The 135,375-nt window shown below is 43.1% G+C and overlaps 1 protein-coding gene across 1 annotated transcript; it reads right to left on the bottom strand.

Annotated features, from left to right (window-relative positions):
- Positions 1-22,963: 22,963 nt before the first annotated feature.
- Positions 22,964-98,944, bottom strand: SWAP70 (switching B cell complex subunit SWAP70). The gene is made up of 12 exons (XM_040258402.1): positions 98,735-98,944; positions 75,383-75,523; positions 58,870-59,043; positions 47,022-47,249; positions 45,308-45,454; positions 44,098-44,206; positions 41,402-41,583; positions 33,351-33,458; positions 31,639-31,805; positions 25,560-25,758; positions 24,512-24,608; positions 22,964-24,162 (listed from the first exon to the last, which is right to left on the bottom strand). The coding sequence occupies exons 1-12, from the start codon at positions 98,831-98,833 to the stop codon at positions 24,056-24,058; spliced, it is 1,758 nt and encodes a 585-aa protein (XP_040114336.1). The 5' UTR covers positions 98,834-98,944; the 3' UTR covers positions 22,964-24,055.
- Positions 98,945-135,375: the final 36,431 nt, after the last annotated feature.

The raw sequence follows: 135,375 nt of genomic DNA on the forward strand, positions 1-135,375 counted from the left end.
GTGCACTCAGAGACCCAGGGGAGTCTTCTGACCGTGGTCGCAGAGCACCTCTCATAGCCAGCTTCCAGAGAAGTTCCTCCCAGTTTCCCCTGGGCCTCTCTTCCTAGGGAAACTCAGAGGTGAGTCAAAGGACTGATACAGCACCCTTGATGTAGTTCATCTCACACCCTCCCTCTTCCCACTCTCCGTTCCGAGTTCCCCTCACACTCAGCCACCTCAGGGCACACTGAGGGCTCTCCTGGAGATGTGATCCAAGCCTTCATTGAAGGAGGTTGTTGTTGTTTAGTTGCTAAGTCGTTTCCGACTTTGTGACCCCATGGACTGTAGCCCAATAGGCTCCTCTGTCCATGGGATTTCCCAGGCAAGAATACTGGAGTGGTTTGTGGTTTCTTTCTCCAGGAGATCTTCCCACCACTGAGAGAGGACCAGTGTAATCAAACCTGCCTCAGGTCAGGACTGCTGCACAGGTCTCCTTTGGTTACGGTGGGGATTACTTGGGTGGCTAGAGGGTCACCCTCCTTCCTGCCCCCATCATGTAGAAGCAGCCCTGTCTTCTGGTAATCAGGGTCAAGGACCCCTGCTGGTTCCTGGACACAGGAGTCGTCAGTGCCTTGGTGACAGCCATGAGCCATAGTTCAGCAGGACTCTCCCTGTGTCCCTGGTCAAACGCTAAGCTGTGTGGAATCCATGTCTTTGGATCAGGCCTTCTGTAAGTCCCCGGGCAGTGGTGCTGACTGAGGCTCTCTGGTCAGGAAAGAAAATCTCAAAGGAGATTTCCATCCCTGTGAAGCTGAACCACTGGCCCTTCCAGGGCGGAAAGTGCCTGAGGCAGCTGACCTGCCCCAGGCAGGAGGAGTGCCACACACGGGCTCAGCATAGGTCTCTGCTGCTGGCAGGCTGGGCACGGAGAGGCAACAGTACCTAGAGTGGCCTTGGGATGTGGAAGTCTGTGCTGGTGGGCCCAAGTCAGCCCTTGCCTGGCTCTGCCTTTGCCACTGTGGCCACTCCACTCAGGCTCATCCTGCTGGTCCCACGTAGCCAATGACAAGGACCAGCTAGTGTCAACCATCCAGGTCATTTTGTTTACTTATTTATTCACTGCCTCCAATGTACTGGGTACTTCCTAATGGGCATTAACCTGTGGCACTGAAATCTTGCATGATGACTTCCCTGGCGGTCCAGTGATTAGGAATCTGCCTTCCAGTGCAGGGGATGTAGGTTCGATACCTGGTCAGGGAACTAAGATCCCACATGCCGAGGGGCAACTAAGCCTGTGTAGGGCGATAAGAAATACCTGCGTGCCACAACAAAGAGCCTACATAGCCAAAATAAATTTAAAAATAAAATCTTCATGTTTCCGCCATATGTCCATCCACTTGTCTCTACCCTACATCTCCTGTCCCTAATCTTCCCGTTCTTCTCCTTCCAGGCCCCTGACCAAACAGCCAGTTGGCCATTGCCCAGGAGGGTGTGTATCTGCTCACTACCTTGGGCCACTTTTTGTATACGAAGTACATGACCAGGTACTCTGCTCACAGTCCTACCCAGCAGGAATATTTTCCATGTCCCTTTACGTCTCTGTCATACAGCTACTGCCCACCTTCAGCTCATAGGCACGTACCAAACCAACCCATCCATAAACCAAGCTCAGGCTTGTCCCTCCTCTTCCAGCTGGTTACACAGGACCTCCATCTAGCCATGGGTGCAAGTCAGGGGCCGGGCCCGGCTGCGTCCTCATGCAGTCTACTGGTGCCTCCAGCCCCACTCAGGCTCAGCTGCAGAGGGAGCATTCTCACCTTACGATGGTCTACTGTCAAGCCCATACGACTCAATGAACTGGCACATCCAACAGACCCCAACTCAGGCTGGGCAGTTTGAGAAGCCCTCTGTGGTCTGATGTTCTGTCTCTACCAGACTCTAATAACAGGCCAGAAACTGTTTCTCAAAAGGTTTATAATTGGGGACTTCCCTGGTGGCCCAGGGGTTAAGAATCCTGCTTGCAATGCAAGTGACACTGGTTTGATCCCTGGGCCAGGAAGATCCCACATGCAACAGAGCAACTAGGTGCGTGCGTCACAACTATTGAGACAGTGCTCTGCGAGAGAAACCACCGCAACGAGAAGCCGGGGCACCGCGACAAAGAGCAGCCGCCACTCAGCACAACTAGAGAAAGCTCACTCTTCTAAAATTTACTTTTTAAAGGTGTGTAATCCTCTGTCCCTGATAGTGCAGCCCTGTTGCCGGATCCCCGGACTCTCCATAAGCCCCATACCACGTCTTTTCCCTTTCCCACCACTGACGCTTCCAACACCAGAGAGTCTGCCAAATGGTATGACCCAATGGCAGGACTACCCTGCAGCCTGGACCTTCTGCAGTGCCTGGTCCTGTTAGGGGACCCACCAGCAGCCGGCAGCCTTCCATCTCTCCCAGAGTAAGGTGCTGTCTCTAACCAAGAGCAACCCTCCACCAAGGGTAGCCAGGCCCTGTGCTGTCTTCACCACTGTAAAAGATATGAAATACATCTGCTACTTTTACTTGGGAGGGGATATCCTCGCATACCCCTGGCTGCTGAGCCCCTTACAAACTTCACTAGAGTCTCAGGTCCCTGAGTCTTCTCAGGTTTATATGCCTTGTTCTGCACAGCATGTGACCTCGCCACGGCCTCTTGCTCATCCTGTCTCACCGTCACGGTGTCACTGATGTAATGGATCACTGTGATACTCACGTGGCTCTGATCTCTGGGGATTATATTATGACAAAGGGCAAGACAGTTAATGTAGCCCCGAGGTGAAACTGTAAATGAATATCGTTGTTCATCCCATGTGAATGTGAACTGTTTCTGATCCTCTTTTCAAATTGGAATGGAAAAGAAGGCATTTGCCAAATGACCGCAAAGTGCATACCTAAACCCTTATGAATCTGCTCTAGGAATGATTCCACAGGCACAGCAGCTGCAAACAGAGCTATCACTTGGTGAAGCCTGCAGTCTTCCTCCAGGATCTGTCAACTTCTGCAAAGGTCAGACTGGTGAATTAAATGGAGAGATGGTAGGACCACCACCCATTCGTCCTTTAAGTCGTTAACGGTGGCATTTGTTTCTGCCATCACCCCTGGGATGAGATGTTGTTTTTTTTTATCTATTATCTTGAGCAGGATGAAGGAGCAAGGAGAAGGCAATTTTGAAAGTTTCCACTTAGCTTTCTCTGCTGAGACAGCTCCTGCCCACTAGGCCAGGTACCCAGTGTGGGGTCCCTCCTACTGTCAGAGCACTTGAATTCTAACTAAACACTGCATGGATCGTGGACCCAGTGCAAGCCCAGCTGTAGCCAGGATTCCACTTGCTCCCTGACCTCCATGGGCCCCACTCTGACAAATAGCCTGCGATGATGCCTGGAGCCTCCAAGTGTTAATATGACTCAAAACCTGCCTGGTGGTCCCCTTTCTCTAGTGAACAGTCACTCAAATAAATGGCTATAGATCTTTGGGGGAAAACTGAAGGAATCACGATGATACGTACTGGTGGCTGTTTTGCAGGGTCCGCCTCTTCAGGAGACGACTTCCATGTCTGAAAACGGGCTCGGGTCTGGGAACTGAGCGGGGACCCCATCTTTCTGCTGCCCTGCTCCTGCTCCTCCACTCCTGTCTGCTTCCCTGGCTGCTGACGTTAAGCAGAACCTATTGGCTGCCCACCCATTTTGCCCCTGGGGACACCATGCTCAATACACCATGTCCACTTGCCTGGCCCTCTGGCCTTGCCTGTCCATACCAAGTGGCCACTTTCTTCAGCTGTCATGAATTTCTCCTCTACCACCTGCCAGGGAAACTTGGGTATTTCCTCTCTGCTGAGTGCTGGCCGTGACTTTTTCCAAAAGACTTCTAGGAGCGTCTGCTCCACCCCCTGGCATCCTAGCTAGGGTATTAAATTCTGTGTCTGAAGAACATGCCCTCAATGTCAATGGATTCTGGCTGATCCAGTCTTCCGTTCCATCTGCCTCAATCAAACACTCGCAAATCCAATCCCAGGAAATCGCCCTGCCTCCTGCCAGTACCCACGGTAGTTCTTATTCTTTCCTACGGTAGTTTCCTTCCCCCTTATCAGGCCCAGCATGTCCCCAGCCAGATTCGTCTGGAATTCCACCCTCATCATTGTCCTTAGCAGACGGGAGAGGAAGCAGGTGCTGCTCCTGGGAGGGGACCTGCTGCCCTGTGGGGGCGAGGCCTCAGTGGCATCTTTCAGTGCAGGAGAGGTGGGAGTTCTCCCAAGGAAGTGTGGGCCACCCCTGCCAGCCCAGAGAGTCAGGGAGGCTGCAGCTTCAGTGACCTCAGGGTGCCACATTTACCCAGTACAGCCTGACCCCCACACAACTACCTTGGCCGGGTGCTCAGACTCATGCGGAGCTCTGCAACTCTCCTTGTCCTTACCTGCCACTCCACCACAGCTGCCCCCACTGCTAGAGGCAAGGGCCTCTTTGCAGCCTCTCCCCAACCTAGGCTGCGTGCTGTCCCCCTCACCCATGAGCGGCTTGTTGGAGGCTCACAGTCCCTCTTCCTCCCTTTGTGGGGCATCAGGACAAGAGAGCAGCAAGCAGCCCATCTTTTGAAGGCACTGTTCACCCCATATTTCTCAAGTTCCTGAATTATCACACCTGCCACAGAATTCATCTCCTCTAGGAAACTTCCCTGGGTTCTCACCAGTGAAATATCTAGCATTTGAGCTACTACCTGCTCCAGGGACCACGTGGGGTCCCCACCAACCAGGACGGCATCCTCCTCCCCATCTCCTCTGCGTGAGGCATCTCCAGTGAGAAGTAGGTAGGGAGTTGGGGGAGCTGGGAGAGACACCAGACTGATGGAGGTCTGACCCCTACAAGGGAGAAATGGGAGGACAGAGGGAGAGTAGAAGAGTCTACAAGTTTAGATCTAAGACAGCAACAAGTCCAGTGGGGAATCCTCATGCCAGGCCTGTCTGTCAAGGGCAGCCAGCAGGCCTGAGAGCAAACAGTGGTGGGTGTGAGCACAGTGGCAGAGGCCAGCCTGAAACTCAAGAGGTGCATTTCCATGGCCACCATCAAAGGTCCAGGACTGGTCTCTCTCAGCACCCCAGACTCAAAGGAACTAAGGTGTCAGCCTTGTTGACCCGAGGTCAGGGTACATTGAGCTTCTGCTCTGTCACTTACTAGCTCTTTGGCCTTGGGTGGTTCCTAACTTCTCTGAGCTTTATCTTCCTCACCTATCAAATGGGAGGAAAAACTGTGATGTGAAAGTACCCAACACAAAACGGATTCTCCATAAGTTGTTGGCCGAATCAGATTTATTCAACAAATACGTAATAAGCACCTAGGGCGGGCTGGCCAGTGTCCTGCTCCCAAGGGGCATGCAGATGAATCAGACCCAGCACAGGCCCAAAGAGCTCACTAGTGACAGAAGGGGCAGAGCATATCTGACACACAGAACAATGTCATCCCTGCCCCCAAGACATCTGCGTCCTCATCCCCAGGACTTGCCAACATGCTATCCGGCATGGCAAAGGAGAATTACAGTTGCAGATGGAATTAAGGCTGCCCATCAACTGACCTCCAGAGACCAGCCCAGATGGGCCCCATGTCATCACAAGAGTCCTTACATGCAGAAGAGGGAGGCAGAAGCGAACATCAGAGTGAGGTGATCTGAGAAAGACTCAGTCAGCCATCGCTGGCTTCAAAGACGGAAGGGGTCACGAGCCACGGAACGTGGGCAGCCCCCAAAAGCTGGGAATACCTCCAGAAAGGGACACAGCCCTGCTGACACCTTCATTTTAGCCCAGTGAGACCCACTCTGGGCTCTGACCTCCAGAAGTGTAAGACAAGAAGTCTGCTGTTTTAAGCCACTAAGTTTGTCATAATTTGTTACAACAGCAACAGCAAACTAATATAGCATCATACAGATAAAATATCGTGATACAAGTCATGACAGGTGTGTGCAAGGCACCAGCACCCAGCACAGGCTAGGCTGGGGAAGGAGTCGCTGTAAGGGGGGCTCTTACACACAAACGCAGCCCCTCATACACAGACAACAGGCGGCGGCTGCATGTTCGAACGTGTACACTTGCACAAGTACACACCCTAATGACACAGGCACTCCTACAGGCAGATGCTGTCTGACACGGGCCCACCCACTGCCTCTGCCAACATCTGAATTTCCTGGTGGCAGCTGAGTTTAGCAGGTGAGGCTGGGGGTTCCTCCCATGACCACATTGCTTGAGCCTCACCAGACAGAGGTGGCTAGAAGTCATGTCTCTGCCCAGGGCCTTGGTACGTGAGGTACCAGAGTCAGTCCTGATAAGGGGCACACTCCCCCATACCTCCAGACGTACGATGCAACCGACTACGAGTAGACCCATCACCCCAAAGCACCGTGTGCCCACCTTTCAGGCATTCCTCCAGCATTCATTCGTTCCACAAACACTCATGGATGTTTGCTGTTCTGATTACTCTAGACTCCAGGTAAAATAATCCATTCCCCAGACCTGCAAGATTTGATGTCTAGTGTGATCAGAGCTGTGATGGGGTGGGGACATCTAGGGGCCCGGAGACAGATGGGAGGGGAGCCCAGTCCAGCCCTGGAGATCCAAGAAGACTTCCCTGAATAAGTGACATTTATGCTGAGTCCAGGGGTGCGAAGGTGCGCAGAGGAGGGCAGGGAAGGCAGTTAGGCCCAGGCTGGGATGTATATTTAGAGAAAGATCTCTCTGGTGAAGAGTGCATGGGGGCGAGTGAGAAGGGAGGGCGGCTGGAGGCCACCGCGGGTGTTCAGACTCAAGAAGGCAGCGCGGCTGCATAGATGCGGAAGCCTCGGAGACAGGCCTGAGGTGGCATCTGTAGAACTTGGGGCCTTTCTGGTGGACAGAGGGGATGGAGGGACAGTCTGGTCAAGTGGATGCCTGGGACACCTTAAAAGGTCCCCAGTCTCGCAGTCAAGTGCTGAGAGCTGGGAAAGGACGGCGAGGCGGACAGCGGAGGCCTTGGCCTCGCCTCCCCAGACACTCCTTGGGGGCGGTGTGCGATGTGGAGTGAGGGTACGGGCAGCACTTCCAAGCTCTGGGAGGGGCTGTGTCCCACAGCATACGGCAGGAGACCCTCTGTCCAAGTCACAGCCCCACCATACAAGCTGACGGAAAGAAAGGCAGTGGTCCCTCTCTGTTTGGCAGTTTAGAAAGGTTGCCTGACCTGCTCGAGGTCACACGGTGGCATCTGACGGGCCAGGTTTGCACCGGGCTCGTGTGACCGTGTCCGAGGCCTATCCTCCCTGGACATCATACTTCAGCTGGGCAAGGACCATGACCTCTGCCTCCCACTGGGCCTGGTCAGGCCACTTAAAGGCCACTCAAGGCCAGGAACATGGCCTAATCCTCCTGGGGCTGGGCCAGGGCATAGAGTCCCATCCGTGGTGGGGATGGCCTGGGGTCCTCCACGGGGAGGAGAGGTGGGCCCTCAGCTGGCGCAGGGCCCCCTGGCCAGCTCCACACGGGCCACCCAGCCCCCAGCAAGACTATCTGAGAAGCAAGCCTCCCGTGTGGAAGCGAGGGTTCCCGCCTCCCTCCAAGAGGAGCACAGACCGAGGCCACTGGCCTGCCCACCCTCCTCCGTCACACGACTCAGCAATGCAGGGCCTTCCAGGAAACTGGTGGGCCTGGCCAGAAAAAACAGCTCCAGGGCTTAGAATCAGGATGCTCCTGCGATCCTGCTGAGATCTGGTCCTGTCTGAGCCTCTGTTTCCTCGTCTGAAATGTGAGGTTGGGCTCCTTTCCCCTGCAGCTCCAGCAGCTGCGCTGGTCTCCCGCCGCTGCTCTCCCGCCCCTGGCCCCATCCCAGTCTAAGGCTCGGACGGCAGAGGCCTGGTCCCTGCAGAGGGCCCCCGCCTGGCCTCAGCACGTCCACCTCCTCACTCCCCGCGGGCCCCCTGAGGTTCGGCGTGGGCCCCTGCCAGAGGAATGTGAGCCATTCCCGGCATCTCCTCCCCTGTGGCCAGCTCGGAGAGAGGCTGGGGCCTCTGGGCCACTCTGACAGGAAATTAGCTGGGCCTGGCCTTCCCCACCACCAGCTGCTCCGCTGACCCTGACCCTGTGTTTTCCGAAACCTGATACTGCAAATTTCACAGCCTCTTCTCCTGGCAGGGCTCTGGGGCTAACGAGCCTCCAGCCTACACTCGGGCCTGCCTTCCTGCCCAGGGACAGGGCCGCCTGGACTCCAGCCCTGCTGTGACCCCAGGCCGGCCCCACCCTCCCCAGGAGAGGCCTCTCCCCTCTCTGCGTGGGGCGGGTTCTCTGACTCTCCTCCCGAGCAGCCAGTCCCCTGCCTCTGCGAAACCGGCAGGGACACAGGTGGGGACCATGGCGATGGGGAGGGGTCCTCACCCTCTTCCCCAGAGGCACAGCGGTAGAGAATCCGCCTGCAATGCAGGAGACCTGGGTTCAATCCCTGGGTTGGGAAGATCCCCTGGAGAAGGGAATGGCAACCCACTTCAGTTTTCTTACCCAGAGAATTTAATGAACAGAAGAACCCGGCCGGCTACAGTCCATGGGGTCGCAAAGAGTCAGACATGACTGAGCAACTCACACACAAACACTCACACACTCACACACCCACACACCCACTCACACACCCACACCCACACCCACACTCACACTCACACTCACCCCACCCTCTTGCCAGGAGCTTTCGTTTTGTTCTTCTGTAGAATAATTCGGAAAGGAAACCAATAAAACTCACCTAAACCATCAAAAAAAAAAAAAAGGCAGAACCCATTCACGGAGTGGCTGTAATAGGGAAAACAGATTGGAGGCTGGTAAGAGAGGATGTGGAGAGCCACTCTGGAGGCTGCTGTGGTCCAGGGAAGGGTATGGCGGCCGAAAAAGACAACTTCCTACTTCAGAAGCAGCAACGCCATCTTCAGTCACCCTGGCCAAAAAGTCTAGGTTCGTTCGTCCTTAAAAGAATTTCCTTCTCTCTCACACCTACAGCCCATCCATCAGCAAATCTTGACTACTCTGCCTTCAAAATACATCCTCAACTGGACAAGCTGTCACCACATTTGCCACTGCTGCGCTGGGCGAGCTCCCCCTGGATTTCTGCAGGAGCCTCCTAACTGGCCTTCCTGCCTCCACCTTGGACCCCGTTAGTCTGTTCTCAGCACAGAAGCCAGAGCGGCCTTTGAAACCACAGAAGAGCGTTGCTTCTCTGTCAAACACCCTCCAGCCTTCTCCTCTTGAAGTGAAAGCTTAAGTCCTAACCACGGCTTGCAAAACCCTTGTTGATCTGTCCCTCTGACCCCATCTCCTACCTCTGTACCCCTGTTCACTCTGCATCGGCTACTCTGGCCTCACTGATGCTGCTCAAACACTCAGAGAAGTCCTGCCTCTGGGCCACCACCCTCGCCATTCCCTCTTCCTAGAAACACTCTTGCCCCAGCGATCTTCAGGGCTCACCCTCACTCTGTTCACATCTCCGCTCAAACACTCCCTGACCGGACACTTCCTGAGCCCCCTCAGCCCCTCTGCAGGCACCCCAAGCCCCTCGCCCTCGTGGTCATCCCACAGCATTAACCACCTTGCAGGTAACTGCTTCGCATCTGTCTCTCCCTTCAGAAAGCACACTTCCAGAGGGCAGTGACTTTTTGTTCCCTGTCTATTTTTCAGCACATAGAAGCTTTGCTGAGTACAAACAGGCACATAACCAGTCACTTGATAAAAACACCTGCGGGGACTTCCCTCACAGCCCAGTGGTTAAGACTTAGCCTTCCAATGCAGGGGGTGCAGGTTCGATCCCTGGTGAGAGCCCACATGCCTCAAGGCCCAAAAACCAAAACACGAAACAGAAGCAATATTGTTCCATATTCAATAAAGACTTTAAAAATAGTTCACATCAAAAACAACAACAACAACAAAGCAAATATCTTGTGGAAGGAAGGCAGGCTCAAGGACGGCAGAGGACAACTGCTGGGCTATGAGGCAGAAAACCACGCCAGGCAGGAGAAGGCAGAGGGAGGGGCCGCAGGGCAGGCGCGGCCAGACCTGAGAGCTGCCCAGGACAGGGGAGGAGCCACCTTCCCGAGGCCTGGCCCCCAGCGAAGTGTGTCCAGGTGGCCTTGCATTCACCCCCACCCCCTTCCTGATGACATGTGGCGGGGGGTGGGGTTGTCCCTTACAACCAATACAGTTTTGACTTCCAACCCCCCACCTATCCACGTCTCCACCCCTACTGCTAGCCCCGTGAGCATCCCAACATCTAATCATTTGTCTACAAATCAAACAGTCCCTGGGCCCCTCCATTCCTATAAGCGTCCATCAGCCTAGCATCCATGAATCCACCCTTCAGCACATAACCAATGCCCTCGTCCCAAGTCAGCCTTTCAAAACACACATGGTAAAGCAGGAGCAGGTTAGGAAAGGGTCTTGAGCACCAGGCCACGGCAATCCACCTTTATTGCTAAATAGCAGGAAGCTATGGGAGGCTTTTGAGCAGAGGAGTTACAGAATCACATCTATATTTCAGACAAAGAAAGCTGGCGGCTATGAACAAGATGGACTTGAGGGGGTGGTCAAGGCAGAAAGACCAGTTGGGATAATATTGCAATACCCTAGATGAGGAAATAGGGCAGAGGCACAGCCGCTAGGGAAGGAAGAGTCAAGCTGCAGATGGGAACCGCCCTGCAAGCAGGCCTGTCCAGATGGGAGGCCATCTAAGAGGCCTTGGCTTGGCACCCACCAATGGACCTAGGCACTATGCTTCCCCATCCTCAAGAGGGGCTGTGCCTTCTGCACATCTGGCCCAAGACATCCCGGGATAGGTGGTTCCCAGGGGCCTGCCTCAGAAGTTGTCCTTTCTGGGCCCACTGCACAGTCCTCAGCCCTACAGCTCAAGCCGCTGACACTTCGAGTACGCAGTCACCCACCAGCTCTAGTCTCACACTTCAGCCCTGGCTGTGGAAAGCTTAGACCTCTTCTCTGTTAATTTTCTCCAACTCCTCAGAGGCTGGGCCCCAGGCCCAGTGAAGTCACAGTCTGGGAGGCAGCCCTGGCTCCCAGCCCGCCCACGGAGGCTATATTTGGAGCAGGACAACTCCCAGCAGACACACTTGGGACCCACCCTGCAGTGCAGCCCCAACCGATGGTACCAAGTTTCCAAGCAGTGTGAGTGTTGCTCACGTTTTCACTTGTTCATTCATTCATTCATTTGCTCACTCGTTTATCCATTCCGTAAGTATTTATTGACCACCCCCCCAGCAGGTTGTAACAGGATAGAGGGTGGGCACGTACACATGCATGCATATATATGGGCACCCGGCTCTAAACAGGGAAGGCAGCACACACTCTGGGCACCCTCCCTCAGGGTCCAATCGCCCTGGTGACTCAGAATCAGATGCACGTGGTGTCTGCAGGCACCTTTGTGCGCGTGCATGCAGGCACGTGCTCTCTGAGGAGGCACCTATGACTCAGTAGCACCCCGTCTGTGTGTACCTGAGCGTACCTGCGTGGATGTGTCTATGCGTGCAGGCGGGGCAGAGGCCCTGGCCCCCAGGGGGTGGGGGAAGTGGTTGTGACCGACTCAGCTGCATGTGGTGACTGGGGTGCCCGCAGGCCATCTGTGACTTTATGCCCTTGCTCACTTGTCAAGTCAAACCACCAGTGTTAGGTACAAATATTCTATAGGGAGGAAGAAGAGGCCCCAAGCAGGAGACACTGAGCTGTCTGGGTACAGCCCCATCTGTCCGAGGGGTGCCCCACCTGCCCCTCCACCTCAGGTACAGGGCCCTGGATCTCAACCCCTCTGGCCTGGCCTCCAGGAGGCTCAGTGGCCATGCCCCACATGGACATTGCCAGCACCCTCATCCGCCAGGCCCAGAGAGGCAGGACTCCCAGCCTAATCCGTCTTCCAACCACACAAAAGCTCTTCTGTTTCCACCATGTTGGCATCTTTCTCCAACACCCGAGCCCAGGCAGAGCTCAACAAGAGAAACTGGGAACCTCTTCTGACCTCTGGGGCTCCAGACCCACCGCCTGGGGCATTGCCTTGCCCCCCCCCATCTCCTCATCTGTGTCCCTTGCCCTGCCTCTGCCTGGCTGTCTCTCCTTATCTGTCCCGGGGTCTATCTTTGTCTCTTCTCCAGGCAGGCTGTCTGCAGTGGAGGCTCCCCAACAACAGAGGTGCTGACAGCGAGGGGGTGTGCGGAGGACACTCCGGGTCCTTTCTTGAGCCTTATCAGAAAAGTGAAGTGACTGCTCAGGGCTCAGGCTGGAATTTCGCCCTGGATGACCTTACTCGGCTTGCTGGGGCCTCCCTGGGGACAGCTGGGGTCAGGCCAGGCAGGAAACAGGCCCTGGCTTGTTGGCTGCTCCTCCTCCCTCCTCACCCACTCTCGCCCAGGCCAGACGGCCTGCAGATTCCAGCCAAGTGTGTCCACAGAGGGCAGAGGGCTGCCCCTTCCAGAGATGCCTAGAGCAACAGGGCCCGGGGCTGTGTGCCCCAGGGAGGGAGGGGGGGAGTGGGGGAGCAGGCATGACTAAGGTGCCTCCAGGCGCCAACAGGGCCCTCCTTAGGCCCCCCAGGAGGAAATCCCCAGGGGCTGAGCCAGAAGGGGGGGTTCTCTCACCCTATCCCCACGAGGCCCCCCGGCGGCCAGCACTTGCCCGCACATGCACGTGCCAGGAATGACTAGGAGTGACCCCGGAGCCTGGGCACCTGGGTTTTGTGTCCCCTTGGGCAACTGCCTAACTCTGAGCCTCACCTCCCTCATCGGTAAACTAGGAGAGCAGCGCTGAGTTCCCGGAGTGTTGAAGATAACATGAGCTTGCGGCGGGGCTTGCTCCCTTGGGTCGCGAGACTGGGGGCTACCTCCATCCTGGGCCCTCGCCCCGCCCGCGGGAGCCGGGGAGCAGCGCGCCTGGTCCGGCCGGGACGGTCCGCAGCGCACGCCTGCCCCCTGGCGGCCATGAGGGTCCTCGCGGCCGGCACTAGGGCATTTCCCCGGCCCGCGGGCTCTGGGTGTGGGACTTTGCGCGGCAGGTTAGAGCGCAGGCTTTTGTCTCTTTGTATCCCTGCTTTTCCACATTGGGTGGGTATTTCTTTGTGATAAGAAAAGTTACAAACATTACTACTTAAAAAAAAAAAATCACATGGAGCCTGTCCCCCAGGGGAATTCTGGAAGTTGGGGGTTTTCTAGCGTCTCCGTTCACGTGAAGTTTCCCAGGGTTGACTGGGAGAGACCAGGACTGGCAGCACTGGGGTGGATGGGCCAGATTCCATGTATGCTGGTGTTAACTTTAAGAAGAAAGAAAGGGAAATGAGTCCCTAACCTCAGGATTGTTGTTTAGTCGCTCAGTCGTAGCCGATTCTTTGCAACCTCATAGACCGTGGCCCACCAGGCTCCTCTGTCTGGGGGGATTCTCCAGGCAAGAATGCTAGAGTGCGTTGCCATTTCCTTCTCCAGGGGACCTTCTGACCCAGGGATTGAACCCGAGTCTCCTGCACTGGCAGGTGGGTTCTTTCCCGCTAAGCCACCAAGGAAGCCCAGCCTCAGGATAGGGTTAGGTGAAAGCCACCAATGGGAGGAGAATTGTGGTCAATCAGCTCTGATGGAGCCCAAGTGAAGTCGCTCAGTCGCGTCTGACTCTCTGCGACCCCATGGACCGTAGCCCACCAGGCTCCTCCGTCCACGGGATTTTCCAGGCAAGAGTACTGGAGTGGGTTGCCAGATGGAGCCCAGGGGGACTGTATTGGTGATGCATTTGAGAACAAGGATTTCTTTCAGAAAAAGGCTATTTACAAGCCAGCTTTTATGAGGAGGACACCCGCCCTTCCCCAGCACTGGACTGGACTTTGGGAGGGTTCGGGGCTGAAGTGCCGGAGGGAGCCGTACCCCACTGCTGTTGAGGGGGAACCAAGAAGAGTATCCAGTGTGGTGATGGGGCTGCAGCCCTGGGTGAGCCCCCAGAAGGACATGGAGAACAGCGGAGGCCACCACAGAAAAAGCTGTGATGACCACCAAGGAAGCCACACAGCCCTAAAGAAGAGCAGAGCCTGGGGGTCCCTGGGGTCTCTACCCCAGGCCCTTGAGAGCTACCTCACAGCCTGCTGGGGCCATCCGAGTGGCTGGTGTGGTGGGACAGGGGAGCCAGGCTGGGAGGCACCTTCACTGGAGGCCCTCACTCGTTCACTCAGAAGCAACACTGGCCTGTGGGGGGGTAGCCATGGAGGACTGGCCTACCTCAGTCACCTGCGGGATTTTCCCAGAGCTTGCCACTCTGTCAACAAAATCCCCACTAGGGGGACCAGCTCTGGCCAAGATGGAAAGCCCCTCACCACAAGACTGTAACCAGACGCAGAGACACAAAATGCCAGTCAGAGCATGTCTGTGAGGTTAAGAAACCCGAGGGCTGTGCATTGCCTCACCAGTGAGAGAGGTGGCGTTGCGTGTGGCCAGGTGTGACACCCTCAGGACACATTCCCTGTGAGACCGCAGACCCCCAGTCCAGCTCACCCGAGGTGACTCCGCAGGGAACCATGAGTAGGACCCAGGTCTGTATCACGCTGAAATTCAGGTCCTTTCCAACTCAGTACTTTTTTTTTTAAACATTGAAAAATCCTGCCCATTCATCAAAACCGTTAACATTGCACTTATTGATCTCCCAGCCTCATCAAATCTCATCATGATGAAATTTTCCTTCCCTTTTATTTTGTAAATTTTCAGTTTCAAATATTTTCAATTTAAATTTATTTTCATTGCTTTACAATGTTGTGTTAATATCTGGTGTACAACATGAATCAGCCATCAGTTCAGTTCAGTCACTCAGTCGTGTCCGACTCTTTGTGACCCCATGAATCACAGCACACCAGGCCTCCCTGTCCATCACCAACTCCTGCAGTTCACTCAGACTCACGTCCATCGAGTCGGTGATGCCATCCAGCCATCTCATCCTCGGTTGTCCCCTTCTCCTCCTGCCCCCAATCCCTCCCACCATCAGAGTCTTAGCCAATGAGTCAACTCTTCTCATGAGATGGCCAAAGTACTGGAGCTTCAGCTTTAGCATCATTCCTTCCAAAGAAATCCCAGGGCTGATCTCCTTCAGAATGGACTGGTTGGATCTCCTTGCAGTCCAAGGGACTCTCAAGAGTCTTCTCCAACACCACAGTTCAAAAGCATCAATTCTTCGGCGCTCAGCCTTCTTCACAGTCCAACTCTCACATCCATACATGACCACTGGAAAAACCATATGCTTGACTAGACTGACCTTAGTCGGCAAAGTAATGTCTCTGCTTTTGAATATGCTATCTAGTTTGGTCATAACTTTCCTTCCAAGGAATAAGCGTCTTTTAGTTTCATGGCCATAAGTATACATATATTCCCCTTCCTCTTGAGCTTCCAGTATTTGTTTAATCTTACAAATCTTAATAGGGTTATTCCTAGCAATAAATTGTATTTAATATCTACCAAACTATGGATGAATCATTTGATATTTATATGCAAATGAACCTTTCCTGGTCTTTCTTTGCTTATTTATCCATGTAAGAAGGGGGCTGTATTATGGATCTTGCACCTTCCTAGAAATATGAAATGTCAGAATTATCCTACTATTTAAGGTAATAGCCACAGCATATACAGGTTGTATCTTACCATGAGGTTACAAATCCTTTTGAGGGGCAACAGTCATTACAAATCTCCTTTTCAGCAATTCCTTACATTGGCATTAACCAAGCCAAATGAATCTTGGGAGGATTCTCAGTTGATAAAAGCCACTCACCCTATTCATCACCTTCCACTTTATCCTCCCATTCATTATTGCAGCTTTAACAGTTCTTCACCCATTACTGCTACATAAAACAGGCTCTAGTAGTCCAACAGGGATCTCATTCTATATGGACAAAATGCTACTTCAGCTACACTAGACAATTAAAAATTCCTTGGGTCTCTTGTAATCTTAGCTTCTAATCTTCAGTATTTGCCTCCTTACTAGTATTGAATTATCACAGGGATAAAATTTGGTTAATTTTCAAATTTCTAATTCTTCTAGCAAACTCCTCTTGCCCAGTATTTCCTACCTGGGTAGTACCTGAGATGGGGACCATGAGCTCATTCAAGCTGCCATGATTTATCTATGGACTATAGCAGTACATGAACTGTACTGTAGCAGGAGTTATCAAGATGCCCTGGGGGGTGTATTGTATACCTTCCAGTTTTCTTCATTTCTGAATCGAATTTTCTTTTCTTGATGTTGATCTCCTTCATAGCACCTCAAGGTTTCGACTTGTGAAGGAACAAGTATGATGGGGATAGCAGTCTTGAAAGGAGACACTGTGCATGGGCAGAAGGAAGAGGAAAGGGCCTGCCCATTTAGACACTTTGCTGCAAGCGTCCAGGTTTCTCACAGGGAACCTGACCCGGCATGTTGGCTCCTAAGGGGCTGCTGTTGTATGCAGCTCATCGAGCACTGAACTTTATGTAGCCTTGTTGGGAACATGGGAGAGAAGAAAGCCACAGAACTGTCCCTACAGTCTGGGGAAGATCTGGATGATTCTACGCAAGCGGAAATGACTTGAGATTTCTGTGTGGACACACCGCTACCAGTCGGTCCATCTTCAGCTGACTGAATGCTGTCTAGTGGCCCTTCTCCAAGGCACGGATGCGGCGTTCTGGTTTCACCACAGATTTTCCACTCCTTTCATTTTTGGAATCTGCTTGTAGACTCCAGGTCCCTTCAGTATATATATATAACCTTTATTTTGTTTCTTTAAAAACAATTTTGTTTCATATTTAAAGCCCTGTATTAGTCAATGATTCGTATTTGAACCATTTGCCATTACGGAAAGATATTTATTTGTGCTTTAAATAAAACTCATGTAGGAAAGTCTTGCGGCGGGGGGCGGGGGGGAAACAGTAACATGAATAGAAAGACAAATCATTGATCACCCATGTAGTATCAATGGACAAAGGAGATCTACTGTCTTAGAACTATAGTCCTTATACCAGTAACTAGCATTATTAAAAATAACCTCCTAAAATGAAGAGCCTTTGTAGTATATCTGTTATTTTGTTCTTCTAAATCAGGGAAAAAGAATAATATATCTCCCTGTGATGCAAGTAAGAAGCTCCAGCTCTACCGTCAGCACCCAAAACTGAAATTCTACTTAAATGAGTCCCTGAACAACCTGTTTATGAGACAATAACAGTATCTTTAGGTACTTTTAGCATTAAACAATGATATCTTAAAAACTAATGCTCCTATGTACATTGTGCATGTGACCTTCCATGTATATAAGTACACATGCTTTTTCATACGTAACACATATGTAGCACATATATCATCATGAATTATCTACCGCATGTTCATGAGCATGTACATTAGATTATTATTACAGAACACATTAAACAGTTCAATTCCCATTAGATTCCAATCCCTACAAATATTCACAGGGGTAATTAAATGATGATTATATAGGGCATAGATTTGTGTGTCTGTGTTATGTTGGAGTACAGTCAATTAACAACATTATAATAATTTCAGGTGGACAGCAAAGGGATTCAGTCATACATATAAATGTATCCATCCTCCCCCAAACTCCCCTCCCATCCAGGCTGCCATGTAACTTTGAGCAGAGTTCCCTGGGCTACACAGCAGGTCCAGCTTGGTACTTATGAAAGCCAAGCATTGACCAGTTAGAACCTCAGGCTGTGAGGGCAGCCACTGTAGGAAGAAGCCATTCACACAGACCCTTTATCTTACCGCTAATAGTGCTGTGGGAACAGGGCCTTGGGACTCGGGGATGAAATCTACTTCTACACCTTTTCCGGGTTCCCTGCATGCTCCCTGAGAAGAGATATTTCAGATGCATATGCCCTCCATGGGGGAACAGACAGCCGAGGTTGGCAGCACTGTGCAGCTGCTAGGAGGAGGTGGGCCTGGGCTTCAGAGCGGGCGGGCGGACAGGTGAGCATGGGGCTGGCAGCAGTCCTGGCACCCCTGAAGCCAGACTGTGGGCTCCAGTCCAGGGTGGCCCTGGCTGACGCAGGAAGGGCAGCGACCTTGAGAACAGAGGAGGAAACAGAAACTGGGGCTCCAAGAAGACTGCTCTCAGAGACCCATGTGGGCGAGACTGGCCAAGATGGTGGCGAAGAAAAGCCCTGAGCTCACCTCTCCCGGGCACACCAAAATCACAACGATCCACAGGACAACCGTCAATGGGAAAGACCAGAACCTACCAGGAAAGATCTTCTACAACCAAAGACATAAAGGAGAGTTGCTGGAGCTGCTCCAAGTCTTTGCTCAAAACCCATGAACCACCACCCTTTAGCAGGAGTGTCCTTGCTCACAACTCCCACCTCCCCCACAGTTAGCAGGAGGGGACATGAATCTAAGTTAACAGGTCCAGAGATAAGAGGTGAAACGAAACACACACAAGAAGAAAACCCCACAAAAATGGATATTTAAGTTTATAAGCTAAAAGCTCTCCTCCAATAATCCTACTCTTCCAGAATCTGGTAGAAAACCACGGTACTAGCTTATACCATCAGTTCAATTTACTCTAACTTCGGTTTCAACAGTGAAACACTGACGGCAAATTTCAGACGTGACTAGCTCCCAGTTTACTGCCTCCATAGAGCTTCCATGTTTGCAACCAGTGTTCTGACTATAGGCTTTTATTCTGTTAAGAATATACTTTAGTGATATACCAACTTGGGTTGCATATCAAGATTTTATTTTGGTGACATTTCAAAGATTGTTTTTTTAATCAGCCTTCTGGTAAAACTCTGCATTACTGAATAAGAAAAGCAGATTTTTAATGTTTAAAAAAAAAAGAGAAAACCCTAGATGGAACCAGCTAGCACAAAGATGGTGCTGAGTCTGACCTCCAGCAGACCCTGAATCTCATTATATGAATTTACTTCATTACCATATTAAATAACACACCTACCAGTGGCCAAAACCAGACACCAAGGACCAAAAAGGGACAGTCAGGAGAGGCACCCCCACTGCCCCCAAAATGCCCTGCCCCTTCCCCACAGACTAAAACATAGGCCTCCCCAGAGTGAGTCACACTCCTCCTCCCTCTGTTGTTACTCTTTATAATTTAATCCCTCTTGCCAGGTGGGTGAGAAGCTAATTTGTGAACTTAGTTCCTGCTTCTTCATTTTTTTGGCCACTGAGTAAAGCTTATGCTGTGTCAATTTCAACTTTGGTTTCATTACTGGCTGCTTGAATCCCGACAGGAAAAGAACCCTACCCTGCCAAAGTCGAGCGCCTCAGCCAGGCTAGGCCCGAGCAGCGTCCACAGAGCTTAATTCAGCCAAAACAAGTAGGAGCAGCAAACCCACGACATAATTAAACCCCACCAACCCGGGGTGGAGGTGCCCACAGACGAGAGCAATCACACCGCAAAGGTTCTCCCACAGGAGCAAGGGTTCTGAGCCCCCAATCAGGCCCCAGAGCCCCAGCGGCCCAGCACTGGCAACAGGAGTCTCCCAAATACTTGGCTTTAGAAGAACCTGTGGGGCTTAACTGTAGGAGCCTCTTGAGACCAGGGAAAGAGAGACTCCACTCTCAGAGGGCTCACAAAATCCCATGCAAACCTGGGCAAAAGCAGTAATGTGATAGGCGCCTGGGCCAGACCTACCTGCTGGTCTTGGAGAGTCTCCTGGAAAGACGGGGGCACGGCTGCAGCTCACCTTGAGGACAGACAAGGGCAGCAGCCCTTCTTAGAAGCTGTGTGGATGCTGGCGCTGGCTAAGGCTGAGGCTAGAGGACCGCATTTTGAAAATCTCCCTCCAGCTCATTAGCCTAACAACCTGCAGGTGCCAAGAGTCCTCAAGCCAAGCAACTAACTGGGCGGAGACACAGCCCAGCAAATAGGCTGCTTAAAGACCAAAGAGCCCACAGCTGTCTCCAGACTCAGCCCTGCCCACCATCGGGGCAGACACCAGAAGCAGAAAGCTGCAATGCCCCAACTGGGCCCTGGCTGGCCCTGTCCACTAGCAGACCACCGCAACCTTCAGGACACACCAGGCCCCTTACCCAACTGAGTCAGGAACTGCTTCCACCCCCTGCAAATGATCTAAAATGAACTCCAGGATCCCTGGCCCTCCAGCCAGACTCCAGGGACCAGCTCTGCCTGCCAGTGGGTGGGCAGCAGCCCCAGAGCCTTCGAGACCCTGACTCCGTCCTTCAGTGAGTCAGCACTAGGCTGGGCCTCCTAGGAAAGAAGGAATAAGACAAAGCCCCAGAACAACAACTAAGTGAGGTGGAGATAGGCAGAGTTAAGCGATCTCTGGGACAACATCAGGGGGCACCAATATGCACAGCGGTCCCAGAAGAAGAAAGGGCCTGAGAAAATATTTGAAGAGATGATAGCTGAAAACTTCCCAAACCTGGGGAAGGAGTCACCCAAGTCCAGGAAGTGCAGAGAGGCCCACACAGGATGAACTCAAAGGGGAACACCTAAGACACTCTATAATCAAGAGACCCATCATGGGCTGCTACTCAAAGCAGAGTGTTGACTGTGGGCAAGAGGCTGGGGGACCTGGGACAGGAAATGAGAGATTTAGATGGGGAAGAAGGGCAGGATGCGGGGCTCAGGGCTGACTGGAGCGGGGGCTTTTAGACAAAGCTTCCGTCTCCCACTCATCACATCCTCCGGCCCTCATCCGGGCCCTGAGGACAGCTGTTGAGGAGGTGGACATAAACAGGGAGAAAGACCTTCATTCCTGTGGGTGAACGACTCTGAGAATCAGTATGCTGCGTCTACGTAGTAGACGTGGAAGAGGAATCTGAGGCTAGCCCTGGATGGAATTCAGTGTCCACATCTCTACCCACTCCCCAAGGGCAAAGACTCAGCAACCTCAGAAAGGTCAATGGAAGCTAGGCACAGGACAAGAAGGGGTCAGGGCCCACTCCTCCAGAGGGGTGAAGCAGGGACACAGAACCAGCTGTGTGTAGACAGAAACACACTGCGATAAAACCGTGTGATGTCAAATGTATTTAAAGAACCCAGAGGAGGCAGGTGGCATCATGAACCACATCCTAGAAGATGGTCAGCTGTTCCTGGATAGATGTGGTTGGTCCTCTTCCAGGTCCTTCTCTGCAAAGGGAGGGCTTTGGACCAGCTGACCCCAGGGACTAGCCAGCCCAGCATTCTAGAGGCACTAGTTACAAAAGAGCAAACTACAAATCTTGAGTATAATATATTTTACTTATGTAACCACTACCCATTTCCAGCATCCCAGAAAGTTCATTTGTTTCCAGTCAATAACTTTCCTTTCCACCCCCAGGTAACCACAATTCTGACTTCAAAATCTGCAAATTAGCTCTGCCAGTTCTAGAAATTAATATAAATGGGGTCAAACAGTATTTTCTGTGTTTGGCTTCTTTGTTCAACAAAATGTCTGTGAAATTCATCCACGTCGCTGTGAAATTCATCTCTCAGTAACGCTACTTTTAAATGAAGTATAGGACTCTTGTCTGAACACACCACATCCACAGATCTGTTTCAGCTGATGGGCACTGGGGTTGCTGCTGCTTTGGGTCATCCTGAACGAAGCTGCTGTGAACCTCCTGCAGGGGCTTCTTGTGGACACCTGCCTCATTTCCCTTGGGGGACCACTGGCCTGTGGGCAGGTGTTGTCTCTAGCATGAGTAGATATCACCATTTTGCTTCCTAAGTTGAGGTCTCAAAATGAATATAAAAATACAGAAGGAAGTAGAGAGAAGAGCAAGAGGAAAGAAACAGATGGACCTTAAAGTACTCCTAATACTGATTCTTGCAGTCAATGCTGAGTCCCTACTATGAACTGGTAAAAGCTGGGCTGCGCCTCTTTCCCACTCCCTGCGGCCTGACGTCACCCCATCCCTGCTCTGCCAGGACAGCTGTGACTTGCTGGCACGGCTGTGGAGGCACGACGGAGGCTGTGCCAAGTGGAACAGGCACCGGTGCTCTGCGAGGGACATTACCAGCCGGTCCATAAATCTGCACACTCATTCCTCCCCAGCTGCTGAAACAGTTCTGACAGCCCCTCCCCACACTCCAGGTCATGGCAGCTTTATATTTCCCGCCTCAGCAGCCTGGATCCCAGGAAGACTTTAAAGGATATACAAAGCAACTGCCCGGGCACGTAAGCGGAAAGAGCCTTTACAGAGTCTCTGAAGCACAATGCCCCACACAGGGCGAGCCTCGGCTCCTGCCCTCTGCCCGCTCACCAAGCACCTGGCCACTGTCCTCACACATCCACTCCACTGACACCAAAGAGGTCAACTCCTGACACCCCTCTTAGGGGAACCCTGACCCCAAGAGCCTCTTCTGTTCTGCACCAGAACGTGCCTTTCTGCAGAGAACGTTTATCAGGCCAGGTAATTCTTTGTTACAAGGACAGTCCCGTGAATTGCAGGGTATATGGCAACAACTCTGGCTTCTACCCTCTAGATGCCAGTAACACTCCCAGTAGTGACCACCAAAAATGTCTCCAGACACTGTCCCTCCGCATTTCAGCTTTCCAAGACACAATCAGGCTGGACTGAGTGGGCCTGCTTAATCCACAAAAGGCATTTTTTAATCTTGGCAACCGTGTAAAACAAAAACAAAAAAAAACCACACTGTTTACTCTGGTAAAAACTGAAAGAAAAACAGGAGAGGAAGAAAAGAAAATTCGGGAAAGCAGAGGTAAGAGGATTAGGAGGGAATAGCAAGGACGAGGGAGAAATTATCCGTGTAAATTCCCGCTTGTAAGCTGACGCATCCACCATGGTTTCCCACATCAGTGACTCAAACGGCAAACTCGAGGCCATAGCTAACTTTGTGACAGTGTTGGTTTGGGGGGTACAAACTGCAAATCCAGTATTTCAGGAAGTGTCCCTAAATCCAAGTTCACCTCATTATATGGAACCATGCACACATACACACAACCCTACCCTCCTGTTCTGTTAAATCAGACAGCTTAAAGTGCATGCTCTTCTGTATGCTTTTATTTTCTTACCGACTCCATTTGACTAAAACAAACAAACAAGAACCATACAAAATATTTTTAACATATCTTAGAAAATTAGCCAAAAAATTAAGAAAGTTCAGCATATTACATTGTACAATATTTAGGTAAGAATGTTTGAAAATTATAAATATTTTGTTCCCTCTCAACATAGCACATCACAAAAATACATTTTAAAACCTTTTTTTCATGTATAATTTCTAGGAATGATCATATTGCTGTTTATTAAGGCAAAGGTCTGATTAGGACAAGCATTCACACACACCGGAGATGTTCTGTACAGTAACTACAAATGTAAAACCGAGGGGTCTGCCAGCACGTGGATGGTTGAAACCGTTTTAAATATTAGGAAGAATTCAGTTAGTATCAAAACATCATTCTGAATGGGATTCACTTAGTTCATCTCTGTGTTATCTTTGATTCTTAAGTATCTATCTCAGCCAAAGCATTATTTAAAAGACTTCTGCCCCCTTGAGACAGTGCCTCTGGAGCTGGATGCCAGTCACTCACACGGCATTAAACCTGCACAACCAAAGACATGAATGGCAACCCCTCGGTCCGAGAGAGGACCACGTCCAGGAGAAGGGCCTTTTCCAGCTGAGCAGCCATGGTCAGAGGCTGTCCACGTCTACCGCAGACCATGGTAAGCAGAGTGGCCCACTTAGTTTAGAAACAAGCACTCGGAGGAGGAAACACGCTGCTGGAAAAACAACAGGCCCAGCCCACAGAGGTTCCGATACCCAGTGACCTGAGCGCCTCCCGGCTCCTGGTCACACGCCACTGGGCTGTCTGTGCACCGCCTCCTCCGAAAAGAATCTGAGGGAGCTGAAGGGAATTTTCAGAAGCTGAGGTTTTCAAAGAAAGAGTAAATAAAGAGTTGACTTTTTTTCTTTTCAGTTAAGCCCTTCCTTATTGGCAGATAAATAAGAAGGCTTCTTTAGTATACTGACCCCATAGGAGGTGCTGGAAGTTAGAAGCAGAAAAGCCAGGTCCTTCTGTCTTTAGCATAGTTTTGCAGCTACGCTTGCAGCCTACACAGCTGACATGACTAGGCTCACTCTGTGGTCTTCTTTTCCTTCCAGCTCTTCTGTCGTTCCTCAAGTTCTGCCTGGGTGAAAGCTGCTGGGCCCCAGTTAGTGATCAGATGAGCGTTTTTTGAACCTAAGAGACAAACGCGCATCAAACATACAAGGTCATATATTCTTCAATTAACATTATCATTTTTCTATAGACAAGAGAGTACATTTTTCTATTTTATTTTCTTCTCTGAGGAATATCCATAAAGGTCATAGGAGGCAAAACCATCAGAAGATGTATACAAAGGGAATTAAACAGGCCTTCTCATCTATCAAAAGGCAAAAGAAATTCAAGAAAAATTTATTGCAAAGAGCTGGGTTCCTGTATATTTGGGCTAAGTTTTTTTTTTTTTTTTTTTTTTTTTTTTAGCACAAGTACACAAATAAAGCAGAAAAATTGACTAAATATCTGATTACTTCAGAGAATGTGTTACCTGGTTCTATCAATCGGATTAATCCTTCATGATGGGCCACTTTGTCCTTCCAGCTCTTGGTTGTCTTAGCTGCCATCTCTAGCTTCTTTTTAACTCCCTGGAACAAGAGCAGACTTTAGACTCTGCAAACACACAGGTAGTTTAAGAGCCAAATAACAATGATTGGGCACTTGCTCCATGCATGTGGATTATCTCATTAAGTCATTCTAGCCACAGAAACACAGGCTATTATTACCCCCATGGTACACAGGTGGAGACTAGGATTCAGAGCAGTTAAATAACCTGCCTTAGGTCCCCCAAGGACCTTATTCACACTAATTACAGATGATGTATAAGATACTCCTGTGCCAGTGACGCCTTACTGCCTCTTGACTCGTGTTGCTGTCCTGCCTGTGACCCTCACCAGCGGGCCCCACTTAAGCTTCATCAGTGGAGGAGCTGGCAGACACTGGAAGAGGTGGGGGCTTTGCCTCCAGGCTCCACTGTGCTCATCTCAGCAGCTCTCGTAGCACGTGCGACACCCACGGTGTCCACTCCAGTGGGTTTCAGTGGCACCTCCCCTGTGGGCAGCTGCCACCAGTGCCCCAGAGGGTAGCTTCCCCATCACAGTGCCTCATTGGGCTTTCCTGCCATCCAGGGGCCAAGGGCATGCCCTCTCCAAGGAGGACTGGATCCCAGCACCGGGCTTACACAGCAAAGAGTGTGTGTTCCTTCCCTGCGTGCTCTGTCTCAGCCGGGGTGGGGGCAGTGGCTACTTCCTGTATCTGCTCTTCCTGTATCCTTAGAGTTTTTTGGCTGCTCAGTAGGTAATCCCCTGTTGTAGTTAATAGCTAATTATATTAAACCTTCCTTGTTCAAATTACTGTGTGGTTTCAGTCTCCCGACTGAATTCCAACTGTTATACCTCATCGCCTCTGAAAAACCCTTACTTATAGCTAAGCTCACACAACTCATTCTCACACAGCTTTTTATGGCAGAGCAAATATCCTCTTGTTTTTAAATGTTTAAGAATTTAAATGCATGTATTTGCAGGGATGGGCGTAATGACCTCGTATTGCTCAAGTGCCTGTTTCCGCTCGAGCTCAAGCTGCTGCAGCTGCTCCAAGGCTTCCTGGAGGGCCTGCTCTTTGATGACGCGCTGGTTCTCCAGCTCCTGCTTCTCCGCTTCTGTGGTCTGAATGGCCTGCTGCTGCTCCAGATGCCACTTCTCCAGCTCAGCCCTCTTCGACGACTCTTCCTCCAGCAGCCTGCAATACAGAGAGCTCAGGGTGACCGCACCCAACCCAGAAGATGACAAAGCACAGCAGAGCCTCAAAGGAGCCTGGAGGTCATCTAACCACCTCTCTTCTCACAAGAAGGAAACTAGGAGCCAGAGAGGCCCAGATTTGTGGGTAAGGTGACCCATGGGTCTGCTCCAAGCTCTGTTTCACCCTTTTATGAAAAAAAAAATTAAAAATAACATGTACTGAAGGCTTAATGGGTCAGGAAAGAAGTACATTTTTTCAACTGATCCTCACAATAGGCTTACGTACTATTATTATTCAGTTCAGAGATGAAGAAAGTGAGGCACAAAGGGTAAGTGACCTGGCCCAGGTCATTCACCTGACAGGCAGGTGGCAGGAGGGCTGTTTTGAAATCTGTCTGGTTGCTACAACATTAAAACACTTTTTTATCTAGCAGAAACCTATTACCAAGGGAAAAGCTGACACACCAACAAAGGCAAAGGAGGAGGAGTTGACAAAAGGTAGAGGAAGCAGACACCATCTACTGACCGAGCGCTACACGCCAGGCTCCCCCAGAATTCTGCAAGGTGTTATTGTCCCTGCAGATGAAGTCAAAGGGTTCCAAAGTATGACGCACAGGTAAGCAACGGATTTCAACCCAGGCCCGCGTGACTTCAAAATGTTATCTTTTAATAACAGGCTACCTATCGGAGGATATCCCAGGTTAAGCAGGTATTTAATAAATAAACTAACTTGTACCCCAAGTGCAGACAATGTGGTTAGACGCCGGCCCAGGATGGGACGCACGTCTACTGGCTTGATCGTCAGCATTACGGTAACAAACCTCATAGCAGGCCGGTTACTGCTGCCTAAGAGCATTTGCACGCCTAAAGCCAACAGCAGCAGAAATACAGTGACAGACTCTACAGCCACTATCTGACCACCCCAATCCTGCACCACTGTAAGAATTCCCTCAATGACATCCTACAGGGTGGTCTCCAACCGTGTGTGATGGGCCAGTGCTTCACAACCCGGGTCAGTTTATTTCTGGGCAGCCTTGATCCTTAAAAGTTTTCTCAACTAGGATGTGCTCTCCTATCTCCTCCCCCGGGTTCCACAAAGGGCCAGTGTGCTCCCTCTGAGTCGTCTCTTGGATGTGACATCACAGTGAACACTACCCTGCCACCAGGGGCTGACTAGAGTGTGTATGCTATACACCATCCATGTACTTTCCTAGACATGGGAGATAAACCAGTGAATGAGACTGGAAGATCTGTTTCTTCAACCTGGTGGTCAAAGTCTGGAGGGCAAGGGACACTGCAGAAGGTGAGGCTGCCCAGCACTGAATCCCCTTCACGTGTCCAGGGATGTCTTGATGAAAAACGGGGTCCATCTCCCAACACAGAAGCCACCGCCCCTGCCCTTCTGCCCCGGGAAGCTGGGGTGCAGTGGAAGCTGGGCTTGGCTAAGCAGCTGTCACTCCTAGAACTTCGTAAAACCACTGACTCACAAGAGCAGAGACAGTGGGGAGTTCATCTTGCTGGTGGTAGCAACACGGAGTGTTCAGTGATGGCAGAAGCAACAGGGACAACGGACTGACAAACCCATGGTGCCAACGTCTACATCAGCGACACCCTCACTGGGCTCGTGCCCTGGCCTTGTTTGGTCTGCCCTGCCTCCCTTGGTTCCTGCCTGTGTTCAGGGCCTGGCCACCTGCCTTTCTGAGGAATTGGGTGAATTTCTCAAGAACCTTCCAAAAAACGCTTTGATTGCCTTAGCTAACCCAAGTTGGGTTTTTTGGTTTGCAAACAGGACTCCTGACAAAAGACGAACCTCTCTGTACCTCAATTTCTTCATTTATGAAAAAAGGAATAGGAACTGTGTGTGTGTGTGTGTGTGTCTGTGTCTGTGTGTGTCTGTGTGTGTGTGTATGTGTGTGTGTGCGTGCAGCCTGCCAGGCTCCCCTGTACATGGGTTTTTCCAGGGAAGAATACTGGAGTAGGTTGCCATTTCCTACTCCAGGGGATCTTCCCAATCCAGGAATCAACCCAAATCTCTTGTGTCTCTTGCACTGGTAGGCAGATTCTATACCACCAGCTCCACCTGGGAAGCCCCACTAGGAACCACACCCACCATCAAAGGCTTGCTGATCCATTAATGTGATAATGCAGGTAAGGTTCTTAGAACAGTGCCTACCGCATCGTAAGTATTGAATAAATGCCAGCTCATATTGTTATGATGGGACTATTAACTCATTTGCTCTGAATGCTCAGGAAGACTGCCTGAGAGTATATATGAGGTTTCTGGCAATCAATTATATCAGAGAAGTAAAACCCTGAACCTTTTCAAATGAACTGCTTTTAAGCCAAGTCTCCTGGATCCTGTACTTGTTCTGTGAATACTTTAAATTATCTTCTTGCTCTAAAACGAGCATTCCAGCCTGTCAACATCTTTTTTGAATGCTTATTTTGACATTCTATACATTACATTTCTTCTCCATCTGCAAATGAGATATAAAGGAACAGAAACCAACAAACTCCGATGACTACCAAATCCAGACATTAAACTCTTTGCAAGCACCACCCTCTTCAGCCTTCACAACAACCCTATGAGCTTATTACAGATAAGGAACTGAAGGCTGAAAGTAGTGAAGTAACTTTTCTAAAAATTACACAGCTAGACAGTACAATGGCTGGGAATCAAACCCAGATCCTCAGTCCGGGGGTATCTATTATTGTGTGCACTGTTGTTCCATATGGCCCCAAGGGTAGAACTTGGATCCACCCATTCCAAAAAGATTCCGTGGGTACTTACCATGTGCCAGACAGTGCACCTGTTGCTGGGGACACAGGCCTGACCAGAGTGTGCTCCCAGGCCTTACAAACATAAAGATTTAGTGGGTGGAAGTCATAATGGGACAGACTATGGCTCAGTCTCAAGAAGTTTCCAGTAACTGAGTTGTCCAAATGGTAAATGAACAGTTTCCTTCTGAGTGCCACTCAGAAGAGGCTAGATAACCTTACACATTAAAAAACACCACCACCACTTCAATTTTAATGGAAAAACAAAAAACCCAAAACAAGAAGACCCAGATGGTTCCAGTCAAAGTTCTTGTATTTAAACAATTCGCGATTAAAAGTATCTCTGGGGAAACTGAAGACACTAACAGAGGAGGGACCATCCACCAGAAGAACAATGAGATGCCAAATGTTCCAAGAGTGACTTGCTATTGCTTGGAACAAGGAAGGACAGAGGTTAACTACAAAGCCCTCTCTAGACACCCTCAGCGACGATTATGTTACAGTTCACTGAAGTGCCTGTGTGCTCAGTCATGAAACATAATCTTAGCTGTAGGGTGTATAGAGAGGGCTTTGTAGTTAACCTCTGTCCTAGCTCTAAGCAATAGCAAGTCACTCTTGGAACATTTGGCATCTCATTGTTCTTCCCGTGGATGGTCTCTCCTCTGTTAGTGTCTTCAGTTTCCCCAGAGATATTTCTTAACAGCGAATCGTTTAAATACAAGAACTTTGACTTGAGCCATCTGGGTCTTCTTGTTACGGATTTTTAGTTTTTCCATTAAAATGGAAGTTTTTTCAGCTTTTCAGTTCATTCGTGCTAGACTTAAACGTTTCTATCCCAATTCCATGATGATTTCCTTTGACCTTTTACCCACAAAGGGTACCCTGAGGAGTGGGAGCAAGGAGAAAGCCCCCTTTGTCAGTCTGACAAAATGTCCCTCTGAATCAGGCCCAGCCTCTGGTGAGTTTGGGAAAGATACGGACTCACCACACTTTAAAAAATGACCACTAGAGGGTGCTAGTCTGCCCATTTCAAGTTCCAAAATCGAAGTTAAAAGAAAAACAGAATAGTAAAATGCCTAAAATAGCCTTTAAACACCAAGAAAAGGTAGTTAGTTTTTGTGTAGTAATTTCAGCTTATTGGTACTGAGCTGTATGTGGTAGTTATATTTGCATTTACCAAGTTGAAACCATTTTTCCATTTACTGAGATTAGAGTGTACAAAATAATTAGTCAGAGCTTTTTCTTTTTTTGGCCATGCCATGAGACATGCAAGGTCTTAGTTCCCTGACCAAGGATCAAACTTGTGCCCCCGGAGGTGGAAGCGCAGAGTCCTAACCACTGGATCACAGGAAATTCCCTTGTTGTTGAGTCACTAAGTTGTGTCTGACTCTTGTGACCCCAGGGACTATAGCCCGCCGGGCTCCTCTGTCCATGGGGTTTTCCAGGCAAGAATAGGGAGTGCATTGCGATTTCTCCCTCCAGGTGAATCTTCCTGGACCAGGGATCAAATCTGAATCTCTTGCTTTGGCAGGCGGATTCTTTACCACTGAGCCATCATGGAAGCCCAGGGAATTCCCTAGCCAGAACTTTTTAAATAAAATACTCATGCCTGGGCTCCTATCTACAGATATTTTGATATGGTAAATCTGGAACAGTCCACACGTGCATTTTTCAAAGCTTTCTATAAATGATTCTGATTACTATTGATTCTGATTACTATTGCCGTTAATTATCCAAAACTGTCTTATTCAAAACATCATTCTACAAACATGAAATAACTAATACTTTAATAAATTTCTAGAGTTACCTAGTTCCCTTTATGATCTGATCTCTGCCGTGTCGTTTAATCTCCCTCACAGCTTCAGAGAAGTAAATATATATGGCATATCTCATCTGTGAATTCTCTACAAAAGGGCAATCTATAAACTCAACACATCACAAACGATGAGGGTCAAAAATATCTAACATCCCTTAGAATGTCTCTCTTTGGAAATCACACGGGACCAAACCCTCCCATGCAGTGAATGGTGTGTTAACGTCAAAATCGCACAGTGCCACTGCCGCTGCCCAGTGGCAAGTGGGTGAAGGTCCCTAGACCCTGGCTAATACCATGATGAACAAGCATTTGTGGGACCCATACGTGCCAAGCAATGTGGAAAGCATTCAATCGTCTATTAGAAGATAATTTTTCCTTAACAGAATCAAAAATTTCAACACCTAATTTGTTTTTAAAGTAATTTTTGGCAACGTACGTAACAAAGAAGCCTTTCTTTCTCCCTTCCTACCTGAAGATTAAACAAACATCTCTTGCAGCGCCATGTGTAAATGCAGCCATGGAAAATCTATCCCAGCTCATCCCACACCCGCTCCTACAATGGCGTGAGGTGTGCCCGCACTAACCAGCTGCAGCTACGGGGAAGCAGTGGTTAGTGCTGCACCCCCTGACGCGACATCTCGCAGAGCTAATGGGGAAGCAGATTAGAAACTGGGAAAGGGCAGCTGACATTTGCTCGTTGGAGTCTTCATTCTACTTTGTCCCTCCTACTGCTACCAAAGTCAAAAGTCAGAGTTCTCATCTGAGATCACAACTATCATACATAGTAAACCTGACTTTAAAAGGTCTAAGGGTAAAAAAAAATCTGTTTCAAGAACTTCTAAAACTAAGAATTATGTAAGGAATGTCACCAATCCTGAAAGACCAATTGGAATCTGCTCAGTTCCTCACTGTCCCCCAAAGTGGCTGCAGCTCTGGCCTAATAGGCCCCTGCCTCCACACGAGGGCCTTCTCAGGTCTGGAACATGTGGAAGAAACCAGATTCTCATCAGGGCTGATGCTGGCTCCACGGACATTCTAGAATCTGACTAAGGGAACCACACTAAACACATCCATCTGACTACTCTGAAATAGATACATGGCCTGTCATTAGCCACAGAAGCAAGGGTTTCCCAGGAGAGATTGGGAATAAAGAGCCCAGCCAGCCAAGCCTCCAGGGTCCCTCCCATCTGGCAGAGACTCTTCCCTCTCCAGCAGAGTCAGTGCTTCCTAGAAAGTGTATGAGCCCAAGCAGGGCACACAAAGTGCAGAGGACGAGTCGATACGCACCTGGCCTGTAGCTTTCGCACCGTCTCTTCATCTTGCCGGGCCTGTCTCTCATCCTCGAGAGCCTCCTGCAGCTTTAGGTACATGTCTTCCAGCTCCCGGACCCGCTGCAAATACTGTTCCAGTTCAGAGGATTTCTGGGCAACCTGTTCTTCCATCTGCTGCCTGATCTGAGGGTATAAAAGTCATGTTTAAACCAGGCTGACTTTGCCCTCAGGAAAGCCTCTTGCTCCACCACCACCCTGAGCGGGGCCACAGCCACAGCCCTTCAGGGTGGGCAGGGCCCTGTACTTCACACCTTGATGATGGAGGACCAAGAGCACCACACCCTTCCCCAAGACCACAGTTTAAGGGTCCAGGCACACAAGCTACACCCAAACGCTGTTCTGCTGCCCTGGTTTACTTCTCATCCCTTTCACACTGCCTTTCCTGCATTTCAAACTCAAGAAAAAAATACTTCCCAGTATAATTCCTCTTTAAATTCCTTTCTATCTTAAAGCCACATCCATCTAAGAGGAATGAACCTTTCCCACTCAGAACACCCAAAGGGTTAAAATAAGGGGGAAAGGAAGGATGGTCTCCTGCACTTACCTGGCTGCCCAGCACCCTCTACCTTCTCTCTCCCTAGGGCACCTCCAGACCTGGGCGACCCTCAAGCATCTAATTAGCATTCTACCACATTTACGGTTTCCCCATTCTGGATTAAAGAGCCTTGAATCTCTGCCTTAAAAATTAAGACAAGGACATCATAAATGTAATATCAAACATATTAGCATATGTCTCTGCAGTTTGTATTTTCACTTGCATTAGCTTACTTCATCCTCATAGGGGTCATGAGAGATCATGTGACATCCCCCTAATTTGAAGAAGAGAAACTAATACTCATAAGCAACCACCAGAGGACATGACCCCAGATCTGGCTGTGGTGCAGCACCCCCTCAGATCTCGGGCGTCTTCCTCTCAACACACACACATCCACTTCAAGTCTAAGCAACAGAAAGTTGCTGAAGGAAATGTCACAGCGCCTCTTTAGCAGGCCCTGGGCCCAGCCGTCTCCCACACACTGTAACCCAATGTGAGGAGACCTGTGTTCCAGTTAACCAGCTCACTGCCTGAAGCAACTGGACCGTGGGGATGAGAACCCCTAAGATGAGTCAGAGCTGCCAAGAGTGACAGACCAACATTCACATATTCTCATGACTGCAGAACCCTCACTCTTGCTCCTTATACAGGGGAAATATCATGGAACCTGTGCTTACTTTTTTCCATAGTTATTTGTTTTCCAAGCCAAAACTCTGAAGGATGAAAGGGATGCTAGCGATAATTATACCAGGATGGCAGGGACCGTCCCAGGCAGGCCAGGACGTGGAGTCCCCCTCCCCACAGCACTATCACCCCACTCCATGAACGTCTACTGGAGGTCTTGAGAGCAAGATTTACCTTTACATCCTTGGCGTGATACCTGGCTCACAGAGAATGCTCAATAAACCGATAATAAAACCTCCCCAACAGCCAGCCCACCGTGAGTCAGCGGCAGGGACAGCTGGCAAGATGATCTCACTCTAGCCTCCAAGGTCTTCCCCCTTCACCAAGCCAGGCCGGCTCCTGCCCCTCCACCCACACAGGTTGGCCTCTGTCCTTCTGCTGACCAGGACGGGATCGGGGGCGGGCTCTCCAAGTTAAAGCAGCAGCACCCTGGGGAGTGCGGTACTTACAAGCTTCTCCCGCTCCAGCTCCATGCTGAACCTGGCCTGGAGCTCCACTTGAGTCTGAAGGCGCTTCTTTTCCTCTTCTGCTGCCCGAGATGCTGCTTCTTCCAGTTTCTACCCAAAAACCATTCATAGAAAAGCAGGGAACGTTACAGTGGAAGTGCATTTGGAGAGAAAGGGTCACATTTAAACATTATAGGGGAAGCCAGTCATTCTCAGTGTTCAATAAAGACAGAATAAACCTTGTAGATCCACTGCAATTCCACTGCAACAATTTTCCCAGTCAACACACAAAACAAATTGGGTAAACGAGTGACTCCTAGTAAGCTGCAACATTTTGCAAAGAAAATTTTAGTGTTGTCATTAAATTCATTTGCAAATGCATCTGTGAAGTTCAAATCTATTTCTTGTGCTCACTGCAGTTCTGTCATCTTAACATTGTTCCTTAAAACTTTGCTGTTATTGTTATGTTAGTCACTCAGTCATGTCCGGCTCTTTGCAGCCCCATGAACTGTAGGCTCCTCTCTTCATGGAACTCTCCAAGCAAGGATAAACTGGAGTGGGTAGACATTCCCTTCTCCAGGTGATCTTCCCAATCCAGGATGGAACCTGGGTCTCCTGCACTGCAGGCAGACTCTTTACTATCTGAGTCACCAGGGAAGCCCAACTTCCCAAAGGGTGGTTCTCTAGTGAAACAAGGGAAAAACCGAAAGCAATCATTTAAAGTCTCTGGGAATTATCCTAAGAGCATACAGCAAACAGAGAACATTTATCCAAGAAAATCAACTAAATCTCAGCAAGAACTGTGAAAGTCTATGGCATTTGAACCACAGCACGGCCTCGTCTCCATCCTATTCTTGGCTTGGCAGTAGAAGGAGGCTCTACCCATGGCCATGGAACCAAGACCACAAGGCTCCCTTCTCCGTTTCCAATCTAAGGATACGGTATCTCACAGGAGGATGCAGACAAAAAAAAAAAAGTTGTCTGCCATTCCAATAAACAAAGGATGAAGTCTGCTATCAAGCCATCAGCCACTGCAGCCATCCCAACAATGACCCATGAGGGAAATTCAGGTTGGAGAGAAACAGGTCGCTGGCCCTCGAGAGTTAAAATGCATACCTACAAAATCATTTTAATGAGCTAAAATCTGTATCTTCCTATATATAGAAAAGCACTAAAATCATTAACTTGAAATATCTGTTTTTTTGTGATAAGCACTAACTAAATGGTTTTGTTTTGTTTTGTTTTTTCCAACAAAAACTCCTATAAATCCTGGCTCCCCACGTATCTTTGAAACAGCTCCTCATAGCTGAGAAGCTTTCTCCCAGGCCAGAGTCCTCAGTAAAGGCACCAGATAAAACATAACTCTCAACTTTTAGGTTGTGTGTTTTTTTCAGTCAACAAGATCAACAAACTAAATCACAGGCCAGCTAGAAGTCTGACAGAGGACACAGGGGAAGACAGCACAGAGCCCCCATGTATAAGTTTCAAAGTCAGGCCTCAAAGATCAAACATGGGCCAGAATTTAAATATCAGACTGTGGGGCAAGTTAGGCCCCAGGGCATTGTTGAAACAACAGAGAAACTTGTGAGATGAACACCCGAGAGCATGACGCCAACTGAGGCAGCCAACTTAACAGAGATCAGAGGTGGAGGCGGAACCCTGCTGCCACATACAAAAATAAAACAGATTAAAGACCTAAATGTGAGACCAGATACTACAAAACTCCTACAGGAAAACAGGCAGAACACTCTTTGACATAAATTACAGCAATATATTTTTAATCTGTCTTCTAAAGGAAAAGAAATATAAGCAAAAACAAATGGGACCTAATTAAACTTTAAAGCTTACGCACAGCAAAGGAAACCATCAAGAAAATGAAGAGACAACCTACAGAATGGGAGAAAATATTTGCAAATAATATGACCAGTAAGGGGACTAATATCCAACATACATAAACAGCTCATACAACTTAACATTAAAAAACCAAACAGGACTTCCCTGGTGGTCCAATGGTTAGGAATTCACCTGCCAGTGCAGAGGACACAGGTTCGATCCCTGGTCCGGGAAGATCCCACATGCCACAGGGCAACTAAGCCCGTGTGTCACAACCACTGAACCTTTGCGCTAGAGCCCATGTTCCACAATAAGAGAGGCCACCACAGTGAGAAGCCCACACATCACAACTAGAGAAAAGCCCTTCAGTTCAGTTCAGTCACTCAGTTGTGTCCGACTCTTTGTGACCCCATGAATCGAAGCACGCCAGGCCTGCCTGTCCATCACCAACTCCTGGAGTTCACTCAGACTCAGGTCCATCAAGTCAGTGATGCCATCCAGCCATCTCATCCTCTGTCGTCCCCTTCTCCTCCTGCCCCCAATCCCTCCCACCATCAGAGTCTTTTCCAATGAGTCAACTCTTCCCATGAGGTGGCCAAAGTACTGGAGTTTCAGCTTTAGCATCATTCCTTCCAAAGAAATCCCAGGGCTGATCTCCTTCAGAATGGACTGGTTGGATCTCCTTGCAGTCCAAGGGACTCTCAAGAGTGTTCTCCAACACCACAGTTCAAAAGCATCAATTCTTCGGCACTCAGCCTTCTTCACAGTCCAACTCTCACATCCATACATGACCACAGGAAAAACCATAGCCTTGACTAGATGGACCTTTGTTGGCAAAGTAATGTCTCTGCTTTTGAATATACTATCTAGGTTGGTCATAACTTTTCTTCCAAGGAGTAACCGTCTTACACAGCAACAAAGACCCAGTGCAGCCAAAAATAATAAGTAAATAAATAAAAGATTTAGGGGAAAAAAAGCCAAACCCTGTACACTGTTGGTGGGAATGTAAACTGGCACAGCCACTGTGGAAAACATTATGGAGTGTTCTCAAAAAAACTAAAAACTAAACTACCACATGACCCAGCAATTCCACTCCTGGGTGACAAGGTAGGAGCTTCAAGACAAAAACACTGATTTGGAGATATACACATCCCATTATTTATTATTGTCAAGATAGGGAAGCAGTCTAAGTGTCTTATCAACAGCTGAATGACTAAAGAAGATGAGGTCATACAGATATACAACGGAATACTACGAAGCCCTAAAAAATACCAAAACGTTGCCATCTGCAGCAACATGTATGGACCTGGAGGGTGTTATGCTAAGTGAAGTCAGTCAGACAGGAAAAGACAACTACTGTATGATATCACTTATAAGTGGAATCAAAAACATAGAACAAACTAGTGAATATAACAAAAAAGAAGCAGACTCACAGATACAGAGAATAAACTAGTGGTTACCAGTGAGGAGAGAAGGGGAGGGGCTCGATACAGGAGTGAGGGGTGGGAGACACAAACCACTGGGTAAAGGCAGGCTCCAGGATGCGTCATACAGCATGGGGAAGAGAGCCAGTATTCTGTAATAACTATAAATGCAGCGTAACCTTTACCAATTATTTTTTTTTTAATAATACAGAAAAAAATAAAAAGATCTGTTGATACTCTGGTTACTCCAGGACACTGTACCCATACCCAAGGCTGTGCCTTGACAGAGGACAGACAGTCAGAGGCTGCATATCATGAGGAAAATGGGCTTCACTGTAATTGTCCAGCAAGTCACTATGCAAGTAAATGAGCAAACAACAGTAAGTCCTTGGGAAAAGGGCGGAAGCCACATAGAGAGCTGCTTACAAATATCATCTGAAACACCCAGTTTTCAACAAAAACTTATGAGATATGTCAAGAAAGAGTGTGACTGATACACCGGAAAAAAGCAAGTAATAGCAACTACCTTTGAAGGAGCCCAGACTCTGGATTTAGCAAAGACTTCAAAGAAGTTATTATATGTTCAAAGAACTAAGGAAACCTTATTTAAGGAAATTATAGATGATATGATGATATCCCCTCAAACAGACATCAATAAAGAGACAGAAATTATAAAAAGAATCAAACGGAAATCCTGCAGTTGAAAACTACAATAACTGAACTAAAAAATTCACTGGAAGGTCTCACCCATACAAGAAGAATCTATCAAAGATAGACTGATAGAAATTATCCAATCTGAAGAACAGAATAGAAAACAGCCTCAAAGAAATGTGAGATACCATTAAATACACCAATATTCACAAAATGGGAATATCTGAAGGAGAGGAAAAAAGAGAAAGGAGTAGAAAAATATTGGAAGAAATAATAACTGAAAACTTCCTTAATTTGATGGAAAACATTAATACACCCATCCAAGAAAGATAAATACTAAGAGTTTAACACATACATCATACCATGCACACGTATAACACACACATCATACCATGCACACGTATGACACACACATCACACCATGCACACGTATAACACATACATCATATCCCACACACGTATGACACATACATCATACCACACACACGTATAATACACATCATACCATGCACACATATAACACATCATACTATGCACACGTATAACACATGTATCATACCATGCACACATATTTATCTAGTAAAACAGTGGAAAACCAAAAGACAGAAATGCCGAAAGTGACAAGAGAAAGATGACTCATCTTACACAAGGAAACACCAGTAACACTGGCAACCAACTTCAGAAATGTGTGACATGTTCTGACCAAAATACTGTAAATAAACAGAAGTGAAGTGTGAGATTTCTGGGCTGGAGTAGTTAACTGGCAGATTCTAGAACACTTTTTTGTCTGACACGGTGAATAGCAGTATTTGACATGGTGGCTGTTCCTTCTGCCTATATGTCATAATTACAGATGTATATACACTCTGATCCAGCAATCCCACCTCTAAGAATTCATTCTACAGATATATCAAACATGCATAAGTGTTAGTCACTCAGTCGTGTCTGACTCTGCAACCCCATGGACTATAGCTCGCCAGGCTCCTCTGTCCATGGAATTCTCCAGGCAATACTGGAGTGGGTAGCAAGTCCTTTCTCCAGGAGATCTTTCTGACCCAAAGACTGAAGCCAGGTCTCCTGCATAGCAACCGGGTTTTTTTTACTGTCTGAGCCACCAGGGAAGCCCTTTAGACATGTATGAACATTTATAAAATGATATAGTACAAAATAATTCCCTGCAGCACTGCTTATTAAAACAAAAGACTAAAACCACCCGAAAGTTCATCAACAGGAGGAACTGGTTAAATAAGTAATAATATAGTCAAATAATAGAATATTTTATAGCTATCAGAAAGAATGAGAAAGCTCTTTGTACTACACTGACACAGAAAAAAAAATATATATATATAAACTAGATGCAGAATCATAAGTATGTACTTTTTGTGTTTTAAAATGGGTAAATAAGAATATATATTCATATTCTCTAGAATATACATTACATGAATCTAGAAAGATACATAAGAAGTGAAAATAATAGTTGTCTTAGGCAAGGCATAGGAACCAAGCAGAGGGAAGAGACAGTAGGAGGAAATTTTTTCACTGAATCTTTTTATATTTTAAAATTTTTGAACCATATGATTTTATTACTTATACAAATGATTATATTTTTAAAAGAAACAAAAGCAGAAATAAAAAATTTGTGCTGGGATTGGGTGTGGGGGATAAGTAGGTGGAACACAAAGGATTTTTAAGGCAATGTAAGTGAAAAAATACCCTGAATGGTATTATAATGTAGATACATGTCGTTATACATTTGTCTGAACCCACAGAACATACACCACCAAGAGTGGACCCTAAGATAAAACTATGGACTTTGGGTGACTAGGAGTGTCAGTGTAGACTCATCAATTGAAATAAATGTGCCACTCTGGCTGGGGACGTTGATTCTGGGGGAGGATATGCATAGATTGACACTGGAGGTATGTACGAAACCTGTGCACCTTCCCCTTAGTTTCACTGTGAACCTAAAACATCTCTAAAAAAATTAAGTCTTTTAATAAAATTACTTGAGTAACACTTTAAAGGAATCTGTTAATTTATTAAAGAAAAATACCAGGGAATTTCCTGGCAGTCCAGTGGTTAGGACCCCACACTCTCACTGCCAAGGGCCCAGGTTCAATCCTTGGTCAAGGAACTAAAATCTCACAAGCTGCACAGTGCAGCCAAAAATAAAACACACACAAAAAGCAACCTACCACGATTTCTTATTCCTCCTTCTGAATTAAATGAGGCCTTGTATCAAGTCTCACAAAATGTAATCTCATTCCAGGTGATTCAAATATTCATTTAAGTAGTATTTTCCTAAAAATGCTTCAATGAAAAACTGGAGAATTTTCTTTTTTGACAAGAAAAGAAATTTAACAATTATTAAAGGATCCATAATAACTGCTTTCCAATATTTACCCATCAAACCCCAAATCAGCTGCTTTAATGATTCGGTAGAACTAGGATGTGGCAAGGTGGTCGAGGTCAGCCAAGATCTGACCAACTCTGGGTACGCATTCACGTAGCACAGAACAGGGACCTACATGCTCCTGGAGGTTGAGTTAAAAGTCGACGAGTTTAAAAGGGTCCCAGATGGATGAATCTCAAATGCATGATGCTAAGTGAAAAAACCCACATACTGAAAACGTACATACTCTATGATTCTGTTTATATGATAATTTGGAAAGACAAGAATATAGGAACAGAAAACAGATCAGTGGTTTCCAGGGGCTAGGGGTAAGGGGCAGCATGAGGGAATTCTCTGGGGCATTGGCATTGTTCTAAATTCTGTCTGTGATGGTTTCAAGAATATAGGCACCTGTAAAAACGCATAAACCTATACCATGGTATTGCAATTTATAGTAAGAAATACATAATATTTGGTCTTCATCCCAGTTTCTGGCACAGATCTCCCCAGTCTTGGAATTTCCTAAGTGTTGAGAGTGATAACAAAGTGACTTTAAGAAAACACATGGATAGGGGCTGGTTGCCAATGAAACCTACCATGTGATTAGAGGGTTAGAACTTTCAGTCTGACCTCTGAGGAAGGGAGAGGGGCTGGGGGTTGAGTCAATCACCAATGTCCAATGATGTAATCAATCATGCCCCTGTAATGAATCTTCCATAACAACCCAAAAGCACAGGGTTGAAAAAGATTCCAGGTTAGTAAACATACGAAGATTTGGGGAGAGTGATACGCCTAGCAAGGGCATGGAAGCTCCGTGCTCTTTCCCCACATGCTGCCCTGTGTATCTGTCTATTCCTGAGTTACAGTCTTTTATAAGAAACCAGTGACTAGTATGGAAAACATTTCTTCGAGTTATGTAAGCTGTTCTAGCAAATTAATCAAACCTATGTTGGGGCAGGGAGCACTTCTCTGGTAGCTCAGCTGGTAAAGAATCCACCTGCAAAGCAGGAGACCTGGGTTTGATTCCTGGGTTGGGAAGATCCCCTGGAAGCAGACATGGAAATCCACGGCAGTATTCTTACCTGGAGAATCCCCACAGGCAGTGGAGACTGGCAGGCTACAGAGCATGGGGTCACAAAGAGTCAGACGTGACTGAGTGACTAGGCACAGCACAGCGCCAAGAGAAGGGGCTGAGGGAACCTCTGACTTATGGCCAGTTGCTCAGAAGCACAGGTAAGAACCTGGACTTGGGACTGGCATCTGAAGAGGGAGTTGGGGGCAGAAGGGGTGGTGGTGGTGGCATCCAGACTGTATCTGTGACTCTAAACAATAAGTAAAATTCACAGTTCTAATACTAAGCGTCTTCCAAGATCCTCATGAGTGAAGATGGGAGCTAAGGGGGAAAACCCAGAAAAGCAACAGGTCCTATCCATTCACCGAAAGTGACCCTGACATCCTCAGGAGAAACTTTTCATCTTTCTCTGAACAAATTCAACTGTGCTCACTGTTCTTACAAATGTTCTTTTCTGGTCAATGAAGTATCCCTGTTGTCCTGAGACCCTCATACCCTCAAGGCCTGGGAAAACAGTGTCTCACTCAATGGTCTAGATACACTTCCTGGAAGCGCAGTTCACCAAATAATCTCCCTACAGTCACGTCAACCTAGTCCTAGTAGAACTGAAGCTTGTAAGCAAGGTCACGGAGGCTCCTACAGAGAAACAGGAGCCCGCCCCCAGCCCAGCGTCCACTCTCACCTTCCTCACGGCCTCCAGCTCCTGCTGTTTGTTTTCGTTCGCTACCTGGAGCTCCTTCATCTGTCGCTCCAGCTCCTCCTGCTCTGCCAGCAGCTTCTTCCGCAGTTCTTTCCGACGCTGGCGGGCTTCTTTGTGTGGTGGGGGGCTGCCCAGCTTCAGGAGATGGATGGTAGAATGGATGGCTGTGAAAGGCATGAGACAAAAGACAGGAAATACCTTTTATTCTCTGTGAGCCTAACCTGAATGGCATAGTGGGAAGAAAATCAGAAACCGAGGGTAATTCTGATCCTGCCACCGAGCAGCGTTGTGACCGTGAGCCAGTCACAGAACCACTTACGCATGGGTTTCTCATCTCTAACCAGAGAGAGATGATCTCTTGAGTCCCTTCCAGCTCCAAAGTCCCATAACTGCCTATCTGTGCTTAAACAGACTTGATTTGGGAACATAACATGCATTTGAGGAACTCCCAACACTTGCAACTCCCTTCCTTAACTTCCCAAAAAGGCCAAATAAGAATAAGACATTACAAGGGCTGAGATTCAAAATTCCTGGTATCTGATTTGCTACCTGCTGTAGGTAGTCCATCCTAAAGGAAATCAGTCCTGAATATTCATTGGAAGGACTGATGCTGAAGTGGAAGCTCCAATACACTTTGACCACCTGATGCGAAGAACTGACTCATTGGAAAAGACTCTGATGCTGGGAAAGACTGAAGGCAGGAGACCGGGATGACCAAAGATGAGATGGTTGCATGGCATCACTGACTCAATGGACATGAGTTTGAGCAAGCTCCAGGAGCCGGTGATGGGCAGGAAGGCCTGGCGTGCTGCAGTCCATGGAGTCGCAAAGAGTCAGACACGACTGAGCAACTGAACTGTAGGTAGTCTGCCCCTCATCTATGCCTTATGAAACCATCTCCCTATATACTCCCTTTCCGAGGTGATAACAGCCAATACCATGTACTGAATATTTGCTATATATAAATATATGTGTATATATATACACACACATACACTCTTTACACACATTATCTAATTTTTGTATGAAATCTGATTTCTTTCCTGATTGTTTCCATTATCTAAATAGCTAGTACAGGGTGGGTGGGGACGCGAAGGAGGCTCAAGAAGGAGGGAATAAATGTATACTTATAGCTGATTCACACTGTTGTATAGAAGAAACCAATGCACACTGGAAAGCAATTATCCTCCAATTAAAAATAAAATATAAATAAATAGCCAGTACTTTCACTGTTCAAATTCAAAAGCCTGAAAGGACAGAGATGAAATCTCCCTCCTACTCCTATTTCCAAGCACTGAGCTCTTCACTCCACTACCAACTAACACCACTGTTTCTGTGCATCTTTCCTGACATACTTGAAAAGCAAATACAAATAAACATATATATACATCTTCCACCTTCCACGGACACAGCGGTGGCGTAATACTCTCTTCAGAGCCTGAGTCTGTCCTCTTACTTCCCCCTGGAGAGCTTTTCGTGTCAGCACACACTGTGCAGTACTGATCAGTCCTCCAGTGTGTGGCTGTGCCATCACCTATTCAACCACGCCCAGATGAATGGACAGTTGTTTATAAATCTATCACAAACAATCCTGCAATGATGTGTCATTTTTAAAATGTGCAACTATATCTTCACTATCTAATTATTAACCCTCACAACAACTCTGAGCGGTAGGTACTATCATTAGCCCCATTCCAGAGAAGAAAGCTGCTCCAGGAATTCTAGTGACCCAGGAGAGAGGATCCAGACCCATGTACACTTGCCTCAAACTCTGAAGCTACATCAAAATGATCACAATTTCAATACACAATTTTACCTAGATTCTTGAATTTAACATTGAGAATCCCCTTAAAGAGAAAAATCTCACTTTAATCTTTACTAATGCTGGAGTGATATTTTAGTTTAAAAGTTATTAAATCAGGAGTTTTCTCTCCTGAGATATCTGAAACTAGTGATTTCCTGTGAAAGTAACAAACCTTGAAAATTACTTGAAGTATTCAAAACCTATTGCACAATTCCTCTTTTGTTTTACATATTTCTAAATACTCAAAATGGCCACTTTAAAATTCTTCATGGTCCTTAAAGGGGGAAATTCCATATTCTTTAAATAGTTTAAGAGTAAATAAATAAAACCAAAAAGGTCCAGTTTGTACTTTTCCCACAAGTTTATCAGGCAAATGAAACTGATGAACATTTTGGGACCTCCTCTCAGCTTGTTTTTCTTTTAGCTACTGTGCTCCACACAGAAATAACTACAGGCAATGGGGAACAATGCCGAGTATCTCTGTTGTTGTTCAGTTGCTCAGTTGTGTCCAACTCTTAGATCCCATGCACTGCAGTATGCCAGGTATCTCTGTCCTTCACTATCTTCCAGAGTTTGCTCAAACTCATGTCTATTGAGTCAGTGATGCCATCCAACCATCTCATCCTCTATTGCCCCCTTCTCCTCCTGCCCTCAATCTTTCCCAGCATCAAGGTCCTTTCTGATGAGTTGGCTGTTTGCATCAGTCACAAAAGTATTGGAGCTTCAGCTTCAGCACCAGTCCTTCCAATGAATATTCAGGGTTGATTTCCTTTAGGATTGACTGGTTTGATCTCCCTGCCGTCTAAGGGACTCTCAATGAAAAACAGAAAGTGCTCTCACGTTATATCATGACAAGTAATAAAAAATATCTTACCCTGAATCCATTCTTGTTTCTTCTTCTTATCTGAAGCACTGATTTCAAAGGTCTTATCGAAACATTTTATGAGAAAAAGGCATTTCTTTCCATCTTTGTCAGGCAAGGACTAAGACAGAAAGCAAAATTAGTCTTTCAAATTTTACTTTCAAGTATTTAAATTCAAACTTAATTACTTATACAAGAAGTACCTATAAATGAATGTTACTGATTTATTTATGCTGCCCTCTAGGCAACAATACTTGTGGTAAATATCACCCCAGATTAGTATACGACGTCTAGACTGGGAGAACCAACATCACCTGATGGGCCATGGTATGGCCTTTCCTGAGCACAGCAACCCTTGTACATTGCACCTTATACCTGAACACATCTCTCACAGGAATCCTGGAAAATATGCCCATGGAGCTGTTCCAATAGGCATAGACACCCAGCGTGATTCCAACACCCTGCAGATGTGTCTCTCCCTTCCTGCACCACGGGTGTTGCTGCTAGCAAGCTGTGGTTCTTGTCCTATATCTTTATAAGTAGACTGGCACAGTCTATCATAATCCTGTGAGTCTCCATGTTTAACTGAATCTAAGAAGACCCCTTACTGGGCACTGCACACCCTTAATATATACCATTTTATCCATCAAGACACATTATCATTTACGAATGAGATCTTAGGTAATTTAAATGTTCTTCAACAAATACAGATGCGATAATAATTCAGATACAAATTAGAAATTCAAAACATTATGTTCTTGAGGACTTCACCTATTTACAGAATTAGCAGTGATAAAGTGTTCTGAAAAGTCATACCAATTATTCAAAGACATGTTCTTTTGGTTTATTACACTCAAAAATGGCCCAGGTTCTCAGACACACTCATGATTTCAAACACTGTCTTACTGATTTTTTTTGGCTTTGTTTTCTTATTTATGACTCCATTTTACTCAAGAAATGATTCCTTAAATATACAAATAAATGAGGTTTAATCCCTATACTTTATTCTCAAATACAAGACAGAAAATAAATTCACATTAGAAAAAAAATTTTTGTCAGGTATCTGTAATTTTTTGGTTCAGAAACTATGGTTACTGTGTGCCTATATTATTTTAGAAATGTGAATTTTAAGATTATTTTTAAAGCTCTAGGGTCTAGAAGGAAGATAAACTACTTGAACAGCAGGCGGCAGCACTGGAAAGAAGTAACCATTGACTCTTACCTCCACACAGCAGTTCTCATCCAAGAGAATGTCTCCTTTCTTATCTTTCAGATCCTCGCTCACATAATAAGAAATTATGTTGGGTTTTAATACAAACCAGCGTTCAGTCCAGTTTTTCCGTCTATGGCCTTTTTTTATCATGTAACCCTAGGTAAGATTAAATCTGATATAAATGCTGGTGCTTTTCCTTATAAGAGCTGGTATCTCTTCCTTTTAACACACACACACACACAGACACACACCTCTTCCTTTTAACACATACACCCTAACTGTGATTCTCAGTAAATCTGCTGCTGCTGCTAAGTCACATCAGTCGTGTCCAACTGCGCAACCCCATAGACGGCAGCCCACCAGGCTCCCCCGTCCCTGGGATTCTCCAGGCAAGAACACTGGAGTGGGTTGCCATTTCCTTCTCCAATGCATGAAAGTGAAAAGTGAAAGTGAAGTCGCTCAGTCGTGCCCGACTCTTGGCGACCCCATGGACTGCAGCCCACCAGGCTCCTCCATCCATGAGAGTTTCCAGGCAAGAGTACTGGAGTGGGTCATCAGTGCTTTCTCTGCTCAGTAAATCTAGACCCATTATTGAAAATGCTAAAAGGTGTCAGTAACCCTGGCCAAGCATGCCTTCTCAGACGATCACCCTCTGGCACCAGTGTACCTCTCTACCTGACCTCTTAGGATTCTGGAGGATGAAATCTGCTCCAAAGGAGCAGAAGATGAACTGGACCAGTAGTTAGGATCCTGGCTTCTAAGTATAGCTTTTAGGTTCACACTTACTAGGCTTGTATTTTCTTCCCATATGTCAGCCTCAAAGATGTGTGATCCAAAATTTTATTTCAGCAAGACTACACATTACTACAGGCCAAAACACTTTAGGACTGTTCAAGAATAGCTAACATTTTACATAGTAAAATGTTACATAGTAAAATGTTAGCTATTATTCAAGAGTTATTATTCAATATAATAACATAAGACATCTGAAAGACCCATTCAAAATATATAAATTCTATTTACTAAGCATTAAGTTTATTAAACAGACTATGTATGTCAGCATATGTATACCATAAATATTATCAGATGCTATGCAGGTACTGAGAATACAAACTTTATAACCTAATACGATAAACACAACTTCATTACATAAAGGCACTTTTCCCCAAAAGGAAGGGTATTTTTCTGATTTCATAAAAATTATACATAGCCTATAGAGAGGTTAACATACATAAACATTATAGTAGTAAGTCCAATAATAAGAAAAAAAAAGAATAAAGTAAAATTCATAGAAATCTCACAACCCAGCAGTGATGACTTCTAACATTTTGGCCCCATCCCTCCAGACAGCTCTACACACACGTATCACACTGCATGAAAGGGATTACAAGACACCTGCTGGTCCACAACCTGTTTTCTTCACTGAAGAGTGTGCCAATGGGATCTTTCAGATGAGTGAGGATAGATGTACACATGATACGAAAGTACTATGTTCAGAAATGTGATCATTTAAACAGTGCTTTCAAAATAGTAACTTCCCAGTGTTTAACTGTAATTATTTACAATGTACGCCTAACACAAGACTGAGAAAATAAGAAATTTTATTCCTGTTCTAAATTAGCATAAAAATATAAGTGACTTAGGCTCATCTTTGTGATAAAAATGTTTTATTTCAAACGTCAAATTCTAAAGGTGAGGAGAAACAGTGTTACAGGAGGCTTACCTGTTTCAGCACATCTAATATTAGCTCATTGAAGACCTCGTTAATTGCCATGGACACAGTCTGTCGATCCATGCCTTTGCCTAACTGTCCATTTCCAACAAGCTCAATCAGTTCCCACACAGAAAGGCCATCTTTACTGTCATCAAAGTTGATTTTATAATTTTCAAATTGTTCTTGTTGCCAACTTACTCCCATGGCTTCTGTAAGTTTCTTAAGCAGGTATTCAATCTAGAAAAAGAATTTTAAAGTTATTGCATAGCAAAAAAAAAAAAAAAAAACTTTTAAGTATGTATCTATGTTATTACACTAAATAATAAATTAAAAGGTCAATTTAGGAAATACTCTTTTATACTTCCAAGTGTATCTTTAAAGAATCTTGACACCATCAAGGAGAAGGGCATGGATAAAATGCCACTGAGTCTATGCTAACTTAGAATAAAGTAATAAAAAACTGGAACCCTTAACAGCGTATTTGTATAAAGAACAAAAGCAAACTGCATCCAGACACTATCATACATAAACTAACTGATGTGATCTGTTTACTCTGTTGGATTTCAATATATGAGAATACTAATTTTGCTGAACCAATATGCAAGCTAAATAATCATCTCAAAGTCTGTACAAGTTAGTTACCAATTTATAAATTTTCCACATAAGCCAATTATTTGAAATTAATGCTGCCGCTTCTCATTAGAATTCTGACAGTGTTGTAAACGATGCTGAACTCCTAGACTGGGCCAGAAAAGTTTATTAAATTCTGAAACACATAGCTTTGTATACAAAAATAGTAGAAAATACTGCACTCATCCCTCCAAACAGCTCTACACATACACAACACTGGCATGAAAGGGATCACAAGACACCTGCTGTCCCATAGCCATTTTTTTCTGATGAATGAGCGCACAATGAATGGATGTGCACATGACATGAAAATGCTTTAAAAATGTAAATGAAATAGTAACAGTTCAAAAAAAAAACCACTGTGAGGCAGTAATACTGAATTAGAATTGACATCTCTTATCTTCTGGAAAGCCTGGGTACCCTAAAGTGCTCTCTCAAACTCAACATAGCCAAATATGAGTGAATCACCTCTACCTTTCGAATGGCTTCTCCTCCAATTACGGATTTCAGTTGTGAACACCATTCACCCATGCCAGGATGACAAACCATGCCCCACTCCTTCACATCCAGATCAATGACAAAATCCTACTGTTTTCATTTCCCCTCTTTAAACTCTGCCTGGCTCCCTATCACCTCAAAGATAAAGGCAAGCTCCTCTGTGTCCCCCCATGGTCCCTCACCCCCCGAGTACTGTCTCTAACATTTTCTCCACCGTGCCTCACTGCAGATTTTACACCCCACCAACACCACAGTCAACACTGATCCCATGCACTCTATAAAGGGCTAGCTAGTTAATTTAAGACTTTATACATCTCTGCTATATGTTTTCCTTTGTTTTGGGTTTTCCTTTTTAACAACCCTTTAAAAATGTAAAAACTCTCTTAGCACAGGGACTATATAAAAACAGGCTGCGCACTGAATTCAGCCAGTAAGCTGTAGTCAGCCAACATCTGCGAGAGATTATAAGTAGTGTACCCATGTAACACACTTTTTCATGCTTCTATGCCTTGCCCCATGCTGTCCTGTTGAGATTACCTTTCTCCATTTCTCTACTCAATCGTATCCCACCAAAGAACCACAAATCAGGATCTGGGTTTTAACAAGAACCCCAGGTAATTCCCTATGCACGTTAAAGTCTGAAAAGCACTGCTCTGGTAAGAGCTGTGACCCAGGTCAGGTGTTCCTCTTCTGAACTCAGTATACTGTACAGAAAGTATCTCTATTTTCAAATGCTGCCCCTTGCTGATCTTTTGAACTCCTTATAGGAGGAACAATGTCCCACTCATCTCCAGAATTCAGCATCGTACACAGATGTAGTAGAGCTCAGTTAATGAAATGGAAATAAACCAAGCTAAACCTCAATTTTCTCATCAAAGAAATGGGTATAATAAAACTCATCATATGGGACTCCCATGGGGATAAAATGGGACAAAAATAGAACACTGTGCACAACATCTGGCATAACAGGTACTCAATCAATGTTACTTCCTTCTGCACTGCACCATTCCAAATTACATTTAAGAACGCATTCATGAAATAACATAGAATGAGGAAGAATGCAAAATTAAATTTACCTATGATTTCCATTGCATAAAGATTATGTAAATATTCTGACAAATACTAGAGGAAAATATTACAGTCAAGTTTGTTACAGATAGGATTATGAACTAATTTATTTCTCTTCTTTGCAATTCCAACTTGGTTATAATGTTGTTTGTGAAATAACACACTTTAATAGGAAAAGAATGTGAACAATAGGAAAAACATGTTTGCAAAGAAATACACACTCACAAAACATCACAAGGTCAAAAAATATCAAGAGCTCTATTGATGTAATTTGATGAGATATAAGCTCCTCCAGTATGCAGATTATCTAATACCCTAAATCTAGCATACAGTGGGGTGTTCAACAAATGTTTACTCACTGGAGAAAAACACATTCAGGTCTTTCCTTTCTCTTGTTGGAGATTTACCTGTTAAGCTTGTGCATCTGCTGTTAAGTTTAACAGATATTATTTTCTTGGTTTCTAAAAAAAATTATTTTTGCCTGTGCCGAGTCTTTGTTGCCGCACATGGGCTTTCTCCACTTGCAGCAAGCAGGAGCTACTCTCCAGTTGCAGTGTGAGGGCTTCACACTGTGGTGGCTCCTCACGCTACAGAGCACAAGCTCCAGGGCACACAGCCTTCAGCAGTTACGGCATGCAGGTTGTGACACATAGGCTTAGTTCCCTTCAGCATGTGCGATCTTCCCAGACTAGGGATCGAACCCATATCCCCTGCACTGGCAGGAGAATTCTTAACCACCTGACCACCAGGTTAAGTTCGTGGCTTTTAAAAAGAAGTAACAGGGACAGGAAGTGGAAAAAGAGAAAAAAGGAAATCAAGAAGAAAAAAGGGAAGAGGGACAGAGAGAACAGGATACAAAAGAGAAGGGAAAAAATGTAAAGCAATAAGGCACAAGAAAGAAAAAGTTAATTATATAAACAATTGACCAAAGTAAAAGTAACTCAGAGGCGTTCTCACACACACAAATTCAATCTCCCTAAGGCAGCAGAAAGAGGGCCCATGCTGCCTGATCACAGCTTGGGATAAAAGTTGTATAGGCACTCCTAGAAGTTTTAGCAGTGAGGTTATGGGTGGGGCCGTATGTATGGACAGGATGACAAAAAGTGGGTGTGGCAAGACAGTGCATCTGACTGACCATTAGTACAAGTCAGGAAACAGCTGGGAATGACCCTGTGCCCCTCAGTTCCTCTTGTATATTGGAGCTTCAATTCCTCCAGTATATTGGAATGTCTTTTACAATGTTTCCTGTCTACAGCAAACTGAGCTCTTCTAGAGGCAGCTCTCTAGGTTCCTCCTGAATCTTTCTGAACATGCCCTCCCAGCCCTTCAGAGTCTCTCATCAGGGCCCAGTTTCTGCTCTGCATTCCCAGTGCCTGTGCCAGGTAACTAATCTAGATTCATTTCCTGTTGACTTTGAACACAATCACATACTTATCACAACCAAGTAACTTAAGAACCTCTTAGTTCATTATACTGGGCCAAGGAGAGACAAACATTCCCATTCTCAACTATTTGATCATACTAAATAATAAATCACGTGTTGCTGTGTTAGTCTGAGTGGCCTGCACCAATTCTAAAAGCTCATTCAATTTCAGGAAGCAGCTTACTTCCTCCTTCCAAGGCAAGTTGCACCAAAAATAACAAAGAATAAACTTTCAAGCTGCATGTGATTTTTGAGGCCTTTGGCTCTGAAATTTTTTTGTTAAAAGTTCTTTCCCTGTAATCATTAAAGAGGGTCTTTATTGACTTAATTCAGATTTTATTTCACTGAGGATCTCTTAAAACTTTTTCAGGTTTGAGATTGAACTGCATGAAGGCAATTCTTCCAAATTAGCAACAGACACATCCTGTTTTGTTCTTGGCTCAGTGGGAAATTAATACTAATGTAAAAACTATACTTCACACACACACATTTCCAGGAAAACCATTCGACAAAACTTTTGGAACCATCTCAAATGGGGACATGCTAGTTCTGGACTTTCGTGATATAAGTCACTTATTTATTCAATGTTCTTGATACTACTTTCTGGGTGATAGGAAACTGAATCAAAAGCAAATTTACCTATACCACTTATGTTAGTCATATAACTACCACTGTTACTTATGTCTAATACAGTATTAATCAAAGGTGGAGAATAAAATCTCACTTAAAAACATTTTGGACTTAAAATGCAAATGATCATTATGATAAATGACTTATTGGAAACATAAAGATTACTCTAAATTTATAAAGCATAAAATCAACTGGTAATATTACAAATCAAACTCATATGTGACAAATTAAGACATTATACTTCAATTTTATTTTAAATGTGTATGTTTTCACACTTAATTTTATTAAAATCTGTAAGCCTAAAACTAGTCCCAAATACAGTTTTTTTAATACTTAGTACATGGGGTCGCAAAGAGTCGGACACAATGAGCGACTGAACTGAACTGAACCATAAAAGTACTTTAATAAGTACTTAGGAAGGAAGCAAAATCTAACAGAGAATGGAACCTTAAGAAATAACTCCACTGTTTTTCATAAAATGTGCAACCTTGAATTTGCATTGCTTGAGCAAAGGCCAGGAGATGTGCTACGAGCTTAATAAACACAAGACCATATTTTAAACCTTAGGAAGCTGGTTCAGCAGTTAGACAAAGCTATTTCACATAAGTCTGTTTTAATGATCCTTTCTTTCCCCACACAAGTACTCCTGGCCACAGAGGAGTAATCTGTAGAACTAACTAATTCTACTTCTAATCAAAAGAAGGCTGAAGGAGCTAAGGACATCAAAACAACAGAGTAAGTCCAAACAGTGACATGACAAGGTATGCTGCCTGGGGTTCCCTTATCAAATGAGATTAACTTGTTTAGAAGAGGAGCAAGACGCTCTTGTCAGCCGGCAAAGAGGAAAACAAGCAAGCTTGTGAAGTCTTGGCTGGGCTCTGGGTGCAGAAAAATAAAACTCATGGCCCACCTCAAGTCTTCTGTGAGTCCCAGTTTTTCAGGCCACCTAAAGCAGAAATCTTTTGAGTGTCTTAGGCAGGGCAGTCAGGAAGCTGGTGCTGACGGGCTCCCTCCACAGCCTATGACTCAGTGATGACTTAAAGCCAAACACAAGTCTCCCACATCAAGTTAGAGCTGCTTCAAGGAATACAGTAAATCTCCCTACAAATTTCTAATTCTAAGGTCACTTTCAAGTCTACCATGTATATTTTGGTGATGGAAAGAATCAAAAGATCATGGATAAGAGACCCACTACATCTCCAGTTTCAAAGCAAATGCAGAGTGAAACTATAAAATGTCTCAAAAGACAATAATGGAGATTTTATTAGCATAATTCTTCCAAGCAGCAGCTAGGTTTAAAAATACCATTGGCATATCTACATCTATCAACATTCTATTCCCTTCTATATGTTTCTGTATTAAGCAAGATAATTTTCATGGACAAAAATTCCACATTTTAATTTCCCCTTTAACATATGTACACAATTACATTATTATTATTAAACACTGAAAAACTATTTCCACTACTACAGTGAACTTGCTTTCTCCTTGCTTACCAAGGACAACCTAATTGTTAAATCCAAGGACAATTTCTCATTCATCACCCTCTAATTTTTCTATCGCACCTAATGCTAGGAATTACTTTTCTGCTTCTTAGAACTCTTTTTGTTCTTGGGCACCCATGACTCAACACTCTCCCAGTTCTCCTACCTAACAGACTATTAAACTTCCTTTACCAAATCTACTTCCTCCCCCGGCTACAGAAATGGACCCGTGGTTCCGTCCTCAGCCCTCGCTTCTCCCACCACTGTCTCTTTCTTCCTGACCTAACTGACTCCCATGGCTTCCCTGTCTCTGTCCCCGGCCTTGGCCTCTCCTAGCTCTGAACATACTCTTCCAGTTGAAACAAGGCAGTTCCATGAGGATGATCCACTCACGATGCCAGCTGTACCAAACTGTCACCATACATCACACCCCAAACAGTTCATCACCAATGCTTCACATACATCCACTATGTCAGTCCTCACAAGTGCCCAGTGAAGGAAGCAATGACCCCCATTTTCCAGATGGGGAAACCCAAACTGGGAGACTAAGTAAGCTGTTCACAGTCACAGAGCCAAAAGGTGGTCAAGCAGGGATTTAAATCGGGCAGTCTGATCTGAAAGACCACACTTTAAACAACTACACTATACTTCCTCCCAGTTGCCCAGACCTGAAAGTTGTCTGTCCCTGCACAGCCATCATGCTCCAGTTAAAAAAAGGACGTGTGTCATTCACTTTTACTGCCCAGCACCTAATCTCTCCCTTTTTTACAGTTATTAAAATTACATTTATTAATTTTCAATGACATGTTTACAGCATAATGTTAACTGAAAAAAAAAGAGCAGGGAAAATTGTATATATTATACAATCACACTGTATTTTTTTTTAAGTCATGAATAGAAAAAATATAAAAAGAAGTTACCTCCAAATGCTAACCTTGGTTCTCTTTCAATGGCAGAACTACAGAACTACAGAAAGTTCTTTATACTTATTTGTAGAAATAAGTAGAATAAGAATCTAACGTTTCTGTAATTAACAGATATTTTATAGGGAAAGTGAAAGTATTAGTCGCTTAGTCATATCCAACTCTCTCTGTGAGCCCATGGACTACAGCCCACCAGGCTCCTTTATCCATGGAATTCTCCAGGCAAGAATACTGGAGTGGGTTGCCATTCATTTTTCCAGGGGATCTTCCCAACCCAGGGATCAAATCCAGGTCTCCTGCATTGCAGGCAGATTCTTTACTGTCTGAGCTACCAGGGGAAAAATGCTATTTATAGGGAAAGTTCAGTTCAGTCACTCAGTTGTAACGGACTCTTTGTGACCTCATGGAGTACAGCACACCAGGCTTTCCCGTCCATCACCAACTTGATCAAACTCATGTCCATTGAGTTGGTGATACCATCCAACCATTTTATCCTCTGTCATCCCTTTCTCCTCCTGCCTTCAATCTTTCCCAGCACCAGGGTATTAATTCAATGGGTCAGTTCCTCACATCAGTTGGCCAAAGTATTGGAGCTTCAGCTTCAGCATCAGTCTTTCCAATGAATATTCAGGACTGATTTCCTTTAGGATTGACTGGTTGTATTTCCCTGTTGTCCAAGGGACTCTCAAGAGTCTTCTCTAACACTACAGTTCAAAAGCATCAGTTCTTTGGCACTCAGCTTTATGGTCCAACTCTCACATCCTTATTGGAAAAACCATAGCTTTGACTAGATGGACCTTTGTTGGCAAAGTAATGTCTCTGCTGTTTAATATGCTGTCTAGGTTGGTCATATCTTTTCTTCAAAGGAGCAAGCATCTTTTAATTTCATGGCTGCAGTTACCATCTGCAGTATTTTGGAGCCTAAGAAAATAAAGTCTGTCACTGTTTCCATTGTTTCCTTATTGATTTGCCATGAAGTGATAGGACTGGATGCCATGATCTTAGTTTTCTGAATGTTGAGTTTTAAGCCAGCTTTTTCACTCTCCTCTTTCACTTTCATCAACAGGCTCTTTAGTTCCTCTTTGCTTTCTGCCATAAAGGAGGTAGTATCTGCATATCTGAGGTTATTGATATTTCTCCCTGCAATCTTGATTCTAGCTTGTGATTCATTCACCCATCATTTTGCATGACATACAGTACATATAAGTTAAATGAGAAGGGTGACAACATACAGCCTTAACGTACCTCCTTTACCAATTTTGAACCAGTCTTTTTGTTCCATGTCCCATTCTAACCACCGCTTCTTTACCTGCATACAGACTTCTTAGGAGGCAAGTAAGGTGGTCTGGTTTTATAGGGAAAGGAAGCTATTAATTTTTTAAAATAACTCTTTCTACCAGCTCCCTGACAGAAGTCAGTAAAACTTGGCTTACATATAGCAGGCCTGCCTCTTTCTGACCATGAAAACTAGTAAAGGCACAAAAAAGATCAGAGTGACAGCCATCAAACCCTCACATAATTAAGCTCTGAGCATGAATCAGTCATTCATTCATTCTATGAACTAAAAATAATGCATAAAAGCTCTTATCACTGATCTACTTTTATCTCTACAGGGGCTTAGTGGCAATAGTTGTTGTTGGGAGTATCATTTCATTATTAACCTTATTAGTGAGGAAAGTTCAAAGTAAAACCCTAAATGAGTAGTCTTCAAAATGACATGTTTCAGGTACTTTTGTTCTCCAGGGTCACAAATGGAGAATCCCAAGGATGGGGAAGCCTGGGGGCTGCCGTCTATGGGGTCGCACAGAGTCAGACATGACTGAAGCGATTTAGCAGCAGTAGCAGCAGCAGGGCGTACCGAAATTCCAAATCTCAGAACTCTCTTTGGGAAAAACCAGTAGGCTGGGCACTGAAGTGACTGACCCCAGAGTCTGATCTTGACCATGACCGAAAGAATAACTAGGTAAACAGACCAGTCCAGAGTGGGAGAAGCTAGCGAGAACATTGATGAAATCAATGCTAACCCCCTTATGTCTGGGGAACTCCCAGTGTGGAAGCTAAACACAAATGGACCCTTCCCAAGCCTTCGCTGCAGCTAGTTCATGACGCCTGACCTAGATCCTAACAATCAGATGCATCATGCCCTGTGACTGGGAAGTAGGCACAGAAAGCTCTCTGTGGTAGCAAGAACAGCTGCAGGAAGATCTGAGTTCCTGGGCAGCAGCGTGCAGGGCCAGAGATATTCCACAGCACAATACTGTTTCCCTGTGGTTCCTCACTGCACAGCCTCCACACCTGGTTTTCAGCCATAATAGCCATTCTATAAGCTACCCAACATTTTTTAAATGACCTTTCTGGCTTAAATCAGTAAGTCCAGCTGCTTCGAAGACTGGCAATTCAGCCAAGTGACATCCCTCACTCATCTCAGACATGCTCTTCCTTTGCTTTCCTGCCTCACATGACTTTGCCCTTTGTCCCTTCCATCCAGAAGTATTCTCCTTTGCTTTTTCCATTAGTCAAAACCCTTCCATCTTTTAAGACCCAGCATAAGTGCTATTTCCCCCCCTAAATATAACAGCTAACACTTAATGAGCACTTCCTAAGAGTCAGGCATTCTTCTCATTTCATCACAAAAACAGCAGGAGGTAGATAGCAGCATTAGTCTTAGTTTACAGTGGTGGAAACTGTAGCAAAAATTAAATAAATTGCCCAAGGTCACACAGCTAGTAAGCAGTGATGAAGCTAGAATTCAAATCCAAGACATCTGACTCCAGCTTTCTGCTCTTAACCAGGGAACACCAAATTACAGCCCATGAGTCAAATCTACCCTACCAGCCAAATCTGACTCTCAGCCTGCTTTTATACACCCTTGCTCTAAGAACAGTTTTCACATTTTTAAGTGGTTGGGGCGGGGGAGGGGGGAATCAAAAGTATAATAATACTTCATGGTCCATGAAAATTATATGAAATTCAAATTTCAACATCCAAAAATAAAAGTTTTATTGAAGCAACATACAGTCTTGTGGCTGCTTTCATGCTATTAACAGCAGAGCTGAGTAGCTACAGCACAGACAGTACAGTCAGCAAGCCCACAAAGTCTCAAATATTTTCTGTCTGGCCTTCACTGAAAAAGTTTAAGATGCTGCTTTTAACCACTACATTCTATTGCCTCTCTTAAAAAGACTTCCCTGATCCCTGACTTCTCCCAAACTGGAATAAATCTTTCCCTTCCCTGTATTTACATGGTATTTGTTCTCCCTTATAACAGGTTGTCTATTTTGCTTTGAATTACACTTGACTTTCTTTTCCTTGAGCAGACTGCAAACTTCTTGAAGGCAGGAAGTCATCTTTTTCACTTCAGATTCCTCTTATTGCCTCATTTATTGTTGCCAGTCAATAAATACTTGCTGATTTGAAAAAAATATTGCCGTGTAAACTTTTAAATAGATTTTCCTAACATGAACATGGATCACAGAAATCAATCACAGACCGTACTCCATGCTGGCAGAGTGGATAATAATGGGCACGCTTGATCACTAGTGGTGGGTATATAAATTGGTATAGCCTTTCTGAAGGGGCAGTCCTACCTTGTTTATCTAATACCCTGAAAGTATGCATTTTTTAGGACCTAGAATTCCACTGCTGAAACTCTGGAAAGAAAGAAGCAGACTAGTGTGCAACAATGTATGCAATAACATTAGTCACAGGAGCGAACATATTTCCTGAATACATATCACATGCTAGGCACAGAGCTAACTCCTTTATTTATTTTTTCCCCTGGTCACAATTATTATTTTTTTAATTTTAGATTTTTTAATTGAGGTAACACTGGGTTATAACATTACATAAGTTTCTTATATACAACATTGTATTTCTATGTCTAAATGCACTGCACTGTTCTTGCCACCAGAAATTTAGTTTCCATCCATCACAGTACAGTTGACCCTCTTTATTCATCCTACCAGGCCCACCCCCACTACCCCTCTGATAACCACTACTCTCTTCCCTGCATCTACATGTTTTTGTTTGGTTTGGTTAATTATTTGTTTGTTTATATTCCACCTATGCATGAAATCATATGTATCCATCTTTCTCTGACTTGTTTCACTTACTGAACTAAGTTCTTTAAATATGAAGCCTCACAACCCTTAGAACAAACATTTTTAAGAGCTCTATTTTATAGATGTTGCTGCTGCTGCTAAGTCACTTCAGTTGTGTCCGACTCTGTGTGACCCCATAGACGGCAGCCCACCAGGCTCCGCCATCCCTGGGATTCTCCAGGCAAGAACACTGGAGTGGGTTGCCATTTCCTTCTCCGATGCATGAAAGTGAAAATGTAGTCACTCAGTTGTGTCCGACTCTTTGCAACCCCATGGACTGCAGCCTACCAGGCTCCTCTGTCCATGGGATTTTCCAGGCAAGAGTACTGGAGTGGGTTGTCATTGCCTTCTCCGATTTTATAGATGAGAAAATTAAAATTCAAGAGGTTAAATAACATTGTCTAATGTTAGAGGATTACAGATGAGTCTTTTATTAAGGGGAAGACTACAGTTGATTAATCTGATATTATTAGTCTTTTCTAAATTTACAACTGTAATAAGCATATATTATATGTATCATTTTTAGGGCAATAAGACAGCACAGAGCCTTACTCCTGCATTCCCTGCTCCTCTCCCAACCTTTGGAAGCTCAGGGAAAATAATCCACAACAGAACAAGCAAATGTCCTTTTTAATTTACTTTGTAAAGTATGATTTAAAACAAGTCTCCATCCTTGACTGTGACACAGGAGTAGTATTTCCTCACATGAATGAGCCTTGGGAATAACATTCTGGATCCTATTTGTTTCCCATATAGTATCCTTCAGCTAGTTCTTATGGTTTGCCAACAAGTAAGTAGACAGAAAATTATGTTGTGACTTACACTGAATAAAAGACTCCTTGAACGTGAGAATGGATTTGTCTATAATTAGAACAGCTTAAAGAGGAAGAGCCCCACCCTGCCTGTAAATATCCAGAGTTACTGCATGACCTCAAATTACTAAGTCTGGGACTTTTTTGTATCCACGCTTTTTTGCCTCTGATCCAAAAACACTAGCACAGGACCTCCTTCCATATCTACACTGAATTAACAGAGATACTTCCAAGTTAGATCTATTAGATGCTAAGATAGTCACATAAACTTCCCAGAGCCACACCTTACCTCTTCTGGCACAATAATTAGTGGGTACTTGTCCTCAGATAAAAAGTTGAAAATAACCCATATTTTAAATGCATCTTCTTCCGTAATGAACAGGGGATTCTTTGTGAGATTTTTTTTGACACAGAGGGTCCAACACATCCTATTAAACTCAATCTTGTCAAAGTTGTCTTGGACCTAAAAAGAAATGAGGAAAAATTCCAATGAATCAGTCCAAAATAAGTAGCATGTAAACCAAGTAAAACAGAAAGACAAAGCCTACTACAGGCTTCCATTTTAATCAGTCCAGTTAACCAATAGCCATTTCCTAAGTAGTTGCTTAGGTAGCACACTTTCAAAGGTTCAATTAAGAATGTTATATTGAGCCTGACACTGAAGTAACACCTTCTCATATGACTCACTTGGCACATGAAATACTAGCTTGTCAAGTAATTTTTTCATGTATAAACATTATCTTCTAAACAGACTACCAATCTTGGTATAGGAGTTGAGAATGTCAGTTATTCAATATGAGCCACATGCAGATATCATTTTTACCTATATGGTCAAAGAAGATGCTTTCTCTTGGGAAAAACTACTTAACTGAAATTTTAAAAAGACATCTCTGCCACTCGGTCATTCAATCATGCATTCAACATTCCCTCAGGGTCTACTGATACGCTTCCCTGGTGGCTCAGATAGTAAAGAATCTGCCTGTAATGCGGGAGACCTGGGTTCGGTCTCCAGGTCAGGAAGCTCCCCTGGAAAAGGGAATGGTAACCCACCCCAGTACTCTTGCTTGGAGAATTCCATGGACAGAGGAACTACAGTGGGCTACAGTCCACGGGATCGAAAAGAACCAGACATGACTAAAGTGTCTTGGTGCACATGCACAAATAAGCCGGCTACGAAGCTACACAAGGATATAAAGGAACTATTCTAGTGGTCGAGCGGCTAAGGCTCTGCGCTCCCAATGCAATGGGCCTGGGTCTGATCCCTAGCCAGGGAATTACATCCCATATGTCGCAACTAAAGATCCAGCACAGCCAAATAAAGAAATGAGCAAATAGGTTTTTAAAAATTAAGGATATAAAGATGAAGAATAACTTGGTCGCTGCTCTTAGAACAGTCACAGTTTATTATGGAAAACAGACATGCAAACAGACAAATCTTAACATAACACAGTGTATGATTCAACAGTTTTTACTCATTCAACCAATAAAATTTAGACAGCACTCATTATCTGCCAGGGCATCACAGAGATACTGAATACACTGGGTTGGACAAAATGTTTGTTCGAGTTTTCCTGTAAGAGCTTGAAGAAAAACCCTAATGAACTTTTTGGCCAACTCAATACTGCTAGTCTTTGTCTCCAAGGAATGTCAAGACAATTACAATATAGTGTGGTAAGTATTACACAGATGTAAACAGAGGCTTCTGTGGGAACACTGAGGAGCTAACAACCCAATCTTAAGAACTGGGGAAAGATTTCCAGAAAAGGTGACAGAGCTGAGTCCCAAAGAACCATCAAGAGTCAAACAGTTTGAAAACAGGGTAAAGACTGTTACAGGTAGAACAGAACGTGAGAAAGCCCAGAGGTGGAAACAACCATGGTCAGTTTGGAAGAACTGCAGATAATGTGAATGGGCTACTTGGTACTGAGGGTGGTATAAGTCAGGCTGTTCATAAGTGCAAATCACAGAAACTATCTTGAGTTCCTTTAAACAGATAAGGAATGTATTGGAAAAGCAATGGGTAGCCTCAAAGATCTAACACAAAGGCCAAAAAATCTAGACTCTGAAACTAAGCCATTAACAGTCCAGGCTAGGCAGTCAGAACTGCAGGGGGAACTACTCGTGGTGGCAGCAGCTGGAGACACCACGGTCAGTACAACATGAGGCCATCGCTGATGCCACTGATCCGGTCCTTGATCCTCCAGGTCACTCACTGCAGGTTCAGAGTCACACTGCGTCACATTTCTATGCCTGAGCTGCCAAGAAACAGGGAAAATGAGTATCTAAACTTCTCAATATGTGAGATATGAGACAGGTCCTGTCCTCCTTCCAGACACAAGAAAAGAATTTGGATGCTGGACAGTCAGGAAAAAAAAAATGCCCACTGTACGTGGCATGGTGAAAGGCTAGGCTAGAGAGAGAGTGAAGACCAGATCATGAAGAGCTGTATATATATATATTCAGGGTAAAGAACTGGGATTTATCAGCACTTGGAGGAGTGGGAGGGAGCAACATACACAACCTGCATTTTAAAGCCAGGGACAGTATGGAGAATGGGAGGAGGCAGAGTGGGTAACAGGACAACATGAGCAAAGCAATTCTGTTTAGAGAGAGATGAACAAAGTGTGTACATAAGGAAGAAGTCACTAGCTGGCTGCAGGAAAAAGTTTCTCTCTGTGGCTGGCAAACCAGTTTCCCAAGAGGAAGAAGATATCCTCTGTGCTCTGCCTTGGCACCCAGTCTTGGTCTGACACTGTTTCCCATGCCCCCGACATACACAAATGACCCCCCGAACGGAAAGTAACAGCTGCTGCTTCTCTTTTTTCTTTCCTTTTCATTTTTTTTTTTCCTTTAACACCATTTATTGAGGACTTAGCATATGCTTGGCATTTTATATGCAGTTTCTCATTTAAACTTTGTGTTGGCCCCATAAAGGTTAAATATCATCCTCATTTTACAGATCAGGAAACATGCTCAGGAAAACTGGGTACCAAGTTAACATTACTAGTAAATATCAAGACCAGAGTTTAAATCAAAGCTCACATTCTATCCGTTTTTTCTATGCCCAACTGCTTGTAGAACTCAGTAGACAAAGGACTCTATTTATATGATGGAAGACTTCTCTATGGGACTAGTCTCAAAGGCCAGTTTATCAACTCTAAACACCCACAGCCCTAAAAAACACTAAGTGGAAGATATGCCACCAGGGGAAATGACATATGCATGGAAGCAAAAAGCTCTGCTCCGAGGAACAAGAAGTGATTCTATGTGGATCATGTGGTGAATTAAGACTTCCTGCGAGGGAGTGGCCTGATGTATGGCTAGAAAAGCAAACACAGACAGAAATCACAAAGAACTTTATAATTTCAATAAATAAATAGCCTTAGGAAACCCCCCATTTTAGAGCAAAGGACAGCCAGGTCATCTGCGGGCCAGATCAGTACTTTGCAGGAAAGACGGTATTTGGGGCAGACCTCAAAGCATAGTGAAAACAGTACAAGGAATAGTATTGCAAAGGATAGGAAAGGAGATTGCATGAGCAAAGGCAGAGCAGCAGCAGCACCCCAGCCACAGGATGAAGAGGACAAAAACAAGGGAGAGAGAAAGATAAAGTGTTCAGTCATGTGAAGCTTCAACCTGAAGTTCTCATAAGGTATTTACGTCGTCTGAAGACAATCAAAGAAGGAACTGTAACCTAAGAGGGAAGGCAGATTTGTGAATCAACTGCATGCCGACAAGGGCTGAAGCCACAATGGTCAGTGAGATCACGGAGAGGAAACACAAAGTGAGAAGAGAGATGGAATCAAAGCAGAGCCTCAAAGGATTTGCACATTTACAAAGTGAGAGAAGGACAGGAATTACGATGACTGGAAGAACAATCAAAGTGACACGAGAACCACAAAGACATAAAAACTGAGTGAGCAAACAAGAAGAAGAAGGTTTGACCAACCCAGCAGTCTCCCCTGTTATCCATGAGGGATAAGTTCCAAGCCCTCCAGTGGACATCTGAAACCACATGTGTTTTTTTCTGATACATACAAGTCTATGATACAGTTTAATTTACAAATTAGGCATAAGAGAAGATTAATAATAATAATAAAAAGAAAAATCATAAACAACTTATTATAATAAATGTTACATGAATGTGGTCTCTCTCTTTCTCAAAAATATCTTACTGTACAAATGTTAATGCTTTTTCCATCTTTAAGCACTTATCGCGTACTGGGCCGTGACTTCTGCAGTTTTGAGATGCAACAGGAAAACTAGCAGAATTTCTTTTTCCATCTTCACACTTTCACGGATAAAAGATTCATTCTTACCAAACATATTAGCAACATCAGCATGTTTTCTTTTCTTATTAAGTAGAGGTTTCACCTTTTCACTTAAAGGAAGCACTTTAAAGTTTCTCTTTGGCAGATCTGACTTGCCAGCATCACCACTCTTGTGCTTTGGGTCCGTTTTTAAGTAAATAAGAGTTACTTGGTAATTATCTGGTCGTTCAGTGGTTAGGCTGTGGCCCTAGTTCAGTCCCTAGTTAGGGAACTAAAATCCTGCAAGTTATGTGACATGGCCAAAAAAACAAAAAACAAAACAAAACGGGGGGGTTACTTGAACACATTCTCACGCGTTCACTGTAATACTATGACAGTCAATTTGATAATCCAGATGGATATTAACTGACTAACAGGTGGGACACACAGGACAAAGGGATGATTCATGTCCTGGGTAGGATGGAGCGAAAAGGTGCAATTTCATCGCACTACTCAGAAGAATATACAATGATTTATGAATTCTTTATTTCTGCAATTTTCTATTTAATATTTTCAGACCACAGTTGACAACAGGCAACTGAAACCACGGAAAGAGAAACTACAGATAAGGAGGGGTTACTGCAGTGCCAAATGCTACAGAGAAATTAAGAAAGAGTCATTAAGAAAAGACAGTTGCTGGTTTTGCAACTGACTGGTCACTAGTTAGTTATCTTCAAGACAGCCAAGAAAAGTCTGTGTATAAAGTCAGACTGCAATGGGATCAGAAACCAAGCAAATTCTCCATAAATTAGCTTTCCCAGGAAATAAATAGTGGCTTTTTGATGTAAGTGCAAGTGCTCAGTGTCTTACTTAATTTTTAATAAGTTGCTTGTTTGGCTTATTACTTCTCTATATTCTAATCTGTCAATACTATTCTTTAGTTTAAGAATACTCAAAGGTAAAAGTATATTAAATGATGACATTTACACCTTTTTAAAAAAGGCACAAAATCAGATCATACAGGAAAAGTCCACAACTAACATCATACTCAAAGGTGAACAACTGAAAGCTTTTCCTCTAAGGTCAAGCACTAGCTAAGGATGCCCACTCTCATCACTTCTATTCAACACAGTTCTGAAAGTCCTAGGCACAGAGATTAGGCAAGAAATGCAAATAAAAGGCATCCAAATTGAAAAGAAAGAAGCTTCTTTTCTTTCTGAAAAGAAAATTAAGAAAACAATCTGATTTGCAATAGCATCAAAAATACTCAGGAGTAAACTGAACCAAAGATGTAAAAAGACTTGTATACAGAAAATTACAAAACATTACTCAAAGAAATTAAAGATGACATAAATAAATGGAAAGACATGCTATGCTCGTGGACTGAAAGACTTAATACTATTAAAATGCCCACACTATCCAAAGCGATTTGTCACAGATTCAACATAATCTCCGTCAAAATTTCAATGGCATTTTTTTTTCTGCAGAAACAAACATTACCCTAAAATTCATATGGAATCTCAAAGGTCCACAACAGTTCAAACAATCTTGAGAAAAACAAAGGTGGAAGCCTTATACTTCTTGATTTCAAAACCTACTACAAAGACACAGTAATCAAAACAGTACATACTAGGGAATTCCCTGGCATTCCAGTGATTAGGGGTCTGTGCTTCCACTGCAATGGCAACCCACTCCAGTACTCTTGCCTGGAAAAGCCAATGGACGGAGAGCCTGGTAGGCTGCAGTCCATGGGGTTGTGAAGAGTCGGTCACAATTGAACGACTTCACTTTCACTTTTCACTTTCATGCATTGGAGATGGAAAGGACAGCCCACTCCAGTGTTCTTGCCTGGAGAATCCCAGGGATGGAGGAGCCTGGTGGGCTGCCGTCTAAGGGGTGGCACAGAGTCGGACATGAATGAAGCGACTTAGCAGCAGCAGCAGCAGCTTTCACTGCGGGGGCATGGGTTTGATTCCTGGTTGGGGAACTAAGGTTCTGCAAGTCATTCAGCATGACCAAAAAACAAGAAGAAAGAAAAGAGAAACAGTATGGTACTGGCATAATGACAGACACACAGCCTAATAAAACAGAATAGAAAGCCCAGAAATAAACCCTCATTTATACTTAAAGGCCAGTCTCTTCAACAAAAGGGTTGGAAAATCTGAAAGTCCACATGCAACAGAATGAAGATGGACCCTTATCTTACACCATATTCATAAACTAAGTTCAAAATGGAGTAAAGATCTAAATGTAAGACCCAAAAGTATAAAACTCCTAGAAGAAACTATAGGGGAAAAACTTCATGATACTGGAATGAGCAGTGATTTCTTAGACATGATGCTAAAAAAGCAGGCAACAAAAGCAAAATCAGACAAAATAACATCAAACTTAAAAGCTCCTGCACATACCAAAAAGGAAAAAAAAAAAACCCATCAACATGGGTGAAACAGTTCTTGCCATCCTAGAACTTACACTCCAGGGGAGTAATAAGATATCAAACTATACAGCAATAACACAACCACCTATATGGTGAAAAGCGTGGTAAAAAAGAAAAGCACAGATAATGTCGCAAGTGTACATTACAGGAAAGCTGGTTAGGTCTAGAATGGGTGGGGTGCTACCTGGAGAAACCTCCCTGAGGAAGTGACAATCAAGCCGAGACCTCCACATGGTGGGGGAGGAAACCTCACAGCAGAGGAAGCAGCGTGTCTGAAGGCTCTGTGGCAAGAAGGGGCTTAGCAATCTGAGGAAGGCCAAGGTGGCTGCCCTGAAGTGAGCAAGAGCGAGGGGAGAGAAGGCTAGACAGGTTGCAGAAGCCAAACTGAACATGGGCCTGTGTGTCATGATAAAGATGCTGGACTTACCTAAAAACAACAGCAAGCCATTGAAGGGTATGCATTCAATATCCACTGTTACCTCAATTAAAACAAATCCATAAATTGAAATGGTCTCTAGGCCCATTCAAACTATAAAAGGTCTAAAAATCTACAAACTGGCTCCAAAATTCTAGTTTGTATCACACATATTAAATCAACAGTCTCACATTTAATAATAATTGCTGCTAGTGGTTTCAAGGTGTCCAAACCAAAGATAATTTCCAAGAAAGAAATATGTAGAGTGGTTCTTATTTTTACATAAAATTTTTACTTTACATCAAGATTCATACATATGAAGAATAAGATACCACCTCAATTCTGATTCAAGGTACTAAAAGTATTTACAAAACTAAACTCACATGTTCTCTAAACTAGAAACTTCATACAAACCCAGCTTAAGACTAAAGTTGCTGTGGAACAGAAACAGTTCTCAAAAGACAGGGAAATTGGTCAATGTAGTGCTTTAGAAACAGCAGAAATTTTTCTCAGAAAGCGTTCATACTCTTTGATCAATAATTCTTCTTTAATTACTTGTTGTTCAATCAATACCTATTGTTCAATCAATACTTATTGATTATCCTAACAAGAGAACCAAAGTCAGATAAAGATTCACCTAGGATAGTCACTATTATTTAAAAGAGTGGGGGAAAAAATAAAAAGTCCACCAAAAAAAGGCATGGTTATAAAGTACAAAACTATTATACAATCACTGAATACCACTTAGTACTTGGGTGACCTTGAGCAAGCATTTAACCCAAGGCCCATCTCCTCATCTTTAAAATGGTGGTAATGATGGTACTTAACCTACAGAGTTGACATAAAGACTTTATTAGAACATCTGTTTAAAACATTTAGTATATGAAACACAAGAGACTCTAAATAAATATTAGCATCTTTATACTCAAGGTTTTTTTAAAAATTCAATGACATGGTAATATTAATGTTAAATGTTCAATATGATCCCTTGAAAAACAATATATAAAAACATTTTAAAAAATAAAGACTTGGAAATTCCTTGGCAGTCCACACTTTAACTGCTGAGCATGCATGTGCAATCTCTGGTTGGGAACTGTGATCCCAGAAGCCAGACAGTGTGGCCACAAAAATAAAATAAAAATAAAAACTCAAAACAAACATATCAGAATGCTAACAGTGACTGCCTCTGGATGTTAAAACTGTGGATGATACATATTTTCTTAATAAGCTCTTTTTTTTTCTTAATTTCAATAATACCCTTTTATTACCTTTACAATAAAAAACAAATTTTAAAAACAGTATTTTATATTAATTATCAGTGAGATGCAAATCAAAACACAGTAAGCTATGTACTTCATATCCACCAGAATGGCTATAATAAAAACAAAATGCTGATGAGGATATGAAGGAACTGGACCCCTCAGCCACTGCTGGCAGAAAGTAAAATGCATAGCTGCATTGGAACAACTCGACAGTTCCTCAAAAGGTTAAACACAGAGTTGCCACATAACTCAAATTTCATTCCTAGGTATATAACCAAGAACTGAAAACATGCCTCTGCACAAAAATTGAACATGCATGCTCACAGCAGTAAATTCACGGTAACCAGAAAGTGGGAAGAAAACAAAACATCCATCATCCAATGAATGTGCCAACAGAATATGGTATATCCACAATGGAATACTTTTCGGACATGGGAAGAAATGAAGTACTGTTAGGTGCTACAACATGGATGAGCTTTGAAAACATGATGCTAAACAAAAGAAGACAGACACAAAGGTCACACGGTCCCAGTCACATTGTATAAGTCCAGGTGGAGGTAAATCCATAGAGGTAAAAAAGTAGACTAGTGGTTGCCTACAGCTGAGGGGGAGGACAGAAGTGCTAGATATGGTTTTTACCACCAAAATGTACACTTTAAATATACTTGTATGGTATATGAATTATATCTCACTAAAGTTGCTATCTTAAAAAGCAATACTTCTGCGAATACCCTGGCACTCCCGTGGTTAGGACTCTGCGCTTCTGCAGGAGGCACAGGTTTGATCCCTGGTTGAGGAACTAAGATCCCACATGCCCCACACTGCAGGCATAAGTAAGTAAGGTCACTCTCCCTCTTGATTACTGTAATGAAGAACCGACACTAAAAAACATGAGATTTCTTTAGACCACATCAGTTTTAGATCCATATTGTTGGCCACAGTATTCAATGACATAAAGTCATTCACACTTCTCAGCATGGAACCTCTTCAATTACTCAGAAGTTTTTAGTCCTGTATAACTTTGCAAACATGATGAAAATGTAGAGTCCAACTTGGCCACTGTTCTAAATTAATACTATGTAACTTTCAAGCAACAATGAAAGAAAAAACAACACAGGCTAAAGGATAATAAGAATCATATAAAAGCTTGGTTTGGGGAATTTAAGAGCAGCACCCTTCCTATCGGGCTTCCCAGTGACACTAATGGTAAAGAACCCACCTGCCAACGCAGGAAACAAGAGAGGCAGGTTCTATCCCTGGGTCAGGAAGATCCCCTGGAGTAGGGCATGGCAATCCACTCCAGTATGTTTGCCTGGAGAATCCCACTGACAGGGGAGCCTGGCAGAATCAGTCCGTAGGGTTGCAAAGAGTTGGACACAACTGAAGCAACTCAGCACACACGCACACCCCCTTTCCTATTAAATGATACTTGTTAGGTATACATTTGACAACATTTTGAGTGCTAAAGGTAAGAGAAATTTGAAAACTCATTTTATGGTAGAACTATAACTAAGGGACAGTAAGCATTTGGGAAGAAAGTATAACGTCCAGCCTAAGAAAACAGAATGCAGACTGCTAGAGAGAAGAAACATTATATTGAAAAAAATGGCTCTCTGTGTGCATTTTTCTTTTGTATGTGTGAGTGTTCCCCAAAACAAAAACAACATCAAAAAAAGGATTACATTAGAAAGCAGTAAATCCCCCAATTAGGACGTGGCTTATTGACCAAGGATTACTGGTTTTTAGTCAAATAGCCCAGACCAACCTTTAATGTGTACAATCAGGGAAAAGAACTGACAATGATTTGGATGAAGAAGCCAACTAGGCTATTAAAGCTCATGAAAGGTTTAGATTGCCTCATAACACGCTGAGGCAGAACTAGTTTTTTGTTGTTTTTTTAATTACGGTTGTGCTGGACTTTTGTTTCTGCACACAGGCTTTCTCTAGCTGCAGCCAGTGGGAGCTACTCTTCATGGTGGTGCATGGGCTTCTCACTGCAAAGCACAGGCTCAGTGGTGACTGGGCTTCACCAGCTATGCTACACAGGCTTAGCTGCCCCTCAGTATGTGGGATCTTCCCGGACCACAAATTGAACCCGTGTCCCCTGCACTGGCAGGCAGATTCTTATCCACTGTACTACCAGCAAAGTCTCAGAACTAGTTTCCAATGTAGTCTACTGGGGCTCAAAATTTAAAAAGTAACAATATACCACTTTCTTCAATTATTCATTGTCAGATAATCCAGGCACAGTGTTTTTCTTGTCCCAAAAAGGTGGGGAGGAGCTCACAAAAATTCAAAAATTCTTCCTGGATGTTTACAGAATCCTATTCTTTACTTAAAAAAAAAAAAAAAGGAATTCAACAAACAAGAAAACAGTTAACAATCAGCAGAGGCAAAATATTCAATACATGAACACACAAGATCATCATCTGAAGTCTCAGGAAAGCTGAAAAAATAAAAATTCTATCAATGTGAAGAACAACATGAATTATTCCCTCTGAAGAAGCAAATACAGAAACCAAATGGAAAAATTATTTTTTGCAAAGCAAGTTTCATTATAGTTTATCTCTTGGTCTCAACCCCTTCTGAGTAACTCTCTTAGGCAAAGGCAGAAAAACCTCTCAAATAACTGGGGCGGGGGGCGGGGGGGTGGCAGCGCAGGGGAGAAATGACCAAACTGAACACTGAGGAACACCAGATACTGAAGAAGAAGAAGAAAAATTACATTAAAACAGTTGAGAAAGAACCTAAGGGAACTAGACGCCGGATGAGAGAGTTTGAGATGATCAGAATGGTTTTTAAACCACTTTCCCCTGGCCCCTACTATATATCCAGTAACTGGAAAAGTATTAATTCTGCAAAGTAGTAATTAATCCCTCAATAGTACATACAGTTAAAAGTACTCTGGTCTAGAAGTGAAATGGCTTAGGTTCAAAACCTATCTACCCCTTATTAGCTGTATTCTCTATTTCGTCCTGAGTTAAATGGGGATAAGAATTCCAGTTATGTGTCATAGGATTAGCATGAGGATCAAATCAGACTCTGTGTGTGTGTGTGTGTGTGTGTGTGTGTATAAAAGCACATATTGCAAATGTTTAATCATCATTTCATATATTGATTACATAACTGACGACAATCTAAGTTTTCTGTTAACACTCTTCAGTCACTACTGGCATTTTTTTTCAACCAAGTTTCAAAACAAGGCACCAATCTGCTCAATTTAAACCCACATCATGGAAACCTTGGCTGCTTTATTTGGACTGAAAGCCTGGCAAAATTCCACTCCAGGTGGCTAAGCAATAATAAACAAGGGCTCACTGTTTCATCACATCCTCACTTGCTCTGTGAATAAGATTTTCCCCAAATTTAGAGGCTAATTTTGGACTTCTTAAATACTGCTATAGTCGCTCCGTTCAGTTCAGTTCAGTCTCAGCTGTGTCTGACTCTTTGCGACCCCATGGACTACAGCACGCCAAGCCTCCTAATCCATCACCAACTCCCAAAACCTGCTCAAACTCATGCCCATTGAGTCAGTGATGCTATCCAATCATCTCATCCTCTGTCGTTCCATTCTCCTCCCTTCAGTCTTTCCCAGCATCAGGGTCCCTTCCAATGAGTCAGCTCTTTGCATCAGGTGGCCAAAGTATTGAAGTTTCAGCTTCAGCATCCATCCTTCCAATGAGTATTCAGGACTGATTTCCTTTATGATGGACTGGTTTGATCTCGGTGCTGTTCAAGGGACTCTCAAGAGTCTTCTCCAACAGTTCAAAAGCATCAATTGTTCCACACAGCTTTCTTTATGGTCCAATTCTCACATCCATACATGACTACAGGAAAAACCACAACTTTGACAATACAGACCTTTGTCAGTAATAAAATAATCTCTCTGCTTTTTAATATGTTGTCTAGGTTTGTCATATAGTTTCTCCCCCAGTTACAAAACTTTTAAATACCTGAATACTAAAACAAAGAACATTTTAAAACTTTAAAGCTCAGGGTGTTTAAAGAAAGTTACATCAAGGAGAACAAAATGTGGTATCAGGGTACAGCACCTCAAGATATTCAACCATGTCTCTCTATCCAGTCTGCCAGCCCACACAAATTCTAGCACTGAAAAACCACAATTTCCAGGTTTCTGAGACTTTCCCAGTATGTTCCATATATTCTAATAACAGACATAATTCTTTTTTTTTTTAATTTTTAAGCTCAAACACATGCACACAGCAGGTCATCAAACATTTGCCAAATATAAGACATATTTACTGTGTGAACTGTTTCTGGTTTTTATTTTGGTTTAAATAAACTGCAACTTTTTAAAAAGTAAAAATACAATGAGGTTGTAGTATGTTTTAAACACATTTTTATATAAAGTAGGGAAGACAACAAGTTTTTGTCAATTTCTTTAAAGTCCATGATGCCAGAGTGCTAACATATATACTTTAGGGTTAAAAATTAGGGAGCTAGGCATTGTTTGTCCTAGAGGCACAGAGAAAGGGGATCCTTTGGGTTTGACGGTCCACTGCAGACTGTCTTGCTTCTAGTTCATACAGCCTAAACTTGATTAAAATAGGTACTGATCGAAAAGAGGGGGAATATACCTAATTTGACCCCTTATGTGGGATCTGGGCAGGCTTCATATGCTAACCACTTGTCCTGTTGTTGTTGTTGTTCAGTTGCTAAGTCATGTCCAACTCTTTGCAACCCCATGAACTGTAGCATGCCAAGTTTCCCTGTCCTTCACTATCTCCTGGAGTTTGCTCAAACTCATGTCCACTGAGTCAGTGATACTATCTAATCATCTCATCCTCTGCTGCCCTCTTCTCCTTTCGCCTCCAATCTTTCCCAACATCAGGGTCCCTTCCCATTAGCTGGCTCTTCGCACCAGGTGGCCAAAGTATTGGAGCTTCAGCATCAGCCCTTCCAGTGAATATTCAAGGTTGATTTCATTAAGGCCTGGTTTGACCTCCTTGCTGTCCAAGGGATTCTCAAGAGTCTTCTTCAACACCACAATTCCAAAGCATCAATTCTTCGGCACTTGGCCTTCTTTATGGTCCAACTCTCACATGCATACATGACTACTGGAAAAACCACAGCTTTGACTATCTGGATCTTTGTATGAAAAGTGATGTCTTTGCTTTTTAATATGCTGTCTAGATTTGTCACAGCTTTTCTTCCAAAGAGCAAGCTTCTTTTAATTTCATGGCTGCAGTCACCATCAACAGTGATTTTAGAGCCCAAGAATGTAGAATCTGTCATTGCTTCCACTTTTTCCTCATCTATGTGCCAGGAAGTGATGGGACCGGATGCCATGATCTTAGTTTTTGGAATGCTGAGTTTTAATCTAGCTTTTTCATTCTCCTCTTTCACCCTCATCAACAGGCTCTCTTATCTTAGGGGCTGTTAATGGAATATAAACGTTCTCATCACTACAGTTGTATTCAAAACCTCTTGACTTTTATTTAAATTAACGCAGAAATATCAAATGGTAAACTCAGGATTCTGAAGCTGTTCTAACTAATCATGGCTAAGACAATCTAAGAGAAAGACAAATACTATATGTTCTCAGTTTTATGTAGAATATTTAAAACAATGAACTTAGAAACAAAGAAATAAGAGAATAGGATGGCAGTGTCAGGGGCTGGAGGGGGGTAGTGGAAATGGGGCGATGCTGATCAAAGTGTACAAACTTCCAGCTTTAAGATGAAAAATGTCTGGGATATACTGCACAGCATTGTGACAATAACAATACTACTATATATTTAAAGTTGTTAAGAGACCAGATCTTAAAATTTATAGCCCCTCCACACACAAAAAGGTAACTATGGGAGGCAATGTTAACACAAGTCACCTTATTGTAGCAATCATTTCACAATATATACATGCATCAAATCATAATGCTATACACCTCATAGTGCTATACACCTTAAATGTACATACATTAGGTATCAGTAATATCTCAATAAAGCTGAGGAAATATTTTCTAAATAAAAAGAATTTCTTCACAAACCAAAAAAAAAAACCCTTACTGACTTATAATACAACTATAAGCACAAATGAGCTACCTGATCAATGAACAGAAGGCAGCCCAAAAAGAAAATAGTATTGCATCATACTATGAAGATCTGAAATGTCACATGTCAGTTTCTATATAATTTAAAATTTTTTTATCATGATATAATTCACATACCAAAAAATTCACTCTTAAAGTGTACATTTTAGTAGTATTCAGTATATTCACTGGAGAAGGCAATGGCACCCCACTCCAGTACTCTTGCCTGGAAAATCCCATGGATGGAGGAGCCTGGAAGGCTGTAGTCCATGGGGTCGCTGAGGGTCAGACACGACTGAGTGACTTCACTTTCACTTTTCACTTTCATGCATTGGCGAAAAGAATGGCAACCCGCTCCAGTGTTCTTGCCTGAAAAATCCCAGGGACGGGGGAGCCTGGTGGGCTTGCCGTCTATGGGGTCGCACAGAGTCGGACACGACTGAAGTGACTTAGCTGCAGCAGTAGCAGCAGCATATTCACAGGTTTTACAATCATCATTACTATCTAAGTCTAGAACATTTTTATCACCCCAAGAAGAAACTTCAAACCCATCAGTAGTCACTCACCATTCCCACTTCCCTCCACCTCTGGCAACCACTAATCTATTTTGTATCTTTATGTGTTTGCCTACTGTGGACATTTCATATAAACTGGATCATACAATAGGTGGTTTTTGCAAGTTTAAGTCTTAAATTTCATTTTGGTGTGGTTTCTCCCTCTGCAGTTTCTTTTCTAAGTAAAGCATGACCAAGGCAATGTTTTATATTTATATAAACATACACACACATACAAATAAAGAGCAAAAATTGTATTGTTGAGGCTTATATGAAAAAATAGATACACGTACAAAGAATACTACCTAAATGAACAGACTATAGTTTTGACAGTCTTTGCTGCAAAATTTCTAAAAAATAAAATGTGATTAAAAAAAAAATGCTGACCAACATTTTGGTATTTTCCAAACCACTAACTTAAATCATTATTATACATTTTAGTTACTGTACTTTGCTATTATAAAAAGACACTAAATTATAAAAAGAATTTATACATATAAATAGCTATAAAATTTTTTTAAATCATAGGAAAAAATATGTCAGTAGTTATGGTATTTAGGTGATTGGAAAGTAGGCTTTTATAATGTATTTTATTTTTAATTTAAAGGTATTATCACTGTCACTTTTTGAAAGACATTTTTAACATATACCCCAAAAATTCACACTATATATTATAAATAAGCAAAAGTAGGAACTCCCAATCCTTAATGTGCATATATGATTACTTTTCATATCTAAACTAAATGTACATAAAATGGAAAGATGACAGTAATATACTGCTTAGTTAAAAAAACAAACTGAACTTTATGTAGCATGATCCTACTGGTACAGAAATAAAACACTCTTTATTGTATAGGTATGTGTCTGCATGCATATAAAAAGGTCAGCAAATAATTAAAAGTTGTTACTCCTAAAGACTTGGACTAAAAAGGGAATTTACTTTTTATCTCATATATTTGTACTAATTGCCTATTTAATGACAAGCTAATTTATGTAATTTTTTAAGACTCTACTTAATTATTTTTTTGGGGCTGCATCTTGCAGTATATTAGTTCCCTAACCAGGGATTGAACACAGGCCATAGCAGTGAAAGTATAGAGTCCTAACCACTGGACTGCCAGGGAATTCCAACCTTTCATAACTTTTAAATCACAAATGTTTTTAATTAAATGTGCCATTAATTTATTTTCTTTAAAAAAAATAAAAGAACATTAAATCTAACAATTTAATGTGTCAATTTTTAATTATCCAAACCAAAGGAGAACTCAAATGAGGCAGAAAATACCAGTAGGTTATATTTGGCTTCCAAACACCTAATAGTTTATAGCATCCTTAGTCATAACGTATCAGAGAAAACATCCACGTGGTACTCAGAAAAGTCCAGGATGAAAACTTTGCTGTATAATATCTATAAAGTATAGATATTTTACCACATCATATCCATGCTTTAACAATTCTGGTACATGTGGAACCAGAATTCAAAACAAAAAATCATATCATGTCAAATCCATGCTTTAACAATTTTGGTACATGTGGAACCAGAATTTAAAAAGAAAAAAGAAAAGCTCCCTAAGAGAAGACAGGTACAGATTAACACAAAATACAGTTCTTAATTTCAAAAAAGAGCCAACTGTAAAAATATAGAACCAAGGATTAGAAGACACTGGAGAAGAGAGAGAAAGAGGAAGCACTGCCAGTCTCTTCTTTCTTTCTGATTTATCTCGAGATGCTTCACAACTAAACTCCTTAGGGAACTCACCAACAAGGGTGTGTGGGGCCCACCTGAAATGTGTAACCTGAACACCGCTATAAGCAGGAAGAGGTTAGACTCACACCTTTTCCAAAATGAACTTGTTTAAATAAGGCATGTAGCCCTGATTGGAGACAGGTCCCTCGTCATCATCCCTGAAGTGCTCTTCAAGGGCAACTGGGTCGTGTGGAACCTTCAGCACCGTGCACAGGTTATGGGAAAGGACCTGTAAGGGAGAAAGAGAGCAGTTTAGAGCATCCACTAAGCAGCACGTGGCACTTCACTCTTGGAACACAGATGGCTGCTCCCTACCCTGCGGAGAGAAAGATGAAAAATAAACTGCCAGCTGCCAGGCTCCCCGCTTGTCATCGACAGGGTCTCATTCCCTCTTCAGTTTCGGTTCACGTCAAACGAGCCTCTTTCACTTACCTACAATGAGCCAGGCTCCATGAAAGACCTGTAGTACTCCTGTGTGTGTGTTAGTCGCTCAGTCGTGTCCGACTCTTTGCGACCCCACCAACTACAGCCTGCCAGACTTCTCTGTCCATGGAATTCTCCAGGCAAGGATACTGGAGTGGATTGCCATTCCCTTCTGCACATACTCCTTGTAGGCATTTATAAATTGGCCCACATTAGAAAGAAAAAGGGGGGAAAGAGCAAGAGAATGTGTTCAGACTTGAACATCTCCCCAAGCAGAGCAGTGTCTGTCAATTAAAGCTGTAAAAGAAAACACAAGGTACTGAAGAGCTGCAGCTGGGGGCTCTAGATAAGGTGTCCAGGCCAGGCTGGCCCCAACCTCTCTCCACTTTACTTCTCTCTTTTGTTCAACAGAAAGGCCAAGTTAATATACAAATATATCAAATATTGATTAGTAATCCCTAGTCATCCAACCATCTCCATAACTCCATGATAAGTTTTCAGGATGAGTATCAGTTCAGTTCAGTGGCGCAGTCGTGTCCGACTCTTTGCGACCCCATGAATCGCAGCACGCCAGGCCTCCCTGTCCATCACCAACTCCCAGAGTTCACTCAGACTCGCATCCATCGAGTCAGTGATGCCATCCAGCCATCTCATCCTCTGTCGTCCCCTTCTTTTTCTGCCCCCAATCCCTCCCAGCATCAAAGTCTTTTCCAATGAGTCAACTCTTCACATGAGGTGGCCAAATAAAAGGGTATAAATATGAAAAGAGAAAGAAATCAAGTGCCTCGTTTAAAAATATATTAAAAAATCAATAGCAAAAATATCTCAGGAGTCACCAAAATGTCTGAAAATATTTTGTAGAGAATTTGCATTCTGGTCTTGCCATAGTCTAAATGCATACTTTAACATTCAGGTAGTTGAGTTAGCAGTTTGGGCTATTTGAGTACTAACTGTGTTTCATATTAAGTGAAAATTTAAAAATAAAACTTAAATTCCTTCCATTTCATTTGTGCATTCTAAACAGGTCAAATTATACAGCTAAGTTGGTACTTAACACAGAATCTTATTAGATGTTAAATCCCAGGTTAAAATCTTCCCTGTTTTTCTCAGCCCTACCCATTCAATTGCTTAAGGAGCCACATCCACCTCAATGAATACTTCCAATTCCATTAAGCAAGTCACTTTTTTCTGCATACATATATTTCAGTTAGGATTTTTTACAATTTAAAAAATTAATCTATAAAAATAACATTTGCATATCTTCTTTCTACATTTGTTTTGTTTCTCAAAGCTTCATTTATGTGGAGATCCTTTTCTACATGCTCTGCTGGTTTTAAGGAAGTAAGTAAAGTGAAGGAAGTACACAAATGGTTATAAATGAAGTAATTAAGACTTTTATCAGCCCTACAAAGCAGGCTGTGTTTCTCAAGTAAACTCTCTATTTGCTAGTAGTACAGCACATGAAAAAGGCACGGTGGAGCTTTTATTGAATCTTGCACCACAGTCAGAAAATCCTAAATAGACATTTCCTTTCTTTATTTACCTTGTAACACCTACAGAGTAATTATCTATCTTCAAAGAGGTTTTGTGAGGATCTACTTCAAGAATATAAAGTGCTTAAAAATGGCAACACACTGTAAATATAGAAAAATAAAGAACACAGTCCTCTTATAAGGCTCAAAAGTCTTTCAGATTTTAAAATTATTTGGGACTTTACCCAAGTAAAAACTCCCAACCACAGGTTAACCTATGGTATATCCATAAAACATTAAGAACAATGAGGAACTTACTGTGTGTAGTGATATGAAAAGATCGCCCAGGTGCCTTAAGTGAAAAAAAAAAAAAAAGGACCTAAGACTACATATAGTGTGCTTCTATGTAAAAGAAAAAGGAAGAAAAAAAATTAAAAACTCTACAAGGATATATAAGAAACAAATAACAGTGGAGGAAAAACTAGTTTGATTTCCCTCTTTATTAAGTTCTAGAAAAAAATTTTTTTACCTATTCAAAAAATGTAATAGCTATTTTAAAAATTAAGCATATATACATACACACACATTTTTCTTAATGGCCAGCTTAAGCTCACATTAAATCTTTCAATATTTATTTTAAAAAAATTTTTTTTAATTTATTTGTGAGTCTTAGTTGCAGCACTCAGGATCTTCAATCTTTACTGCAGCAGGCAGGATCTTTAGCTGCGGCATGCAGGATCTAGTCCCCTGACCAGGGATGGAACCTAGGCCCCCTGCATTGGGAGCGTGGACTCAGCCACTGGACCACCAGGAAGCACCACACAGCTAACTGACTTATCTTCGAACTCTACACTTTATCGTCTACATTAACTTACCCCCTAAAAATTAGGTATAAAAGGGAGACATATTCCACAGCAATGTACCATGACTAACGGATGAATAAGGTATAAGGGCAATAAATGAGTTCAGGAAGAATAGTTTGTGCTACAATGACTTCATATATTAAATGAAATGTAACCTAGGCCTTAAAATAAGGAGAGCTTTTCAGTAGGAAAGGGCTTCCCTGGTGGCTCAGATGGTAAAGAATCTGCCTGGAAGGCAGGAGACCGGAGTTCGATCCCTGGGTGAGGAAGATCCCCTTGAGAAGGAAATGCCAACCCACACAAGTATTCTTGCCTGGAGAATCCCATGGACAGAGGAGCCTGGCAGGCTACAGTCCATGGTGTCGCAAAGAATCGGATACAACTGACCGTGACTACCACTTTCACTGTCACTTGAGGTAGGAAAAGGGCAACTGGAAGGTTTTCCAGATAGAGGGATAATATGAGAAAAGTAACTGATTAATGCAAAATTCTCCAGGTACAAAAAGGAGACACCAATCTCTCCCACACCCATCCCTTTGTCTGCCTTTGGGTTTCACAGACCCTCCAACTAACGTACTGGTAGAGGCCTTAGAAGCTATATTGTCACCCTTCCCATCTTACAGATGGTGAGTACTGGCTCAAAGAGATTAGATTTGTTTTTCTTGACTAAAGTGACTTAGGAGAACTAAGTCAGGTTTTGTAAACCCTGGTCCAACACTCTCCAGTGATAAGAAACATAATTATGTTTCCAGTTTTCTAAAATCAACATCTTTGTGTAGGTGCTTTAGTTCAATCCAGTGATCTCACTGAAGATTTAGATTTAAACCCTAGACTCCAACCATGGATAATTAAACAGAACTTTTAAAAAATACAGGGATAACTGAATTCAAGGATAACTTTCCTAACCACCTTATTTTAGTTAAGCAAACTGTGAGAGAGACATCAGATTATATTAAAGGACCCTGGAGGAGGAGACTTGAGTACCCACTGTACTCATGTGGTCTGTTCCTGGTCAGTGGTTTCCCATTTACCCTTTTAAAATATTAGAATATTTCACTGCTTGCTTGCTTAGTCTCAGTACCCTAGCTGCAAAATGAAGAGTTGGTGACTTGTTTCTAACAGTAATGTTTTGAAAAGTCCAATCCTTAACTGTCAACCAAAACTCATTTCATGAATTCAACAGAAAGAACTATAGTTTAGATCAGAAATTCAGCTTTTTTCATTGTTAGTAAGATCTAGAACAGGGAAGTCCTCTTTAAACAAGTTAACAACAGTATCTCAAAGTTTTTAAGTAAAAGGTATTAAAAAAAAAAAAAAAAGGATTCTGAAGGCCAGAATATAAACTAGTAACAAGACATAAAATCTCCATAAACTTACACAGCAGTTGGTGCTTTTTTTAGAGTAGACTCACACTATCCATTAGTTGCTTTTAGTCTTACCCCTGGAGAGTAGACAGTACTGCTTCTGTACAGATGAAGCTAATTCAGAGATGAGGAGATGTCTCCCAAATCACATAGTTTTTGGCGCAGTGAAATGAGGACTAGAACCCAAACCTTATACTCTGGTGCCCTACCACTTCCCTTTCCTCCTGGACAAACAGAGAGCCCTGACCATACAAAAGTGACCTGAGTGCTGCGGCCATGCATGTCTGTTGTTGCTAAGGGAAGTGAGGGACCCGTGCCCACCAGGCCAGCTCTCCAGCACCCAGCAAGCTGGCTACAGCTATTTAGAAGAGCGAAGTTAGATCCAATGGTAAAGAACCACATCTGCCTAGAAATCTGGGACCACTCTCTGGGAGCCCTCATCTCCCAACACCTGCCTTTGGGGAAAACTCTTCCAAGAGTTACCATCCTCCTCTCCAGATGAGAAAACTGGAAAACAAATGAGGACCAAAGCCATCAGGAGGAAACAGGACTACATGTTCTTGATTTGTAAAAGGAATGCCCCTGAATCACGCTAATCACTGTAAGTTTCTTGAGAAAGTTGAACGTATCCTACTTCAAATGCCTGCTCCTCCAAAGGCCATTCTTTCAACGCCCACATAATTGCTAAGCAACTTTGGTCTCATTCCTCAATCCGAAGAATAAACTATTGTTACTACAATAAAAGACCCATATCCATGCCAGGCCCTCATCATTCCAGTTCCTTCACAGCTGTCTGCCAGTGCTTCTGCAGGGCCTCTGCCGACAAGAAATGACTAGCTGCTCGTGTGGTTGGTTCCTGTTCAGTGGTTTGCCGTTTACCCTTTTTAAGTATTTTACTCCAACTATCATGGAAAGTAATCAAGGATGATGAACGACTACACAGTGTTTTAACACACATGAGTGCCTAATGCTCACCCTCCTCCCTCCCAAAGATGCAGAGATTACAAAGGTTCTCTGAAAAGAACCCCCCACCCGCCCCCCGCGCCGACCCCCAGTCACACGCCGTTTCCCTTTACAGGATGTGCGTAATGGGCAAAATTCAACACTGAAAAAAAAAGAGGGGCGGAGATCCCAACAAGCTTATCTCAAGGGACACAATTACAGAACTAAAATTCATAATGGGTAATCTTTTTTTAAAGTGTGAAAATTCCTGTCTGATTAATAAAATTTCAAGCTGATGGCGAATTACCAGAAAACTCTTCCTAACAGAATGACCAATTTCCTACCCATGCTACGCCCTGCCTTAAGAGCACTGTCTTAATAGAAATCCCACCCCTGACCACAAGGACTCGTTTTCCCTTTCCTGACAATATCTTTTCGTCCTGCTTGTCACTGCTTAAAGCCTGCTTGCTTTCTCTTAAATTATCTGTATTATATGCAGCCTCAGAAATCTCAACGTCATCTCTGACTCAAGTCCCTGAATGCAATCAATCACCATCTTAGCCACTTCTACCACATTCATCTTCAAGGGCTGCTTACCTCACGTTCCCACCTTGTCTAAAAGTCATAAAAAGCCTACAAAAGTAAAAACCAAGGAGGTTTATGCCCTTTGGCAAGCCAGGCTCACTTTAACTGTCAGCCTTATTTTTTCCCACCCTTCTGCACCAACTGTACCAAACTAGCCAAACAAGTTTACGAAGAACACCTTAGGGGCTTCCCCAGTGGCTCAGCAGTAAAGAACCCGCCGGCAGTGCAGGAGACTCAGGAGACACTCAGGTTCGACCGCTGCATCAGGAAGATCCCCTGGAGGAGGGCATGGAAACCCACTCCAGTATTCTTGCTGGAAAACTCCATGGACAGAGGAGCCTGGCAGGTTATAGTCCATAGGGTCGCAAAAGGGTCAGACACAAGGGAAGCCACTGAGTACAGCAGATCAAGCAAGCCCTGCATCACTTCCCTGTCCCCCTCCAGGCCTCTGCTCCAACCACCCCTACACCTCCATTTCTACCTAACATAAATGCCATTCCTTTCTAAAGCCTCCACCACCCAAAATCAAGACGGTCTTCCCCATTCTGCATTTCCCAAGCACTCTGTATTTCTTATTTTACACTCCTGCACATGATTTACTCTCTCCCATAAGACTAAATTTCTGAAAGGTCCATGTCTTACCCACCCTTGCATTCCCACAGTACCTAGCATGCTACTCAGAATGCAGAAGGCTATCAATAAATGCTGAACAAATTCCTTCCAAAAATCCTCCTTTGACAGTAAAACCATAAGTTTAACAGTGACAACAATCTTAGGAAATATCTTATCTCTTTATTTCATTGATAAAAAGACTGAGGCCTGAGACTTGTCTTAGCCACACACACTGTTGCAGGTCAGGAAGCAACAGTTAGTACCGGACATGGAACAACAGACTGGTTCCAAACAGGGAAAGCAATACGTCAAGGCTGTATATTGTCACCCTGCTTATTTAACTTATATGCAGAGTAATCATGGGAAATGCTGGGCTGGATGAAGCACAAGCTGGAATCAAGACTGCCAGGAGAAATATCAATAACCTCAGCTACCCAGATGACACCACCCTTATGGCAGAAAGTGAGGAAGAACTAAAGAGCCTCTTGACAAAAGTGAAAGAGGAGAGTGAAAAAGCTGGCTTAAAACGCAGCATTCAGAAAACGAAGATCATGGCATCTGGTCCCATCACTTCATGGCAAATAGATGAGGAAACAGTGGAAAGTGTCAGACTTATTTTTTGGGGCTCCAAAATCACTGCAGATGGTGACTGCAGTCATGAAATTAAAAGATGCTTGCTCCTTGGAAGAAAAGTTATGACCAACCTAGACAGCATATTAACAAGCAGAGACACCACTTTGGCAACAAAGGTCCATCTAGTCAAAGCTATGGTGTTTCTAGTAGTCATGTATGGATTTGAGAGGTGGACTATAAAGAAAGCTGAGCGCCAAAGAATTGATGCTTTTGAACTGTGGTGTTGGAAAAGACTCTTGAGAGTCCCTTGACTCTCAGGAGATCTAACCAGTCCATCCTAAAGGAAGTCAGTCCTGAACATTCATTGGAAGGACTGATGCTGAAGCTGAAACTCCAACACTGGCCACCTGATGTGAAGAGCTGACACATTAGAAAAGACCCTGACGCTGGGAAAGATTGAAGGCAGGAGGAGAAGGGGATGACAGAGAATGAGATAATTGGATAGCATCACCGACTCAATGGGCATGAGTTTGAGTAAACTCCAGGAGTTGGTGATGGACAGGGAGGCCTGGCATGCTGTAGGCCATGGGGTAGCAAAGAGTCAGACATGACTGAGAGACTGAACTGAACTGAACTGAATTGAACTGAGGAGTAACAAATCGGAACCAAGAACCCAACTCTCCTAACTGCCTGTCCCACAGTCAAGCCCTGTGCTGGAAACGTCATCTGCTACGTAGTTGCATCATTCAAGACTCAGTCACTCTTCATAAGCTCCAGGAACCCTTCACTGCCCCCTCTGTCCACTGAATTCCTATTTAGCACTTACATGAATTCTGCTTCATACACTAGCAATATCTCAAATACCTAACTGTGGCTCAGAGAGGGAGGAAACCCTGCCTAAAACTGTTCTTCCATATCCTTCAGTGACTAGCAGAGGGTTAAGGGAGGACTCAATAGGAATATAACACTCACAGACACATTAAGGCAGGATAGCTAACGCAAAATCACCTGTTGCAATGCTGTCCACAGAATACATGCCATTAAACTACAGCATGGGTTTCCCAGGTGGCTCAGTGGTGAAGAATCCCCCTGCCCATGCAGGAGACACAGGTTCAATCCCTGGGTCAGGAAGATCCCCTGGAGAAGGAAATGGCAACCCACTCCAGTATTTTTGCCTGGGAAATCCTATGGACAGAGAAGTCTGGTAGGCTACAGTCCACAGGGTTGCAAAAGAGTCAGATACAACTCAGCAACTAAACGACGACGACAAACTACAATATATGCCACTGGATTACATTTTAAATAGACTATCTTTAAAAAGTTATTTTGGATAGTTCACTAACTTGGCCCTCTTCAGAAATCAGAAAGAAAATACTGGTAAATCTGACCACATAAAAGTTCTTAAATTTCCTTTTAAAAAGAGACACCATAGACAAAAAAAGGCTAATAGCTCCAATACTCAAATTACTCCTAGAAATTATTAAGAAATGAACACCTAATTTTAAAAATGGACAACAGACATGAATAGGAAATTCAAAAAACCAGTGATTAATTACTAATAATTAGTAATTAGCAATGACTAATTACAAATAATTAGTCATTATTAGTAATGACTAATAAATATAGGAAAAGATGCTTTACTTCACTAGTAATCAACATAATACACATTAAAAAAGCAACTACTTTTTCGCCTGAAAAGCAACTCCTGGCATTTGAGCAGACATGGGAGAGTAAAAATTGCCAACATCCAATACCAGAGAAGGTACAGAGCAAGTTTTCTCCACCACTACTGACATTTTAGACCAGATAACTCTTTGTTGGGGAGCAGGGAGAAGTGTCCTATGCATTGTAGGAAGTTTCACAGCAACACTGGCTGAAACCACCAAAACATTTCAAATATCTGTGAGTAGTAAAGCAGTTAAATAAAGCATGACTCATCAATACAGTAAAATAGCTCATAGTCATTTTAAAGAATGATTGTGTCTGTGACTATGTGCATTGACATGGAAACATGACCCTAACACACTGATTAAGAAAACAGGTTACAAAAGCATATGAAATAGGATCCTATTTACCTAAAAGAATATATATGTATATGCACACATGTGCACGCATGTATATGCTTGTAAGCAGTAAGGGAGATGGAGGAAGGATAGGGAGGGACAAAGAAAGGTTAAAAGGATAATCACTGCAAAGTCAACTGCATCTGCCTTCAGTGTTAGAATTCCAGGTGCTTTTATCTTTGTCTCTATACTTTAAGGTATTGTTTGAACATTCTATGTCCTATCTTTAAAATGAGAAAAGGCGAAGCTTTTATATTTATGTAAAATTTAAATATATTTATGTAAAATTATTAATGTTAAATGAATTTTTAAAAATTCCAGCTAGAAAGCACCAATAAAATTAAATGAAGAGATCACTGTAGGACTATAAAGTTGATGAAATTAACTCACTTTAGTCATCCATAAAGAACTATGCTTTGCCATGCCTCTTGAAGAAGCCACACTGTGGGCAACAAAGTCTCCCTATCTGAGCAGCCTCCTTAGATTCCAGCCTCCCACTGGATCACAGCATAAACAAATGTCTTTAAGAAGATAATTCATGTATAAGAAGTAAGCCTCTATCTGTTTCTCCACTACTCTGTAAGCTCCTTAGAGAGAGGGTCTATAGTGTATCTATCCTATAATACTAAAACCTAATGAAACGCCGAGAAGACAGTGTCTGATGCCTACAAATGTTTGCTAAATGAGTCCCATTTAAGAATTTTCTTTATTTTTTTTGGTTTAGTTTCATTTAGCTTGTTTCTCCATCACCTTAATCTAGATGTGGGTTTTTTAAATGTACTTCACTAAACTACTAGCATATTCTTTCCAGAAAGAATTTTTAATTGGAATCTCTAATTCAGATAATTTTTAAAGCTTAAAAAAAAAATCAAAACTCTATACAATACCTCTATTAGTCACTAACACTCCCAGAGTTAGCAGGCATTACTCATCTGACCTGAGACTTAGTAAAGCAGTCCAGTTTCTCAAAATTCCAGGAAAGATTTTTGAGGAAAGGACTAAAGAGAAATTAACAAGTGTATGAGAGAGAACTGTACAGCAGAAGACAGAGAAACGAGGTAGTTTAATTTAGTATACTCTTCTCCAAGAGATCTGAAGCCATAGTGTACACCCAAGGTGATGACAAAAAAGATCACAAATCTGAGGGTTGACCTCTGTTGTCCCATCCTTTGACCACTCTGGCCCCTTGTCCCCTCTAGTCACTATAATATGGCTTCTTTCTATCCCTATCAGGGTCATAAAATTGCTTTCTCAAAAAGACTCTGTGGCAGACACAGAGCTGCAGCACTCAAGAAAGGAACTGAGGCCCAGCTACAAGGAGTAGCTGAGGTTAGCAGAGCCTCCAGCTATTAGTACCTCCTGGGCCCACCTCAGCCAATGACTGAGCAAGGCAGTGACATCATTTCTCCCCAGTGTGGGTATCTTCCAAGAGGCCATCTTTGCTCCAGAGCTCCTGGTTTTGTCAAGTCCATGTCCTAGACTCCTTTTCCCAATCCTGCTTCCTCTCTCTTTTTCTCCTCCATACATGTTTTTCCCCAATAACCCTTCTGCACTTCCAGCTCTGTCTCAACATCTGCTTCCTGGAGAACCCAACCTAGGACAGACATCTTCTAAACAATTCACTCTCGCAAGTTTCTGCCAGTCTGGATCATCCTTTCCACTTAAGACTTTCTTGGTCCCACGACATACTAGCTCTACCTTGCTCTATGTTTATGGGTTCATTTCCCTCTCCCTTTATTCTCCCATTCTGGACATTTTTCAAAGCCCAATTTTGAGCCCTTAGTTCTTAAAAAGTGCTTTAATTCTGACAACAACAAGTCACCTTAATGACTCCCAGATCCCGTTCTAGTCTTGACCTCTCAACTGAGCTCTGGTTTATATCACTAATATTAAAGATTTCCAGACTAAATTTGTCTCAATCCAAAAAATCGAAAGGAGAGTTCATTATCTTTCTCCCCAAAACAGGTTTCCCACCCTGATTCTGACTGTGGTACCACCATTCCCTTAACAACAAAACTCTGGACTCTCCTCTTGTACTTTTTTATATAGTTTGTCTTATTTCTGGATCCAATTCAATCCCCTCCCCCAGGGTCAATGCCTCTCCTCACCACCTCGTGCCTCTCTGTTGGTGAAAGATTAATCAGAGAAGGTGAGGCACCAGGAGGTCCCATTCTCCCTTCTGAGGCCCTAACAGAGACCACTCATCAGGACACGACATGGTAAACACATCAAGCTGACGACGTTCAATTGGAAGGCTGACTTGAAGATCTTATCTGCTATGCCACTTTTCACAAATGCACAAAATGAAGCTCGGGAAGAAGAAACCTCCCAGGGTCACACACAAACAAAAGGCAGAGACAAGTCTCCTGACTCCCTAACCAGTGTTCTCTTTCTCCTGACACTTTTTCCTCTGTCTCCAAGGGATTTACTTTCCAAATCTTTCACCACAAATGCACTTACTGAGGAGCTGCACACATTCCTTAGGGTCAATGACAACAGACTATTGCTGTAGGAGCATTCTCTGACCCAATGCCTCCAATCCTCACCACAGCTACGTAGTTCTCTTCCTCTGTGTTTCCCAGTACTGTGTACTTTCTTTATCTCATTATATTTGGACTGTCAGTTTGCTGATACGTTTCACTCACAAGACTTCAAGCTCCATGAGAGTAGGGAGCTTGATGGTTTTGATTCCCAGGGCCACCACCCCAGTCTAGCACACATCAATCTTTACAGCAGTCCCTCACTTGGTTCCCCATCTCCAGCCTCTCACCTCGTATTATCACACCCACATCATGAGAAGAATCTCAGAACTCTCTGTCACATATCTACCCTCCAAAGTTTAATAACTTTCCCTCTTTAGAGGATCAGTTCTAAACTACTCATTCTAACATAGTCAACAAATACACATTAATCATTTATTCTGTACAAGAACAAAATCATCTAAAATGTAATCTCATCTCCCTTTAAATCCTGATTTTCCACCATGTCTCAAAACAAACATTCTACTCAAAGTATTTCCTTATCGCTCACAATACTGCAAGTTTCAGCTCTTGCTCTCATGCACAGGGCCACCACCATAACTGCCATCTTTCTTTGACCATACTGGACAAGATCAGCCCCACTCCCTCCAGAAGCAGCTGACAGTCTATCTCTTCCATAAAATGTTTTGTCTACAACCGTGTGCATTTTTTTCTCTATTTCCTTTAAACTTCTACAGCAGCTCCATCTGACAGAAACAGAATGCAAACTACAAATGGAATTAAAAAGTTTTAATAGCTACATTTTTAAAATGTACAAAGATGCAAAAGGTAAAAAAAAAAAAGCTAACATTAAATTTACTAATATATCCAAAATATTACAACTTCAACATGTAATCAATGTTTTTAAATCTTTCAAAGAGCTGTTTTACATTCCTGTACTAAGTCTCTGAAATCCAGTGTATATTTTATATTTACAGCACTTCTCAATTTGGACTAGCTGCTTTTTCAATGCTCAATAGCCAAATGTGGTTAATGGCTAATGTACTGAACATCATATTCCATAGTTATTTTCCACACTTGTAGACCTGGCTTATATATTAACTTCTTGTAGTCATTTCACGTATTGTCTTCTTAACTAAACCACAGGTTTCTCAATGTAAGGGGCAATGGTGTACAATTTTTACTTCCCCAGAGTCCAAGCAAAAGGTACAGATTAAAACCTTCAAATTTATATGCTGCTTTGTAAATTAGTTTTCTTCAACATCAGTGTGTGGTAAGAAATAGTTGACTAGTAAATGTTCTGTTGTCACACATAAAGGCTGTGAGCTTCATCTATTCAAGCAAGTATGTTGTTTTCATCTATTCAAGCAAGTATGTTGTTTAAACGTCTTCTTATTCCCATTTAACAGATCCCAGGTGGCACAATGATACAGAATCCATCTGCCAATGCTGGAGACGCGGGAGACTCAGGTTCAGTCTCTGGGTCAGGAAGATCCCTTGGAGTAGGAAATGGCAACCCACTCCAGTATTCTTGCCAGGAAAATTGCATGGACAGAGGAGCCTAGCAGGCTATAGTACACGGGGTCGCAAAGAGTTGGACAGGACTGGGCACGCACACACTTAAAATACAATGAGCAAAGCAAACTCCCCAAAATCATCCCAATGAAGAACTTCAGAATTTCATCCTAGTTTGATCTGCTAACACCCTGGTGGTCCACTGCACGCACTCACGTGTACGCAGTCATGTCCGACTCTTTGCAAAGCCATGGGCTGTAGCCCACCAGGCTCCTCTGTCCATGCAATTTTCCCAGCAAGAATACTGGAGTGGACTGCCATTTCCTACTCCAGGGGATATTCCTGACCCAAAGATCGAACCCAAATCTCCTGTGTCTTCTGCACTGGCAGGCAGATTCTTTACCACTGTGCCACTTGGGAAGCCGGTGTCCCATTATCTAATAGTATCTTCTCAAATCATCACTGAAGGGAGTCATGAGAGTTAAGTCAGCTGCCCACCAGCTCCTGCTCTCACTCCAAGGTAACAACATCTGGCTGAGACATCAAATATCCTACGAACTAAAAGAACTGATGGAGATGTGCAGCCTGGTGAAGCAGACAGTGCTCCATCCTCCCAGAGCTGCCTACCCAGTGAAATATAATACTTTCAACGTTGTCCCCCTGACAGAACAGCTTTCATCCTAACTGCCGCACTTCTGGCTGGTACACCAGGCCCACATAATAACACTCTCCTGGTAGTTGTAAAGCTAATAATTCCTAAAGAAGCAAAAGGCAGAGAAGACAGAGAAGAACCTTGAGATGAAAAAATTATTTTTTCCAATAGTGCAGAAATCTCTTCCTAACTGTAAGATCTCCTTACATAAAATTTGACTGTATACAGATTTACTCCCAAATACTTTTCCACCATTAAAACCCTAATCTCTGAAAACAGCAGTCCATGGAGTTGCAAAGAGTTAGATACAACTTAGCAACTAAACAACACCAACCAGCAGTTTCAAGTACACACAGATTGGGGTTAAAAAAAAGAAGGAATCTGAAGGTAGAATGAGAAGAAGTAAATAAAGCAGAGAGCAGAGCAGAAAAACAGATTCATGAAATGAAGCCTTGGGGAACATAAAGGAAACTGAGCCAAAGGCTCAGGAAGGGAACTGGGACACACGTAAGAGGAACTGAGGAGAAAAGTTGGGAGTATCTGGACTTCACTGTGCTAACAGTCACTGAGGGGATTACAGTAACCCTCTTGTTGGGGAAAATAAGAGGGCAAACTGTGTAAGTGAGAAAAGGTCATTCAAAGCCTCTTCCGTCTCTAGCTTCCAGTTACTATGTACCTCTGGGACTGCAGTAAGACCCCAGAGGAAATACAAAACGGGGACCAGGAAGGTTAAGAGTCATTGAGTCATAAGATTAGAAAAGCACTGGCTATTAAGATGGAAGGTCACACATAAAAATACACCTCACAGATTGCACACTATCCTCAATAAAGCAAAAGCTTACATGTATTTCAATAAAGTAAAAACTTTCAATCTATCTTACTGAAAAGTTTCTAGCAAATGGAAAAAGGAAATAATCTAGAATCCATTATTACCATTTTAAGATTTTTACATGTCTCTCACAAGCTCTTTATTTGGAAAGCTGTCTTTATTGTTTCATTTTGGTGAGATACAAAAAAATATTTACAAAGACTTTCACAGACTTACTCGTGAGTCACGCTCTGGTCCTCTAAATGGGGATTTTTTTTTTTTTTTATTAGATTTTTAGAACAGAAACAGCTTTAACCACAGGGGTTAACAGAAACATAACACTAAAGATTAGAGAGAGAATACTTACACATGCCAAATTCACAAGAATTAACCAAATCTTTTACATTGTGTTTCACACAAAGAAAGCTCTTTACTGCAACTTGCTTCCTTTATATTTTCAACAGATTGCTGGCCTGGCTCAATTACTTCTAAAGCTAGCAAGATTAAAAATTTTTGAGGCTAAATGCCTACATGGGAACAAAACATATGACATTATTCACAAGATATTCAAACAACTGCATGGCCAAACTTTAAAAACATTCAGTTGAAAATCTATCATTGAGAAATGAATAAAGATTCAAAGTATTCATGTTGCTCCTCAAATTGTTTTCATTTAGATTCTCACTAGTTGTGAGCTCTTTTACCTCAAAAGGGCACAATTTAAAACAAAACAAAATCCTGTGTTTCTAAAAACAACAGGATAAAAATGCAGAGACAATAAGCTTATTTCAAGATATTTCCAGCACTGACATGTAATTCACACTGCAACCATAATTATAAAGTAAAATCATAACAGAGGTTGCAAAAATATCACTAGATTTTACTATAATTAAGAAAACATTTACTAATAACAATAAAAGTAATAATTTTAAGGAACTTTTTTTTATTGAAGTGTAGTTGATTTATAATGTTCTGCTGGTTTCAGGTGTACAGCCAAGTAATCCAGGTACATATACATGTGAAGGGCGGTGTACATATATTCTTTTTCAGATTTTTTTCCCTTATAGATTACTACAAAATATTGAGTAGAGTTCCCTGTGCTGTACAGAAGGTCCTTGTTAGTTATCTGTCTTCAATATAATAGTATGTAGATGTTAATTCCAAACTCCTAATTTATCCTTTCCTCCTCCCTTCCCCTTTGGCAACCATAAATTTGTTTCCGATGTGGAAATTTATCTCCTATGGATAAATGGATATTATTTCATTCTTCTTTATGGCTAGGTAACATTCCGTTGTGATATATATATATATATATATCTTCTTTATCCATTCATTGTAAATAGTGCTGCAGTGAAGAGATGCATGTGTCTCTTTTAATTATAGCTTTCTCCAGGTGTGAGATTGTTGGATATGGCAATTCTATTTTTAGTTTTTTAAGGAACCTCTATACTGTTCCGCATAGTGGCTGCACCAATTTACATTCCCACCACCAGTGTAGGAGAGTTCAATTTTAAGGTACATTTAGATTTCTAGAAGGAATATTAAAAAAATTAGCAACAATGGTTACCTTGAGGGTAGATAACTAGTGTGGGCCAGGGTATAGATGATACTTACTTTTCACTGTCCTAAATGCTCTTTTGAAAATTATGAATTTTATACCATGTATATATAGGAGGTATTCAAAAAGGGTTTTTTGGTTTACATTTTTTAAATGATAGGCTTCATCTTTTCATCTTCTTAGAACTGCATGTATTAGAATTCCAAGAATCCCCACTAAGTAACACTGGAGATTTACTATCTTTCTGCAAGACCACTGAAATTCTAAATCACCTGAAGATATTTTTAAAATATCAGTGGAGTGCTTCCCTGGTGGTCCAGTGGTTAAGAGTCGGCCCTGCAATGCAGGGGATACTGGTTCCATCCCTGATCTGGGAAGATCCCACACGTTGCAGAGTAACTAAGCCTGTTCACCACAAATACTGAGTCCGCACTCTAGAGCCCAACAGCTGCAACTATGAAAGCCTAGGTACCCCCAGAACCCATGTTCTGCAAGAAGGAAAGCCACTGCAATGAGAAGCCCGTGCACCGCAAGAAGAGGGTAGTCCCTGCTCGCTGCAACTAAAGAAAACCCACGCACAGCATCAAAAACCCAGCACAGCCACAAATAAATAAATAAATAAAATGAAACACCAGTGGAGAAGAATTGCTGCTTCTCCTTCAAATAATATGCCCAATATCTTTTTCCCTTATGAATTTTAGAAATTTACATAACCTAAAAGTAACAATGTCTGCTTCAGATGGCACATTAATAAAGTTTCCTAAAATATGGGATCTACACACAAACGTCCCTTCTTAAAAAACAACGACAGACAAAAGAAGGGCACAAAGATCAAAACCAACGGAAAAACTGGTGAGAAACATTTCTAAAACGTTAAGCTCAATAATGTTTACTCAGCCACCTATATGTATGGATCTTCCTATACAGAAAAATTTCCATCAAAATCTCTCTCAGTTTTTAACCTCTCATCAGTTATCATAGACTATACTAAAATTGCATACAATAAACTACTGTTTGTTCTAAGGAAGGACTGTTCATATAAGTATAAAAGCAAGTAAAGAATGTGTTTCTGAGATTTCTTTCCCACCACTAGTCTACTGCTATCTACTTTCACAGGTGAAAAGTAGATCTCTACACAATCAGAACAAGCTTAACTTAAAACGGTAACTTAGTTTAGTATCCCTCTGTATTCCAGCCTGAAAAAGAGAGCAAACCAATGACAATTTTAAAAATGAGTTGCCTTGCAACATTGCAATTACAAATTAAGCTAACATAGCTGATGATTCTACAGGGGTACATAGGCTGACTATGGAGGTGAAGATCTATACAGCTACAGCTCAGGTGGGGAGCCAGAAATGCCACAACTGGAGCCAGAGAGTCACCTGGAGAGGGTGCACTGACTGCCAGCAAGAAGCTAGAGGGGTAACAGGAAATGTGGGAGGAAGATGAAAAAAGACTCAAGGTAAGGAATGAGGCAGAGTTGGTTCCCTATTTGTGGGAGGGCGGGACAGCATGGAAGGGGTCAGGTGGGGGACTGGAGGTGGAGTTTAAAAAGAAACATCACTGTAACTAGAGGACTACTCAACATCTGCTTTTATAGCAGCTTATGTAAATCACAAGTAGTTTTTAAATTCTTTCTATATTTTTATCTTATTGGTAAGTTTAATGAAACTATGTTTGCTTCAACAAATATCTTTCTTAAGTTAATTTTTTTTTGGATTTTAAGTTTCCAAATTTCTACAGATAGTAATTTTTGTTTTACTCAAAAACAGACTATTATTTAATAATAAAATTTAGGTGTCAAAATAAGCTTTTTGACTTGAGGCTGTCAAGGGGGAGAGGATGTGGGAGAGGGATAGATTGGGAGTTTGTGATTAGCAGACACAAACTATTATATATAGGACAGATAAACAGTAAGGTCCTACTGTCCAGAGAACTATATTCAATATCTTGTGATAAACCATAATAGAAAAGAATATGAAAAAGAAGGTGTGTATGTGTGTGTATATATATATATATATATATATATATGTATGTATAACTGAATTACTTTGGTATATAGCAGAAATCAAAACATTCTTAATCAACTATACGTCAATAAATTTTTTAAAACATAAATTTTTTTAAAAAAATTAGCTTTTGAGAAAATAATAACAAATGAAACAACTGACAAAGGATTAATTTCCAAAATATACAAGCAGCTCATCCAACTCAATGCCAGAAAAACAAACAATCCGATCAAAAAGAGGGGAAAAGACTTAAACAGACATTTCTCCAAAGAAGACATACAGATGGCTAACAAACATATGAAAAGATGTTCACCATCGTTCATTATCAGAGCAAATGCAAATCAAAACTAATATGAGATATCACCTCACACCAGTCAGAATGGCCATCATCAAAAAGTCTACAAACAATAAATGCTGGAGAGGATGTGGAGAAAAGGGAACGCTCTTGCACTGTCGGTAGGAATGTAAATTGATAGAGCCACTATGGAAGATGGCATGGAGATTTGTTTAAAAACTAGGAATAAAACCACCATATGACCCAGCAATCCCACTCCTAGTCATATACCCTGAGGAAACCAAAATGGAAAAAGACATATATCCCATTGTTTGCTGCAGCACTATTTACAATAGCTAGAACATGGAAGCAACCTAGATGTCCATTGACAGATGAATGGATAAAGAAGTTGTGGTACATATACACAATGGAATATTACTCAGCCATAAAAAGACCACATTTGAGTCATTTCTGATGAGAGTGATGAACCTAGAACCTATCATGCAGAGTGAAGTAAGTCAGAAAGAAGGATAAATATCGTGTTCTAATGCATATATACAGAATCCAGAAGAATGGTACTGAAGAATTTACTTGCAGGGTGGCAATGGAGAAACAGACACAGAGAATAGACTTGTGGACATGGGGAGAGGGGAGGAGAGGGTGAGATGGATGGAAAGAGTAACATGGAAACTGACATCACCATATGTAAAATAGATAGCCAATGGGAATTTGCTGTATGGCTCAGGAAACTCAAATAAGGGCTCTGTATCAATCTAGACGTGTGGGATGGGGAGAGGAGGGGAGGGAGGCTCAAAAGGGTGAGGATATATGTGTACCTATGGCTGATTCATGTTGAGGTTTGTCAGAAAACAGAAAAATTCTATAAAGCAATTATCCTTCAATAAAAAATAAATTAAAAAAAATAAGCTTTCTGTACTAAATTGGGTCCCTCAAGGAAAATACTTATTATAACAGAGACCCGAACATTTATCTAAATGAGAACTATACTACAAAGTAATCTCCTTAAAAGTAAAAGATAACTTTATTCCCAAGATAATGCCAATATTCCAAACTTTTCACAACTTCAGGCTTCCCTGGTGGCTCAGTGGTAAAGAATCCACCTGCCAAAGCAGGAGACACGGGTTCGATCCCTGATTCAGGAAGATACCAGATGCCACACAGCAACTAAGCCCAAGCACCACAACTAATAAGCCTGGGCCCTAAAGCCCAGGGGCCACAACTAATGAAGTCCACACACCCTAGAGCCTGTGCTCCACAACAAGGGAAACCACTGCAATGAGAAGCCTGCACACCGTAATGAAGAGTAGCCCCCACTCGCCGCAACCAGAGAAAAGCCCACATAGGAACAAAGACCCAGAACAGTCAAAAATAAGCTAATAACATTATTTTTAAAAGAAAGAAAATTTCACAACTTCCCTTCAGAAAAGAAGAAATATGTAGTTTATGACCTACAGTTGGGAAAAATCAGTCATTATTTTACAATCTCCAAATACATATACATAATTAATAATAAGTTCTCAAAGATAACAGACCATGTCTTCTTTGAAAAATCCCTTCTCCCTCAGCACCAATGCTATCCCAGAATGGTTCTTGCATCTCACTTCTGGTCCCCAGGCTTCTTTTCTTCCCTCTACTCTAGCCATTCTCCAAGGCCATTGCTGAATTTCTCTCCTCTTTGCATGCTTCAACTACTAGATCTGTACCAACAGCCCCGCACTTCTCCAAGAACATCATCTCCAGCTAAACCTCCATCCGTCAGGGACCTCAACAACTCTTTCTTCTTCCTACACACAAACACACTCATATCCCACACTCCAATCAAAATAAGCCACACAGAAGTCTCTATACATAAGTGCCTGATGAATTTCTGTGGCCTGCAGCAGTTTACATGGATCCCTTAGAGCTAAAAGCAGTCAATAAATATCTATTGAAAGGATAAATAAATGAATGCTGTTGTTCTTGTTGTCCAGCTGCTAAGTCATCTCTGATTCTTTTGCAACCCATGGACTGTAGCCCACCAGACTCCCCTGTCCATGGGATTTCCCAGGCAAGAATACTGGAGTGGATTGCCATTTCCTTCTCCAGGGGATTGAACCCTGTCTCCTGCTTTGGCAAGTGGATTCTTTACCACTGAGTCACCAGGCTACCTGCTGAATGAATTAATAGAATGGGCTTAATTCTCCCCCATACCACATAATCACACCCTAGCTTTCTTCAGAGATCACTTCAAAGCTTTTTTTCATGACCAGTGAAAACTACTGGTCTCTTCCTCTAAAATCCCATGGCCTCTTATCTTCTATCACATTCAGCATCTTCCTCTCAATAGTATTTCTGTACTTCTTATCTGTCACCAGATCTTACATTTTTTAAGGATAGGGTAACTCTCTGAGTAATATAATCTACATATACACCCGGAAAGAAAAAGAGAGAGAGATTTCCCTAATGGCTGCTTAAGTTTTTAGTTTGCCTACCAAAATTTAAACTCTTTAAATGCAAAAACTGATGTTTCTTTCTCCTCCACCTGTGCTATCCATATTACCCTTAGAATTAGGCACAGTATCTAATAACACATGAAGTGTCACCACGCACATCAAAAACTGTGAAAGTAGTTCAAAAAGATAAGTGTCAAACGTATTTTAGAATGCCCATATAGTTTTCCAAAGTGATAAATTTTAACCTCATTTTGGGTGTGTAACTTTTTTTCTATTTAATAAATCAATTCTATATTTCCTCCAAGGTATTAACTCTTAAAGAGCCTAAAAATACTAATTTTTTAATGAATTTACCATGATACCTTACACTGAGTATACACAAATGTCATTTAAAAACAAATGAATGAGCAAATTAAGGCAAAAATTCTTCCTAGCCAATGGATTACTGATTCTTTTGTGACCCCATGGACTGTAGCCCACCAGAGTCAAACTACAGAGTCAAAACTCCAAAAAGGAGAGAGCTAAATAGCAATTTTCTAATATTTCCAATTCCAGACACATTGGCAAGATGAACAGAACTGAATCAATCCCCAAATCTCTCAGTTAAGCTGACAAAGAGACAAAACACAAATGCACATTTGCATTATCAACATCTCATGGGTAAAAAGTTATGAACTGGGATTTATTTCCTGCCTAGGCTTCCCAAGTGGCACCAGGCGTTAAGAACCTCACCTGCCAATGCAGTAGATGGAAGAAAGGTGGGTTCCATCCCTGGGTTGGGAAGATTCCCTGGAGGAGGGCATGGCAACCTACTCCACTATTCTTGCCTGGAGAATCCAGGAGAGAGGGGCTGTAGCCGGGCTACAGCCCATGAGGTCAAGAGTCAACATGATGGAAATGACTTAGCATGCACACACACCAAGCCTGCAGTCAAGAATCCTCCAGACACCTTTTCCATAAGTAGCCACAAAGACAATGCTGAATGGTATACAACAAAAGTAATAGCAAACATTTCATTAATGTCATCAACTGGAAGACAAAAAAATGAAAACAAGAGTGGAAACAAACAGAAACCAAATAGTAAAATGCTAGCCCTAAATCGAACCACATCAATAATTAAATGTAATTGGTCTGTACACACGTATTTAATTACAGATTATCAAAATGGATTAAAAAACCAAGAACCAACTGCATGCCATCTAAAGAAACTCACTTTAAACATGGTGGTATAGGTAAATTAAAAGTAAAAACAGTGAAGAGTAAAATTCAACTCTGTTCATAATTACCAAAAACTGTAAATAACACAAATATTCTTCAAGAGTGAATGGATTAACTATGGTATATCCATACAGTGGAATACTGCTTAGAAACAAAAAGAATTATTGATACAACAACATCAGTGAATCTCAAAGGCATATATGCTAAATAAAAGAAGCCAATGTCAAAAGGTTACATACTCTGTGACTCCATTTTTATGACATTGTGGAAAAGACAAAACTACAGTAATTAAGAACAGATCATTGATTGCCAGCAGTTAAGGAAGAGGGAGCAGCATGAAGGAAATTTTGGGGATGATGTAACTGACAAAAACCCAATTTTGGTAGTAGTTATATAAATCTATGTATGTTAAAACTCAGAACCATTCACCAAAAAAGTTAATTTTACTCAGTTAATTTTAAAAATTTATTCAAATAAAGATTAAGTGGATGATCTCCATGAATTGTTCCAGACTATGATTTTGTGTATAAGAAAAGAGAGTAGGGTGAAAGGAAAACAGGCAGAATGCTGAGTCCTACTGGCATAAAAGCCACTAGTCATAAGAACCTCTTGATGACTGCACAAAATATACAAAGCAAACTCAATCTTCAGAAATTCACTCCCAGAAGAGGCTAAGAAAACGAGACATTCATGTCCAAAATGTGTATATTTTAAAATGCCTATGAATGGTTCTTCTTGTCTGTTTCCATATTTTAAACTTTCAAGAAGCTGCCAATTTCTCCTGGCCAAGTGCCACTTGCCCTGCTTGCTGCTGCTGCTGCTGCCCTGCTTGAGGTTACTCAATTTACAAGCATTCCTTTATTCATACCTTACTCTCTCTTAATGATGGGGTCTTTGGCAGTCACAATAAAGACCTTTGCAGGGTGCCGATAGAGCTCCTCACCCGGAAACTACGTTCCTACGGGACACGGCACACCCTGGACTCGATCCAGACTTGAGGACGCCAGGTCGTCCTCACCAATCGGAAAGCGTCCCCCATTGCCACAGCGCCCCAAAAGCCGAGGCCGCCGAGGGCCGGGCCCTGGGGCACTTCTCCCTCCCTTCTCGGAACTGCCCGGTTGCCTGCGGTGCAGCTGGCCGTTTTGACGACTGCCCCGGTGCGGAGCGTGCGCCTTGCAGGGCTCTGCCCAGGCACCTTGGGCAAGCCCCTTCCTCTCCCAGACAAGAGTGAAGAGGAAACTTTGGGTTAGTTTCCTAGGGAGCTTCCCACCGCCCTCTCGGAGTCTGAAACTTTCCCGGCCTCCTGCGCCAACAGGGAGCCGAGCTCACCGCTCAGGGTCCCCACCCCCGCGGTCCCTTGCTCAAGGTGAGCCCTGGGGAAACTAACGCAAAACAAGAGGGAGTCCAAAAAATGCAAATACCGGTCTCTGCCCCCTCCACCCCAAGCAGGCCGCTCGGCCACATTCTGGCCTGCCACTCCCGGTGGTCACCGTCCGCCTGCCCGCTTCCACCGGGGATAGTAGTAGAGGGCGCGCCGGGAAGGGGCGAATAGGGGTCCGGGAGAGGGTGTGCCCACCTTGAGCTGGGATTTGGAGACCTTGCCGCTGTGGTCCAGGTCGAGAGCGGTGAACGCATGCCAGATGCCCTTGAGCAGCTCATCCTTCAAACTCCCCATGCCTGCGGCGCTGCTCCTCTGGCTGCCGCGACTGCCCCGCCAACCACTCTGTGCGTCTGAAGCCCCTCGGCCTCTGCCTCCCCCGCCTGCCGAGCGGTCACGTGACCTCGCCAGGCCCGGCCCCACCAGGCCCCGCCCACTCGGCGCCCGCGGGGAACTGCGCTCCGCAGAGGGAGCACGGAGTCGCGTGGTCTGCCTATCCTTGCGGGTGGGGACGCCCGGCCTTGTTTCCCGGCTAGGAAGACAGGCGACACCACGCACTCCTCTAGTGCTTCCAAAACCAGCTCGGGCCACTTTTCGGTACTTGCACGCCTTCCAAACAAGAGCCCCTATCCCCAGGAAAAATATGAGGGTAGAGGAGAGCAGCCTCCTCGGCTCCAGTACGCGTCCAGCAGCGAAAAAGGGAGCCCTGGTCCTGACCCTAGAAGGGGGTCACAGTCTGAAGAGGCCAGACAAGATCCCCAAAAATTCCTGGGCAGGGGCTCAAATTCTGGCACAGTTCCTAGTGGGAGAGGACATGGAGCCGGAGGGGAAGCAGGGAAGGGCCTCGAGGGAAATTGGTTCATTCGTTTCACAAACCGTTTCTTGATGTCTACTGTGTAGTGGACTCCGGGGTCTCAGAGACGAGGTTTAAGGTAGGTTTAGAAGTCAGAGAGTCAGGCAACATTTTCTTTCTAACTCTCAGCGGTTTAGGGTCAGTTCACAACTTACAGAGGGTTTGACATTCTGTTTCCTGATATATCTGTGCTTGTATAATATGAGATCTGGAAGAACCTCAGTAAATCACTCTACCCATCTTACTAATCAGAATGGGTGGACCATTTAAAAGAACCTATCCATGCCCAGAAGAATGTCCTCCTCATTGCAGATGTTCATTTCATATCTGTTAACACTGATCACTTGAGCTCTTTGGGCTTCAAATTTTCCACATATGAAATGAGCATGGTTGCTCCGGGTGTTCTGGAAGGGCTCTGCTAGTGCTAGACAATAAGGACTGCTGGCTGACACCAGCCTGATTAAGTCACCAGGCACAGTGCCTTGCATCTCCGGTCCAAGACCAAATCTGGACAAAAAGGAGAAAAAAAACAATTACTAAGAATTTTCAAAGGGAAATGGTTCTCAGATGGTTTTGTTTTCCTCTTTTATGTTCCTAAATGCATGTATATGCACTTTGTTAAAAGGAAAAGGGTATCATAAGCAAGCGGGATTTGGAGAGAGCAGAAAAGGAAGGAGCTACTTTAGTGAGCTTGAGGCCAAAGGGAACTTGGTGGGGCAGAGGAAGGGATAACCCAGTTGAAGAGAAGGGGCAGAAGCAGAGGGACTGTCAGTCTCTCACTGGAGGACACTCGAGCCCCTGCTTCTCCATTTGTCAGGACTTTGCTTTCTCTGCTAGAATCCAGTCTCCGTCAGTGATCTTCCCTACTCCAGGTCAAGTCTTCCAGTCAACAGAAACACATGATTTAACCTCTGATTTCTTCACGGAACTCAGCTTTCCCTGGGTAGTGACAAAAAAGAAACTCTCCTAATTCTCAAGGTTCAGATTAACCACTAGATGACACTCCTCCTTCTCTCTGTATCTGGAAGCACCAGAAAGATGTTTCAAAGCTTTTGCTGGGGTGAGGGGTGTCACATGACCAGCACATTCTGAACTTTCAAATTTCGACTTTATCCCCAGTCTCATAATCTGAACAAATTTTAAAGCAAAATAATGTCATAGGAACTGTGCTTTGGAACCTAGCAAATTATATTATCTACTGCTGTATCACCAGTTAACCCAAAATTAGGCAGCTTAAAACAATAATAAACATAATCTCATATTTTCATCAATTTCTGGAATTTAGAAGCCATTTAGTCCTATAGTTCTGACTTGCGGACTCTTGAGAGGTTTCAGTCAGAATATGGGACTGTAGTCATCTGAAGGGGAGGCTGGTGCTGTAGAAATTACTTGCATCTTGTTTCACCCACATGGACGTGTTCACAAAAGGCCTCAGTTCCTCCCTGTATGAGTTTGCCTACAGCTACTTGGATGTCCTCACAACATGTCAGCTGGCTTTTCCCAGAGCAGGTGATCTAATAAAGAGGTGGAAGCGGTAATGTCTTTTATGATCCTACCTCAAAAGTCACATTTCATCACTGTAATATTCTACTGATTACTCAGGTCAGACCTATTTAAGATGGGAGGGGAACTCCAAAAGAGCGTGAGTATCAGAAGGCAGGGCTTCCCAGGTGGCTCAGTGGTAAAGAATCCATCTGCCAATGCAAGAGATGTGGGTACAATCCCCGAGTCTGGAAGATCCTCTAGAGAAGGAAACAGCAACCCACTCCAGTATTCTTGCCTGAGAAATCCCAAGGGCAGAGGACTGTGGTGGGCTACAGTCCATGGGGGTGGCAAAAGAGTTGGACATGGCTTAGTAACTAAATAACAATCAAAAGCCAAGAATCACTGGGGCCCATGTTGGAAGTTGGCAACCATACAGATGTAGGGTAGAATCCAAACTCCACCATTTGCTCACCTGTGAGCAAATATGAAGCTTCATTTCTTCATGTAAAATGGGAAGGCTAATCTTTATCTTGCAAAGCTGCTATAAGGCTTAAATGAGACATCAGTATATATGAGACACAGCACCCTGGCACCTGACAACTGTTGATATTTGGCTCTTGCGGTGGTTTTCTGCTCTGTCAATTTAACTGAACTGAAATTCAGTTCCCCAAACTTCCCTTCCCATTCTGGTTCCGGGATAGGACTGGTCACAAGAGAAATCTGTGTAAGATTTGAAAGGAGCAAGTGAAGCAGCAGTGATTGTGCTCCATGGCTGATGCCAAGTACCAGCTGCAGATTGTAAACTTTTTACTGACCTGCTGGCACACTGTTAGTGCAGAGCAGCAACTGGTCCCCAGCTCCTCCACCTTCCACCACATCTCCTATTTCAGCTTCTCCTAGCCTCTGCGGCCACCCAACGTAAAGAGTCCAATTCATTGGAAAAGACCCTGATGCTGGGAAAGATGAGGGCATGAGGAGAAAGGGGTGACAGAGGATGAGATGGTTGGATGGCATCATCAACTCAATGGAGATGAGTTTGAGCAGACTCTGGGAGATAGTGAAGGACAGGGAAGCCTGGCATTCTACAGTCCATGGTGTTGCAGAGTCGGACACGACTGAGCAACTGAACAAGTCTCTGGGGCAAGGCACACATGTAGTTCTGTGATAAAGGCATTAACTTCCTGGGAAAGGTGGCCAGCATCATCAATGTGAGAGATAGCTATGGGTTCTGTTCTGACCTCACCGATTCCAGTTTGTCCTTATGAATTCTAGTTTGCCCTCACTCTCTCCGAGTTCAATCCAAGTTGTCTTCCTGTTAGCTGTGATGACTATCAGTTTCAGGCCCATTTCTGGTTTTAGAGGCGACAGCCTTCCATAGACTTCTTCACCAGCTTTCTTTTGTGATCCCTGGTTAGTTTCCTCTGGTCCTCACAGAGGATCCTCTGATAAGCATGGAGTCTTAACCACTGGACCACCAAGAAACTCCCCCTCATAACTTTTTGAAAGGATTAACCCTGCTATTAGCTTGATCTTGTGTTTCTAGCCTCCAGAACCCTGAGATAATAAATTTCTGTTATTTCAGCCACCAGTTTGTAGTACCTTACCATGGTACCGCTAGCAAACTAATAGTGTTGGACAAAAGGTTATAGCTAGCAAAAGTTTGGCAACATTGTTAACTGACACAATGTAAAACATAGAAAGAGTATCTAATGAAAAACAGTAAGGATATTTAATGATCTTATGGATCTGGCTAAGGAGATATTCAGTCATAATGCTGAAATTGCCAACTGGCTTCTTCTATTTGTCTAAGATAAAATACTTGAAGGGAGTTGAACTAAAGATGGAATTATTCAGTTTGGAAGCTGCATTTAGAGGGACTGTTACAAAGCCAAGATATGCTGGGTTCAAAGATAAAACTGTTTCTAATTCCCAGTTTCTCCTGGTAAAAGACCTTCAAAGCAGGACATAGCCTAAGAGCAAAGATTAAATCCAGCACATTTCAAGAAAAGTAGAGGTAAAAATCATCTCAGGATTTTTTTCAGCTCAAGGATCCAATGCAAGATTGAAAGGTATGCTTCACAGATACTCCCAGTTAGACAAAAAAAAAAAAGCTTTAAGACTTTAAAGAGCTTCATCTCAGAGCATCTTGACTCTAAGATCAAGGAAGCTGCTGCTAAGTCACTTCAGTCGTGTCCAACTCTGTGCGACCCCATAGATGCAGCCCACCAGGCTTCCCCATCCCTGGGATTCTCCAGGCAAGAACACTGGAGTGGGTTGCCATTTCCTTCTCCAATGCATGAAACTGAAAAGAGCAGCTTTCCAGGCTCCTCCGTCCATGAGATTTTCCAGGCAAGAGTACTGGAGTGGGAAGATCAAGGAAGAGAGGGGATTATATTTAAGAGACTTCAATGCATTTAATAGAAAATCCACAATGTTGTTAAGAAAATGATATTGGTAGAAGCACCGTCAACTTGGACAGAAAAAAACAGAGATACTTCAGAATGAAAAGTGGCCTGGGGGAGAGACAGCAACGTTATACGAACAGGAAGATGACTGAGAGAGCAACCCATTTGCAAACATAGGCTATTTCTTATCCAAAAGGAATAATGACTGACTACAGAGCCAAGAACCCAGAGGGAAAAGCCAAGAATTACCGAGAAACACTTCTAAGCAGGACCAGGCCTTAGTCAAGGAATTAAAACATATGCTTGGATGGATTTCAGAACTGCTATGAACCAGTGGCTGCTACCTGCCTTTCATCCCTCTCCCCTCCACTTTTTTGAATGGGAGTAGTTGTTATTGTTATTCTGTCCCTATATTACCACTGCATATTGGCCAGTGTAAAAAAAAGAGCTAACATAGTCTGCATATAAAATTGACCTTTGGGAGAAAAAAGGTTGGCCTTTGGCAGGCAACTGGGAACCTAGATTTCTAGAAGGCTCCCACCATTACTTGATTAGAGTGGCTCTCTATGCCTACTAAACTGTTTGGACAAACAATATGGTTTATGTTGAATATTTGTCTTCTATCGGGGTGTCTATGATTCAGGTACAGGTCAGGCAGAGGCTACCTACTTGATTAACCCTCAATAAAAAACCCTGGGCATTGGGTCTCTAATGAATTTCCTTAGTTGGTGACATTTCACCTGTGTCTTCACAATGCATTTCTGGGGAAATTAAGCACATCTGGTATGACTCCATTGGGAGAGGCCTCTGGAAGTTGCCCCTAGTTTTCTCTGGGCATTGCCCCATCTGCCTTTCCCCTTTGCTGATTTTGCTCTGAATTCTTTTGTTGTAATAAACCTTAGCCCTGAGCATGACTATATGCTGAGTCCCGTAAGTCCTCTTAATGAATTACTGAAATTAACTGGGGGTGGTCTTGGGGATGCCCAAAGTAATGGGACAGATAACTTGTCTGTTTCATTCACAATTCTTCAAATGAAGAGGAGTTGCAATTACCAGGATTTTTATGAGATCCTAGACTTCAAGCCAATTCCATCAAAGGCACATGAATTGTGGTAACTGGGATGAGGTGAGGGTTGTAGTAGATGGTCTCCAAGATGGCTGATAGTAACTCTGTTCCTCTCTATAGAAACATACTGCTCCTCATATCAAGAGGTGAAGTCTGGGACTTGCCGGGTGGTCCAGTGGTTAAGACTCCACACCACCAATGCAGGGAACCCAGGTTCAGTCCCTGGGCAGGGAACGAGATCCCACATGTCACAACTAAGAGTTCGCATACTGCAACTAAACATCCCACACGCCACAATGAAGATCTCGTGTGCCCAACTAACACCCCATGTAGCCAAATAAATACTAAAAAGAAAAGAGGTGCAGTCTAATTCCTCTCTGCTTGGATATGGGCTGGACTTAGTGACTTGTCTGACATATATGTGCTCAGCCACTCAGCCATGTCTGACTCTTTACGACCCTGTGGACTGTAGCCCTCCAGGCTCCTCTGTCCATGGAGTTTTCTCAGGCAAGAATACTGGAGTGGGTTGCCATTTTCTTCTCCAGGGGAATCTTCCTGACCCAGGGATTGAACCCATATCTCTTGCATCTCCTGCACTGGCAGGGGGATTCTTTACTACTGAGCCACCTGGGAAGACCCTTTGACTTACAGAATGTTTTAAAAGTGGCAGCCTGGGACTTCTGTAGTCATATCATTAAAAACCTACACCTTTCACCCAATTTCTTGGACTTTTACTCTTGAATATGCTCTCTTGGGACTTACTGTTATGCTATGAGAAGCTAAAGTCACATGGAAAGGCCACATGGAGAGAGGAAACAATGCTGGCCAAACCTCAACTGTTTCAACAATCCAAGACCAGATATCAGACATGTCAATGAAGGAGCCACCTTGGACATTCTAGTCTCAGCAAATACAGCGTGGAAAAGAACCAAATCCCCAAACATATGACCCCAGGTAAGCTGTTCCTGCCATCTCCAGCCATTTGAGACAATGTAGCTTACGGCCTCAGACAGTGGGAAACAAAAGTAAAGGATCCCCTCTGTGCCCTGCCCGAACTTCTGACCCACTAAATCATTAGCATAATAAAATGGTTGGTGTTTCATGCCACCATGCCATGGTGGTTTGGGTGGTTTGCTGGGTAGCATTAGATAACTGAACAGAAGGGACAAGATGATGTTCCCAAGATGTTTCATTCCACTGCCCACTGAATAAGATTCTGGCTTGGCCTACTCAGGATGCTTCCCCTTCCCCTGCCTTTCAAGGAGAGTCCTACTGTCCCAGACCAGCTCCTGAGCTCTTCCTTATAATGGCAAATTAGGAAGAAAGGAAAAGGGAAAAGAGCACAATGCAGAATTTGGAAGAAGGAGTAATGGTTGAGAAGAAAAGAAAAGCAGTTGTATGTAAAGGCAGTGGGTGGGAAAAGGGGTGATTCTAAGAGATCTCAGGAAAGACTACATAGCCCCATTTGAAAGGTACAGATAAAGGACGTGAAAACTTTCAAAATTAGCTTTGGCTGGGTGGACTCTTCTTTCATTCAGGAATACCGTAGTCATGGTTAACACTTACCTTTCTGAGTGTTACAAATAAGATGGCATTCCCTCTCTTTGGACTGTTTCCCAGGACATCTTGTCTTTTTCTGCTAACTGCAACAAAGGAGAAACACAGGATGGCATGAGTGTAGAGAACACACTGCTCTGCTGGAAACAGGGAAAGTGTCAGATGAAGAGTGACAATGAGTTTGAGTCCTGAAGGATGAGTTGCAGTGAGCTAGGCAAAAAATGGGAGAAGAAATTTCCAGACAGAATGAACCGTGTAGATGGAGCATAGTTCAGTAATGAAACCCAAGTGAAGACCAGTGTGGCCTGAGTGTGGAGAACAGGGAGACAGTGCTGAGCTGAGAGAAGAAATTAGAGAGGGAACACTGGAAGAATAATAAGCCAAGAGAAACAGCCCTGCCCGTGAGCTCTGTCAAGCTCTTATCTTGGCCAAGACCTGTGTTGAAGAAAAAAATCAGTCGACAGTCAATCTAAGAAAGAAATGGAAGTGACTTCCCTAGCATTCCAGTGGTTAAGACTCAGTTCTTCCCAACGTATATGTCCATTGACAGATGAATGGGTAAAGAAGTTGTGGTATATATATACAGTGGAATATTACTCAGCCATAAAAAGGGACAAATTGGACTCAGTTCTAATGAGGTAGATGAACCTAGAGCCTGTTAAACAGAGCGAAGTCAGAAGGAGAAAAACAAATATATGTTAATGCATATATATGAAATCTAGAAAAGTGGTACTGATATACCTATCTGCAGGGCAGGAATAAAGATGCAGACATAGAGAACAGATTTGTGGACACAGCAGGGAAAGAAGGGTAGGACAAATTGAGAGAGTAGCATTGAAACATATACATTTCCATATGCAAAACAGAGAGCTAATAGGAATTTGCTGTGTAACACAGGGAGCTCAATCAGATTCTCGGTGACAGCCTAGAGGGGTGGCATAGGGTATGATGTGGGAGGGAGGTTCAAGAGGGAGGGGACACATGTGTACTTATGGCTGATGCACCTTGTTGTATAGCAGAAACCAACACACCATTGTAAAGCAATTATTCTCCAATTTAAAAATATTTTTTTAATGGTATCATCTCTCAAAAAAAATAAATAAATAAAAATAAAAAGACTCCATGCTTTCATGAGTGCCTCATGCAGGAGGCACAGGTTTGATCCCTGGTCAGGGAATGGCACAGCCCAAAGAAAAAGAAAGAGGTGGAAGATTTTATTCAAGCCTACATGAAGATTATAATGCAGGAAGCAGTCTTTCAGAAAGCTCTGAGGACTGTTCTGCCTGTTAGAGGTCAAAGCACAGCTATGTAAGTTTTTGAGACAAAGGGTTTTATATCAGAAGATACACTGACAGTGGCCACAATCAGATCTGCACATACAAAGTGAGTCATCATGACCCCTTATAAGATGAAGATGGAAAACATTCTCCTAAGGAGGTCTGGGTAATGCAGATGCAAGGAGGGAAGGCCCAAACAGATGGAGAGAACTTTTATATTTAAATTTTCCTTACCTTGCCATAAAATATGAATTTTATTTCATCACCTGAAATGCCCTGTAATCAGTGGGCACAATCTAGAAGCAAAAAGCAGAAATGCTGAGCAACTGTGCCTGACGTTGGCAGATCTGGGAGTGGTGTCCAGCCCTCAGCCACAAGGCCGCTGATAGCATCTTTGTGACTGCCGTCACCCCACAGCTTCCTGAAAGGAAGCTTCTGGTTCCATGGGAAGTTCCATAAACCGATGCCAGGATTTACATTCTCAGAACCAGGACAAATTACAGTCTCTTTAGCTGGTAAAATCAGCTCTCGGGGGTTATTGTGAGGATTAAATAAAATTAACAGCTGTGAAAGTGTGGCATAGTCACTAAAGCCTGTCCAAATGGGATGGACAATCGTGATAAACAGGAAGGAGGAAAATCATGGAGTTCTGATGCCAGCAACAACAAAATCCTCTAAGGCCTTAGGGTTGGGTGGCTTGCTCAAGGTGCAGAAGCAGCAAAATCTGATCTTTTAACTGTAAGAACTAAAACCCTTCTCTGACATCACTAGCTGAAGCTTAGGTTGAATCCCGTATTCCACAGAAAATCCTTAATCATCTTTCACTGAGACCAAGACCAGATCTACTGCCCCATGGAATAGATCCAGGTATGAAAAATCCATGTCAGCCTGACCCATTAAGAATAGGGATGAGGGTAGAGTCGAGAGAAGCTTTACAGACATGGAGATTGGGTCTTTTTTTTTTTTTTTAATTGACCTACAGTTGATTTACTGTATTGTGCCAATCTCTGCTATACAGCAAAGTGACTCAGTTATATACATATATAATTCTTCTTTTATAGTCTTTTCCTTTATGGTTTATCACAGGATATTGAACATAGCTCCCTGTGCTATACATTAGAACCTTATTGTTTATCCATTCTAAATGTAGTAGCTTGCATCTGCCAACCCTGAACTCCCTGTGCACCCCTCTTCTTACCTGTGTCCCCTCTCCCCTTTGGCAACTACAGGGCTGTTCTCTATACGTCTGTTTCTATTTTGTAGATAGGTTCATTTGTGCCATACATTTAGATTCCATATATAAGTGATATCATATGGTATTTGCCTTTCTGACTTACTTCCCTTAGTATGATACTCACATCATACTATGTTGCTGTAAATGGCATTATTTCATTCTTTTTTATGGCTGGGTAGTATTCTATTGTATATATGTACCAAATCTTTATCCAGCCCTCTGTCAATGGACATTTAGGTTATCTCCATGTTCTGGCTACTGTGAATAGTGCTGCTATGACCATAGAGTGCACTCTTTAAATCACAGTTTTGTCTGGGTATATTCCCAGGAGTGGGGTCACCAGATCATGCTGCTGCTAAGTTGCTAAGTCACCTGTCGTGTCTGACTCTGTGCGACCCCACAGACCAAGCTCCCCTGTCCCTGGGATTCTCAAGGCAAGAATACTGGAGTGGGTTGCCATTTCCCTCTCCAATGCATGAAAGTGAAAGTGAAGTCGCTCAGTCATGTCCAACTCTTAGCGACACCATGGACTGCAGCCCACCAGGCTCCTCTGTCCATGGGATTTTCCAGGCGAGAGTACTGGAGTGGGGTGCCATCACCAGATCATAGGTAACTCTATTTTTAGTTTTCTGAGGAATTTCCATACTCTTTTCCACAGTGGCTGCCCCAACGTATATTTCCACCAAGAGTAGGAGGGTTCCTTTTTCTCCACACCCTCTCCAGCATTTATTATTTACTTTTTTTGTTTTAATGATGGCCATTCTGACTGGTCTGAAGTGGTACCTCATTATAGTTCTGATTTTCTTTTCTCTAATAATTAGCGATGTTGAGCAGCTTTTCATGTGTCTACTGGCCATCTGTATGTCTTCTTTGGAGAAATGTCTATTAAGGTCTTCTGTCCATTTTTCCAAGGGTTGTTTGGTTTTCTGTTGTTGAGTTGAATGAGCTGTTTGTGTATTCTGGAAATGAAGCCCTCATCAAATGTGGAGACTGAGTCTTGAGAATTAGTGAAAGCTCATAGATAGCTAGAGAAGAGGAGGCAGGGCATTCCAGAAACAGCTGCATGTGCAAAAATAGAAAAGCCAAAAAAAAAAAAGGATGGTGCTTTGGCTATATGATATCATGATTTGTAACAAATATACATTTAATCTTGTCCCATTCTGGCATGTGGAGAAGGAAATTGCAACCCACTCCAGTATTCTTGCCTGGAGAATCCCGTGGAGAGCGGAGCCTGGTGGGCTGCTGTTCATGGGGTCGTGGAGAGTCAGACACAACTGAAGTGACATAGCATGCATGCGTGCACTGGAGAAGGAAATAGCAACCCACTCCAGTATTCTTGCCTGGAAAATCCCAGGGACAGAGGAGCCTGGTGGGCTGCCGTCCAAGGGGTCGCACAGAGCTGGACACAACTGAAGCGACTTAGCAGCAGCAGCATTCTGGCACAAGCTCCTAAAACCCTTAGAATTTCCTAAGAGTTGACAGCCATAACAGTGTCTTTTGTTATGTTAATGAGGTAACTTTTCTAAAGAAGCTAAGGATATGGGCTCCCTGCCAGAGGAACCAACCATTAAACTGGAGAGTTGGAACTTGGAGTCCTACCCCTTTTGACCTCTGGGGACAGGAATGGGGTTAGAGATTGAATTCAATCATCAATGGCCAATGGTTTAATCAATTGTTCCTGTGTAATGGACTTCCTATTTGGAACCAGTCTATTGTTCCACGTCCAGTTCTAACTGTTGCTTCCTGACCTGCATATAGGTTTCTCAAGAGGCAGGTCAGGTGGTCTGGTATTCCCATATCTTTCAGAATTTTCCACAGTTTATTGTGATCCACACAGTCAAAGGCTTTGGCATAGTCAATAAAGCAGAAATAAATGTTTTCCTGGAACTCTCTTGCTTTTTTGATGATCCAGCGGATATTGGCAATTTGATCTCTGGTTCCTCTACCTTTTCTAAAACCAGCTTGAATATCTGGAAGTTCACGGTTCATGTATTGCTAAAGCCTGGCTTGGAGAATTTTAAGCATTACTTTACTAGCGTGTGAGATGAGTGCAATTGTGCAGTAGTTTGAGCATTCTTTGGCATTGCCTTTCTTTGGGATTGGAATGAAAACTGACCTTTTCCAGTCCTGTGGCCACTGCTGAGTTTTCCAAATGTGCTGGCATATTGAGTGCAGCACTTTCACAGCATCATCTTTCAGGATTTGAAATAGCTCCACTGGAATTCCATCACCTCCACTAGCTTTGTTCGTAGTGATGCTTTCTAAGGCCCACTTGACTTCACATTCCAGGATGTCTGGCTCTAGATGAGTGATCACACCATGGTGATTATCTGGGTCGTGAAGATCTTTTTTGTACAGTTCTTCTGTGTATTCTTGCCACCTCTTCTTAATATCTTCTGCTTCTGTTAGGTCCATACCATTTCTGTCCTTTATCGAGCCCATCTTTGCATGAAATGTTCCCTTGGTATCTCTAATTTTCTTGAAAAGACCTCTAGTCTTTCCCATTCTGTTCTTTTCCTCTATTTCTTTGCATTGATCACTGAGGAAGGCTTTCTTATCTCTTCTTGCTATTCTTTGAAACTCTGCATTCAGATGCTTACATCTTTCCTTTTCTCCTTTGCTTTTCACTCCTCTTCTTTTCACAGCTATTTGTAAGCAAGAGTTAGAACTGGACATGGAACAACAGACTGGTTCCAAATAGGAAAATGAGTACATCAAAGCTGTACACTGTCACCCTACTTATTTAACTTATATGCAGAGTACATCATGAGAAACGCTGGACTAGAAGAAACACAAGCTGGAATCAAGACTGCCGGGAGAAATATCAATAACCTCAGATATGCAGATGACACCACCCTTATGGCAGAAAATGAAGAGGAACTAAAAAGCCTCTTGATGAAAGTGAAAGAGGAGAGTGAAAAAGTTGGCTTAAAGCTCAACATTCAGAAAATGAAGATCATGGCATCTGGTCCCATCACTTCATGGCAGATAGATGGGGAAACAGTGGAAACAGTGTCAGACTTTATTTTGAGGGGCTCCAAATCACTGCAGATGGTGACTGCAGCCATGAAATTAAGACGGTTACTCCTTGGAAGGAAAGTTATGACCAACCTAGATAGCATATTCAAAAGCAGAGACATTACTTTGCCAACAAAGGTCTGTCTAGTCAAGGCTATGGTTTTTCCATAGTGAGAGTTGGATTGTGAAGAAAGCTGAGCACCAAAGAATTGATGCTTTTGAACTGTGGTGTTGGAGAAGACTCTTGAGAATCCCTTGGACTGCAAGGAGATCCAACCAGTCCATCCTAAAGGAGCTAAGCCCTGGGTGTTCTTTGGAAGGAATGATACTAAAGCTGAAACTCCAGTACTTTGGCCACCTCATGAGAAGAGTTGACTCACTGGAAAAGACTCTGATGCTGGGAAGGATTAGGGGCAGGGGGAAAAGGGGACAACAGAGGATGAGATGGCTGGATGGCATCACCGACTCGATGGATGTGAGTTTGAGTGAACTCTGGGAGTTGGACAGGGAGGCCTGGCGTGCTGCAATTCATGGGGTCGCAAAGAGTCGGACACAACCAAGCAACTGAACTGAACTGAACTGAATGGAACTTCCATAAAAATTCAAAAGGACACAGGATTTGTAGTTTCTTGGTTGCTAAACCAGAATGTATCCATATTCCAGCTCCCAAACTCCACAGAAACAGAAACTCCTGTTTTCAGAAAACTCACCCTATGTATCTCTTCATTTGACTGCTCATTCATAATCTTTAATACCTTTTGTGATAAACTGGTAATCTAATAAGTAAACTGGTTTCCTGACTTCTGTGAGTCATTCTAGCAAATCAATCAAATCCCCAAGGAAGGGGTCGTGGGAACCTCTGAGTTAGAGCCAGTGGGTCAGAAGCACAGGTAATAACTTGTACTTGGAATTGGCATCTGAAGTCAAGAGTCTTGTGGGCCTGAGCCTTTAACCTCTGAGATATGCTGCTATCTCCAGGTAGGTAGTGTCGGAATTGACACCAGCTAGTGTTGGAGGATTGCTTGGTGTAGGGAAAACATTCACACATCAAAACTGAAATCAGCATCTTGAAGAGATATCTATACTCTCATGTTCATGGCAGAATTATTCACAGTAGCCAAGATATGGAAACAACCTAAATGTCCATTTATGGGGAGTGGGTAAAGAATACAGCACATATATATATACACACACACATATACAATGAAATATTATTCAATCTTTACAAAGAAGGAAGTCTTGACATTTGCAACAATATAGGAGAACCTGGAGGACATCATGGTAACTGAAAGAAGGCAGACACAGAAAGCCAAATACTGCATGATCTCATTCGTTCAGTTCAGTTCAGTTCAGTCGCTCAGTTGTGTCCGACTCTTTGCGACCCCATGGACTGCAGCATGCCAGGATTCCCTGTCCACCATCAACTCCTGGAGCCGGCTCAAACTCATGTCCATCAAGTCAGTGATGCTTTCCAGCCATCTCATCCTCTGTCATTGCCTTCTCTCCCCACTTTCAATCTTTCCCAGCATCAGGGTCTTTTCCAGAGAGTCAGTTCTTCACATCAGTTCAGTTCAGTTACTCAGTCATGTCCAACTCTTTGTGACCCCACGGACTGCAGCATGCCAGGCCTCCCTGTTCATCACCAGCTCCCGGAGTTTACTCAAACTCATGTCCATTGAGTCGGTGATGCCATCCAACCATCTCATCCTCTGTCTTCCCCTTTTCCTCACACCTTCAATCTTTCCCAGCATCAGGGGCTTTTCTAATGAGTCAGTTCTTCCCATTAGGTGGCCAAAGTATTGGAGTTTCAGCTTCAATATCAGTCCTTCCAATGAATATTCAGGACTGATTTCCTTTAGGATGGACTGGTTGGATCTCCCTGCAGTCCAAGAGACTCAAGAGTCTTCTCCAACACCACAGTTCAAAAGCATCAATTCTTCAGCACTCGGCTTTCTTTATAGTCCAACTCTCACACCCATACATGACTACTGGAAAAACCATAGCTTTGTATAGATGGACCTTTGTTGGCAAAGAAACATCTCTGCTTTTTACTATGCTGTCTAGGTCGGTCATAACTTTTCTTCCAAGGAGCAAGCATCTTTTAATTTCATGGCTGCAGTCACCATCTGCAGTGATTTTGGAGCCCAAAAAAATAAAGTCTGCCACTGTTTCCCCATCTATTTGCCATGAAGTGATGGAAGCAGATGCCATGATTTTAGTTTTTTGAATATTGAGTTTTAAGTCAACTTTTTCACTCTCCTCTTTCACTTTCATCAAAAGGCTCCTCAGTTCCTCTTTGCTTTCTGCCATAAGAGTAGTGTCATCTGCATATCTGAGGTTATTGATATTTCTCCTGGAAACTGATATTTCCACCTTATCCCTCTTGAATTCCTGTAGGACTAATAGTAAAATTGACATAAAATAGATTAACAGGCAAAATGAAACAAATTTTAATTCATGCACATGGAGATGCCATAGAAATGGGACCTAAGAATTGGCCAAGGCAGGCAACTTTTATACTTTTTAGATAGAAACAAAACAAAACAATAAATGTGTGAAGAAGTGACAGGACAAAGAATTTTTGGTTTTGGGTGCTCAGTTAGTGAAGAATCTAAACAGAGTTTGGGCTTGGGGTAGTAAATTAAAGTAACAAGGTTTGTTTAGGATATTTGTTCAGGATTCTTAGCCTGAATTCCTTATCTCTAGGGATAGGGTCTCCTTCTGCCTCCTGATGCAGGGAGGGCCCCTTTCACATGAGAGATCTATTTCCTGCTTTCACGGAGAATGAGGGGAGGTCAGAGTGTACCTCTTATGTTGGCCATTTCTTAAGTAACTTTGTTCAAAATAACCTATATGCTATGAGGCACATTTTGGGGTGGCCTGCCCTAAGCCCCAGAAATACACAAAATGTACCTACCGGAAGAAACAAAGCAGCCAAAAATATTAACACCTACTTTGAAAATTAGTAAGAATTTAAATGTATTTTATTATATTACCTTTTTGTATGCTTCTTTAAAACTTTCACTTTGAATCATGGACTTTGGAAATGTCATAATTAACTATAACTGTTATTCTGTTTTGATGCTCAAAGAGACAACACGGCCATTGAGAGCCCTGTTATATTGGCTTCAATGTCCAGTCAGCACTGTTTCAAGTGTTTTTGGAAGCATCATTTTCTCAGATATTATGAGCCCTCCCTGGTTTTTCCCTGTTCCAAGACATGAAATTAACTGCTTTAAAAAGTCTTGGGAACTTCTCTGGTGGTTCAGAGGCTAAGACTCCATGTTCCCAATGCAAGCGGCCTGAGTTAAAAACCCTGGTCAAGGAACCAGATCTTACATGCCACAACTAAGACCTGGAGCGCCAAATAAATAAATATATATGTATATTTTTTAAAGTCTAGGCTTTTTTAAAGGAGCACAGTAGAATCCAAAATCTGGATATTGGGTGTGCAAATCAATTTGGTAGTGAGCAAAGTTGTTTACAGGTTTCAAACTTGAAAAGTATTTTTATTCCTGAGTCTCCATCAATTTGCATTAAATCTATCCACTTTTATCCAACTCCTACTTATTCTAATATATGAATATAATAATTTAATATATGTTCTACTTCCTTAATTTTTAACCCCTCACCAAATCTATGATTATAATTTCTTCTCTTTTATAATCTTTATTTGAATCATTTATCACCACTCAGAAGTCTCTTCACGGATGCAAATTTGTTTGCATTCTTTTTTTGGTCCAAAATAAATTTAGGACTCAACTGTAAGAAAGATTTTCTCAGCTGTTAACATCTATACCTTGGTTATTTAGAAATGACATGTGCTCTGCTTCAATTTTGATCCTTTTTGGGGAATAATGTAGGTATAAATATGAAACAAATGAACAGCTAGGTGTTGTAATCAAATAAAATGTGGTAACAAAGCAAACCTGATACATATTTCATGAGTTGTTATTCTGATAATAAGATAATTAACCATGTATGGAAAAGTTTGCATAAATGGTGGTAAGTATACACCTGAAAATCGTATGTCAAAGGTTAGATGGTAGGAGAGCTAAGGGAAGACTGGACGTATGAGAGAGATCAGGAAGCTATTCTAAGGACCCTAAATAGTTCTTGAGTGGTACTCACCAGCACCCACATGTCATGCATGGCCTTTTCAAGTCATCAGCAGAAAGGACAGGACATCTACCCAGCTCTAAGTCCATGAGGGGATTGGCTTACCCGCATGTTCTGTGTTGGATTTCAAGTGACTGCCATAATACCTGACACAGAAAAGATGCTCAATGCTTATTCATGGAAGGAAGAAAAGAAGAAAGGCATGAAGGAAGAAAAGAAGGGAGTGAATGCTTATATTTCCAGTCATTCCAAACAACTGTGTAAATATATAACAAAGACAGCGCAACTGATTATATAATACAAGCATATCTCAGAGATAATGTGGGTTAAATCTATTTCTGGCTATCACAATAAATCATATACTGCAATAAATCAAATATGCAATAAAAGAGAGTCTATGAGTGACTATGCAATAAAGCAAATCACATGAATTTTTTGGTTTTCCTAGTGCATAGAATAGAGAAGGCGATGGCATAGAGAAGGCGATGGCACCCCACTCCAGTACTCTTGCCTGGAAAATCCCATGGACAGACGAGCCTGGTAGGCTGCCGTCCATGGGGTTGCAAAGAGTCAGACACGACTGAGCGACTTCACTTTCAATTTTCAATTTCATGCACTGGAGAAGGAAATGGCAACCCACTCCAGTCTTCTTGCCTGGGAAATCCCAGAGAAGGGGGAGCCTGGTGGGCTGCCATCTATGGGGTCACACAGAGTCGGACACGACTGAAGCGACTTAGCAGTCTTAGCAGTGCATAGAAAAGTTATGTTCACACTATACTGTAGTCTGTTTGTGCAACAGCATTGCCAAAAAAACCCACTGTACCTACTTTAATTACAAAATATTGTTAAAAACTGCTGTCACCTGAGACTTCCGTGAGTCATAATCTTTATGCAATAGTAAAGAGTAAATAATATAAAAAATCAGTGTTCACATATCACCATAAAGATATAATAATGAAAAAGTCTGAAATATTGTGAACTGATAGACTTGTTCAATGTAAGGTCGCCACAAACCTTCAGTTTATAAAAAGTACAGTATCTGTGAAATGCAATAGGTAAAGCACAATAAAATGAGGTATACCCGCACTAACTAAGCAAAACTACATAATTTCAGGAAATCCCCCTAGGAAAGGAATATGTGTGTGCTAAGTCACTTCAGTTGTGTCTGACTCTTTGTGACCCTATGCACTATAGCCCACCAGGCTCCTCTATAGGATTCTTCAGGCAAAAATACTGGAGTGGGGAAAAAAAAAATACTGGAGTGGGTTGCCATGCCCTCCTCTAGGGGATCTTCGCAACCCAGGAATCAAACCCACATCCCTTACATCTCACAAGAGGACTGGCAGGCGGATTCTTTACCACTAGTGCCACCTGGGAAGCACATGAAACAGACATGACAAGTGCTACTGATGGAGCACATAAACTGTCTAATGATTAAAAGGATCTCAGCCTCCACACAGTATATGGTTCCATTTGAATGAAGTGTCCAAAATAGGCAAATCCATAGAAACAGAAAATGCCTTCTCTGCTGGTTGCCTGGGGCTTGGAAGAAGAGGGAAATGGGGAGTGACTCCTAATGAATTTCCCATTGCCATGATGAAAATGCTCTAAAACTTTGATTGCATGATGGTAGCACAACTCTGTGAGTATACTAAAAGCTATCGAATAGTATACTTTAAATGGTGAATGATATGGTACGTAAATCTTATCTCAGTAAAGCTGTTACAATAAAAGGGAGGAGGGCAGACTCAGGCACACTAGCTCAAGTTTAGAAGATGTCACCAAATCCTCTGCTCCAGCCGAGAATCAATTATAAGTAACCCCAAGACTTCCCTGCTAGTCCAGTGGTTAAGATTCCACACTGCACTTCCAATGCAGAAGGCCCAGATTTGATCCCTGGTCAGGGAACTGGATCCCACATGCCTCAACTAAAGGTCCTGCATGTTGCAGTGAAGATTGAAGATCCCATGTGCCACACTAAGACCTGGCACTGCCAAGTAAATGAACTTTTTTATTTTAAATAACCCCAACCTACATAAATAACCTACAGCCCTGGCCAGTATGAAATAGTATTATTTTAATTTGAGGTCTAGTTAAAAATCACTGCAACCTAAAAAAGTATGTAAATAAATACTATTTCCATGAATAGGTATAGAAGTAATGAAAAAGAAATTAAATCCATGGTTTTAACAATTCAGACTTAAATGTGGTTATAGCCTTTGTGAGTACTGTTCTCATGTTTCTGCCTGCTGTTTGGTGTGTTGGGATGTTTCAAATGTTTGAGGAATCAGTCTTACTTGATTTGTAATTATTACTTGGATTGTTTAAGGGAATTTAAGTAAGTGATGTGGTGATCATTAGGATGGATTTCTCAACAGTCATTCCACTCTGGGATAATTAGTAAAAGCCAACCGGCCATCCCATTCTCCTCACCAGTAACTGGTTTAGGAACAGGCATGTGACATAACTCTGGCCAATGAGATGGGAGTTAAAGTCCACAGAGAGCTTCTGGGAGTTTTCCACAGTTACAAAAAAGGGAAGTAAGAGTCTTGCTTTCTCTGAATTGTTGTGTCTGGATATGACAATGTCATTGCAGCAGCCACAATGCTACAAGCCTGTGGTTGGTGCCAGCACATGGAGGAGGGCAGAACCAAGAGGATCATGACGAAGTGGAGCTGCAGCCCAGGTGCACCGTGCCCACAGCCCACCCCACATCAGGGCTTTCTGCTATTTCCAGCCAAAACAAACATTTCATAATAGGATTTAAATGTAAAATTGTATTTTGAGAAACTTTAAAAATTTATTAGTTTTGTCAGTTGATTAGGCATATAAATTTGATAAACTGAGCATCAGTTAGACTGGCAGTTGTAGAAAATGTTTCTCTGCAGAGAAAGAAATCCCCTGGCTCTGAAGAACCTAGAAATAGTGTGGCAAGGCAAATTGCAAAGAGAGCTTCATGCCCTTGATCCTCATACTGGTAACATGACACATGTCTTCACCTGTGACGTTTATTATAAACTCAGGGAAGGACTCACAAACAACTGATTTCTGCTGGTATCTGTAGGAATCACAAACACTGGTTTCTGGTGTAGGGCAAGAAGTTTGAGAGCCCAAAGGAACAGATCACTAGCAGCTATGCTCTTTTATCAACAACCAAAGGGGACTTCACAGACCAGGAGTCCCCAGTTCAAATGCCTTCAGGGCCCCGGCAGGGTCCACACATGAAGGAAAATGAGTGGAAATGAAGCAGTAGGGAATGGTGCTCCCATCTACAGGCAGTATCACTACTCAAACCCAGGTGATGCTATGGTGAGGAAATGCAGCTTTATTGTTGCCAAATCTTCCCTTTTTCAAGAAAAGCCAAGAAACTGGATCATGTGAATCATATGAAGTTTTAGATTAGGGCAACCGATTCGATTTTTTAAATATTTGTTTGTCTGTGTTGAGTCTTGTGGCAGGCAGGATCTTCATTGCATCATTTGGAATCTTCTCGCTGTGGCACGTGGATTCTCTAGTTGTGCTTCTCAGGCTTGGTAGGTGTGGCATGCAGCATGTGGGATCTTAGTTCCCCAACCAGGAATCGAACCCATATCCCCTGCATTGCAGGGTGGATTCTTTATCATGGGGCCACCAGGGAAGTCTCCAACCAATTCAGTTTTAAAAATGAAACACTGTGGGGCCAAATAGAATACATCTACAAGCTATCTGTGGTGCACAGAGTATCAGTTTGCAACCTCAGCTGGTAGGTTTAGAGCACGTCCATAGGATGGATATATGTGGAAGTGTGCAAACATTTCCTTCTCACAGGAGCTGCTCATATACTGAGATTTTGGGCCACATAGCTAAAAAGATGTAATTCATAATAACAGCCCAGCAAGGAGAGCTACAAAATACACATGCACAGTTGAACAAAATAATCTGTTGCATGCGGCTGGTCAGTGTCATCTGCTTAAATATCAAACACGAAGACAAAATTTTTATTTCAATCCTTTCCAGAGCCAAATTGGGTATTTATGATTAGTTACAAACATGATCAGTCCTACTAAATTCCTTTATTGTGTTCCCAGATTTTATAAATCAGGATCAGTCATTCACTTGCAACCGAAAAATTAAAAGAGAGATTTGACCACTGGCCCAAATGGCACATGAGTCTCAGGACAGTCTTGTCGCACCTCTCTGGAGCTCCCAGCATAGCCCAGCACAGTCCCTTGTCTGCAGGAGTCACACGACAAGCATTGCCTAGTTTCTTGAAGATAAGAGTAAATCCAAGGCCTGTGAATGCCTCTGACTCATAGAAAACTCTGCTCATTTTCATGAGTCTATTTGTGTGTCATTTTTTAAAAACTGTGATATGACACATGGTAGGAGGAGGAACTTAGGCTAGATATTAAGAACAATTTCCGGACCAACAGACGGTGAAACATTAGAGCAGGTTACAAATGAGGAAGTGGAGGATCCATCTATGCAGGAAGTTTCCTCAGTGTAAACGCCTGATTCTGTTGGTCAGATGCTATCACTGGTGAGATGGAGGTGATATTTGTGCAGTGTGTCCCTGCCAGTCTGCTCGTCCCTTTTAGTAAGAGCTGCCATTTAGAAGGAAATGGAAACCCACTCCAGTGTTCTTGCCTGGAGAATCCCAGGGACGGAGGAGCCTGGTGGGCTGCCGTCTACGGGATCGCACAGAGTCGGACACAACTGAAGCAACTTCGCAGCAGCAGCAGCAGCAGCCATTTACCAAGGGTCAACCTGCTCACTATCCTAGGTCTTTAACTTATCAAATCCTCATAGAAACCCAGTAAGATAAATTATCCCCATTTCACAGATGAGGAAATTGAGACTTCAGAGAAATGAAATATCTTGCTCAAGTTCATCTTGTTAAATAAATGGCAGAACCAGGATTAGAACCCATCTCTGTGTAGCTTCCAGGTCTAGGCCCATTTCTCTCAGGCCATGCTGCTACAGGTCCCTTGGGCAGAACACCTGTGGCTACCTGTGGGAAGGAGAGACCAATCAGCAGGTTCAAGCAAGGAGAGCATTATGCAAAAAAAGTCATGAGAATACTCCTGAGGCCAAAGAGGAAGCCAGTGTCAGGAAAAGAGAGAAAATGCCAACTGGGGAAGTGACAGAGACATGAAGGGGTGGTAAGGTCAAGGGATATCCTTCCAGAAATGAATCTGTAGTGACTTGGGGAGTTCAGGAAGTGAAGACAGTGAAGAGGGAGTTCCTTTTAAGCAACACCTGGCCTGTGAGCTCAAGCTTGCCAAGCAGCAGACTGGGAGCTACTGACTCACCAGCTTAGATTTTCCTTTGGTGACTCCTAACCTACTAACAGTGCCCACGGACAATTTTCATTCCCACTCCCCTACCAACCAGCAACTTTCTTTGATATAGAGGAGCTATAATACTATTTCCAGCAATGATTCTACAATTTAGTCAAGTGCTTATGTCCATATTCAATATGCATGTAACTTTCCTTCTCTAAAAAACTGTCCCTGTTGTTTCTGCCCTGATAGGGCCCAAGTTCTTGGATTAGCATTATTGCTACAATAGAAGAGAGGCCAGCTTGAAAATTAGTGGGTCTCTATAGCCTCCATATGTTAAGCCATATCAAAAGATTCAAGGGATTAGATCTGATAGAGGGGCTGAAGAACTATGAATGGAGGTTTGTAACATTGTACAGGAGGTGGTGACCAAAACCATCCCCAAGAAAAGAAATGCAAAAAGGCAAAATGATTGTCTGAGGAGGCTTACAAATAGCTGCGAAAAGAAGAGAAGCAAAAGGCAAAGGAGAAAAGTAAAGACATGCCCATTTGAATGCAGTGTTTCAAAGAATAGCAAGGAGGGATAAGAAAGCCTTCCTAAGTGAACAATGAAAAGAAACAGAGAAAAACAATAGAATGGGAAAGACTAGAGATCTCTTCAATAAAACTAGAGATACCAAGGGAATATTTCATGCAAAAAGGGCACAATAAAGGACAGAAACAGTATGAACCTAACAGAAGCAGAAGATATCAAGAAGAGGTGGCAAGAATACACAGAAGAACTATACAAAAAAGATCTTCATGACCCAGATAACCACAGTGGTGTGATCACTCATCTAGAGCCAGACATCTTGGAATGCAAAGTCAAGTGGGCCTTAGGAAGCATCACTACCAACAAAGCTAGTGGAGGTAACGGAATCCCAGCTGAGCTATTTCAAATCCTAAAAGATGATGCTGTGAAAGTGCTGCACTCAATAAGCCAGCAGATTTGGAAAACTCAGCAGTGGCCACGGGACTGGAAAAGGTCAGTTTTCATTCCAGTCCCAAAGAAGGGCAAGGCCAAAGAATGTTCAAACTACTACACAATTGCACTCATTCCACATGCTAACAAAGTAATGCTCAAAATTCTACAAGGTAGACTTCAATAGTACATGAATCGAGAACTCCCAGATGTTCAAGCTGGATTTAGAAAAGGCAGGGGAACAAGAGATCAAATTGCCAACATCTGTTGGATCATAGAAAAAGTTACAGAATTCCAGAAAAACATCTACTTCTGCTTCATTGACTATGCTAAAGCCTTTGACTATGTAGACCACAACAAACTGGAAAATTCTTAAACAGATGGGAATACCAGACCACCTGACCTGCCTCCTGAGAAATCTGTATACAGGTTAAGAAGCAACAGTTAGAACTCGACATGGAACAATGGACTGGTTCCAAATTGGGAAAGGAGTATGTCAAGGCTGTATATTGTCACCCTGCTTATTTAACTTATATGCAGAGTACATCATGAGAAATGCCAGCCTGGATGAAGAACAAGCTGGAATCACGATTGCTGGGAAAAATATCAATAACCTTAGATATGCAGATGACACCACCCTAATGGCAGAAAGCAAAGAGGAACTAAAGAGCTTCTTGATGAAGGTGAAAGAAGAGAGTGAAAGAGCTGGATTAAAACTCAACATTCAAAAACTAAGATCATGGCATCTAGTCCCATCACTTCATGACAAATAGATGGGGAAACAATGAAAACAGTGACAGACTTTATTTTTCCTCGGCTCCAAAATCACTGCAGATGGTGACTGCAGCCATGAAAATAAAAGACACTTGCTTCTTGGAAGAAAAGCTATGGCAAACATAGACAGGGTATTAAAAAACAGAGACATTACTTTGTCAACAAAGGTCTATCTAGTCAAAGCTATGGTTTTTCCAGCAGTCATGTATCGCTGTGAGAGCTGAACCATAAAGAAGGCTGAGCGCCAAAGAACTGATGTTTTTGAACTGTGGTGACGGAGAAGACTCTTAAGAGTCCTTTGGACTGCAAGGAGATCCAACTAGTCAGTCCTAAAGGAAATCAATCCTGAATATTCATTGGAAGGACTGATGCTGAAGCTGAAGTTCCAATACTTTGGTCACCTGATGTGAACAGCCAACTCATTAAAAAAGACCATGATGCTGGGAAATATTAAAAGCACGAGAAGTAGACAACAGAGGATGAGATGGTTGGATGGCATTACCGACTCAATGGACATGAGTTTGAGCAAGCTCCAGGAGATGGTGAAGGACAGGGAGCTTCAGGCCAGGCTGCAGTCCATGGGGTCACAAACAGTCAGACACAACTGAGTGATTGAACAACAATAAGCCATATCACCTTTCCTGCTTAACAACTGTGACTGAAGAATTGGTATTTTTATTGCAAAATCAGTCAAAAAATGAGGTCCAGACCAACTTTGGAGCAGGGGTCCCCTGTAAACTATTTTAAGAGGTGATGTGGGGGACTTCCTTGGTGATCCAGTGGCTTACGATTCCATGTTCCCAATGTAGGAGGCCTGGGTTCAATCCCTGATCAAGGAACTAGACCCCACACATCACAACTAAGAGTTCGCATGTCACAACTAAAAGTTCCTGTGTGCTGCAACTAAGACCCGGCACAGTCAAATAAATAAATAAAATTACCAAAAAACACACAAAAAAATATGTGATTCGAGGGATCTCCCTGATGGTCCAGTGGTTAAAGAATCCGCCCTGCAATGCAGGGGACGTGGGTTCAATCCTTGGTTGGGGAACTAAGATCCTACATGCCATGGAGCAGCCAAGTCCGCCAGCCACAACTACTAAGCTTGTGCACTCTGCAGCCCATGTGCTATAACTAGAGTCTGCGCACTGCAACGAAAGATTGTGCATGATGCAATGAAGAGCCCACTATAACTAAGATCCAATGCAGCCAAATAAAGAAACACTAAAAAAATTTTAAAAGATGTGTTTTGGATCCTTCATCCCCTCTCTTGAGAGTTCATTTCCTAAACTCCAGTATGGCCCCAGTAGCTCCAGTCTCTATGTTCAGATAGGAAATCTAAGGAAATGAATACAATCTCAGAGACACAGAAGAGATTCACAGGGCTGGCCATCCAGCTGCTCAACTAGATCTGATATCCAGTTCTTTAATTAAACTCAAAAATTCCTGGACGCACAGGTCTCAAGAAGCAGGAGGAAGCCCCAAACCTGTCCTGCTGATCAGTGCCTTTGGGAAATTCTTTCATTCAGTCTGTACTTTCCTGAAGCCCGTTCCCCCCTAATTGTGAGGGTAGGAAGAGAAAAATAAACCAGAAATCAAATAAGTAAACAAACCAGAAGGACTTTTCTTTTCTTTGAATGGCCTTAGGTTGGCCAGGTCAACAAATCAACGCAAGGACACAACTTCCTGAAATTATTTCTCACCCTACCCTCCCAGGGGTTTCCCAGGTGATTCAATAGGTAAAGAATCTGCCTGCAATGCAAGAGACACATGTTCGAACCCTGGGTTGGGAAGATCCCCTAGAGAAGAGCATGGCAATCCACTCCAATATTCTTGCCTGGAGAATCCCATAAGGTTATAGTAGCTCCTCTCCTGCAAAGAGTCGGACACCACTGAAGCAAATGAGCATGTACACACCTACCCCTCCAGTCACTGTGAAAAAGTTTAGAGCTGATTTGCCTATGACTGCACTGAAAGCGTAAAGTTCTCCAGTCCTTCAAGAGTTTGGCCTAGGCATTAGCACAATTCTGGGAAATGTTTGGGATTTTAGGCTCATTCAATTAACCCATAATCAATTTTTGAGTACTTTCTATTTCATTTGTGCTGAGTCAGAAATAGTGAAATACCCGCCAGAATCTGACCAGGACACAGATCCCACTCTTTAGCTGCTCAGGGTGCAATAAAGGAGATAAAGCATGAATTTGATGACTGTAATTGAAGGAAGAAAGTGATACATGCCACAGAGAGAGATAACCAAAGAATAATCATCCTTTATATTTGAATGGGGCTTTCTGAAGTCAGTTCCCTTATATTAGCTCACTTGCTCCTTGACACAACTTGTGGTGGACATCTGCCATGATTCTCATTCAGCACCGTTTCCCACTCTGGGTTAAGTGTACCCCAACCTCTCAGGGAAGAAACTCCACCCAACCACTCTGATCCTGGGTCCTACTGCCAGGCCTGCACCCAGGGTCTGAGATAGAACAAGTTTCCTGGGCCCCAGCCAATCCAAGCATGGAGTTCTCCTAGCCATTAGTGAGCACCCCAGGGATGGGAACATCACTCACTGAAGGCAATGAAAATTCAGTTGGGATTTGTTTTTGGTCACACTGCAAGCTTTGAGGGATCTTAGCCCCTTGACCAGGGATCCAACCCGGGCCTCAGCAGTGAAAGCACAGGGTCCTAACCCACTGGTCATCCAGGGAAACTCCTAGTTTCTCTTCTGAGAAAGAGATTCCAAATTAGGCTGCTAGATTTAGAGCACAAAGACGGTGTGTTCTGGGACTGCAGCCACTCTTTGAGCCTGAGCATGAAGGTGACAGAGCAAAAAGCAGAACTGAAAGAAGGAGAGATACCAACTCTTGATTATATCACTTGAGCCTGGACTTCACCCATGCCTGAAGCCATCTCTGCCCCTCAACTTTTCACCTATATAAACCAACAAATACTGTTTCATCAGAAGCCAATTTGGGTTGGGTTTTTCTGTCACTCAAAAGCGAAAGAGTCACACAAAAAAACTTTAACTCCATGGGGTAGATATTTATACCTCTGTTTTATATAATAAAAATTGAAGAATTTCCCTAGTGGGCCAGTGGCTAAGACTCTGCACTCCCAATGCAAGGGGCCCGGGTTCAATCCCCAGTCAGGGAACGAGATCCTACATGCCACAACTAAGAGTTTGTATGCTGCAGTTAAAGATCCAGCATGCCACAACTAAGACCCAGCACAGCCTAAGTAAACAAATATTAAAAAGAAAGAAAGAAAAAAGAGAAGAACTGAGGCTCAGATCGCTAAAGAGTAGAAGAACCAGGTCCTGATATCAATTTACAGATTCAGTCCTTCATACCATAGCTGCTTTCCTCAGTGACAGAAACTCAGAGGAAGCACAGGTAACTTGAGGCTAGAAAGATCAGCCAGTCTTTGCAGGAGCACCAGCTGAGCCAGACTTTGAAACGCAGCTTAGATTTGGCCTAAAGTGATGGCAAAAGTATTCTGAGTAGTGGGAGGGAGGCTCCAGAGGGAGGGGACATATATATACTAATGGAGTCACAATGCTGTATAGCAGAAACCAATACAACATTGTGAAGCAATTATTCTCCAGTTTTTAAAAATGTGTTTAAGTATTTTGGGTGAGGGGTAATATGAAAGTCATGGATGTGAGAAACTTCAGGAGCACTTGGAAAATAGCAGGTACTTGGGTGTATCAAAAGATTGGATATATAAGAGAAGATAATAAGAAGCAGAGGTAGGAACATACTCAGGATCAGGATATTTGGGGATGAATCTATAAAAATACTGAATCACTATGCTGTACACCTGAAACTAATTAATATTGTAAATCAACTACACTTCAATTTTTTAAAATGTTTGGGGAACTTGACCTCTATCCTAAAGGTCAGAAATTCCCAAACCCCACTGTATTAAACATTGGCTTTAATTGACCAAAACTCAATTTTCACCAGCTTGGTTGTACTAGATCTTAAAGATGACACAGGAAGTAAGACTCAAAAGAACCCAGTGAGGAGAAAGAGTTAAATACCTGGCTTTGTATTCCAAAACAGTGTCTGGAAACCGAGACAAGCTGATGGAACTGAAGCAGAACTCACTGCTCACACAAAGAAAAATGCTGGATAATTTTTTCTGAAAGCGAGAAAGGGAAATTCTCAGGGGCCAGAAATCAATAGGAACCCAAAGCCATCACGGTAAGCAGAATGCAAAGCTAAGACAGGACAGGTCTTAGGGATTAGGGGTGAGATTTTAATGTTGCTATGGCAGAAGATGAAGCCTTGAAAGGCCCTGACAAGACCTGAAGTTAGAATAAAAGTCCTATCTACTCCCCACAGAAGGATAGAAAAACTCTGCTTACTACCCTGAGGAAGGAGCAAGAACATTCACTACTGGCCTGGGTCACAGGCAGAAAAGGAATCACCAGTGATAATTTGGGACCCCAAGCCTGTTCTGCACCAGTGTGGGACCCAAATTCACATTATCCATCAGGTTCAGATGACAAATATTAAGCAAATTACAAATAAATTCAACCCTAGACATCATGGTAAAATTGAAGAACATCAAATATAAGAAGCAAAATTTAAAAACAATCTATGGAAAAAGAATACCTACAGAAGTTGAATAGGGTTTAGCAGGCCATCATCAACAACAATAAATGGCAGAAGACAAAGGAATATTTTTAAACTGCTGATCTATTGAGATGCTAAAGGGCAATGAGAATGAGAATCAGGAGAATGTTGGGTAGACAAGCAGAGAGGGATGTTTTGAGAACAGAGCAAGTAGTTACATCAAAGCTGCCAAACAGTCAGGTACAATCAGGACAGAGAAACATACATTGCATTTGGCAACCTGGACATCATCATCAATGGCTTTCACTTAGTGGTTTCAGTAGAGGGATGGGGGACAGAAAGCAGGTGAGAGGAGACCAAATTCAACACAAGGAAGTGAGTTTTTATCTTCCAAAACCCCCTTACTTCAAACACATAGCCAGCCATGACATTTAAAAATATAAAAATGATTTTTTAAAAAAAAGATATAGCTGGGGACTTCCCTGGTGGTCCAGTGGTTAAGACTGCATGCTCCCTAGGCAGGGGGCTCAGATTCCATCCCTGGTCAGGGAACTAGACCCCACATACCACAACTAGAGCCCACGAGCCACAGCTTAAGATCCTGCATGCTGTAACTAAGACCCAGTGCAGCCAAATAACTTAAAAGTAAAAAAGATATAGCTGTACTCTCACACATGTCCAAGAGCCAGAAATGAAACAGAAACACAGTAAGATCAGTGGGGCCCATGTCTCAGGCTTATGGGCTCCAAGTCTGGAAGCTGGACATTGGCAGTTGGGTACACATTCAGTGATTACGGGGATCAAGTGCTCCCTTTAATGGGGGGACTAAAACTCATGGCTTGATACCAGAGGCTTATGTCTGCTCCACTGCTTGTGAAAAGAACCTGAATAAAACAGTGGGAATCTGGCTTTATTAGTGTCTGGGGAGGTGAGGGCACCTTGCTACCAAAGATCATCAAGTCATCTCCTGGCCCTTGACCAGATATGACATTCCTAACCTCTGGGGATGGAGGATCATAATCCTCCTGGCTCTATTCAGGTTGAGGGCCAGAGGGCCAGACGGTGGCATCTTGAGAAGGGATGAGAGGAAAGTCAGAAAAAGAGAGAAATCAAACAAAAACAAACATTCTCTTACTCAAACTAAAATTCCAAAACATATAAAAGAACCTACTTGGTGAGAGAGATGGCCTTTGAAATTAACCATCAGATCAGAAAATTTCTCAAATTTCCACTGGAAATTTGTGAAAGAGTGTAAAGAGACTTTAAAATAGGATGTTGAAAATGTTCAGAGATGAATGCACACCTACCATTTCAAGAGGAAATTATTAGGCAAAAACAGACTGAAATGAACAATAACCAATCAGAAATCCTTGAAATGAAAAATACCCTAATTGAAATCTAAAAGTCACCAACGGGGCAATTCCCAGTCTTTAGGACACTGCACTTTCACTGCAGAGAGCCCGGGGTCAATCCCTGATTAAGATCTGATCCTGCAAGCCACTCAGTGCAGCCAAAGATAAAAAGCTCAAAAAGACCATAACAGGAGAAACTCTAGATTGAACACACTCAGAGAGTGAATTAGAGAATTGCAAGAGAGAGCTCAGGAGCTCACTTACAGTATAATATGAGGTGAATGGAAAGTAACTGTAGTTAAAACATGGAGAACAGATTCAAAGGTTGAAATATTCATATAATAAGAGCTCCAGAGAAACAGAATTGAAAGAAATAGCAGAAAGAACAATATTTGAAAAGCACTAATTTTTTCCAGAATTGAAGAAAAAGTCTGAGGAATAAAAGAAATTTATTTCATTTATTTATTTTTAGTCAAAGCAAGCAGGATGTTTAGTTGTGGCATGTGAACCCTTCGTTGCAGCATGTGGGATCTAGTTCCCAACCAGGGATCAAACCCAGGCCCCCTGCATCGACAGCGCCAAGTCTTAGCCACTGGACCACCACTGAAGTCCCTGAAAGAAATTTAGACTCAGCCAAATTATTATTCAGGAGTGTAAGGGGAGTTGAATCTCAGCATATAAAAACTAACAAAGTCTTACCCCTCATAGGCCCTTCCTAATGAACTACTGGATTTTGATTCTAATATGCACATTTGTTCACATTTTAACATCTCTGAAGTCACGATGCATATTACAATCAACTGGCAACTTTTAGTTTTGTTTCCCCTTTTTAAAAAAGCCTAGATTTTTATTTCCTTTCGTCTTCTATGTCCTTATCCTAATGTATCTTCAAACATTCCATCAGCTGTGTGAAGCTCCTTTCAAGCATACTTTTTCCCTTTAGGCATGCTATCTATCCCATCTCCTTGAAATCTTCTCTGGAACCTTCTGACTGGTTCCAATGTGAGCTGGTTGTCCTCTAAGCCTGCAGCATCACCATCATCTTGGCTTTTTCATTGTTTTGGGGACGTCCTTTCCCTCCCTTTCATGATAAAGACCTGGTCCCCTAGTTCCCATTCTTCCTCCCTTTTGGTTTATCCCCTTGTTTTCCTGGAGCAAATTCTCCTGTTATGTCCCAAGAGAGCATCAAAAGCAACAGTTTTTGAGACTTTGCATGTCTGAAGAATTTCTTCCAGTATCACTTGATAGCTTGGTAGGGTTAGAATTCTATGTTAAAAAAAAATTTTTTTTCTCAGTATTTGGAGGCATTTTTCCATTGCCTCCTAGCTTTCCATGAGAAAGGTGAGAATTCCGATGTCTTATCTTTAAGGCTTTGTAGAAAATGGTTCTCTCTCTGAAAGGTTTTAGGAACACCTCCTTGCCCACACTGTTCTGAAATTTCTCCACGGAGTACTGATTTTGATTCACTCTGCTAGACTTTCAGCAGACTCTTTCAGATGTTATGATGGGACCTTCATCCCAGGTCCAAGACTTAGCAAATCCAAAGCCTCATCTCCTGTTGCCATAACAACATGAAATCCCATCCTTGGTGCCTGAGACCCATTATGCCCCAGCTTTGAATTCTGCTCAGCATACTAGCTTTGGGCTCCATTTTAATTTCTGCCTCCTGGAAATTTCCCTTTCTTGCTTTCAAGCTGCCTTGGTGACATCATTCTGTCTCATGATCTTAAAATATCATCTATATACCCTGAAACAACTTGAAAATTATATATCCACAACAGACCTCTCCAAACCTGCATATTCAGCTGTTCCTTGATATCTCAGGTGTATGCCCAACAGAAATCTCAAGCTTAAAATTCCAAATTGGAATAACTAACAGTTCTACTAACCCTGCCCCTCCCCTAGTCTTCTGCTTCTCAGTAAATAACATTCTTCCAGGTGCTCAGTTTGAAAACCCGGGTCACCCTGAACTGTCTGTCTCACACCTGCATACAACGCCACCAGCAAATCCTCTCAACTCTACTTTCAGAACATATCCAGAAACCAGTGAATTCCTCCCGTCTCCATTGCTAACACCTAGGTCCAAACCGCCATGGGGTCTTGCCTCAATTACTGAAATAGCTTTCAGTTCAGTGGTGTTGGACTTTCACTTTGGTGCCCTCAGTGAACTTCAGCTCCTATATTCATGTCCTTGAATGGTTCCTCCCTTCAAATCAAAGTTGGCCATGTACCTGCTTTAAACAAAGAGAATGTGGCAAAACTGACGCTGAGCCAAAGTCTTTAGAAGGCCTGCCAGCTTTTACTCCTACGCTTCTGGAAGTCCTGCACCGCCACGTAAGAAGTTTGGCTCCCCTGTTAGAGAGGCCACATGAAAAGAGGGAGAGGCTACCAGACCATCTGGAGGTGAACCAAGGAATTCAGCCAACAGCAGGAGCCAAGCTGCCCCAGACCTGCGGCCCTAAGTGTTCTTGCAGCCAGAGCCTGACTGTTTGTGAACACATGTGAGTGAAGAAACCACATGGGACATTTCAGGCCCAGCAGAAATTGGTAGTCCTGCTGTGCTTTGGCCAAATTCCTGACCCACAGAACCATGAGTGACAATAAAAGTTTGTTGCTTCAGTCTCTAAGTGATGGGGTGGTTTATTTTGCCCCACGTACAATTTAAACTCTAGCATCCCTGCTTCCTCCTTCACAGGGCACCCCTCCCCGCCCCTTCGGCTATTCTCCATACAACGGCAGGAGAGATCCATCCAAAATCTAAATGAGGCCCTGTCACTCCTCTGCTTGGAATCCTCCAGTGCCTCTCATCTCACTCAGAGTAAAAACAAAATCTTTAAAACAGTCTTCAAGGTTTCAGAGGGTGGCAGACTAGGGCCAGTGGGCCAGACCCTTGTACCACAGGAAAAAAAAAAAGACTTTGACACTTTTTAAAGGTTGTTTAACATTTTTAAAGGGAAAATATGTGATAGAAACCTAATGTGGCCTGCAAAGCTTCACATATTTACTATCTGGCTCTTTACAGGAAAGTCTGCCAAACTCTGCCTGTCACAGTCTGGCTCCTTGACGACTCTTGGTCACTCCCTTTGCTCATCTAGCTCCAGGCCAACTCCATGATAAGTCTGTAGTTTCTTGTGGTTGCTCCACAGCCAGGCATGCTAACGCCCTGAGGCCTTTGCTCCTGCTCTCTCCTTCTACCCTTTCTTCCCCAGCTAACTCTTCCATCTTCCTCAGGTCTTTACTCAAATGACCTTCTCAGAGGGGCCTTATCTGACCATGTTATTTAAAGTTACAATCCCCCTGCATACACGCCCTAACTCTCTCAGCTTTATTTTCCCTTATATCACATATCACCAACATATACTTTTATCTTTTTATTGTCATTGCTTATTTCTTATATTTTCCAAAAGAAGAGTAAATAGCATGTGACAGAAACCTCTGCTTTTCACTGATACATTCTCAGTGCCTAACCCTATCCCTGGTGCATTGTCAGTACTCAATATACATTTCACAAATGCCCTTCAGTTCAGTTCAGTTCAGTTCAGTCACTCAGTCGTGTCCAACTCTTTGCGACCCCATGAATCGCGGCACGCCAGGCCTCCCTGTCCATCACCAACTCCCGGAGTTCACTCAGACTCACGTCCATAGAGTCAGTGACGCCATCCAGCCATCTCATCCTCGGTTGTCCCCTTCTCCTCCGGCCCCCTATCCCTCCCAGCATCAGAGTCTTTTCCAATGAGTCAACTCTTCCCATGAGGTGGCCAAAGTACTGGAGTTTCAGCTTTAGCATCATTCCTTCCAAAGAACTCCCAGGGCTGATCTCCTTCAGAATGGACTGGTTGGATCTCCTTGCAGTCCAAGGGACTCTCAAGAGTCTTCTCCAACACCACAGTTCAAAAGCATCAATTCTTCGGCGCTCAGCCCTCTTCACAGTCAAACTCTCACATCCATACATGACTACTGGAAAAACCATAGTCTTGACTAGGTAGACCTTAGTTGGCAAAGTAATGTCTCTGCTTTTGAATATACTATCTAGGTTGGTCATAACTTTTCTTCCAAGGAGTAAGCGTCTTTTAATTTCATGGCTGCAATCACCATCTGCACTGATTTTGGAGCCCCCCAAAATAAAGTCTGACACTGTTTCCACTGTTTCCCCATCTATTTCCCATGAAGTGATGGGACTGGATGCCATGATCTTCGTTTTCTGAATGTTGAGCTTTAAGCCAACTTTTTCACTTTCCTCTTTCACTTTCATCAAGAGGCTTTTTAGTTCCTCTTCACTTTCTGCCATAAGGGTGGTGTCATCTGCATATCTGAGGTGATTGATATTTCTCCCGGCGATCTTGATTCCAGCTTGTGCTTCTTCCAGCCCAGCGTTTCTCACGATGTCCCAGCGATCTTGATTCCAGCTTGTGCTTCTTCCAGCCCAGCGTTTCTCACGATGTACATGAATGCCCTTATGAGTCACAAAAACCACCACTGTCTTCTGTTTTCTGTGTAGCACTTGCTCTAAAGGCCATACTTAGGGGTTTACCCACCAACTTGTGACAGTGGAAACTGCAGAACAAAGTTTAACAGATATCAACTATCCAATGTAATATTTTAATCAATAAATAAATATACCTCCCATGTGCCTTTCAAAAGAAGGAATGGGGATTGAGGAGGGAGAAACACAGTTAAGTTGACAATCTTCTCAAGAATTTTTGCTGTGAATAGAAATGGAGAAACAGGATGACTGAGAGAGTAAATATGATCTAGGGAGGGTTAAAAATGGGGATACGAGGCATAATCAGATTAACACAATCAGTAGCATAGTAGAAAGTTCAGTTCAGTTCAGTCGCTCAGTCATGTCAAACTCTTTGCAACCCCATGGACTGCAGCATAGGAGAAAGGAGGAGATTAAAGAAGTAGACTTCTTGGTGAGATGAGGGCAACAAGATGTAGAGCGTGAAAAAGAGATTGACTGGTTATGGGCAAGATCTATCTTTTCTAGAACAGAATGGAAGAAGGAGCAGACTGCAATAGAGCTAAAGCCTTGTGGATGGGAAGACAAGGAAGTTCGCATCTCCTGGCTTCACCTTCGTGAATGAAGTGTGGGAGGTGAGGCTATCAGCTGAAACTAAGGGGTGAGCAGGATACTGGAAGTTTGAGAAGAGAGAAAAGTTAGAGACCTTACTAGAGAAATGTGAAAGGACAGCCAGGCAGCTGTTGAGGGACCATTTGGAGTTTGTAATCACATATTTAAACAAAAGCAGTCAGCCCAGTTGGTGATTTCTCTTAAGCAATATCCAGCTAGTTGGTTACAGGTGCAGAAAAGACAATTGTTGTTCAATCACTAAGTTGGTCTGACTCTTTGTGACCCCATGGACTGCAGCATGCCAGGCTTCCTTGTCCTTCACTGTCTCCTGGAGCTTGCCCAAGTTCACGTCCATTGAGTCAGTGATGCCATCCAGCCATCTCATCCTCTGTTGACCCCTTCTCCTGCCCTCAATCTTTCCCAGCATCAGGATCCCTTCAAATGAGTTGGCTATTTGCATCAGGTAGCCAAAGTATTGGAGCTTCAGTTTCAGCATCAGTCTTTCCAATGAATATTCAGGATTGGTTTCCTTTAGGATTGACTAGTTTGATCTCCTTGCTGTCCAAGGGACTCTCAAGAGTCCCAAACTCATGTCCATTGAGTCGGTGATGCCATCTAACTCTTCTGTTGTCCCCTTCTCCTCCTGTCCTCAATCTGTTGAGTTCAATCAGAGTGATCATAGTAAGGCAGGGGTTATGATTGTGTGGTCTTCAGACCAGCAGCATCAGAATTATTGAAAACTGGTAAGAAATGTAAAGTCTCAGTCTTCATTCAAGATGTCCTAAATCAGAAACTCAGAAGGTAGGGCCCAGCAGTTTGTGTTTTATCAAGCCCTTCAGGTGACCCTGACGCTACACCCAGTCAAATTTGAGCAGCACTGCAATAAAGAGAAAGAACAAGCGACTTCCCTGGTGGTCCAGCAGCTAAGACTCTGTACTCCCAGTCCAGGGAACCCAGGTTTGATCCTTGGTCAGGGAACTGGATCCCACATGCTGCAACTAAGAGTTAGCATGCCGCAATTGAAAGATGCACATGCCACAGTTAAGATGCTGCATGCCCCAACTAAGACCTGGCACAGCCAATAAATTTTTTTTTTTTAAGGCAAAGAACAAAGAGACCTGAGGGTATTTATAAGGGAAATGGCAGACTAAAGAGTCTAAACTGGAAAAGAAAGGAAGTGAAGGCATGAGGGACTGACCAATAACGATAAAGTAATGGGGATCAATGGCTTAGAATATAATGTAAATAACCATAGTATGGTATATTCATTTTCTATTGCTGCCATTACACACTACCACAAACTAAGTGGCTTGGAAGGTTTCCCTGGAGGCTCTGTGGTAAAGAACCCGCCAATACATGAGACACGTGTTGGATCTCTGGGTCAGGAAGATCCCCTGGAGAAGGAAATGGCAACCCACTCCAGTGTTCTTGCCTGGGAAATCCAGGCTCCTGTGCAGAGGAGCCTGGCAGGCTACAATCCACGGGGTCACGAAGAGTCAGACACTACTTAGCAACTAAACAACAATAAAGCGGCTTGAAATAGCACCCATTGATTATCTCATAGTTCTGTGGGTCACAAGTACCAGTACAACATGGCTCAGCTGGGTCCTCTGCTCAAAGTATCAAAAAGGCTGAAATCAATGTGTTGGTTGGACTGCATTCCTCACAGGAGATTCCAAGGAAAAAATCTGCTGAGATTATATTGGTTGCTGACTAAATTTAGTTCCTTGAGGTAGGAGGTATGCAAGGCAAAACAGGAAAACTTTTGAAGTCACCTCCTCCCGCAGGCACACAACTATTTACAGAGCAACTATCTATGAGAACAT

Source organism: Oryx dammah, unplaced genomic scaffold (assembly GCF_014754425.2).
Source record: "Oryx dammah isolate SB20612 unplaced genomic scaffold, SCBI_Odam_1.1 HiC_scaffold_17, whole genome shotgun sequence".
Classification (NCBI taxonomy): domain Eukaryota; kingdom Metazoa; phylum Chordata; class Mammalia; order Artiodactyla; family Bovidae; genus Oryx; species Oryx dammah.

What these genes read in the sequence shown, in the direction of transcription:
- SWAP70 (XM_040258402.1), bottom strand. Translation starts at nt 98,833, where the DNA reads ATGGGGAGTTTGAAGGATGAGCTGCTCAAGGGCATCTGGCATGCGTTC. An exon ending in GAAACAAGAATGGATTCAGG is followed by an intron (nt 41,584 to 44,097) that starts GTAAGATATTTT and finishes TGCCTTTCACAG; the next exon opens with CCATCCATTCTACCATCCAT. An exon ending in GTGCGAAAGCTACAGGCCAG is followed by an intron (nt 25,759 to 31,638) that starts GTGCGTATCGAC and finishes TCTGTATTGCAG; the next exon opens with GCTGCTGGAGGAAGAGTCGT.